This window comes from Hydra viridissima, unplaced genomic scaffold (genome assembly GCF_058129835.1).
Source record: "Hydra viridissima isolate aposymbiotic clone 2 unplaced genomic scaffold, HvirCarnegie_v1 scaffold_7, whole genome shotgun sequence".
Classification (NCBI taxonomy): Eukaryota; Metazoa; Cnidaria; class Hydrozoa; order Anthoathecata; family Hydridae; genus Hydra; species Hydra viridissima.
This window is the reverse complement of record NW_028324306.1, coordinates 2,750,555-2,853,063: the sequence shown is the minus strand read 5'-3', so window position 1 is coordinate 2,853,063 and position 102,509 is coordinate 2,750,555. Positions and strand designations below refer to the sequence as shown.

The 102,509-nt window shown below is 30.2% G+C and overlaps 10 protein-coding genes, 1 long non-coding RNA gene and 4 pseudogenes across 35 annotated transcripts; 11 read left to right on the top strand and 4 right to left on the bottom strand.

Moving 5' to 3' along the window:
- The first annotated feature begins 18,664 nt into the window (after nt 1-18,664).
- On the top strand, nt 18,665-19,942 carry LOC149885623 (uncharacterized; annotated as a pseudogene).
- Nucleotides 19,943-30,441: 10,499 nt separating this feature from the next.
- On the top strand, nt 30,442-31,809 carry LOC149885622 (uncharacterized). The gene is made up of 2 exons (XM_090092738.1): nt 30,442-31,339; nt 31,431-31,809. The coding sequence occupies exons 1-2, from the start codon at nt 30,480-30,482 to the stop codon at nt 31,741-31,743; spliced, it is 1,173 nt and encodes a 390-aa protein (XP_089948864.1). The 5' UTR covers nt 30,442-30,479; the 3' UTR covers nt 31,744-31,809.
- A 1,046-nt stretch (nt 31,810-32,855) lies between these two features.
- Nucleotides 32,856-35,724, bottom strand: LOC149885620 (uncharacterized). 3 transcript variants are annotated; one of them, XM_090092744.1, is made up of 2 exons: nt 35,690-35,724; nt 32,856-33,885 (listed from the first exon to the last, which is right to left on the bottom strand). In XM_090092744.1, the coding sequence occupies exons 1-2, from the start codon at nt 35,719-35,721 to the stop codon at nt 33,330-33,332; spliced, it is 588 nt and encodes a 195-aa protein (XP_089948870.1). In that variant the 5' UTR covers nt 35,722-35,724; the 3' UTR covers nt 32,856-33,329. The 3 variants fall into 3 exon arrangements, with proteins under 3 accessions (XP_089948870.1, XP_089948872.1, XP_089948871.1); XM_090092746.1 differs by lacking the exon at nt 35,690-35,724 and adding an exon at nt 35,004-35,103; XM_090092745.1 differs by lacking the exon at nt 35,690-35,724 and adding an exon at nt 34,920-35,079.
- On the top strand, nt 33,556-35,301 carry LOC149885621 (uncharacterized). Of its 2 annotated transcripts, none has more exons than XR_016454045.1 (2): nt 33,556-33,633; nt 34,522-35,301. It is a non-coding gene; the product is annotated as an uncharacterized LOC149885621 (long non-coding RNA). The 2 variants fall into 2 exon arrangements; XR_016454044.1 differs by lacking the exon at nt 33,556-33,633 and adding an exon at nt 33,849-33,970.
- Nucleotides 35,725-36,020: 296 nt separating the features above from the next.
- Nucleotides 36,021-41,608, top strand: LOC145191249 (uncharacterized). Of its 10 annotated transcripts, none has more exons than XM_090092724.1 (6): nt 36,021-36,303; nt 37,052-37,109; nt 37,181-39,610; nt 39,951-40,489; nt 40,797-40,918; nt 41,230-41,608. In XM_090092724.1, exons 1-6 carry the CDS (start codon nt 36,240-36,242, stop codon nt 41,359-41,361), a joined length of 3,345 nt encoding a protein of 1,114 aa, XP_089948850.1. In that variant the 5' UTR covers nt 36,021-36,239; the 3' UTR covers nt 41,362-41,608. The 10 variants fall into 10 exon arrangements, with proteins under 10 accessions (XP_089948850.1, XP_089948856.1, XP_089948851.1 ...); XM_090092730.1 differs by having other exon boundaries at nt 40,867-40,918; nt 41,230-41,285; XM_090092725.1 differs by having other exon boundaries at nt 36,145-36,303; nt 37,268-39,610.
- A 1,492-nt stretch (nt 41,609-43,100) lies between these two features.
- LOC145183074 (uncharacterized) lies at nt 43,101-47,510 on the top strand. Of its 3 annotated transcripts, none has more exons than XR_016454038.1 (5): nt 43,101-43,487; nt 44,051-44,104; nt 44,628-45,675; nt 45,908-46,038; nt 47,071-47,510. XR_016454038.1 is itself a non-coding variant. In XM_090092736.1 (4 exons), the coding sequence occupies exons 1-4, from the start codon at nt 43,367-43,369 to the stop codon at nt 45,950-45,952; spliced, it is 1,128 nt and encodes a 375-aa protein (XP_089948862.1). In that variant the 5' UTR covers nt 43,101-43,366; the 3' UTR covers nt 45,953-46,459. The 3 variants fall into 3 exon arrangements, 1 of the variants encoding a protein (XP_089948862.1); XR_016454037.1 differs by lacking the exon at nt 47,071-47,510 and adding an exon at nt 46,390-46,459; XM_090092736.1 differs by lacking the exon at nt 47,071-47,510 and having other exon boundaries at nt 44,628-45,535; nt 45,908-46,459.
- Nucleotides 46,990-59,650, bottom strand: LOC145195814 (uncharacterized; annotated as a pseudogene). The gene is made up of 8 exons (XR_016454584.1): nt 59,232-59,650; nt 57,610-58,944; nt 48,840-50,684; nt 48,544-48,644; nt 48,251-48,412; nt 47,869-48,051; nt 47,600-47,732; nt 46,990-47,340 (listed from the first exon to the last, which is right to left on the bottom strand). The product of XR_016454584.1 is annotated as an uncharacterized LOC145195814 (transcript).
- Nucleotides 51,372-52,137, top strand: LOC149885619 (E3 SUMO-protein ligase ZBED1-like). Its single transcript, XM_090094226.1, has 3 exons — nt 51,372-51,864; nt 51,906-51,942; nt 52,035-52,137. Exons 1-3 carry the CDS (start codon nt 51,372-51,374, stop codon nt 52,135-52,137), a joined length of 633 nt encoding a protein of 210 aa, XP_089950352.1.
- Nucleotides 51,808-53,927, top strand: LOC149885618 (uncharacterized). Its single transcript, XM_090092735.1, has 2 exons — nt 51,808-52,781; nt 53,107-53,927. Exons 1-2 carry the CDS (start codon nt 52,238-52,240, stop codon nt 53,868-53,870), a joined length of 1,308 nt encoding a protein of 435 aa, XP_089948861.1. The 5' UTR covers nt 51,808-52,237; the 3' UTR covers nt 53,871-53,927.
- A 1,587-nt stretch (nt 59,651-61,237) lies between the features above and the next one.
- LOC149885616 (uncharacterized) lies at nt 61,238-76,145 on the top strand. 3 transcript variants are annotated; one of them, XM_090092741.1, is made up of 3 exons: nt 61,238-61,478; nt 63,215-63,239; nt 75,116-76,145. In XM_090092741.1, the coding sequence occupies exons 1-3, from the start codon at nt 61,421-61,423 to the stop codon at nt 75,669-75,671; spliced, it is 639 nt and encodes a 212-aa protein (XP_089948867.1). In that variant the 5' UTR covers nt 61,238-61,420; the 3' UTR covers nt 75,672-76,145. The 3 variants fall into 3 exon arrangements, with proteins under 3 accessions (XP_089948867.1, XP_089948869.1, XP_089948868.1); XM_090092743.1 differs by lacking the exons at nt 61,238-61,478; nt 63,215-63,239 and adding an exon at nt 73,899-73,997; XM_090092742.1 differs by lacking the exons at nt 61,238-61,478; nt 63,215-63,239 and adding an exon at nt 73,907-74,081.
- Nucleotides 68,539-71,399, bottom strand: LOC149885617 (uncharacterized). The gene is made up of 2 exons (XM_090092734.1): nt 71,361-71,399; nt 68,539-70,562 (listed from the first exon to the last, which is right to left on the bottom strand). Exon 2 carries the CDS (start codon nt 70,555-70,557, stop codon nt 68,599-68,601), a length of 1,959 nt encoding a protein of 652 aa, XP_089948860.1. The 5' UTR covers nt 70,558-70,562; nt 71,361-71,399; the 3' UTR covers nt 68,539-68,598.
- A 1,061-nt stretch (nt 76,146-77,206) lies between the features above and the next one.
- On the bottom strand, nt 77,207-94,341 carry LOC149885613 (uncharacterized). Its single transcript, XM_090092737.1, has 4 exons — nt 94,284-94,341; nt 86,938-87,126; nt 77,662-80,250; nt 77,207-77,570 (listed from the first exon to the last, which is right to left on the bottom strand). The coding sequence occupies exons 3-4, from the start codon at nt 78,519-78,521 to the stop codon at nt 77,258-77,260; spliced, it is 1,173 nt and encodes a 390-aa protein (XP_089948863.1). The 5' UTR covers nt 78,522-80,250; nt 86,938-87,126; nt 94,284-94,341; the 3' UTR covers nt 77,207-77,257.
- LOC149885615 (uncharacterized) lies at nt 88,076-90,094 on the top strand (annotated as a pseudogene).
- On the top strand, nt 90,179-91,158 carry LOC149885614 (uncharacterized; annotated as a pseudogene).
- Nucleotides 94,342-96,691: 2,350 nt separating the features above from the next.
- Nucleotides 96,692-100,678, top strand: LOC149885612 (uncharacterized). Of its 8 annotated transcripts, none has more exons than XR_016454042.1 (5): nt 96,692-98,079; nt 98,432-98,552; nt 98,968-99,072; nt 99,205-99,263; nt 100,447-100,678. XR_016454042.1 is itself a non-coding variant. In XM_090092750.1 (3 exons), exons 1-3 carry the CDS (start codon nt 97,772-97,774, stop codon nt 100,477-100,479), a joined length of 462 nt encoding a protein of 153 aa, XP_089948876.1. In that variant the 5' UTR covers nt 96,693-97,771; the 3' UTR covers nt 100,480-100,671. The 8 variants fall into 8 exon arrangements, 3 of the variants coding, with proteins under 3 accessions (XP_089948876.1, XP_089948873.1, XP_089948875.1); XR_016454040.1 differs by having other exon boundaries at nt 99,205-99,738; nt 100,447-100,672; XR_016454039.1 differs by having other exon boundaries at nt 99,205-100,349; nt 100,447-100,670.
- Nucleotides 100,679-102,509: the final 1,831 nt, after the last annotated feature.

The following is a 102,509-nucleotide window of genomic DNA, read 5'->3' as shown; positions in this document are numbered from 1 at the left end:
GCATTTAAAATTCTCGCAAGGTCTCTCTGCGACTAACATGGATTTGCCAATATCGAGCGAATGATTGACTTTTCTTTACATTTATCTTTAAATGTTTTCTTTCTTCCTGCGTTTCTATCAATAGATCGAGTCTTTTTATATTACTGCCAAGTAAATCCAGCTGGATATCGAGCAACACTAGTCAATTTTGAAATTTTAATTTGTGACAACGAAGGTATCGAAGAAAAATTTCTAAAACTTTTTTTCAATTTAATATTTGTTTACTCATTTTAACCCGATAACAATGATAAGCAATACTTAGCACCAAAACGAACAAAAACTTTTGCTTCCTTTTTAAAATTAGAAAACTGTGTTAAATAGTTTTTAAGCAATTAACGATCAAAGGGTGCTGAATTTAACCAACATTCAGTACCCAAATTCATACAATCCAAATTCAACAAATAAATGATTTTCGGATTAAATTACTTTCTTCTTTTATCAATATAACTAAACATAATCAAAATAAGATATGAATTATTTTGTTTATGTTGAAAAAAATTCTGATGCTTGAAGAAAAAACTTGATAGCATACAAAAAGAGTGTAACATAGGAAAGTTTTAACAGCAGTCAATGATCCACTGGATGGATTAACTAGAATGCCTAAAGAAATGAAATTTATTTTAAAAGTTTCAATTTCTTGTTCAATTTGAAAAATCAAGAAATGGGAGATTTAAAGTGATAGCAAATTAATTGAAAAGTTTTTGGGATAAGTTAAAATTTCCATTCATAAAAGAAAAGTCAATGGTGAGGAAGATTAAAATGTTAATTAATAAATATAATAATTTTTTGAAATACCATAATGAATGTGCTCAAATCACATTTGAAAAAGTGTTTGATATTTCCAAAACAGATGGAATTTGGTTGGCAAATGAAGATATACATTTTTATGAAATCAGATTAAATGAAAAAATAAAAATGCTTATGTGAAAACAGCACAATAAAGGGTGCATCCATCAAAAGTTATTACACAAAATGCTCTAAGTAGTAGTTCACTGAGCAAAAATCTAGTATCTGCAATTGTATCCAATATATCAACATCTCAAAAACTTCTGACAATGCTACCAGTGATTGTGATTATGCTATTGACAGTGTTGAGCCTCCTTCTAAAGTAAAAAAAACAAAATGATATTCCACCACAAAAATTGTACTTCAACTTTTAAAACCGAGTAGTTTAAGTTACTCTAAAAAATTAAAGTAGGCTTTTGCACTTTGATGGTAAGAAAATTAAAAAGCAAGAAATGCAAGTTGTTGTAATAAAAAATCAGAACCACGAAGTTCGCTTAGATGCACTAATTCTCAGTGATGAAAAAGCATTAACACTATATAATGGAATAACTGAGGTATTTGACAAATATCAATTATGGGAAAGCATTAAAATCAAAATCTGTGATACCAAAAGTGTCAATACTGGAGTAAGGAATGGTGTGGTTGTGAAGAGAAAGGTATTCCTTTACCTCAGTATATGATGTCAGCATCACGTGTTGGATTTAGTGTTAAAGCATTCCTTGGACCAAATTCTTAGTGGAAAGACTACATGTCCAAGGACATAATGTGATTTTGTGCAAAAAGATAATTACAGCTATGCAGTTTTAATCAATAATTTTCAACAAAAAGATGTAAAAATAAAAGTTCAAAAACTAAATGTCGCGATGATATGCAAATTTTTTACCAATTGGCAAATAAATATATTATCAAGAAAAAAAAGGGAAATGCGATATTTTCAAGAACCTGCAATATTTCCCTTTATTACTTTTAAAAAATTACCTAAAATAAGTGATGCAAGGAAGAACTCTAGAGCAATATACGCCTCACTTGCTTTTGTGATACTCCCAGAAAAATATAATTTGTCTGGGAATAGCACAAAAGCAAGTCAGGTCATTAATGAAATTTGTGAATTGATTGGTGGAGCTGGTTTGAAATTCAGTTAAGTGACTACTTTTATATAGAAGAAGATTATGAAAAACTGAACAACAGTTTAAAGAATGACAAAAAAGCACATCAAGTTTTTAAAAAATGTTGGAATCAGGACAATACAGCAATTCAAACACGAAGATGTAACATTTGTAATGAGCAAGCAATTAAAATCATGTAAGATATACTGTCTAAAAGTGCTGCAAAAATCAATTTGAAGTTCATTTTATCAAACAAGTAATTGCATTTCATTACATTTTTCAATTGCTAGGATTGAAGTGCGTTAAAAGTTATTTTTTTTAGTGTTGATACGACTTTGAAATTATTAGACTGTCGACTAAATCGATTAATGTATTTTTCAAAGTCGACTAAAATCGACTAATACATTTTCAAAATCGACTAAGTCGACTTTTAGTCGATTTAGTCGAAGTATTCGAACAATAAAATTTATTATAATTATTTCCTTTAATGCTGCTTGACAATTTATCTGGGATGGCAGATTTATAAAACGTTTTTACATCCTTAATTAAATACCATACGACATTACTTAAAATTTTGTTTTAAAAGCATCCACTGGTAACTGTAATGAAAAAAAGGTAACATTAATGAAGTGGTGCTACATACAGTAAGCTAAGAGTAAAGTTTATGTGACACAGCAAATTAGGTTTAATGCTCAGATGTTTTGTTTGACTTAAAAAAAACCGCTGTAAATGATGTTTTTACGCTTGCACAGTGGGCCAGAATTGTCCAAAAGTGGTAAAACTATTCATAGCTTGAATATAGACATATGATACATTTTTATAGGGGTTTTGGGGCCAAGGGATTCATTTTCGAACTCATTTTCAAGTTTGGTGTGGTCATGACTACACAGGTGGTCAATATAGGGGTGGTCGAAGGTGGTCATGTTATGTCCCAATGGTTTTTCAATTAGATGGGAAATGTTATATGTCTAAGTAATGGTAATTTAGGTCGAGGAATTCAAATCTGCGTATACTTGGTCTCTAGGAATGGTCATTACCGCACAGGTGGCTATTTCAGGAAGAGGGGAGGGGGGTCATGGGATGTTTTGAAAGTTTTATTATAAAAAAGGGACATTTTGCATGTTTAAATATAGGTAAATGAGGTCAGGTATTGAAATTTGGGCTTATTTTATCTCTAGGAGTGGTCGAGACCGCACAGGTGTTTAAGGGTTGTCAAGACGGTGTATTCTTTCTACAAAGACTGTACACCGCCTGTACAACTGGGACATATGATACCAGTTGTACAGGCTGGTGCATAGTTGTGCAGTCTCCAGGTTATAGTAATTGCTAGAAAGGATACAAAGGATAATGTAAAACCTCTTTATCAGCTCTTCATCAATACCTAGAATTTCTACTGACTTTTGGTACCCACTAAAATACCTCAGCAGGTATTTTAGCAATACTGCAAGGACTTGCAGTATTGCTATTATTGGAGTTTCCAGATCCTCCTGACTTTGGAATATCAAAATGATACCAAGACCAACCCTCAGCACAGCCTGAATCTGTTTTTTTTTTTGAGCTTTAACAGTTCCTTATTTCCTCCCCTAACCTTGCCATTTCTTAAAATCCAGCCTTTGGGCTGTGTGAAGAAAGCACTCCATGTTTCTTATCCACAAAAGATGGGTGGACTAGCCCCGTTTAAATCTAATATTTCGAAGATCTGCCGCGACTTTATAAACTTTCTTCAGGTTATTCAGGTTGGAGCTGTTCAGGCCGCAGATGCTACAACTAGTATTTGCGTCAGTCACTTCACTAAGAATGGTGCCAACATTTCCATCAACCATAGTCTCCTCCAGCTCGTGCTAGGTTATGAATCCATCCAACCTTGGTTTTGGATTTGTCCAGACAACCTCATCTGTCTCCTTGTTCCGGATCTGTAGGGGAACCAGGCAGGTGAGGAACAAAGACTCTTTTACTGCTATGCTAGCTAGCTCAACATCCTCAGATGCAATCTGTTTATAAACAGACTGTCCAGTGAAACCATCATATCCTTCTTTAGAGATCATAATAAGATCTTCAGATCTGCTCCCCCCGCCCTCCTTTAATTTGTAGTAGCAGGCTATGTGGCCGCGCCTAGTCTTCCTTTATCATGCGATCAGTAATAATATTGTCCTTCATGATACAAAACACTAGAGAAAAGTCAAAATGTACATAAAACGTAACGCATATTTGTCTCAAATTTACCGTATTTTTCTGTAAAACATTAAATACTTATTAGGGTCTACGAAGTGATTATTTTCTGCATAAAAATGAACAAAACAAATTTTACCCATTTAAAGTACAATTTTTTCAAGAAAAAACGGCATTTTAGATAGAAATGTTACTTAGACGGTCTACGCTAAAATTAAGTTGCCTGCTAGGTGCAATTTAAGATATTTTTTATGCTGTGAATCACGTCTTCATAAATGCAAGAAAACAATTAGCGAGTGCATTTAAAATGATAAAATTTTAACGTAGTCTTCTATCGGTTATGGGAATTTACTCAATGGATCTATTTAAAGGCGCAAATAATATATCCCAGCTGTAAATAATATATAAAAGGGGTTGGTATTGTAAATAATTTAATTCGCAGTCAGATAACAATACGATAATAACAAGTTCTTAAAAACAGTGAATTCATTAGTGTCTCTGGGAAGGCTGTACCAATTCCCCACATGTAAAACGAGATTTAGGTGATCAATAAGTCTAAAACTGTTCTTTATGCGTCTTCTTCAGTTTTTTTAAGCCAAAATTTATGATTGGTATCATTTATAATAAAAGCCTTAGCATCTATTGGGCTCTTGTGAGCTCAGAACATTTAGTGGTGAAGTTTTATATATATATATGGAAGTGTTATTTAAAGTTGATCATATAACCAACCTAATGCGGCCGAGTGTTTTTCTGCTTGTGTAAAGTTAAATGTTAAAAAAAGGTTGGGCATATTAAGTGACTTTTTGAAAAAATGCAGTTATAAAAAATAGATTTTCATATTTCTTCTTCTTATTTCAGCATATGGTGCGTATGAACTAATATATCCCTTTTTAATGTTAAAATGTTGTGAAATCGTCTTTCTGGCCTCATTTTTCTTTGTCATATGAGTTTTTCATTTTGACCAATATATGAAAATTAACATATATACATTTCCGTGGTAAAATTGGTATACTGAGCTTAAAAATCATAGTAGTAATTAAATCAGTTTTAGAGTGCTAGGGGTCTCTAGATTTTATTTAAAAAAAAGAAATTACCCTAATATAGAAGACGGTTTTGGGGGGTTTTGCTCACCCCTTGAACACTGTGCACTATGGGACAAAAGTATACAAATTTTGTACATAATTATATTTGTGATAACTATTTAAATATTTGTGATAATTATTTTGTTTGTTTATGCCTGTAAATGTCATTACATAAACCCCATATTGGTTTTCATCAAAAAATTTGCAAAATTGGAGATTTGAAGATTGTTCTTTGTCCTAACAAAGGATTTTGTGGGTTGGTTCCTTTCTGCATAACTCCATCCAATTTTCAATTTTTTGAAATGTTTTCAATAAAAAGTAAATGAAAAATAGTTTTGGGTTTTTTATAATAGCATAAAGAATTATATTATAAGATATTATAGGTAGGTAGATATTGCAGTTATTTAATAATTAATAAATATGCAAAACTTACTGCTAAATATCTAAGTCTATGTCTTCAAAATAGTCAATAAGAGAACATTCATTTAAATCCATGAAATTTGATTTCTCAGTTGTAGTGTCCCAATCAGCTTCTTGTTCATAATTTTTAAATAATAGGAAATTTTTGACAGCTTCTGATACCTGATGTTTAATCCTTTTCATTTTCACATCCAGTTTTGCTGAAGACACTATAGGGTCCGATGAAGCTAATGCTCGATTAAATACATCGAGCAAATTACTTTTACGAGAACACTTTCGAGAATGATATCTTCGATTCTGCCTATAGTACTTATTACAAGATTCAGCTCCCTCTTCACCAAAAAATCCAGGTGATAATGGTAGTGTCATTATAATGTTTTTTGAACGACAAAGAATTTTATGAAGAGAGGCAGGCATGTTGAACCATTTATATTTACTAATAAATAAGGAATATGTATCATGGCAGAAGGACCCAAATTTTTCAAAGATCAAATGTTCGTGACAATTAAGGGCAGCAAGAATTTTTACTTAAAAACGAGTTATATTTAAACAAATATTTTGTGCATGTAAGATTTCAGAAGTAATCTTTAATGCAAATTATAAAGATGATCACATGCATGTATTAGCAAGGCCGTAGACAACTTTTTTTGATGTTTGAGCTAAGCAACTTTGAAACATGAAGAAAACTCCATATTTAAGAATGTTCATATATATAAGGAATGAGGATGCCAAGCAAAAAATTGCGGTGATTGGAGACTGGGAACAACAAAAAACCCAAAACGTTAGCCCCCCAGCCCCAAACATGAGGGCAATGAGTCAAATTTGTTATTATTTTTTTAAATTTTAAATTTAATTATATTCATTGACAAAATTTCAAATTTGATTCAATAATCTCTTTTTGATCGGCTTTAATGACTTTATAAAGTTTACAACCCCCTCAAATTGAGGTTTTTGTGAAGTTCCATCATTCTGTTTGAACTTCTATAACTCTCAAACGGGGATTTTGAGGGGTATATAACCTTAACCTTTTTGAAACCCGGAGTATTCACCTTTTATTTGGTACCAAAACAATTGATACTTTTTGATACTATGGAGAATGCGGGTCTTGTAATGCCAAAAATATGGTAATAACCCCAAATTCCGTATCTCTAAATATTTCTTAAAATGTTTTATACGTGGAGAAATATAGATCTGATTAGTTGCAATCAATTGCTAAGAATCACATTTGAAACTATTAAATATGTGTTGTGGGAAAAGCTTCTACATGTTTGCGCAAATTCTTTGCAGGAAAATATCAGAAAATTTTCTTTTTTTTTTTTTTTTTATTAATAAATATCAATTTCGATAACCTACAATGTCAATACCGTGAGAGATATTTTCAAAGTTCGTTTAGCAACAAATTTCTATAATCACTAGTTAATAAAAAATCATATCTAAATTGAAAATTAAAAAATTGTGATTTTTGATTTTTGTGATAAATTTTTATTATTTTATCCCATAGTGCTGTGGTATGGCTCAATCTTTACAAATAATTTTTGTTTACAAGACTGACTAAAGATATCTCATTACTAATTGGTCATTATTATAACAATATTAAAGATTGATAAAATTAAATCAAGTGAAAAAATTGAAATAAGAATGTTAGGATGATTAACCGACTAAATCGACTTTTAATCAATTAGTAGGAAACTCATAGTCGATTAAATCGACTATTCGATTTTTCAAAGTCGACCAATTTCGACTTTCGGCTAGTCGACTTTTAGTCGATTTAGTCGCAGTCGACAACAACACTATTATTTTATCATAAGTATAATATTATGCACTTACAGTGGTGGAAGTAATAATAAATACACTATCTAAGCATTTAGCAAAATGCTTTTTACTCACAGCGATTGATATTAACTGATATTAATTTTTATGTTTTTATAAACTTTATTGTTAAAAATCATGTTTTTAAAAAAATCATGAAGTTTTTTTCAATCTTTCTCATGTTACTAAAAATTTTGTTTAAAGTAGGCGGAAGTTTACTGGAAAAAATACCAAATGCAGAAATAGTTAACTTGATCGTAAACTTGAAAAAATCAAGAAAATTTTATGTTTATAAAAAAAATATTTAACAAAAAGAATTAAAAACAATTAAGAACAAAAGCAAACTTTTTTCTTTTTCTGATAAAGGTTTATCAATCACTTAATATAATATTTACAAAAATTGCTTTACATTTTGTTGCATGTCCTTTATATTTTTTAACTTCGATTAGGCTTTTGGACATGCTGTTGATCAATTTATGGCATGTTGATAGCGTACCATGTAGTTTTCACAGCTTCCCATATATCCCTTTTGTTCCGAGGCTTTTGTTTTTCAAACTCATCCTTTACAGTTTTCCATACGTTTTCTATTGGATTTAAATCTGGCGATTGTGCTGCCCAGGCTAATTGTCTTATACGATTATTTTGGAACCATCTCTTTGTGATAGAAGCTGTATGTTTTGGATCGTTATCTTGTTGAAATATCCTGAGCAGCGGCATGTTATCCTCAGCATAAGGAAGCAATATTTCTTCAAGTATACTTGCATAAATATCAGCTGTCATACTGTCTGTTATTAAATAGATAAGACCAATACCAGATGACGAGAAACATCCTTACACTATAATGTTTCCACCACCAAATTTAAGTGTTTTTTTAGTGTAATGTGGATCAAACTCTTTATTTGGTGGTCTGCAGACAAAATGCTTACCATCTGATGCAAAGATAATAAATTTAGATTCATCTGTCCACAAAACAGTGCCCCATTTCTTATCCAGTAAATTTTTGGCTACTTTAAACAAAATTGTTCGTAACATGAGAAAAATTGAAAAAAAAATCATAATCTTTTAAAAAAAATAGTTTTTAACAATAGGGTTTATAAAAACATAAAAATTAATATCAGTTAACATATATTACTGTGAATAAAACGCATTTTTCTAAATATTTAGTGTATTTATTATTTTTTCCACCACTGTATATAGAGGTCAAAGCCGCCGCCATTAGCGAGAAGCCACCGCTACTTGCACCTACTTTTTACAGCTGCCACTTTGCGTTATTAGCAACTACTAAGCCGCCAATGGAACAATATGCTCAGCAGCAGTCGATTTCAAAGTCACTATTGTTGCACTATGAAGCGAAAAGCTCAAAAAGTGGCCATAAGTGGAGTTTTTTTAATACACCATTTTCATTAACTTTTTTTTACAATTTATTAGAAAAAATATCAAATGATAAGAATAATATATATTTTGGTTCTCTCATGTCTACTATCCTAGTCAGAGAAGCATTTTTTCCTACCTAGTAGAAGGTAAAAAAGTTCGCTAAAATTCGCGAACTTTTTATGCTTTTCTAATTTTTATTTTTTTTTACTCATTTAGGTTATTTTTTGATTCTTTTTTTTACCATAAAGCTTTATTTAGGTATTCTTTTATCTTTTTCAAAAGTAAAAAGCTTTAAGTATTGAATATAGCTTTTGCCAAATGAGTAATTAAAATATTAGGTGAAAATAAAAATTTTTCCGATAAATATTGTTTTTGAAAATAATATATCTCAAAAGTTCCGCAGAGTTCCACCCTAAAATGACTTTTTTTATCCTAGGGGATGTTATCATGGACAACTAAAAAAAATATCAGCTACCCCGAATTGCCCGAAATGGATTTATGGGGATAAGTATAAAAAATAAAAATCTGTTTAAAATATTTTTCCACCCACAATGAGGGGGTTGTAAACAGTACGTGGTAATTACTTCTGAACGCCAAAGGATTTTTTTATGAAATTTGAATTCTATTGATAAAATTAAATTTTATTAAGTTTAATATAAATCATGATTAGAATTTGTAAGAGACAAGTTTTCGTTGAGTTAAAAAAAGAAAAAATTTATTCATAACATTATTGTGTTTATGTGGAAAATTACAAATGAGGAGGATTAATGTTTTGTATAAAATCAAGGAAGTTGGAATTAATAATCCCAACTTGTACTCTGTGGTTGAGGAAGAAGTGAAGATTAATATGAATGTTCATAACTTTAATGACTTAAAAGGGAAGATAAAAACATTTCTTTCCTAGCTCAAGATCAAATATGAAAAGCACGGAAGAACCTTCTCTCGATTTGAGGAACTCGAGAAAGAATGGCTGGCGTTTGAACTATACCCAAGACCTGCTCCTCTCACATCAAAACTAAGAAGACCAGCTACACCATGGACTGATAGTTCTGAGAGAACTAAAAGGAGAGAGGTTTCCAGGTATATTAAAATCTATATGCTACGTTTTTGGTTACTAACTTTATTTAAATTAGTGTTGTTGTCAAATGCGACTAAATCGACTAAAAGTCGACTAGTCGAAAGTCGAAATTGGTCGACTTTGAAAAATCGAATAGTCGATTTAATCGACTATGAGTTTCCTACTAATTGATTAAAAGTCGATTTAGTCGGTTAATCATCCTAACATTCTTATTTCAATTTTTTCACTTGATTTAATTTTATCAATCTTTAATATTGTTATAATAATGACCAATTAGCAATGAGATATCTTTAGTCAGTCTTGAAAACAAAAATTATTTGTAAAGATTGAGCCATACCACAGTGTTCAAGGGGTGAGCAAAACCCCCCAAAACCGTCTTCTATATTAGGGTAATTTCTTTTTTTTAAATAAAATCTAGAGACCCCTAGCACTCTAAAACTGATTTAATTACTACTATGATTTTTAAGCTCAGTATACCAATTTTACCACGGAAATGTATATATGTTAATTTTCATATATTGGTCAAAATGAAAAACTCATATGACAAAGAAAAATGAGGCCAGAAAGACGATTTCACAACATTTTAACATTAAAAAGGGATATATTAGTTCATACGCACCATATGCTGAAATAAGAAGAAGAAATATGAAAATCTATTTTTTATAACTGCATTTTTTCAAAAAGTCACTTAATATGCCCAACCTTTTTTTAACATTTAACTTTACACAAGCAGAAAAACACTCGGCCGCATTAGGTTGGTTATATGATCAACTTTAAATAACACTTCCATATATATATATAAAACTTCACCACTAAATGTTCTGAGCTCACAAGAGCCCAATAGATGCTAAGGCTTTTATTATAAATGATACCAATCATAAATTTTGGCTTAAAAAAACTGAAGAAGACGCATAAAGAACAGTTTTAGACTTATTGATCACCTAAATCTCGTTTTACATGTGGGGAATTGGTACAGCCTTCCCAGAGACACTAATGAATTCACTGTTTTTAAGAACTTGTTATTATCGTATTGTTATCTGACTGCGAATTAAATTATTTACAATACCAACCCCTTTTATATATTATTTACAGCTGGGATATATTATTTGCGCCTTTAAATAGATCCATTGAGTAAATTCCCATAACCGATAGAAGACTACGTTAAAATTTTATCATTTTAAATGCACTCGCTAATTGTTTTCTTGCATTTATGAAGACGTGATTCACAGCATAAAAAATATCTTAAATTGCACCTAGCAGGCAACTTAATTTTAGCGTAGACCGTCTAAGTAACATTTCTATCTAAAATGCCGTTTTTTCTTGAAAAAATTGTACTTTAAATGGGTAAAATTTGTTTTGTTCATTTTTATGCAGAAAATAATCACTTCGTAGACCCTAATAAGTATTTAATGTTTTACAGAAAAATACGGTAAATTTGAGACAAATATGCGTTACGTTTTATGTACATTTTGACTTTTCTCTAGTGTTTTGTATCATGAAGGACAATATTATTACTGATCGCATGATAAAGGAAGACTAGGCGCGGCCACATAGCCTGCTACTACAAATTAAAGGAGGGCGGGGGGAGCAGATCTGAAGATCTTATTATGATCTCTAAAGAAGGATATGATGGTTTCACTGGACAGTCTGTTTATAAACAGATTGCATCTGAGGATGTTGAGCTAGCTAGCATAGCAGTAAAAGAGTCTTTGTTCCTCACCTGCCTGGTTCCCCTACAGATCCGGAACAAGGAGACAGATGAGGTTGTCTGGACAAATCCAAAACCAAGGTTGGATGGATTCATAACCTAGCACGAGCTGGAGGAGACTATGGTTGATGGAAATGTTGGCACCATTCTTAGTGAAGTGACTGACGCAAATACTAGTTGTAGCATCTGCGGCCTGAACAGCTCCAACCTGAATAACCTGAAGAAAGTTTATAAAGTCGCGGCAGATCTTCGAAATATTAGATTTAAACGGGGCTAGTCCACCCATCTTTTGTGGATAAGAAACATGGAGTGCTTTCTTCACACAGCCCAAAGGCTGGATTTTAAGAAATGGCAAGGTTAGGGGAGGAAATAAGGAACTGTTAAAGCTCAAAAAAAAAAACAGATTCAGGCTGTGCTGAGGGTTGGTCTTGGTATCATTTTGATATTCCAAAGTCAGGAGGATCTGGAAACTCCAATAATAGCAATACTGCAAGTCCTTGCAGTATTGCTAAAATACCTGCTGAGGTATTTTAGTGGGTACCAAAAGTCAGTAGAAATTCTAGGTATTGATGAAGAGCTGATAAAGAGGTTTTACATTATCCTTTGTATCCTTTCTAGCAATTACTATAACCTGGAGACTGCACAACTATGCACCAGCCTGTACAACTGGTATCATATGTCCCAGTTGTACAGGCGGTGTACAGTCTTTGTAGAAAGAATACACCGTCTTGACAACCCTTAAACACCTGTGCGGTCTCGACCACTCCTAGAGATAAAATAAGCCCAAATTTCAATACCTGACCTCATTTACCTATATTTAAACATGCAAAATGTCCCTTTTTTATAATAAAACTTTCAAAACATCCCATGACCCCCCTCCCCTCTTCCTGAAATAGCCACCTGTGCGGTAATGACCATTCCTAGAGACCAAGTATACGCAGATTTGAATTCCTCGACCTAAATTACCATTACTTAGACATATAACATTTCCCATCTAATTGAAAAACCATTGGGACATAACATGACCACCTTCGACCACCCCTATATTGACCACCTGTGTAGTCATGACCACACCAAACTTGAAAATGAGTTCGAAAATGAATCCCTTGGCCCCAAAACCCCTATAAAAATGTATCATATGTCTATATTCAAGCTATGAATAGTTTTACCACTTTTGGACAATTCTGGCCCACTGTGCAAGCGTAAAAACATCATTTACAGCGGTTTTTTTTAAGTCAAACAAAACATCTGAGCATTAAACCTAATTTGCTGTGTCACATAAACTTTACTCTTAGCTTACTGTATGTAGCACCACTTCATTAATGTTACCTTTTTTTCATTACAGTTACCAGTGGATGCTTTTAAAACAAAATTTTAAGTAATGTCGTATGGTATTTAATTAAGGATGTAAAAACGTTTTATAAATCTGCCATCCCAGATAAATTGTCAAGCAGCATTAAAGGAAATAATTATAATAAATTTTATTGTTCGAATACTTCGACTAAATCGACTAAAAGTCGACTTAGTCGATTTTGAAAATGTATTAGTCGATTTTAGTCGACTTTGAAAAATACATTAATCGATTTAGTCGACAGTAAGGGTCTGCGTCTCGTTATCTTTTTTAATCGAGCGAGACGAGACGATCCTAAAAGCTTTGTCCCGATTAGCGATAAAATTCGAGACAATTTTCAATTTTCAGTCGAAATCGGGGACGATACCGAGACGAGACGAGATGTCCCGGACAAAATAGGAACTTTACAATTTCCCGGAATTTACATCTTTTTAACGGGACATAACGAGACTTAACGAGGCATAACGAGACGTACTAGTTAATCCTTAATATAAAATTTAATGAATTTCTGGCACAATTACCATTATTTATTTCAGCTGCTATTATTGCTATTGTTATACCATCTACATAAACACAGCTTTGTAAATGTTAATGGTAGCAACTGAAATCAGGGGAAAAAATATATTTTTGGGATAGTATTTAAATCTTTCCACTAAAATATGTTGGAAGAAGGGGATAAATATGTGTCCGACGGCTAAGTTTCTGATCATTTAGTATTGTTTACCGCAGAGGTCAGTATTCACTTCTAATGCAAGAGTTAGTTTTACACTCATATTTAAGGGAAAGGTTATCCAAAGTGTCTTTAACTTTTTTGATCCATAAAACATTTGACTTTTTTTAAAAAGTTTAATTTTTGCAGAGACTAACAATAGAGCAAGCTTTCAATACCTAGTTCTTTTATTTTTTCTCTTTTCCTTTGCTTCCCAAGGACCACCCATTGCTTATGGGGTTTTCCAGAACCAAAATGGCTACTTTTAATGGTCATAAGATTTTCTTGAAGCCATTGGTATTCTTTTTCTTCTAAAGAATCATAAATTCTATCACATTGTTTTAGTTTTTTTCTTCACTTTTGAAATAAATCTAAAGTAGCCTTAATTTATGCTCTAGTTGCTAATTTCTTCAGTTTTATTTGATTTCGTTAAGTAAATCCTTAAATTCGTAAATTATCCACTCCTAATTCACGTATATTCGGGATAAGATCTAACCTTTTTGTTGTTGTTGTTTTTAAAATCATTAATATATATCAGAAACATTTTTGAGTACTTTATGTTATTTTTCACTTTACACTGTTTAATATTTTATGTTATAACTTCTTTGACAATTATCACATTACGTTCCCTATAATGTTTAAGTAAATAACGTTACTTGTATATTATACAGGAAATACTGAAGTTGTTAAGTAATGCTATTTCAAATATCCAGCACTTCTTGAATAGTAAATCATTATTCAAGTTTAAACATTTTAACAAATTTCTAAGTAGCATATGATGACAAAAATATGTTTCTTGAAACTATATTTGATATGTTGAAACAAGTCATACAAGTAAAAAACTCAAATTCAAGAAATACAAATGTCAATTAGTCCATAAAAACCTTGTTTTCCGCCATTTTTATTTATTTTGATATAATAAACCACTGTTAAAAAATGGCGGAAGACAAGGTTTTTATGGGTTCATTGACATTTGTATTTCATCAAAAAATATAAAAAGTTATAAGATTATCTTCAAAGTAAATATAGACTTTAATTTAGATTAAAAGTTCTCCATTTTTACTAAATAAAAATCTCTCATTTTTTAGATTTCTTTGAAAATAATATTAAATTTTTTAATTTCTTTTAACCATAAAAATGTAAAAAATAAGTTTTATTAAAATACTGCTTTTACTTTTTAAATAAATGATCATTCTAATTTAATATTACTTAAAAAAGGGCACTATATTTATCAAAAAATTGTGAGGGGTTTAGTACCATTTTTGTTGTTGTTTTGAATCACTGTGCGTCATTTCTGGCTGGCAAAAAATTCTCTTCACTGCGAAAGCTTCGAGTTAGATATCTAGTTAATATAATTGATCTGTCTCGTAACGTTTCGTAATTATCCGGGACACAGTTTTTAAATTCCGAGAAAAAATTTATGTCCCGATTTATAACTTTATTCCGGGATAATTGTTTCCTTTGTCTCGTTATTTTTTTCCGGGAAATTTCTCGTCTCGTTACGCTTTTCCCGGATCATTTTGAGAAAACGATTCCGAGACGCAGACCCTTAGTCGACAGTCTAATAATTTCAAAGTCGTAACAATACTAATTTAAATGAGTTCATTTTTGTAAAAATAGAAAATATTTTTTTAGTTTGATTGGTGACCATTGTCCCGAAGAACTTGTCATGCTGCTGCTTTTAGGGCTAAATCAAGCCCAGGGAAGACCGACTTTTTAAAAGTTATTAAAGATTCTGTTAAAAATTCAGCTCTGGCCAGGAAAGTTATTGAAAATACAAAAACGAATCAAATAATGATGAAAGCAGAAGAGGCCCTTGCATTAAAAATAATTTGCGATCTCAGTTATTCAAAATATCAAGTTGTTAGAAACTCTTCACTGAAACAGAATGCAGAGATATGCCCTTCAGTCAAAGTAATATTTGATGCAAAATCCAAATGTTATCCAGAAAATTTGGAATTTTTAGGGCCTGTTTATATGGACAAGGGCTAGCCTGTTTGCCGAGCTAGCTCGGAAAACGAGCCAGTTTTAAAATTGCGTTTATATGAATTTTTGCCAAATAAATAAAAAATGATATCGAAGTCAGCCTGGCTTTTTCTAGCTGGGCTGGCCTCTTTATCGGTAAAATAATAACTTTAAAAATCGCGGCAAGCGAAAAAAAAACATATTCCACTTTAACAATATGTTTAACTGGTATTATAGCACAAATAATGCTTCTAAAAAGCCTAATTGTGTTATATAAGCTTTACAAATTTAAATTTGATATTTTTTAAAATATTATTCCTTTATGAATAATATCGCAATTACTTCAAAAGATGAAACAAGCAAGAAAGAGGTGCCTTAAAAGAAAAAAATCGTAGCTGCTGGTTTAAAACTGGCAGAACTGATTTATGGAAGCATAATATAATAACTGGTGTAGCTCCCATTGTTGTATAGAAAACAAATTTTAGCCTTTCACCGTTTCTTTTCATAAATTAGATTCAGAGTTAAGCCCTTATTTATCTCCAGACCTTTTTTCCCCTAATTCTAGAGCTCTATCAGCAGATAAAAAAGTAACTATTACTTTATATTACTTAAAAGATACTGGATCTTTGGTAAATTATAAAAGCAAAACAACTAAAATTTTAAGTAACGGAAGTTGTCAGTTTTATTATTAAATTTATTATTTTCAGCTGAAGCTTTCAAATTTAAAAAGTGTTAGAGTTTATACGCATGCGTACAAATTTATATAAGAAATTAACCACCCCGTTTGCCGAGATTTCGGCAAAAAAACAGTGAGATCTCGTTATCCGGGCTAGCTCGTTTATCCATATAAACGCAAAATAAAATTAAGTTAAAATATTGATGACGTCGATATCTCGGTAAACGGGCTGGCTCGTTTGCCGAGCCAGCCCGCTTTCCATATAAACAGGCCCTTAGAAACATCTGCCAAATGTTATGTTCAGTCAGTGGTGAACGACACTTTATTAATAATTATAAACATATCTAATACAGAGTGTCTAGATGGATCGGACACAATTGGAAAATTCTATATGAAAGCTGGAATGGATGGAGCCTCATCTCAAAGTGTATACAATCAAAGGTTTGATGACACAGATCTTTCAACAGGAGTTGAAAACGAAAAACCCTTGTTCCAAACTGCAGTTGTTCCGTTGGAACTGGAATTAGGAGCCATCACTGTATGGTCAAACCCAATGCCTTCAAGCCCCCACTTTTGCAGGCCTCTTCACCTGCAATACCAAAAAGAAACAAAAGAGTCAACAAGAGCTGAAGAGTTAGATGTTAGGAAGCAAATAGAAACACTTCAAGATTTTGAACTTGAAATCCCCTTCTCTAACCAGAAAGCAAAAATAAAAACAAAAGTTGAGATGACCATGTTAGACAGCAAGGAAGTGAATGCTATAACAGATATAAACTCAACTCAATCTTGCAATGTTTGTTCTGCCAAGCCTAGTGAAATGAACAAGCTGGATGTAATTAGAGAAAAAGTTTGTAATAATCAAGCTTTAGCTTTAGGATTATCCACACTGCACTGTTGGATACGAATTTTTTAATTCATTCGACACTTGGGATATAAAACGAATATTAAAATATACCAGTCTCGATCTCCAGAAGTTAAGAAATTATCTGTAAAATCTCGAAAAAAAGAAATCAAAAGAAAGTTTAAAGAGATGTTAAGCTTAGTAGATGATACTCATAAGCAGGGATTTGGAAAGACTAATATCGGAAACACAGCAAGGAGGGCATTTCTAGCAGCAGAATCTTTCTCTGAAATAACAGGAGTCAGTTCGGACATCATTTTAAGACCAAGAAACATATTGAATGCCTTTTGCAGTGGATTCCACCTGAACTTGGATGCTTTTAAAGCATACTGTTATAAAACTTCAGACCTGATAGTGGAAACCTATCCTTGGTACATTATGCCACCTACACTTCATAAGGTTCTGGAACATGGATTTTTAATTGCTGAGCATTTGGATCTTCCTATTGGAGCGTATTCGGAGGAGGCTCAGGAAGCACAAATTAAGGCCATACGAAATGCAAGACTCAATCACACATGCAAAATGTGATGCAGAACCAATTCCATTATTTACTAATAAGAAGCGACCCTGTCATCTCTTCGATTGCTTTCAGGAACCCCAAGACACTTTCTGGTCTTAACCTTGATCCTGACGTACAGGACCTCCTAAGAGGAGATGAATGGTTATTTTTTTTCTTAATAAATCTTATTTTTTCAAGTTTAAACTTTTTCATGTAAAAATTCACTAATCAGTATATATAATCAGGGATTACATATTAATGCTTAATAAATAAGGTAAATATTTTTTTCACTTAGAAAATATTTTTAGAAAAATTTCCAGAATCTAAAAATTAAAAAAAATTGCATTGAAAATTCAAGGGAGGAGGACGAGGGAAGAGGGGGTAAGGGAAGGGGTCTACAACTTAAAAAGTTTTTAATTACCCACTTTTTAAGTTTGTTTTTGAATTGGAACAATAATTTGTTAAAAACGTTTATTACATTACAAAATTTTGAGTTTTGGCCGCTTTATGACCATTTCGCTTCACTGTGCAACGTCCGCCACTTCTTTCATAATATTTTAAATACGTTTTTTATTCTTGACTTATAAATTTTTTTTATCGCTCTAACATTTCTCAACTTAAATTAGCTAAATTAAAAACACAAGCAGAGTTTGTATTACTAAGTAATGGATCGAGAAGAATCTCGTATTTCACATAACGGTTCTTTAAAATACTTGAACATTAAACTGTGTAGCTTATTTAAAAAAACAACCACAGATTCATCATTAGTATAGAAATACTTCGGTCAAATATTGACACAAAATTGTAAATTTATCGACGATGAACATTATTACTACAGCCAATGTTTTTTGACAGAAAAACAAAAAGTCGAGTCCTCAGGTGCAGGACATTTATCGGAAATTCACAAGGTTAGAATTTCTACATAAAGCAGTAATTTGAAAATTCATCTATTTCTTGTTCACAAAATATTAACAGACAAATCGGCCGTTGAAATGAAAAATGATCAACTTTTACGTAGATGGTGCAGTTGCTCTATAGCTAGTTCATCAAAATATGATTTAAGTTGTGATTTTGTCCTTTGTTTTTCCACAGATCTACTACCATTTTCTCATGTTGATAATGAAGGATTTAAAAAGTTTTTTGAAAAAAACATTGGGTTAAAACTTCCCACAGGTTCTACTGTGAGTCGAGTTGCATTACCAGATATGTATAAATCTTTAAGGCAATCTGTATTTTAAAGTTTAAAAGATACTGATGCATTTTTACTTAAGAAATGTGGTAGATAAGACTTATGTTTAGATAATGATGAACAAGCCTTGATTTCAGAATTGGTTAAATTTTTAAAACCGTTTGAATTATTAACCCATGTGGTCAGTGCTGGAAATTCACTTTCTATTTTGCCATTAGTTAAACACAAAATACTAAAGCTTCTTTCAATTAATTCTTGTGATTTGAATGAAATAAAATAACTAAAGGAATATTACTCCAAAAAAATTGACCAAGACTTAAGTTGTCAACTTCTGCAAAAGTATGCTCTTTTTTAGATCCAGCCACAAAAATGTTATATACAAGAGATGAAATAAAGGAAACTTTGTTGGAGAATGCTTTAAACATAAAAGTGACCCAGTTAGATTTAATTCAAGGCATTTTATGTCTATACAACCAATAACACCAATAAAAGAAGTTTTTGTCTTGGAAAAAATTACTGATACGCAAATAAATTTTATTATTAAAACTATTAATTTTTTTATATTATTTAATTGTGGAACACGGAGTAGTTATTTATAATTGTTAGACATTTTGAAATATTTTATTAACTCATTGAGTTTATCAAGTAACATGTTTATTATCGATATCACTTTTTATTAAATTTATTTATCTGTTTTTAGTTACATCAGAGTCAGAAAAGGATAAAGATTCAAAAACTTGTTTTAGAGCTAAGCGACAACAACTTCAAGAAATGAAGAAAAATGTTACTTCTACAGAAAAAAATTATTAAATTGATTCAGAAGTAGAGCAATTTATCTCTCATACAACTATGACAGATGAAGAACTGGATTGTTTATTGTTTTGGTAAAATCATCATGCAAAGTATCCACACTTAGCAGTGCTTTTAATAGAGTATTTTTGTTCAGGCAAAGCAAAAGAATGCTATGCATCATATATTTAAAGCGATAGCGAAATAATTGAAAGATGGCCAAGTTAAAGTTTAAACTCATAAACTCTGACACAAAACAATAATATTTGCCAAAAATCAGGATAATAGGGTTCAAAGCAGTCATTTTAAATATCTAAAAAAATAAAAAGAAATTTATACTATTTCTTTCTGGAAAACTTCCTGTATTGTATGTTGTAGAATGAATATCAGGATATAAGAGACTCCTTTTAAAAATAATTCCCCTCTAGGCATTGGCCTCAATAATAAACACTCATAGATATAAGGTTTGAGGTTTCAAAAAATGTAACTAAAATTGCCACTCATCTACAAAATAATATTTTGATTCCTATAATTCAGGAGTTAACTACCCCGATACACCTCGATAAAAGGGTTTTAAAAAAGAGAGCAATAAAAAAGGAACATCGATCTAAAACGTATTAAGTTGATATAACATTTATCTAAAATGCTATTAGATTGACAAATAAGTTCCCACCGCTTTGTAAAGTTGTTAAAATTTAAGAACTAATTAATCAATAACGTATTCTCCCATCTGCAGCCATTAATCATTGCCAGGAACGATTCCGTAAAGATATTGTTAATTTTGTCCTCGAATTGAGTGGTGACGAGCATGCAAAACCAGTTGAGATCATGACTCGTTTGATGGTTCTAAACGTTCTCGTTCGAAAGTGCGGAGCCCTTGCTCTGCACTTTCAAAGTTTTCCCATCAAGTTAAGGTGCTTCCCTATAGCAATGTGGGAGCATTCTTTTTTCTCTGCCTATTTCCTTTGCGTTTGACGAGAGTTTGCGCGCAAAATTTGGTTTATTTGTTCTTCATTGAACGCAACTTAGTGTCCCTAATGGATCCATCTTAAGTTCTGCTCTCTATATTATTTATATCAATGATCTTTATCATTCTATCAAACATTAAAATACGCATCATTTTGTTGATGATACCAATCTTCATCTTCTTGAAACTTTTTTTATCTTCGATGGAGGTGTGCCGATTTGTTAATGTCCGAAAAGAATCAATAAAATTGACAGAAGTAAAATGACGTCATTCTCAAATGGCTATTCTCAGCAATTCTTATCATAGAATACAGCTTTATGATGAAATTGTTTATGGAGTTTTAAATGTATTTTTTTGGTTCATATCAGCATATTCAAGGGCTTGCAAAACACCTTGAATCCAGAGTTCACTTTAACTAACAAAGTCCATATAATAATAAAACATTACTATTGTTCCTTTGGCATGAAGCTATCTTGTGAGCTGGGTAGATTTGCTGAGCAAATGCGCGGAGTTTTCATCCTGATCATGGTTCAAAGTTTTAAAAAAAAGGATGGCTTTTTATGATTGCTTCTTTAAACAAGAAAATGTAATATTTACCTAATTTGTAAATGAAAATATTTATACCTCATTATCTATTCTTTAAATAATTCGATTGTTTCATCCATTCATTGCTTAATAAAATCATATCTATAGCATTTAGAAAATTATATACAAGAATATGCTATTAGTAAAATGTGTTGCAGGGGAAACCGGGACTAGTTGATTACAGTTTTAGTGTTTTGTGCTTTTCTTGGTAAATTTTTTTGAGAATATGAAACTCCAGTTCAAAACTATGATATGAACAAGTATGAATGTGGCAAGCATGTGCAAGTATCAAAGCTATATAAAAAAAAATAATTGGTGGCATAAAAAGGGCCTCCATAAAACAAAATTAATTCTGCCAAATTTTCTCATCCCCGGTAAGTTGCCTACACCGTTGCACAGTGGAAAATTGTAGAGCAAGAGCATATCATAAATGCTTTTTACTAATGTCGCTACTGTCATTACATTTCAATTTGATTAAATAGTTTAATAGTCAATCATTACTATAATGCAGGAATTTCACATAATTTTATGTAAAAAAAAAGTTTTGAAGCCCTACTGTTTATTACTTTTGTGGATGTTCAATTCAAACCTGTTCGCTTCATCACTTTAAAAGTTAATTTTCTATAAAACTTTCTAGGAATAAATATAAAGTATTATACATTTTTGAAAAGGTGATGTTATGGAGATTTCAAGAAAATTATACATTTTTACTTATATGGTTCAGTTTAGGAGTAATTATTTGAACAATCAAATAAATGAAAAAAAATAATATTCTTCAAGTTCACTGAGACTTTTGGCAGTTACCCACGCTTCCCCATGCTTTACATTTAATATAGTGTTATAGCCTAGGTGTTTATTAAAATCATGTATAAGAATGATTTGCAGAAACGAGCGGTTTCCGAAATTATCGAAAAAAGTGATAAAAGTAAAAAAACAGAAAACCGCTTTTTATCGTGGTTTCAAATTTTGTTTATTTATAAAAATGCCTTGGTATATGTTTTTTAATTTATTATCAATTTTTTATTGACACCAAGGCATTCTTGTATTTTTGCACTTATTTTGTGGTGAATGTACACTGCCAATATGTAAAGAGTTGAAACATTTATATCAGTATTGTGAGGCGAGTCTTTTTGAGTATTTATTTATCGTGTAAATATTTGTGAGTCGGGGTTTCTTTACGAGGAATGGGGTTTAATGGTTTGTATTTTAGGAGGATAGGGTGTATAGATGTAGGGATGCCTCTCTTGGTTCTGTGTAATGGTAGCACTCTGACTTGTGTTATAATACGCGCTTACTTTTCTTGGCGCGCGAAATATTTCTTCCCTATTTTCTTTATGAACAACAAATCTTTTTTTTTTCGTTATTAACAAATAATATATTCTCCACTTTAAACTATATTAAAAAACTGTCTATAACTTGTCATCCCCAATTTAAACAATTTTCGTAACTTTCTCAAAACCTTCTCGTAACCTATCTCTTAGGTTCTTTCTCTTCTTCTCTCTACTTTTCTCCACCTCCCTTGCCAACTCTCTTGCCCTTCGCCGCCAACTCCCTTTTCTCTTCGGGTTTCTCGTTTTTATATTTGTTGCTTTGTTTTTGGGCGTTGGCGTCTTTTCATTTTCGTTAGATAGCGTGTAAAATATTAATGGTTGATTTTGGGTGTTTTGATTGTTATGAGTAGCATCTTGGTTAATTAGGTTTAGCTTCCTCACAGTATAACAAATTCACAGTGGAAATCAAACAGACACATTGGAAATCAAACAGACACATTGAATATTACGTAGGTTACTTTAGTGACTTGTTAAAATGACAACTTTTAAGTGTTCCAAATGTAAATTATTGCTTTCCTATATTGATGGAGGAAGGACAGTTGAGGCACTGTCAACAATTTTAAAAGAAAATTATCATCTTTCTGAGGACAACTTGTGTTTCATAATCAGTGATATTCAAAGGCACATTATTCCATCGTTTAATAAACGATGGATACAGGCGTCACGGAAAAAGGAAACTTTTTTTATCTAAGAACAGTGATTTGTTGGATTCTGAATATTGTTTATCTTTACCTAACTCAGAAGAGGCAATTACTGAATCCACGCCATCTACTTCTTTTGAAAAACGCGGAAGACCGTGCGTGTCTTATGGAGATTGGTCAGAATCCAGCAAAAAAAGAAAAAATTCCATGTTACTTAAGGAATATGGATTCGAGCACATCTTTACTACATATCTTCAGGCGTTGCGTTTAATAGGAGAAGAAGCAGAAGCAAAGTTTATGGGATCATTAAGGATTGCTGATAAAGACAAAAAAAATAAATTAATATCGAGTTTTATGGAAAATGCATGCCAGAAGAATATATTAACGCATGAAGAAGCACTCAGCGTGTTTATTAATTATATTTAACAAAAGCACAATATTTGTACATGAGGAAGGTGACAAATGAACAAAACTGTTCCATATTCTAACCATATTATAAAATTCAAGAAATTAAACAGACCTGCTATCCACCATCTTCTGCAATAGAAATTACGAACACACATCCGAAAATTCTGGAACTGCAAGATTTATTGGATCACACTGTAGTTAGAACTTTGACCATAGATTCCGTGTACAGTACTGAATTCAAACATTTCCTTTTATATAGTAAATGGGGCTGTGATGATTCCTCTGGCCAAAGCCAATGCAAGCAGAAACTTCCAGAGAAATCTGATTTTATTTCTGATGCAAATTTTTATTTAGTTCTTTGGTACCTATCAAACTAATTGATAAAGTAACTGGCGCAGTTGTTTGGCGAAATCTGGCACCTTCATCTGTTCATTTTTATCGACCTATATGCATAGAATTTTGCAAAGAGACTCCCGAGAAAACTAAAGCCATTGTAGAAGAAATAAAGAGTCAAATAAACTCTTTGCGGCCGTCTATAATTAATAAAAATGGTAAAAGTGTACAAGTAAAATATGAACTTTTTCTAACAATGATAGATGGAAAAGTGGCTCAGGCATTAACGGATACGCCTTCTGGGTCTACATGTACAATATGTGGAGCTACTCCACGGCAAGTGAACGACTTGACCAAAGTGGCTTCTAGGCCTGAAAATGAAAATTCGTATCAATAACGATTGTCTACATTGCATGCCTGGATTCGTTGTATGGAAATGATATTACATATTTTGATATTACATATGGAAATGATATTACAAAACCCTTTCTTTCCAAACATGAGCAGCCACAAAAGAAGAAAAAGACGGCTGAAGCAAGAGAAGAAGATCTTGGTGCAGAAACGTTTTCGTGAGGAGCTAGCGTTGATCATTGATAAACCAAGACAAGTAAGTGGTAATACCAAAGAATGTAATACTGCTATAAAATTTTTTTACAATGCTCTGCTGAAATCACTGGAGTGGATGAAAATTCGATTAAGCGATTTTACATAATTCTGCAAGCTCTCTACTCAGGTGTTATAAAAAATGCAGAAAGTTTTGGTAGTTATGCTGTAGAAACTGCCCGAATCTATGTGACCAAGTATGGATGGTACTATATGCCATCTTCAGTACACAAAATCTAACTTCACGGAGAAAATAGCATTTTGCAGTACTTCCTACCGGTCAACTTTCAGAAGATGCGCAAGAATCCCGTAATAAGGACAATAAAAAATTTCGCCTTCAACATGCCAGAAAATGTTCTCGATCAGTTACAAATGAGGATGTATTTCATACTCTTCTGTATACTTCCGATCCGTACATCACCAGTATTAGAAAACCGTAAAACAAAATTGTGCAACAGCTTGATAAAGTTACTCTGCAGCTTTTGAAAGCCAACGAACTGGTTTCAGGAGCTGAAACTCCCTATATAGTTATGACATAGTACCTTTAATATACCTATACGTTATTTCATAAAAACAACTATTTAAAAATTGTTGTTTAGAAACTGTTTTAAATATTTCGTCGTATATAAGAAACTGTTTTGTATTTTTCGTCGTTTCTAATAATTTTAAGGTATTTTCATACATTTGTAAAGTATTATGTTAAGTATAAATAAAAAAAAAAAAAACCAATTTTGAAGTTTTTGATTTTTACTTATTTATATTTAGCTTTGTATTACAAAAAATTCTTATAAAAAGTATTTCATTAGAAGAGTCATATACTACTTTACATTTGTGCAAAACTTCAAATCTCTATTTTTAGTGACAAAAAAGTTATCAATTTTTGGTCCGAAACAGACCTTTATTTTCCATGGTGCGTTGGAGTAAGATGGGATACATTATAAAAAAAGAACAGTTTGGCAACTTTAAGCATCTTTTTCAAGTACATCTTATTTTAACGGAGACTGATGACGATTTTCATCCAACAATATCTTTGACCTTAACCTTTTTTGCCCTTAAGGCAATATGATATTTAGAAGTAGCTTTCAGCTAATATCATTATTATATAATATGAACAGTAAAAGTTATACAGCTAATCTTAATTACAGTTGCAACAAGTATAAAATTATGCGTTTCCAATTAAGCGAGACTCATGAGCCCAAACGTGACATTTACTGCACTGAGCCCTTATTTCCTCAGGTTTACTTTTAGAAAAAGTACCAACACAAACCAAACAAAAACATTCCTCATCATCATTGTCATTTTCATGATTCATGCTTTTTTTTTGTCTTTTTTTCTCCCATATCCAACTTTCTCTTATTTGAAGATTCTTTTTTTTTTTTTTTTAAATACTCATATTTGGTGAACCTATTAATATTGATGTGCTTCTTTTTTTCTTGTCCTCTTTATTCAAAAGTCTTTTTCTTACTAAGGCGTTTTTGAATGGTCTCAAACAATCAGAAGTTAGAATAACAGGTCCCTCATCTGGACAAAGTATGTTATTATTGTCTGAAGATGAGATATGGCAATTAGGTTCTTTTGAACAATTAACTTCTGGCTAGTCGTTCTCTGATATTGTTGAGCCAGCATGAGTAACATTATTTACACTTAACACTAAACATTCCGCAGCAAGACTTGATTCTAGATTTGCCTATTGGTAGTAGGGTAAGGTTGCTATATTTTACTTTTAACATAACTCGTTATTTTTACAATCCACAAGAGATTTTTAATTTATTTTTTATCTTTGCTGAATGAAATTAAGTAGTCAACTATTTTTTTATGTCATCCAACTGATTTAAGGCAAGAGTAAGCTCTTGTTGGTTTGTTATTGGAGATTTCTTATTTTAGGTTTTTATGGCTATGTGTATTTCACTAAAGAAAGTAGAAGATATGATTTGTTCAGTGTATTTATGTTAAAGCATAATTTATCTGAATTCAAAATAAATACCTGGAATTTAAAATATCTTATTTTTATTTGTCAAACTTTTTAATTAACTGAATGTCAGATTAGTTGCGTAAATTGTACCTCAAGGCATATCCTTAATTGTACCGACGCAACCATTCTGACCGCTAACAAATGCGTGTAAAGTTTAACAAATTCCTTTTGAGATTCCAATTAGAGAAATATCCATACTTACAATACGAACTTCACCACTTAAACAAAAAAAGAAAAATTTCAGTATTACTCTTGTATTGACAAGCAGTCCTTAAGACATAGTATATATTGTTTTACATTATTTAGTATACTATCATTATTAACTATCTTCAATACCTACCTTACTCCACTATTTTAATCTTAGCTAACCCATTGGTAAACATACAATTTAAATAAAAATTGTACCATATGTGTTGATTCCTGTTTTCGGCATTTTCCAAAAGAAAAAAAAATTCAAGTTGCACAGAGTTTATCAAATAAAAATATTCATTTCATTATATTATAGAGAGTTAGGTGTTATGTTATGTTATATCAGAATATTTCCAATAGCTGATTTCATAAAAACCATTCCTTTTAATCAGTTCTTTAAATACCTTCAACCTACATTCATAAAATATTTACAAAGCTGTAAAGTAATTGAAATCACGACAGTGGTTTAATATTGGATTACAATGGTACAATTAAGGATCTAGTTTCCTCAATCGTACTCTTAGCGCTATTTTTTTAGTTTGATTCTTCGAGACATAACGCTTTTTAAATTTTGAGTTTTTTAAACATCTTTACAACAAACAATCCCTAAATTATGAAATCCAATTGAAAATCCAGGTTTCTACTCGGTAGATTGCCTACATTTTTTAATTTTGTCTTAGGGGGTACAATATTGGCAACCTAACCCTACATTCAAGTATAAAATCATGTTCACTGAAAATGTTAATATTAATTGGAAAACTTCCTGCTTTTTACACCCAGTTGTGATATAGTTCCTGCTTTTTACACCCAGCTGTGTTATTCTATTATGGACTTTCTCCCAAAAAAGTGAGGAAACTAGCTTTCCAGTATGGATAAGCTAATAACGTAAAAAGGCCACAGAAAAATTACCGTAAAAATAAAACAGCAGGAGAGACTTGGTTTACTGCATACTTTAAAAGACAAAAAAATCTTTCAGTAGAAAAACCTGAAGCAACAAGTTAACCACGTGTTTCCAGCTTTAATCCCACTAACGTTAAAAAGTTTTAAAAATATTTTCGAAGTATAGAAGGAGAGAATTGCAAGTTGACCCGGACAAAAATAGTATAAAGCTGAAACTTTGCACAGAGGAAGTAGACAATCTCTGCATGAGCGTAAAAAAAGTCCCGTTGATTGCGCTACGGAACATCTCTTTTGGGGCAACTTGGGGCAAAAAATAGGCTAATTTTGACAACACCAAAATATCATTAATTATATATCGTTGAATCGAGAATTTTATGCTGATCAATATTTATATAAGAATTATGATTTGAAAACAATCATTTTTTAAGTTATTTACGTTTGAAAAGTGTAAAAGTGTTAAAAGTGAATGCCGCGCAAAACTTCATTCGATTTTTTGTTTTCAAAAGAAAATTTTTACTGCGAAAAACTTAATCATTTTTTTTGTTTTCATAACAAAAGTTTTCAATGAAACATTTTGTATGAATGGATAATTTAGTTTTACTCCGAAAAAAGGTTGCGTCTTGTTATATTGAAACTGTTATATGGAAAAGTAAAACTTACAAGTTAAACGTTACGTGTAGTAAAAGTTTTTTACATTTGAAAAAAAAAAGAATGCTGTTTGTGTATTGTGCAAGCTTGGGTTTGACAAAGAAAGTTATGTCAAAGTATATGGAAAAGGTCTCGAAACATTGATTCGATGAAGCGAAAAACGGAGTATGAATGAACTATGCAGGTTAAAATTTGTTTAAATATATCTTATAAAAAAGATTTTTTTCGCGCAGTTTGTTAAATTAATTAAGTTAAATTAATAGTTCATTAATTTTTCGAATCATTTCAAATTAGGGGCTGCCCATTATTTACGTCAACAAAATAGGGAGGAAGTGGGTCTGAACTTTTTTGACAATTGTGACACTGGGGAGGGGAGGTCAAGTAAAGTTGACATCAACAATGTTTTTTTTTTTGTTTTTTTTTTCAATTTTATTACTCAAACAACGTAAAATTAGGTTAAGTTTTAATTCTAAACTCAATTGGAACGTAGCATATTTTGAGAAAGATTGTTGCATATTTTTAGTTTTCTTAGAGACCAGTTCCGACAGAACACGCATAATAGTACAACAGTACTAGTCCATCATAGCTATAGAAGAAAGTTTGTTGATAGTCGTAAAGATCAATTATTATCTGTTCCAAGAAAGAAACTACGATCCTCATTTGAAGAGGTATTTGATTGGAAATCAAAATTTTTTCTTTGTACTAAAAAGGTGGATCACAAACATTCCCTGATTGGTCAAAAACTGGTCAGACTATATGATGCATACTACACCACAATCAAAAACAGTTTATGAAAAAGCATCCATAAAATTATTACCTATTATAGACTTAAATTCTTCTTTACCTATTATTGACTTAAATTCTGAAACATGCATATATTCTACACTATTGTTCATTACTGATGAAGCCAATAAATATAAAATAGTTACTCCCTGCGTTACGTTTGATCAGCCATTATGGCAGAAAGCGTTTGGTGTTATCAAAGATCAGAACCTCAATATAGTATGTCGACTCGGAGGGTTTCACTTTCAATGATGAGCTTTCAATGATGAGCTTTCAGGGACTGGCCTGGAAGAGGTTTTAGAACAAGTTTACTCTGAAGATACAGTAAAACATATGCTTAAAGGAAAAGCTGTTGCAAGAGCTTTAAGAGGTCAGATGTTGGTCCAGAGTTGGTCCAATTATAGATATTTTAGTTGACGAATCAAAACTAGATATATCCGGACTTGAATGCACTTATAAAATCGCAATGCAAAATGGTATGAATGAGGAAGAGTTAATCAGACTTGGTAATACAGATGCTATCAAAAATATTGAATGTGCCATATTAACCTATACGGAAAAGAAGTCATATGAATCACGCACTGCAAAACTTTGGATCTTGTACTTATACTATATTAGTATCATAAAGGAATTTTTAGTTGCAGAGAGAACTTGTAACTGGTACTTGCATCTTCAAACAATCTCAAAAATGCTAAACTTATTTGCCGCATCAGGGAATTCAAACTATGCAAAGTGCTCCAGGTTATATTTGCATGAAATGCAATACCTTTCAGAAACGAATCCATGGTTAAATCAACAATTTTTAGATGGTCGTCACGCAGTGCGCCGATCTGAAAGGTATTGGGCTGGCCTATCTTCTGATCTTGTAATAGAGCAGACCCTGATGCGGTCTTTAAAATGCAATGGTGGTTTAACTAGAGGTAGAGGATTTGATGAAAATGTACGCAACCTATGGACAATGAGCATCTGTTATTCTGCAAGTGTTCATGAAGCAATGCATAAATTATCTGGATTTGGCATGGGAGTTACAGAAAGCAATAAAGAAATGGATGGGTATTAAAAGATAAGTATGTGATTATGAACATCGTGAGTTGTTTTATGACTGGTTTTCTCTAAGAAGTCCATTCAATACTGTCGATAGAAATCTATATTCATTATCTAAGGGTCTTGTGTCAGTCAATGGTGAAGATCTTGTCTATTGCGACGAGGCTGAGAACATAGGTGTTCGTCTACCAACATTTCTCAACGGCCTTAAGTTCAATGAAGCAAAGTTTAAAAAGAAGAATACATTTTTTTCTTTAGATGTTTTGACCAATAGCGTAAAACCAGACAAACAAACTGATTGTTGTGTCGATCCAACACTCCTTTTTAATAGACTTGCAGCAATTGCAGAAAGAGAGGTTGACGTTGAACTATACTTTGATTATGAGCTTACTCGTCTCCCACAATTATTATTTAAAAATAACCTGATGCTGAAAGCAAACAAATCATCTTTGCGCAAAGTGATTCTTCCTGACGACGAAATTAAAGCAAGTACAAATGTCACTTTGTGCAAATATGTCCTTGATGGAGGTTCCTTACTCCACAGAGTTCTTTGGAACAAAGGTATGAGGTTTGTAGAAATTGTTGAGACCTACATCAGCTATGTAAGAAAAAATTATGCCACCACTTATATTATATTTGATGGTTATGATAAGAAATCTTCAATTAAATCTAATGAACACATCAGAAGAAAATGCAAAGGTTCTTCGCAAAATCTTGTTATAAGAGAAAATAATCAGGTTCCGTACTCGCAAGAGCGTTTTCTATGGAATTCACACAACAAGGCACAATTAATTTTACTTTTGTCAGATTACCTTAAACGAGATGGATATGAAGTATATATTTGCAAAGGGGATGCTGACACGAAAATTGTCTCTAAATCGTTGGAAGTTGCAAAGGAAATTTCACCATGCATTGTTGTTGTTGATGATACTGATATAGCAGTTATGCTAATGTATCATTGGAAAGACGAATTAAATGAGATTTTTTTTTATCAAGAAAGAAAGAAAAAATTCTGGAGTATTAAAGACGCTCAATCTCGAGTAATGGGTTTTAAAGAACATCTGTTATTTGTTCACGCATGGTCAGGATGTGACTCGACATCTTCAATACTGGGAAAAGGAAAACCTAGTTTTTTAAAATTACTGCAAAGCTCCAATAATATAAAATCAGTATCTGAAATTATTTCGGATTACTGGGCAACCAAAAAAGAAGTTGGAGAATCTGCAGTAAGGGCTTTCATTGAACTTTTTGGTGGAAATGCAGAAACTTCTTTAAGGAAAATGCGGTTGGTATTTGAAAGTTTAGTTATAATTTTCTGGATTTAAGTCACTCATTTAGATTTAGAAAGTTTCTTATTTTCATAGTATTTTTCTTAGGTATTTAAAATGTAAACAAATGGTTTGTGAAGGAATTATTAAGCCAGAAAAGTTACCACCCACAGACCGTGCTGCTTATTTTCATGGTCTTAGAGTTCACCTACAAGTTGTTGAATGGAAAATGCTAAATGAATCTTTCAACGTGGATCCTAAAGAATGGGGATGGAAGTTAGATAATGGTTGTCTTCTTCCAATACCAACAGACAAAGATGTGGCACCACCCAATATGTTAAAAGTAATTCGCTGCGATTGTAAAACTTCGTCAAGAAATATGTGCGGAACAAATATGTGTTCTTGCAGGAGAAACGGATGAAAATGGATGTCTGCATGCGGTGGCTGTTGTGGGCTTGAAGACTGCAGCAATAAAACGGTAAATTTTGTTTTTTAAATACACACATGATCTTCTTTAAATATCTTCTTTTTTTTTTTTGGAATACAATTATTTGGCATTTTTAGGATTTTGAAATTGAAGAAGATTTGTGGCTTATAATATTTAAAGAGTTTCATTAGAGAAAAAAAAATTGTGGCTTATAATATTTAAAGAGTTTCATTAGAGAAAAAAATTGTGGCTTATAATATTTAAAGAGTTTCATTAGAGAAAAAAAATTATTAACAAAGTTATATAAATTCCGTAAATAAGAATCTAATAGAGTTCATGTATTTAAAAAATTGTTGATAAAAGTAAACTGATAAAATTATTGATAAAAGAAAAAAAATTGATAAAAGAGAAATTTATTTGATGATTTGTTTTGAGAAAAGTAAGATATCGGACATCTAATTTTAAAGAAATTTGCATTCAAGTCTTAATGTTATTTTAAAAGAATATATTATTTTCTAATTTTTTCCCATTTAAAATGCGCACAAACAAAAGTTATATTATTATGTTTTGAAAACAAAAAATATAACATTTTAACGATTTTACTCTTTTCAAAGGTAAATAACTTAAAAAATAGTTTTTTTCAAGTAATAGTTCTTATATAAATATTGATCAGCATAAAAGTTTCGATCCAACGATATATATTTTGGTGCTTTCTAAATTGCCCCTTTTATGTACCCCAAATTGCCCCAAAAGAGATGTTCCCGTAGCGCAATCAGCGGGGCTTTTTTTTGCGCTCATCCAGACACTGTCTACTTTCTCTCTGCAAATTTTCAGCTTAATACCATTTTTGTCCGGGTTCGAACCTATTTTTCGATAATTCTCTCCTACTAGTAATTTTTTATCATTTAAAGCTGGAAAATCGACATATTTGAAATATGGATGAAACTGGTATTATCGCAGTTCATACTCCAAATCGTGTTGTAGCTCATTAAGGTTTTAAACAAGTTGGACCTGTTACTTCTGCAAATTTAAATGCAATTGTGTCAACATACCCTTATTGCCAACTAGCCCCGGTCTCCCCTATTACAATTTAAACATACAAAACGTTTGCACATAGAAATTTTATTAAAGTTTTATAAAACATAAAAACTTTTAAAAAATAAAAAAATTCAAAATAATTATAAAAAAGCAGACATTCGAAATGTTTCTGATTTTCAATGATTAAAAACTAATTTCCTAAAAAATTCATTACGAAACAGATCTAATGTTCAGAGTTGTTGAACCAACTGCATTCATTACATTTTTAAGTCTTATTATTGATAATTGATTCATTACGAAACAGATTTATTGTTCAGAGTTGTTGAACCAACTGCATTCATTACATTTTTAAGTCTTATTATTGATAATTGATTCATTACGAAACAGATTTATTGTTCAGAGTTGTTGAACCAACTGCATTCATTACATTTTTAAGTCTTATTATTGATAATTGATTCATTACGAAACAGATTTATTGTTCAGAGTTGTTGAACCAACTGCATTCATTACACTTTTAAGTCTTATTATTGATATTTGATTCATTACGAAACAGATTTATTGTTCAGAGTTGTTGAACCAACTGCATTCATTACATTTTTAAGTCTTGATATTGTAAGTATTGATAATTCATTCATTAACAAAATCGGCTTTTCGTCATCTAATGAGCACTTCTTATTACGTGACTTTTTGTTTAGAATCGTCGAACCAGTTGCATACATTTCATTTGTAAATGTTATTCTAGATAATGGATTCATTAACAAAATCGGCTTTTCGTCATCTAATGAGCACTTCTCATTACGTGACTTTATGTTCAGAATGGTCAAACCAGTTGCATACATTTCATTTGTAAGTGTTTTTCTAGATAATGGATTCATTAACAAAATCGGCTTTTCGTCATCTAATGAGCTCTTCTTATTACGTGACTTTTTGTTGAGAGCCGTTGAATCAGTTGCATTTATTACATTTATAAGCTTTGTTGTAGAAGATGGATTCATTAACAAAATCGGCTTATCGTCATCTAATGAGCACTTCTCAATACGTGACTTTTTAAGCTTTTCGTAGATATCACTGGATTCTTGCACTCCAACTTTCGTTAAGCTGTAAAAAAAAGTAAATATGAGAGGAGCGTCTATTCATCCGGGTCATCAGAAGACCCGAACATTAAGAAAGACAAGAACAATTAGTAAGACAATTACTTTTTACAGCAAATGAAAACTTTAGTATCAGAAGTAGTTAATTCACAGTTTTTGGAAAATCTGCTTAAATGCAATTTTTAAAAATTAGTTCCACCACGTGTACAGCAGAGATTTGAAGTCATATTAAGTTTACTTAAGTTCAATTTTTGGACAAGCTAAAAAATAAGTCTAATCAATTTTTACAGACAAAGGCTACTGAACACCACTCTTTTTTTTTAGAGGATATCAGTTTTTTTTAACAACTCTTTCCAGCAGGTTAACCAAAGTTAGAAACAATTGAATATAAAGTATTTATTAAATATTTACATTTATAGTCAAGTATAAAAAAGTGCATCTTCTTTTTTCCTTGTTTTTTAACACTTTTTCTAAGAATTTAAAAGATTTAAAAAATGAGTGCACGCTAAACTTGAAGTGGTTACATCTTTAGAGCCCCATAATATGATTTTGATGAAATTTGAAATTTATTTGCCAATTTGAATCCAATTTATGATAAGCTCAATTTTTTTTCAAAATTTTTATCTTAATTTTCTCTAACCAGGACCAGAACCATCATAATCTGAACACACATTTCCTTCACCTCAATCAAATGAAGTTTACTTTGGCCTCTGACCTCAAGCTTATCAAAATGCATACATCAACCTTGGATTATCTATAGGTACTTTATGTCCTTGGTTTAAATTTTTTTAATCTTAATGAGCAATACATGTGCTTTTGTTTTAAATATAGGGCCACTTTGGAAATTAATCACGCTGCTTCATTAACCTGCAGATTACACACATCCTCTCACTCGGGTGATTTAAGGCATGTCTGGCTTTTATCAGTGTTCGGTTGCACCACTAAACATTTCTTTTGAGCGTAGCTTTTTTTGGCAAACAATTCACTAAAACGAACGTTACAAGGCAAAAGTTGTTAAAAATTAAAATACTAATTTTTTACGACGTTATGGGTTACGACTGATCTTGTCTTTTCTGAAAAAGAAGAATATCTTTAAAAATAAACAAAATGATCTCTAAGCACAACTTTTTCAGTAATGTTCAGTCTAGTACACATCAATAATTGTTATTATCCACTTGTACAGCTTGTGATTTAGATTAGCAAAATCCAACGTTTTTTATAAACTTCCGGCGTTGCCTCTAACACGACTAAAAGGAGCGATCATCGTTAACGGCACTTTGAGCAATAAAGTCGATAACCGTATTTAAGGTTTTTTTTTTGTTGGGTGTAACCATGTGATCAAGTTTACATTTTATTTAACATGAAATTTTAGATTGTTAAATAATTTGTAGCTGTTTCAAGCAAAATAAAAATCATTTTCTAATTTGAAAGTTTTACATGAAAATATGTTAAAGCAGTTGTCTTGTTGATATGTTTATCTTTTTGTTTTTGGTTTTTACTTGAAAATGAATTTAACGTTTCACTTAATCTTTTCTAATTTTCTAATCTAAGCACTCTTCAAAACAGTGATATTTTCATTAACGTGAAGTAAAATTTGAAGTAAAAATAATTGATTTCGTTAATGTGAATAAAAATTTAAAATTAGGATATAACTGAAGAACGAAAACTGAAATAGAATTGAATATAAGCATCAAAAAACGAAAATAGGAATAGAATTAAGAATTATTAACGAACGAAAATTATTGAATATTAAAAAAGTTTTGATGCAATAATTAGTTTTTTTTGACAATTAGTTTACAAATTTTACATACTTGGTTTGAAATTGGAGCACATGATTGACCATAACGATGATATTTGAAATGATTATAGAATGTATTAATGGACCACAAAACTGGTCACGTGCTTGTCATTACGTTAAGTATAAATTCAATGCGTCCAATCAAGGACGTATTAATAGATGGACGTTCAACGCATTTTTTCATAAAAAAGATATGCGTGTTACGGTATTGTTTAGATAACAATAGTGAAACAATAGGTGATAATTGCGAAATTTATTTTTTTCGACGATAATAGGTGAAATTTATTTTTTTCGACGTCGGAAAAAGATGGTCTCGACTATCCAATAAAAATATTTTTAAAAGTATTTTTCTGAGCAGCGAAACATAAAATGAGTATGGCAGAAAACTTTGTTATGAATTTTACGTAGGGGAGAAATACTCCCGACGTAAACATTAGCCCGTAAATTAACCTGCATAAAGTTTGTCGCATGTTTTAGTCGTAAAAATTTGTCGTGAATAGTAAAGTTTTTGAATTCATGGTGTTGTTAAAGTAAATAACCTTATTGTGAAATTAAACAAAGAAATGTTTAACAAGCTTAGTGATAAATTATCATTTGTTAATACTGCAGAAATAAATCCTTATGAAGGTAGGGTTTTTAGTTTTTTGAGTTGTTATGTAATATCGATAGTGGGAGTAAGTCCCATAAAAAAGTAAATCTCCTCTTATAAGCTTTAAAACTCATATAAAAAAATTCTTAAATTAAGGATTTTTTTATATGAGAGTATTTATCCCCTTTTCAAAACTAAATTATTAAAAAGAACCATTTTAATGATAAAATGAACTTTTTTGGTGGTGTTTTGTGGAAGAGTAATTCTCCCCTTTTTAAAGTTTTTGTTAAAAGTGTAAGTTTTACTTTTGTCAAGTTTTTTTTGAAACAATAAATCTCATATTTTAAGGATTTTTTTCATATGAGAGTAATTCTCCCCTTTTCAAAATTAAATAGTTAAAAAGAACAATTGCATTGATAAAATGAACCTTTTTGGTGGTGTTCTGTGGTAAGAGTAATTCTCCCCTTTTTAAAGTTTTTGTTGTAAGAGTAATATTTACTTTTGTCAAGTTTTATTTGAAAGAGTAAATCTCCTCTCTTAATGATTTTTTTCATATGAGAGTAATTCTCCCCTTTTTAAAGTTTTTGTTATAAGAGTAAGTTTTACTTTTGTCAAGTTTTTTTTAAACAATAAATCTCCTCTTTCAAGGATTTTTTTTCATATGAGAGTAAATCCCCCCTTTTCAAAAATTAAATAGTTAAAAGAACCATTTTGTTGATAATATGACACTTTTTAGTGGTTTTCTGTAGTGAATTATAAACAAAAATGACATTTTTTTTTTTTCAGCATTGTCATCAATCAATCCATTGAATAGTTTAACAGAAATTCAGTTAAAAAAACCCGGGTAAAATACTTAATTGATGTCAATAAGTAACTAAAGTATATAAAGACTTAATTAAAAATTTTTGTTTTTAGTTTTATCTGTTCTGCTTGTATGATGTCATTTACAAGAAAAGATAATATGAAAAGACATGCTTTACAGGTACATAAAACCATTTTTAGAGATGATCAATCCAAAGATAAAAGAACTCCATGTCACTATCAAGACTGCGGCCAAGTATTTTTTCAAAAAGTCAAACTTATTAAACACATAGAGGAATGTCATGAAGGTATATTTTCCAAAGAATCCTACAATTTTTTATCAGAATCTGAATTCTTAGCATGGAAGGAAAAGGAGGAACTTAATAGTTATGTTTTTTTCAGTAAACAAACTGGTAGTTTTTTCACTGGAAAAAATATAAAAAAAGATGTAAAAAAAAGTTATTTTATTTGTCAAAATGATGCTCATTCTAAGCCGCATCGCTCTGTTAGTGAACCAGCAAGAAAAACTAATAAAAGGTACTACAGAGGGAGTGTTAAATCAGGTGCCTTCTGCCCTGCCAGAATGATTGTCACAGTAAACAAAAATGGTGTCACAAATGTGCAGTATATCAAAACTCATAACCACAGTGTTAGTATTACAAATACCATGTACCAACCTATCCCAGGTAATATTAAAAAAAATATTTCTACTAAATTATCATTAGGTGTACCTGTAAATACGGTTTATTGTGATCTTAGGGAAAGTTTTGGAGACAGACAAAATAGAAATGCTGTTTTAACTAAATCACATCTTCTTACAAAAAAGAATATTTCTGATATCAACAGAGCAGTAAAAAAGGGGTGTCGGCTTCACCCTGATGATAGCATTTCAACTTTTTTACTTGTTCAAAAGTTGAAGTCTGAAGATTTTAATAGCATTCTGGTTTATAAGCCACAAGGACAACAAACTGTTATCGGCCCAAAAGTGTATGACGACATTGACCTTAATAAGGATTCCTTTGTGGTTGGTATACAAACTAAGCATCAACTATCAATGTTTAAAAAGCATTCATCACAAATTGTTTGTATTGATGCTACACACTGCACCAATCAGTATGCATTTCCTCTTGTAACTTTACTAGTTCGAGATGATTTTAAAAGGGGTTATCCAGTAGCTTTTCTTATTTCTAACCATGCAGATGAACAAACCATAACACCATTCTTAGAGGAAATAAAAAGGAGATGCAATCATTCTGTAAAAGTTAATGCTGTTATGACAGATGATGATTTGTCAGGCTGGAATTCTTTCAATAATGTTTTCGGAGATGTGCGCCACTTGCTATGCAAATGGCATGTAAAACGGGCATGGCGCAATAAACTTCCTTTAGTCGGTCCATCTAATTTACAAGAAGAAGTTTATAGGATCTTAGAGACAATCATTGACGAAAAAAACCCTGATGTTTTTTTATCAACTATGAATGGTTTTGTAAAGGCATATGAACATAAATGTCCTAACTTCATTAGTTACTTTGTTACATACTATGCTCCTCGACATATAAAATGGGCTTCTTGCTTTCGCAACTTTCAACATGCTGACACTGATACTAATATGTTATGTGAGTCATTTCATAACAAATTGAAAACAGTTTATATGGAAAGACGACCTAATAAAAGGTTAGACGATTTAATCAATTTACTTTTAACAATTGAGGAAGATAGTTATTGGCGCCACAAAAGAGACAACATTTATCTTGGAACAGTATCTCTCCCAAAAAAGTACAAAAAGAGACATGAAAAAGGAATGTTGATTTCAGATAAATGTATTATTAAATGTTCATTAACTCAGTACACAGTTAAGAGTCAATCAAAAGATGTAACATACAATGTTGACATTCTAACCGACACATGTAAGGAAAGTTTGTGTTCAGAATCATGTCTAAATCCTGCCTGTAAGGGTTTGTGTCAGCATTTATATAGGTGTAATTGTAATGACATCATAATCCTTTGCAAGCATGTTCATAAGTTACGATCATTTCTTTTAAGAACTCAAGAAAAAAACTACACAAAAGTATCTTTAGCTGTTAATACTGGTAATAATCAAGTGAAGCAAAAATCACAAACATTTATAAATGAGACTGAAAGGTTTCAAAAAAATATTGATGAATTATCTACATTAATTTCTCATCCCATGATAATAAATTTGCAACTTCCTTCAATGAACAGACAACTGGAAGACATGATCAGTCAAGCTGAAGCCATAAAAAATATGAATTCAATTGAGATACCTGTAAAGCCACACAATAACCTTTTAAATTTTGAACCAAATAAGAAGTTGGATAATCAATGGCAGCCCAATAAATTTAAGAGAACAAGAAAAGAAAATAGGAAAAAGGAAACAAAACCATATCAATATCCTGCACAAAACCAAAAAGAAGAGATAGTTCTGAAATTGTCTCAGCAACATGTTGATCTAATTCATGATAAACAAAGTACAATAATATGCGATAAGATTGAAACTTGTGATTTCACCAACACTCTCATTACGTAAGATATTTAAATACATTTTCAAATACTTGCTACTATTCATATTTTCTATGAATATCTTAGCTTTTAAATAAATTTGCTTATTCAAGTTAATTTGATGTAATGGATAATATATTAGACAGTAAATAAAACAATAAACTATATTTCCTTCAGTATATTATTTATATTTTTGTGTAAAATATAAATTATTCATATATATGTGTGTTTGTTTATATATATAAATATATATATATATGTGTGTATATATATGTGTGTGTATATATATATATATATATATATATATATATATATATATATATATATATATATATATATTTTTTAAATTTATTGATATATTTAGACATGGCTCTCACCAAATATCTTTTATTTCCCTTTTGACATTAGAAAACAATATACCATCTGACATTTCCTTTAATTTAAAAAAAAGCACTCCAGGTTTTCAAAAAGGCTGGCTTCAAGATGAAGTCATAGGAAGTTTTCTACATTGCTTTGAAAAAAGATACCCTTCAATGAAATATTTGGGTCCAACTGAAGCATTAGCTTTAAGCTGTTCAAAAAGTTTATGGCTTTTATGGAGAGATGTTGATACTAAAGTTATAGAACAAGTCCTTATTCCTTTTAACCCAACTAATTCTCATTGGATTTTAATACATCTAAAAGTTATAACAAAAGAAATAACTGTACTTGATCCACTCCATTGCAATATTATGCCAAATAATTTATCACACAATAAATCCATTGCTGTTGCTAAAGACTTTTTTCGACTAAAGTTTAACATTTTAAACCCAACAGTCATTTCAGCCCCAAGTCATTGTTTACAGAAGGATAGTTACAACTGCGGTGTTTACATATGCTATTATGCATTACAACTTTGTGAAGGTATCATTATTTTTACACAATATGCATTCTGCATAGAGTGCATCTTGTGCAATATTTATATATTAGTATTTTTTTAGTTGTCGATTTTATAACTAATTTTTTATTATGTTGCTTATATTTAATTAATTGCATATATAAATTCATTTATGCATTATTAACTATAAATTTAATTATTTGTTCAATAAATTATAATTATTAATTATAGTTTGCATAACTTATAATTTGTCTGCGACTATTTAAAAATGCATCATTACACGACTTTTTTATTTTCTATTTTATTTAACTTTCTTTAAAATTGTGTTTTCAGAAAAAAATATCAATGATCCATTTAATGAAGTACAATTTCGTAAATATATATACGATACTTTATGCGGTAGGTGTTTAAAGAACCTTGAAAGTGGTTTTGAACGTCTGTACGATATTTGCAGGGCAAGTGTTTATTTTATTTTAACATAATAATAAGCTGAAATTTTTATTCCAATATTGTATTAGGGAATAACCTGTTCCTTTACTATTTTGTTCGTCCACTTTGAATTAAATGCGATTTGGTTGGCGAAAAATAAATATATACCGTTGTTACATTTTAGGTCCTATCCTTATAAACATATGTTTCCTTGTTTCTTTGAGTTGTTTACAGTTATATCTAAATTATAGCTGTCTATGAAATTTGAGAGATTGATGGAGTAATAGATATTGTAGTAGTGATTACAAGGATGACCTTTAATATTTTATTATTACAGATTTGCAAGAACACATCCTCTAAAAAGAACGATTGGGTGCAATGCACAAAATGCCCACAATGGTATCATTGCGAGTGTGCCCACATTTCAATCAAAGATGCGGGTGTCAGTGATACTTTCCAATGTCAATGATACAACCCTATCAAGTTTAAAAAACGGCTATTTTCATAGCCACAAATCGTTTTAAAAACATTAAATGACATGAAAAATCTAGTTCCATTCTATTCTAATTACAGGGCCGTGCTAAGGGCGTGAATTAATTATAATTAAGAAAAAAATAAAGGAAATTTTAAGGGAAATCTTTTTTTTTTAATCTTAACTTGTGCTAAAAATGCGCCTCCTTATATAAACTCTAATTAATAAAAGCTCATTTAGTGAACAAAAGAGCGCTCTTTTGTTCTGTAAATGAGATAAATTGCGCCCCCTTCTCTTTAAATAAAAGTTATGTCAGAGTTAAAGACAATAACATTTAATTTTTTTAAGAGGAAGGAAGCACAATTTTTCTTGCTTTCCCGAAGCGCTAAGTTGGCTCGGTACGAACCTGTCTAATTCTAGTTGTTTTTTAAATTTTAAATCAGACAATAACTTAACAAATTTAATAAAATATCATATCATTTTTAAATAGCCTGTTTAATAGGCCTAATTTGTTTCAGTTTTTAAACAACGTGATTTGTTAAATATTTGGGGAGAGTGGTCTAAAATATCCCCCTTTTCAAAAAATGATACAATCAACTAGCCTCGTACAAACAAACCTAAAAACAAATTTTTTAAAGGATATTCAATTTATGCTCTACAATTTGTTATCTGAAAATTAAAGATGCATTTATGCCTTACGTTAAGAAGCAACCGATAAAAAGAGAGATGCCAGGGGCCCATTTCACCCTAGTGTTAGCCTAAAATGGGTTCCTTATTTAATAAATGTATAAAACCCGAGTTTTAATCAAGAACTGACAGTTACTTATACTTTAGTAATAAATAATCATCTGTTCCTTAACCATATTAGAATTTTGACACTCGAAGTAAACTCAATTGAGACAGAATGTGCTCAAATCTCTTCTGTAACTGAGTGATAGAAACTACTACAGCATAACAATATGTGTACAGGTGGGATGAGAGATTATCTAAGATATATGATAACTCCGGTTGGATATTATAGTGATTTATCCGGCCAAATATATGATATACAAATATTCGGCATTTTGACCGGATTATCCGGTCGGATATCATATCCGGTACTCCTCTAATTGTTACCTTTTTATAATATCTGATCAACATTTTGTTAAAGACAGTATTTTCAATATTGCTTATAAAAGAATGGGTTAAAAAAGATTTTAAAAGTGAGGGTGAAACAGGGCTTTTTTCTTTCCGGGGATAGTTTTCTTATGGTTAGCTGAACAACATACTAATGTTAAATTTTAATAATATTTGGCTAAGCATAAGATTAGATGAGGTGGGGGCCTGTCTCAACCGAGAGGCCCGTTTTAGACCACTCTCTTCTATAGATTTACAAAAAGTAGAGTATCCACGGTATTACGTTCGCCCCTATCTCCCCCCTATCCGCCCCTTTTAACAAACAAATAAACAAAACTTTTGCCTAAAGAAAAAATAATCTCTTATAAAAAAAAATTCTACAAAAAAATAGAGGAAAAAAGTTTTTTTGCATTTTTTTTTTTTAATTCTAAAAAATCTCCTCAATAAAATATCCAATATGAAATGTGGATATTTTTTATAATTAAAAAACTATTATGGTTTAGGCTATATTTTGAAAAATATTTTAAATAAATGATATAATAAGAATAAAATTAATCTTAATATATCATTGAATAAATTACGCATGTTGTTTACAAAAATAACTTATGTAAAATTATCACAGATTTATGCGCAATGCGGGACGCGGATACGGGTTTTTTTATAATTCAATAGGAGTATTTCTCCCCTACACTCGATTCCTTTGTTATTAATCAAGAAGATTATTCTTTTTTACTTGAAAATATTGATAACCAAAAGTGAAATAGTTGTGGATGACTTTATTGAGATAGATCTCGAAGAGTTAGCGGAATTGTTAGCAGAGGATTTTGAATTGGAGCTCATACCACCAGCAATTCCTACAGAGAAGCTGATTGCAGAAGAAACCAAAATGCTGAAGAAAACAGAAGAACGCATAATAACTAAATTTACCTGTACAAAATGTCATAATAAGTATCTTAGAGAATCCAATTTTAAAAAACATGAAAAGAAATGTTACATTGGCACTAAAGGTGTGTTTATACTTACATGTTGTGGAACTTAATGTCTAAACTGGTGCTATTTTATATTTGCAAATACTCCCAGATTATGAAAATATTGTAATAATTCTTAACTTTGATTTCAGAAATTATTCAAAACTTTAAATTGTTGTTATGTACTATTGAACTTCCATGTAGAAGAATGCAAGTTCTATATCTTATGTTTAGTGTATTGCATTTACAACATATTCCAGTGTTAGAAAATGTGCACAGTTAAAAAATGGCTGTTTAAAGATTTGGTTGTATTAAAAAAATTTAAATTTAAAATATTTTCAGTTGTAATAAGTCTGAATACTTTTAATTAGTCAAATATGCTTACAATATCTCTTCAATTTAAGCAATCTTTCATAAAAAAGGGCCAAAAGCTTTTAAAATAAAAACTAGAAAGACTGAACAAAAAAAAAAAAACAGCCTTTTTCCTAGAAATTAAAAATTAAGTCAAGATAAAAGATAGTAAACCTATAAATCACTTATTTTATATAAAAAACTTATTTTACTTAAGTTTTGATAATTAAATATACTTTATTTTTATTTAGATTATGTGAATAATGGTGAAGCTACTAAACTAAAATCAAGTATTAAAGAAAAAGGTAAATTAAAGATAATTATTGAAAATTGTATACTGTAATCAACTTTTTATAATTCAAATTTGTATATAAACACACGCATGGACACTATATATATATATATATATATATATATATATATATATATATATATATATATATATATATATATATATATATATATATATATATATATATATATATATATATATATATATATATATATATATATATATATATATATATATATATATATATATATATATATATATATATGTACATACATACATATATACATACATACATACATACATACATACATACATACATACATACATACATACATACATACATACATACATACATTCATACATTCATACATACATACATACATACATACATACATACATACATACATACATACATACATACATACATACATACATACATACATACATACATACATACATACATACATACATACATACATACATAAGTTACTTCTTGTTTGGCAAATTTTTTTCCCATTAATTTTTTTATTTTATAGAACTTCTATCATTGGAGCTCACAAAAGAGTTATATGAAAATTCTGTTAAATTCTTTCAAGAAAGTTTAAAAGCAGCTACATTAGATGAAGCTTTTAGTATAAAAATTGAAGGGTTTAAAACTCCAGGAAATTATGCAGCTGAGTTATCCTTATGCATACTAGAAATTGCTGTAGAAAGAAAGATTGAATTTTGCAAAAATGTTTTTGAAGCATTTCTTCCTATTGTTAATTTGAGGGGAAACACATGTCAGTTAAGAGAGCAACAGTGTACTCTTTTACACTGTCTTTTCAAAAATGAAATATTACGCTCTACATGGAATGAACTAGTCTGTGACTTTTCTAATTGTAAAGCTGGGTTTGACCTTCTGTATTCATTTCTATTAAAAACATGGTTTCAGAATGTCATTGAGTGGAGAAATCATGTATTGTTGGAATCAAATTGTAAAGAGCTAGATTTAAAATTAACACCAGAAGAAGAAGAAACTGTTCGCTATGTAGCTGGATTTATTCCATTTTCATTGCGAAAAATGTATTCTAATCGTAAAAACACTGATTTGAGTAAAGCTGTAATAGACCTTATTAAGTCATGGGAATCTGATTCTGATAATAAATTATTAAATAAAACGTTTTTAGAATATACCAGAGGTTGGACAGATAAAATAAATAGAGGTGGAATTTTTTCAGTAAATGATGATTTTTACATATTCATTCGAAGGGTTGAGAATGTTGCCAGGTCAGTATTGAACTCTAACCTAATTATCAAATACAAAGGTGAAGATCTGAGAGATGTTTTAATGAAAAAATTCCAAGCAAGTTTTCTCATTGATTTGAGTTGGACATCTCTTACAAAAAATGTAGAATCTCAACCTTTGAAGGATTTGTTAAAAGAAATCATACTTAGAAAGTGGGTGAGTATACGTACACGCTCATTTTTGAAAGCCTGGGTCCGAATAATAAATAGAAAAAGTGGAAAAACAGGAAATAATGTTTCTGAAAAAGGTGAACCAGCATTAAGAAAAACATTGCATAAAAAGAAAAATTTTAAAAAGTAATGTCAATATAGGAATTAGTATATTACCTAAATCTTACATATTTATTCTATATCTTATGTTTAGTGTATTTTCTTTTTGTTAACAAAGAATTATTAATAACAAACATGAATCAATTTTACAGCTATTTTTGCTTGCTTTTTTTGAAATATCTTTTGTTTTGCTGATGTTGAGGGTCTCATTATGTTTTTCTTTTTTTAAATGAAATTTAATGAAGTTTGTTTTATTTAGATATCGGAAAATCTACTTGTACATACAAGTATATCAAGAATTTAAACATGGTTTAACGATAATGTGTATGTTCTGAACTATATCTAATGTGTATCTTGATTTACTAAATAAGCTGAGTTGATTTTCAACGGGTAAATAGCTAGTTTTATATATAAATAAATTCAATATCTGGCTCTTATGAGCGTTACTTTAATTATATTTTTTCTATTCACCCGTTGACGGACAATTGCGTCTATAGCTGTCAAAGCGAAGTTCACTATGTGGCATGACGGTTATAGCCACAACCTAATTAAAAATGCTGAATTAATCAAAATTAAGTTTAAGCAGAAAAAGTAAAACTATACTTCTAATATTCTAAAAATTACAAAAACATATAGTGTTAATTTTCTAACTTCACTTGTTCCTAATGTGTTAAAAACCAACGGCGTGATTTCAAATTTGATTATGCCATTTGAATTTTCTTTTGGCATTTTGTTTTTTAGATAAATTTGGATGAAAAGGAACTTTTCTTTTGCAGCGTGAAGTAAAAAAAATGACAGAAAAAAAAACAAACATAAATATAGCAAATGTAACATGATAGAAATATTTTTCGTCTCCATAAAAATAATACGACTTAGTGAATATTTTCTCTCCTTGTCAAAAAATGGATCGACCTAGACCAAATCTTATTAAAGGTGCGTGTTTCTGAAGATTCAAACTTATTTTTTAGCTAACTTAACGTTTTGGAAAATATTTACAGAGGCAGAATAGCAGCAACACTTGTTGAATGAAAACAAATTTTATGTCAAAAACATAGCAACATTTTTTTTCACAGATGCGTTAATTTTCCAATGCCTGTAGATTATCTTACAAGTTATGTTGGTAATATTAGCTGAAAGTAATAACAGCAAGCGACACTGCGTAATTAATGATATAAGAACTTAGTCATTTTGTCTCACTCTGTTAAAAAAAAGGAGATCTGAGAACTTAGTCTTGATTAGGATTCGAACTGGGTTACCTACTACTTAGTAAGCGTCCTAACCGCTAGACAACCGAGACTAAGTGGTGCTATAAAAATAGCAATTTTGACATTTAAAGTGGAGTCACTGCTTGATAAAAGTAATATTTTTATGTAACTTAGAAAAGATTTACATTAAATCATTTTTTTCGCTTTTTACTTGAAGGTAGATCAGTGTCCTTCACATCAAGCATTTGGAATTCATCCTTTCGGCCCTTTGCACTTGAACCAAAAACACGAATTAAATTATCTCCTGCCACATTTAAGCCAAGGGCATTGGAATTGTATTCAATTAACGTAGGATTGTCATTACAACCTAATCGCATTCGTTGCTTCCCAAAGTATTCCTCTAATGGATCTTGACAGAACTTTTCGGACAAAATGTATTCCGCTCCTTCTACAAGCAACAACTTTCCAAGGGCTATAAACGAATTCACTAAAAAAGAAATAAGTTTTTTCTTGAATTTATTGTGGCAACTAAGTTTTCAGAACATATGCAACTATACAACATTTAATGAGAGCAACTTAAAAATATGTATGGAAGAAACTTTTATATTTACATAACTGATATACAATAAATTGAAATAAATATATGAAAATATAAAATGATTATTTATAATATTCTCTGCGTAAAAAAAAGGCATCTAACTATTTATATTCAATTGACCAACGTGATACAGTAGAACTCTATTTACCAGTAATACGAAGTCCCTCAAGAGTTTGTTTACTTAAGCAAAATCTGTTTTTTTCTGCTTGAGACAAATTAGGAATTAATTGGCACTGTTCTTCCCAATTATTGATAAAAGTCAAAAATGTGTTCTGGAGCCACTAAATGAAAAAAAAACAAAAACTTAAATAGATAACAGATCAGCCATGTAAACAAAGGTATCGGTACTCCATATACTACAAAAGTACTTGAACTTTTTTACATGAAAGAGCTTGATATAATCATAAAATAACTTACATTAAATCTAACATCATCTATGGATTTATAAATATCAAGATCTGGCTTTCGAGTGTAATTATAAATCTTTGAAACATTTAAACAATCAAAAAATTTGTCCATCATTCTAATAAATTTGATTAACGATTTTGTAGAATGGAGCCCCTGTTCTTCTAACATATTTGCCACTGTTGAACTCAATACCTTTTTGTATATAAAATATTTTATAGGCAGTGACAAAAAATATACTTTTATTTCTTCCACAGCAGCTATTAACCTAATATGACAAATTACAAAAAGGCTAAGGGAACATATATGTATTGTTAATATAGCCATTAAGCCCTCTCTCCTGGCATATATAAAATATATGCCTGAACAGAAGTAGAATTTGTTTTATTCTAACCTGCACTGCTAGATTTACTCTCATACGTGTTCTTGAGTTGAGATTTATGTGTTCTTCACTTAACTTGTGTCCCATTGTCAACCCCACTGCATCTCTCTCTATTCCAAGATCCCAGTCATACAAGCTGATTATTTGATCCCAAACAAGCTGCTGACCATCAATCTGAAACAAACAAAAAAGTGTTACATATATCTGTAAACCAGATACCTACGATCATAGTTACAATACTAATGTATATGTATGTGTTAAAATAAAGCATGTGATAATATTCTTCACAAAAAATATATACATACCATAAGATTTCTACTTAAAGAGGTTCCATGTGAATTTTCGAGGTTGTTTCTAGTGGTTTTCATTAAATGAGGTACATCACAAATGAAAAATAGCTTTCGGTCTAAAGAATAAAAACATGAAGTCTCAAAAATATTTTAAAAGATGACTTTTTTGAACAATTTAATGTTGTGCCTCATTTTACTGGTGCTTATTGAAAACTAACATCTTTAAAGTCATAACTGCCCATGAATTCAGTGTAACTATATTTTTAAAATTTTTTATAATTGTAATGCAATATACAATTATTTATACATACCAGGACAAAACTCATTCCAAGTCCAGTAAATTACACCATCTTTGGTATTTTCTTCAGAATTCCAAGCATGGAGACGCATAAAACTTCTATTTGGAGATGCACCATCAGCTACAATTGCCATCACCTTTAGACCAATAGACTCTAATTGCCTTACACCATCCCATATGGTAAAGTACAGTTGGCTGCTTGAAAGACCCCCAGCAGAAGCAAAATGGCCAAATACATATTTTAGAGAAGATGTGATGCCCCTCACCATTAACACAGTTACATATGATGCCAATGGTATGGCTGTTGGATCTTCCAAGTTGCTGTTTTCTTTATTTTCTGCATATTTATTTTCAAACTTCAAGAGCAGCTCATTAATTGACCCAGTTTCTGAAAAACCAACCAACTTTCCAGTTGATGAGCTAAAAGCAAGACCACTTTTTATTTTCATTTCATCAACAATTATTGAAACATATCTTTGGTGCTCTTTTATATTTGGTAAATCAATTTTTCTAGTCAAGTTGTATATCACATCTTTGTTAAAACCACAGCCTGGGTCAGTGAAGTTGATATATTTCTGAACAGTATTTTTACAAGGTAGATTTAAAAATGGTGTTGAACAAATATGACGATAGGCACTTGGAGATTTCAAATATAAACTGATGCACCACCTTATAATTAAAGGATGCCACTTCATAGACCTTCTGTCTTTAAGTCCAGCCTGGATTTTTTGTTGCTGCCACAACAGTGCTTGAGGTGAGTCCTCAGTAAATGGGTTTTCTTCTCCATATTTTTCATATGTTTCCTCAATAATTGTCTGTTCCTCCTCTTGAAGAACAACACCTTCTTCTATTATAGATTTTTCAAGTTTCTTTTGCATTCGTTGTTGTTTTGCAAGATTTTCTTTTCTTTCATTCTCTAAAAGTTTAATTTTTGTTAATAGTTCTGATTTAGAAAAGTAGCGGTCATTCTTTTAACTATTAGATGTAATAGATGATTGACTTTCCTTACTCTTTAACCTGGATTCCATTACACGCAAGTTAGTACGGTAGATGGTACAAGAATTACAACAGACTTCTGAGCATATTAATGAACAATTTTTATGTCTAATAATTTTATAGTTTTCAACTGTATTGCCTTCTTTCGTCTCAATTGTTCCAACATCCTCATTTGATGTACTTTGAAAATTTTTAAAATCAGAAAATTTATCTCTGATTAAATAGTGGAAGTCATTATTACCTTTACAGATATTTATACATGAAATAATGGAGAATATAATATTAGCAGATTGAAGATTTAGTTGATCTGGAAGAGATTTAATAATACTATTTGATAATGGCACTTCACGTTTTAAAACTAATAATCTCCACATACCATTTGATTCTAGTGACAAAGTTTTGTTAACAGCTTGGCGATAACTATTGATTTCAACTTTTACAAAATAATTTTTGTTATTTTTATTATAACCGTCAAAACCATGTTTTGATGCAATTGCTTTTAACTGTTGATGTATATTTTTCACATTTACTTTTTTATTTCTACCAACTCTTGTGAGTGTGTCACATACATAACAAGTTTCTGTGTGTTCAGAAAAAGTGAAGAATTTATCGCTCCTTTCAACTTCAGAGCCTTTTTTGAATTTTAAATCTAACCTGTATAAAACCATATAACATGTTTTGCATAAGTATTCAGGATGTACTTTTTGATCGTCTGAAGTTATATCCAGCTTGTAAAAACTCAGAATTGCTTGTTTATAGATAATAACAGGTTTTAATTGATAGTGACTATCCTGCTTTATTATGCAGCCACACTTTCTACATAAATGTTTTAAATATTCCTCATGAAGACTCATGATTTATCCTGTAATGAGATAATAAATATGAATATAAGATTATTATTTTTATTATTTTTGATATAATATTTAGAAAAGGTTAAAAATAAGGTTGTACTTCATTTGTAAAAGGCTCAAGAATATGCAACTAAAAGTATGATCTTATCATTTTTATTTTGATATAATATTTAGAAAAGCTTAAAAATAAGGTTGTACTTCATTTGTAAAAGGCTCAAGAATATGCAACTAAAAGTATGATCTTATCATTTTTATTATTTTTGTTGTTAGTATTAGTAACAACAGTAATAATAAAAATAATAAGATCATTATAACTTAAAGTAGCTCTACATGACAGTTTAAAAATGCTTAAACAAAAATGCTCATTAATTAATTTTGCTCTTGATTAATTTTTTTGTCTTTTGATTAATTTTTTTGTCTTTTATAACCATAAGCTTCAGTAAATGCATAATTATAATGGGTTTACTGAGGGAGGTTTTTTGACGGAAATTTGACGGGTAGAAGTCGGAGTATCTGTATCATGAATTTTGAAAAATGACGGTAACACGCATAGTTTTTGGCTAATTGGCGGCACCTATGATCTATAACAATGCGTTGAACGTCCATCTATTAATACGTCCTTGGTCCAATCTTTTGTTGTAAAATAAAATAAAAATCTATAGATTCTTAAGAGTTTCAAATCAATCAATAACAGAATAATGAGTTTATCAAGGTTGTTGGCTGGTAGGAAGCGTGACAGTCCTGTATGGAAATTCTTCGTTTACGATGAAAAAACTGACAAATCCATGTGTCTAGTACAGGACATAAATAATGAGGGCGCGTGTGGCGCATTTCTTGCCGGAAAAAATTCCACTAACTTAGTAGCGCACATTCAGAGAATACATAAAGAGACACACAAATGTTACACGGATGAAAAGAAAAAACGAAATGCAGAAAAAATGTTTTTGAAACGTAAAATTGATGAAATCAATTCTACATCTTCCCGAAATAGTGGAAAGACAAAAACCCAGAAAATAAGAGAGAGCTTTGAACACCGAATCACCGCGTGGCCAACGGACTCAAGTGAATATCAAGTGCGTCAGGATAGCGTGATTGAAATGATTGTTAATACCAGCTATCCAATGGTATTGCTAGATCAGCCGTCGTTTCGAAAGATGATAAAAACGCTTGACCCAAAATTTAAATTGCCAAGTAATAATTAACACAACTAAATTTTTAAATTATTGTTTTAGATTCATTCAATGCTAAACATTTTTTAAATGTTTACCTGTAATTATAGTATGATTAATGTAACACTATAGTAACTAACTACACAAACTGATGTGCATTAAATTTTAACTGATTTAAATTTTATATTGCAGGGTCTGCAACACTGAACAAGCGGATAAACGAGCGTTTTCTTCGACAATCTGCACAACTGAAAGACTTGATAAATCGTACACGCAAAGTAACAATTTGTCTTGATGGTTGGACGAAGAAGGGTCTCACAGCATTGTTCCTTGGAATATCTGCTTGTTTCTATGACACCACCATTGATAAAACACGACATGCTTTCCTAAATTTGATGGAACTCCAACATCCCCACACGGGTGAGATGCTTGCCGAATGTTTAAAGAAATGTCTTGACCAGTGGGGTATTAGAGAAAATCAAGTTATGTTGATTGTTTCAGACAACGGGTCGAATATGGTTAAAGCCATCAGGCTCTTACAGGAAGTGCATGCAGCTAAGAAATCTGACGAATCTGAATCTTATGAGTTTGAATCTGACGAGTCTGAACATGAAACTGATGAGGAAGAGATCCAGTCTCAGTCAGAACAAACTGATTTATTCCTACCAGATCATATTCCATATCGTCGAATGCCCTGTATGGCTCACACACTCCAGCTTCTCATAAAACCAGTTTATGAACATTATAGTGCAACCATCTTAGAAACGAGACAAGTTGTATCAAGAATTAGGAAATCAAGTGTGGCAATTGAGAAACTTATTGACAAGTGTGGGAAGTCTGTGATAACCGACTGCACCTCAAGATGGAACAGTACATATCAGATGATTGACCGGCTGTTGAAAATAAAGACATCGGTGAATGAAGTTCTTACAGAAATTGGTACATATTATTTTATTATTTATGTTATTAGTGTATATAAATTGTTTTCGGAAATTTATTAAATCTACAAAATTGTGTCTTACCTTATTTAAACTAAAAAAACGAAAATGTAATAAATTGTAAGTTCATTAGTCATTATCATTAAAAAACAAGACAGGGTATATAGTCTTTAAATTAGGTTTGCTAAAAACACGGAAAGACTTTACCCTGCCTTTTAAATCGCATCACAACAGAATGGAAAAATGAGACGTACACCAATGGCAATTATTAGTAATTACAATTGTTATTAGTAAACTTTAATTACAGATAGTTTACTTAAATTTAGGAATCGACACATTCAAAGCAAGTGAATGGGTTCGTCTTCAAAACATTTCTTCACTTTTGGAACCATTTGCAGTACAAACAGATATACTTCAGACCGATGCCCAGTCTCTTTCACAGGTTCTACCATCTATACTCAATTTGGAATGCCATTTACAAGAATATCCTACCAACAAGTCTTTGACAGCGAATCTTCTTGGAGATCTACGTCAACGGTTTCAATCAATTCTGCAGCCGGACTCAGATACATTTAATCCTCTTCCGTCTGCTGCATGTTTGTTAGATCCAACCGTTGCTGTCTTTATCCTCACACCGGAAATGGACACCTTGCTCCATGCAGCAAAGATGTATATAATAAAAGTTTGTGGAGTAGAACAAGAATTACAAGCTGCTGCTGAGTCAAATGGATCTGAATGTGAATTTGCTGCCATAAAGCGCTTTAAGTTCTTGTCAAATAAAATCTTTACAAAAGAAGGAAAGATTTATAACCAAGACAATATCACTGTTGCAAGTCAGCTGTCAAGGTATTTGGTTGACATAAGCGGTGATGAAGCGCTGCCAAGTAACGGCCTGCTCTTTTGGAAACAAAACAAAATCAAGTATAGCAAGATTGCAATTTTGGCTGAAGATTTACTGTCCGCCCCAGCATCACAGGCGTTTGTAGAAAGGATTTTTTCACTTTGTGGAATTTTAACTGTTGGTCGCCGCAATCGAATGAAAAAATCATTAGAGATGAGAGTTTTTATGAAACTGAACAAAAACTTGTAATTATAATTCAACCAGATATTTTCTTTCAATTTCAAAAAAAAAAATCTTATTATAACTCAATTGAATCATTGAATGACTATTTTATGACTATTTGTATGGTTATTTAGATGTTTATTATTAAATTAAAAAATTTTAAAATTTTTTTCTTGAAACTTATGTATTACATTATTTCTTAAAATAATGATAGGGGAGACCGGGGCTAGTTGTCAGCAGGGGTAAGTTGACGAATTGCGTTTATCTGCAGAGTCTTTTATCAAAAAGTATCAGAAATCTCAGGGAACTTTCCTAATTGACCATTTCATCTTGGGTCCTATGAATAAAACTACTATAAATATTCCAGTCACAATTGATTTACTATTATCAGTCAGGTTTTTTTAGTAGTTGTCGTTTTTCAGGATCTTTAGGCAGTTTATTGAAAGGTATTTGGGGTTTATTGGAAAAATTTTCACAAAGGAAGCTGGAAAACAAAAATATCTTTATAAAATCAATTTTTTTAAAATTATTATTTGTAACAATATTAAAAAAGTTTATTTTTACAAAAAAAAATTTTTTTAATTTATTTTTTACAAAAAAAATTTTTTAGTGGATTTTGCTACCAGGAACAAAGGTGGGGTGTTGTTTTGGCTTCATATTCGAACTACTAACTGCTTCTAGCTCATAGAAATATTAAAAAATTTTTATAAATTTTTACTCACTAATACGTTTGTAATATTTATTATAGTTTGCGCCAACTTACCACGGGGTGGGGTAAGTTTTTTTTTTTAAGGCCCCGGAAAGAGCCATAAGATTTTTTTTTTTTTTTTTTTTTTTTGAATGCAACAAGTACAAGTTAACCAAATTCATACACTTCAAGACTACACTTTAATTTTTTCAAAAAAATGTGTCGTTAGGACTACTAATTGCTGTGAAATTTGATAGAAGTAAAATATGAACTAATTTAGAAACTGAAATAAGAATTAAAATGATTGAAATCATAAAAACTGAACTGAAATTTCATCAGAACTGATTCAAAAGAAGTAAAATTAAAATTAGAAATTAAATCAATGCTTCAAGAACTAAGTAAAATTGGAAATTGAAATTATATTTAGAACTTAAATATCACTGCTTCAAAATGCAATATATGGGAATGGTATCATACTATTAAGTAGGTTGTTTCATTGGAAAAGTAAAAAATGATAATATTAAATAGTAATTAACTTTTTTTTTTTTACCAATAGTTGATCACTTTAAATAATTATTTTAAGCAGTTGTTTCGTGTTTAACACGAAAAAAAAAACGAAATTTTCTCAGACTGGCTTTAAATCATCCGAACAGTGGCAAAAATCGATTGCTGATTTTAAAATCAAAATTCAGATACATATTGTAAGTACTGTTGCAACATGGCATCTTTTAATTTGAATTTAACATCGAACTTGGATTTCTAAAGTGATGTAGTAAAGGTGGAAAAGTTCAAACGGAACAGAAGCTAAAAGCAATATTAATCAGCCCACCCCCCCCCTTTCCTCTTAACTGTTCTAATTTTAGCCCTGTAAATAACTTGAAATTTTAACTTGAATCTCACTTAAAGAAAACTGTGCTGTGTTTAATCTAAAACTGCGATGTGTTTAATCTACAGGTTAATGATGCCACAGAAGATACAATACAAAATTAGGACACTGCAGTGATCTAAAAAAAAATTCTTTCTTCCCATATTTAGAACAAGACTATTATGTGTCAACTTTGAAATCAAAACCAGTGCCATTCAGGACTTATATGCAGTATAGACCTACATTCAGGATTTATATGCAGAACATTTTGCAGCTAAAGCCCCTAATGAAGTTGTTTCATATCTGGACCATTGTATTTTTGGTTATCCAATTATAATGAAAATAATATTCATAGTTAACTGTTTATTATCTTCGCTTTACCTATAACTATATGTAAATGAAAGTGTTTTCGTTTTTAAAACACTAACTAATATTAACTATCACTTCCTCACAAATAGCAAAATGTCTTATGAATTCTAGATGAATTGAAAGGAAAAGAGGAAAACACTCATAAAGAGTATGGATATGAAAAAGTCTTGATTTCAAAATTATTTGGAATATTGATCTGGACGATGAAAAAATAATTATTTGGTGATTTAAGTACTTTTAGCACTATTTTCTTCAAATTATTAAAAAAAAAGAAAAAAGAAAAAAGATTGATGAGTGACTTGGAGAAGTGGAATAAGTTGAAAAAGGTTCTACTCAAATAAAATTATAATAATAGCAGTACAATTTTAAAGTTGTTACTACTTTTTTAATTAGGATTACAAATAAAACTTTTTAAATTTCTTTCAAAAACTGATACTTTTAAATACGTTACTGTAAAAAGCTTAGCAAACACATCTGAAGTTTATTGGGAAAAGTGTTTCTCTTTTTACAAATTGAAGATCTCCAAAAACTGACAGTAGAAAGTAACACAAGAAAAAATAGTCCTTTAAACTATCTAACTATTCAAAGACACAAGAATGTAGATTAAAAGGCTGAATTGCAATGAAAAAATTGACATTACCCTCACAAAGTAAAGTAAAAATATTGGCTTGAGCTACAAAAAACAAAAACTGGAAAATTAACCAACAGCAAAAAGTCATTTAACTTGATGAGTCCCAGTTTCAAATAATTGGGGTGGAGCACCAAATTTTGTTTATTGATAAAATTAAGAACAAGCGTTGGAGTAGAGCATTGTTCCCAAGTTTAAACATGGAACTGGATCATTCATGATTTCAGGTTGTTTTCAAAACAACCGAGCTAGCAAATCAATTAAAATCAAGGGAACGCTAAGGAAATAGGGATACATGACCTTTTAGAGTTAAACGCGCTGTTGCCAGGGAGCTGTTTAGTGGAGCACTCTTTAAAGCTGTGAAGACAATATATTCATGAGGAAGGAAGAATACTCAATTATATGGAATAGCCACCTAAATAGCCAGATTTAAATCTCATTTGATTTTTATTGGATTACCTAGATTGAATATTTTTCTTTGTTGAGAAAACTCAATTTTTAAAATGTGAACATATCTTGAGCTGTAATCTATATTTAGTGTTAGAATCACCTATAAACTTCATTAACTTCTACTGCATCATACTGCATTTTTTAGTTTTCTTTAAAATCATTAATCAAATTGGACAGCAGTTTATTTTGATAATGTCAGTAGTCACTTGTAGAAAATGAAACAGCCACTGCTAAAAATTATATATTTGTCAGTTAAGTATTTAAAACACAATAGTTTTTTTTAACCATTTCATAAAATTATATACATAAACAATATTACATTATTGCCCAGCTTATGTTTAAGCATTTCATCTGATCAAGACTTATAAAAGTGCTAACAAATAAGCCATTAAAACCAGATCCTTAATTTTAATCACTATGTAGCTTTTTTAAACCTGCGATTATGTTGTAAAAATGGCGAGTATTATTGTTTTTATGATTTTTTAAAATTTTTACAGGTTGAATTTAGAGTGCTTTGGGTTGGCCAGAAAGTATTATTCATTATGTTTTAATAAAAACAAAATATAGGAGCTGTGAAAATCAAATAGCGCAAGTTTCACTACCTAACCACTTATTACTATTTGAAAATAATTATGCAAACAATGATACAGGTATTACTTTTCCTTATATGCCAAAAATTTTAACTGAAAATTTCTATGTACGCATTACAAACAGAAGTTAAATGTTTTGCAAAGTTAATTAAACACATTGAATAATTAAATCAAACCTCTTTGCTATGGTAACAGTAACATCTAAAAAATATAAACCACTAATAAATTATACAAAATTTATTAAAATGTACAAAATTCAAAAAATTTAAGAACTAATTTGTATAATGATGAAAAAAAAGATACTTAACTATAAATTCATTTTTTTATCTCTTTGAACTGTTGTCCAATGGTAAAATTAAATGAAAAAAGTTATTGAGCAAAAATTGCTTATTCTAATTTGGCCCTTTTTGCATTTTTTCAAATTTAATTCTTTTCTATTTTTAATAAAATTTATTCTTCTCTTCCATGAATTTTATCTTTTACACTTTTTTAGTTAATAGAACTTTTTTATACCACCTTTTATTGTAATATTTAAGAAACATTTCATTGAAGCATAGTTTTATTTTTTAGTTTCTCATTCTTTTTTCTAAAAAATTAAATATTTTTTCTAAAAAATTAAATATTATGAAATGAAAGAATTGAATTCATTCTTTCATTTCATAATATTTATTCTTCACACTATTTAAATACCAGGACTTTTTACAATATTTATAAAGTAGTATATAAAAAAATTTAATGAAGCAGAGTTTAAGCACGTTTTGTTGTAACAGAAACTCAACTTTACTCAATTAAAGGAGTTAACTTTAGAACTTATTTAAGAATTAACAAGGAGTTAAAGCACTTTTAGAATTAGTTTACTACATTTTTTTTTTAACCTTAAAGGTTTAGTTTACTTTGCATTAAAAAAATCAACAAAATACTTACTGGCTAAGTATAATATTAACCAGAACGCTGACAATTATTACAAACATTTAAAATAATGCAAAATACAGTTACTAAGATTTGACTTACTTAAACTGAAAGTATGATTTTAAAGCAAAATTATTTCTTCACTTAAATAACTTTCTTTTCTTCTGCTAAGTTTTGCTTTTTTTTCTTTCTAATTGAAAAAGTTGTGAGTCGATGAAAAACATTTTGTAGCTCTCAGACAAGAATTTCACAAGAAAATCGATGGAGTTTTTTTTTTCTGATATTGCATGATACATTTCACTTATAGTCAGTTTTTTTCCATTATCTTCATATATACCTCTTTTCTATACTTTTTTCTTCATATAAATTAAAGGTGTTTTTGTTTAAATTTCCATGTTTTCTATAAATTTCAACAGATGAGCAATCACAACATATTTCAATTTTAGATTTTTTACAAAATCTTTTACAGCAGCAATAAACTTGGCAGTATCAAACTATTAAAATTTTTTACTGTTTTTACAACTTTTACATTAGAGGCTTTGTCAGGATTTTGACAGGGTGTTGACTGACTTTTACCACCTGCTTTGACCTGAAAACTTTGACTGGAATTTCCAGCATTATTTAAAAAACAAACTACTTATTAATATTTTTAAAATAAAAAAATATGCAGAAATGCTGTCTAATGTTTAAAGTTAAAAATTAGCAAACAATACAGATTTATCTGAGAAAAGATAAATCTTTTAAAAAAACACAGTTATTCATTTTTCCTTAAATTAAAAAAATAGACAGCATTTCTGCATATTTTTTTATTTTAAAAATATTAATAAGTAGTTTGCTTTTCAAATAATGCTGAAAGTTCCAGTCAAAGTTTTCAGGTTACTATAAAAACATAGAGATAGATTTATGAATTAAGAATGTTAATTTTATTGATACAGCTGATGAACTCTAGCGCGTCTTTATCTTATGAGCTTTATTAGAGCATGGGAGGATATAAACATAATCATAACTTGTTACATTCATTAACTCACCTTTCTTTCGGTTCTCAAGTTGATCAAGCTTTATTTTATCTGCTTTTTTTCTCCCCATTGCTCAGATTTGCAAGGAAAACTTTGATAGTAGGCTTACCTACCATATTCTGAATTTGGACGTGTTAAACTTTACACTCTGTGACTATTTTGTTCTATGTTCCCATAGTCAAAGTAGTAATTTTTAGATAAGCATAATCAAAGCAGTTATTTAAATCGTGTTTTGGTAAGTTTCGTTTCTGTGGTTAGCGATCTTTAGTTAGTCTCAAAAGGACGTCTCGCAGAATTTGAAAATTGCAGACTCCGGAAAATATTTACGCAAAGGTTATTGACGTCATTTTTTATAATTAAAATTTTATAACTTATAAAAAATTTGAAATATGAAAATGGTTCAACATGCTGCATTAGCCGAAATTGACGATAGCCGATAAATATTTTTTTTAAAAAAAACTTCATTCAAAAAAATAAAATAATGACAGATATAAATATATGATTTTGACAACTTATAAATTTTAAGTTAAGTGAACTTTATTAAATTAGCTTAAAGGAAGTGTTGAAATAATACGTGACAGTGTTAAGGGGGTATCAGAAAGTGTCAGCAAACATCACATTTTAAGGTCTTTATTTTAGGTGCCCCAAAAAGTCCTTCGGTCTTATCACAGAACGCAGGTCAAGCGTAATCCATATGCGAAAAAACAAAGACAAAATTTGTTTTCCATATTAAATTTATGGGAATTCCATATGATGCCAGGGTTCACTGACATATACCATAACAGTTTGGAAATGAGTGCTGTATAACTTTCTTTAGTCTTTAATGAAGTACCTCTTGCTGTTAAAAGTGGAGATAATTCTCTGAATTAGGCCCAAGCAGACCTTACGCTCGCCAGGACTATGGCAACCATATAAATATCACATAGTAACGCGATATAAAATCACAAGTTCAGGAACTAACTCATCGATAACGCCAATGTTTAGGAGCGGGCTTGCTTAACGCATCCATCAATTTATTCTTGCGTCAGGGTTTCTGCAAATAATAAAAATTCCAAGAGAAAATGTTGCCGGTAGACTATATCTACGACTATTTAACCAATCAATATGTGTTTTTAATTAATTACGAAATGCTCTTTTAAGTAGGAAGCTCTTAGTGAATGTTTCTTCCCATTGAAAACCTTACAATTAAACGTTACTTATTTTATAGCTATAAGAAGAAATACATGAGCCGAAGGCCCCTAACCTCTTTAAAAGGACTCTACACTACAGCTACATTTATTATCATTTTATTTTAAAAAAAGGAATGGAAAACAAAATCGATAAATTTTTTTACTTTTATTAAAAAATACGGTTAAAAACAGTTACTAGTGGCTCTGCTATGTCCATTGCTTTTGCCAGTTTTAACTTCTTCAACTAACACATTATTTAACTGAACATCACTTTCAACAGTAAAGATTTCACAATTTTCTTCAATTAAGTGATCTGTTATAATTTCAGAATTACAAGGATCTTCTTTTTCAACTTTCAAATACATTTCTGTTGAAGCTTTATTTTGGTTGTATATCACACCAACTCGCTTTAACTTTCTTTTGTGTCTAACTGGTAGATTAAATGATTTAGGTAACTTTGTTACAGATTTGCTCCAGTTTTCTGGTTGAACTGTTGGATGTAAAATAATACCTTTTTCAGTAGGAAGACTTTCAGCTAAGGCAGTTTTAACTTTAAGTAGCTCTTCAAATAAATTATCTAATGCTGTTTGAGAACTACATAAATATGTCAACTGTTTAATGTCATTCAATAGTTCTCGACATGCTTGCGACGAGTGCCGGCTAGTTTTCAAAGTTAGATCAATGTTGGTTAATTCAGACTTTGTTTGCAATTCTGTAACACTATTGATAATTTCAGGAGAAATATCCAAAGATAGAGAAAAACCTGGACTTTCTACAGCAATTGTTGGACTACTTTCTTCAGGTTCTAAATCTAGAACAAAATAGGGAGAATATGGTATTTCAGAATATGGTAGGTAAGCCTACTATCAAAGTTTTCCTTGCAAATCTGAGCAATGGGGAGAAAAAAAGCAGATAAAATAAAGCTTGATCAACTTGAGAACCGAAAGAAAGGTGAGTTAATGAATGTAACAAGTTATGATTATGTTTATATCCTCCCATGCTCTAATAAAGCTCATAAGATAAAGACGCGCTAGAGTTCATCAGCTGTATCAATAAAATTAACATTCTTAATTCATAAATCTATCTCTATGTTTTTATAGTAACCTGAAAACTTTGACTGGAACTTTCAGCATTATTTGAAAAGCAAACTACTTATTAATATTTTTAAAATAAAAAAATATGCAGAAATGCTGTCTATTTTTTTAATTTAAGGAAAAATGAATAACTGTGTTTTTTTAAAAGATTTATCTTTTCTCAGATAAATCTGTATTGTTTGCTAATTTTTAACTTTAAACATTAGACAGCATTTCTGCATATTTTTTTATTTTAAAAATATTAATAAGTAGTTTGTTTTTTAAATAATGCTGGAAATTCCAGTCAAAGTTTTCAGGTCAAAGCAGGTGGTAAAAGTCAGTCAACACCCTGTCAAAATCCTGACAAAGCCTCTAATGTAAAAGTTGTAAAAACAGTAAAAAATTTTAATAGTTTGATACTGCCAAGTTTATTGCTGCTGTAAAAGATTTTGTAAAAAATCTAAAATTGAAATATGTTGTGATTGCTCATCTGTTGAAATTTATAGAAAACATGGAAATTTAAACAAAAACACCTTTAATTTATATGAAGAAAAAAGTATAGAAAAGAGGTATATATGAAGATAATGGAAAAAAACTGACTATAAGTGAAATGTATCATGCAATATCAGAAAAAAAAAACTCCATCGATTTTCTTGTGAAATTCTTGTCTGAGAGCTACAAAATGTTTTTCATCGACTCACAACTTTTTCAATTAGAAAGAAAAAAAAGCAAAACTTAGCAGAAGAAAAGAAAGTTATTTAAGTGAAGAAATAATTTTGCTTTAAAATCATACTTTCAGTTTAAGTAAGTCAAATCTTAGTAACTGTATTTTGCATTATTTTAAATGTTTGTAATAATTGTCAGCGTTCTGGTTAATATTATACTTAGCCAGTAAGTATTTTGTTGATTTTTTTAATGCAAAGTAAACTAAACCTTTAAGGTTAAAAAAAAAATGTAGTAAACTAATTCTAAAAGTGCTTTAACTCCTTGTTAATTCTTAAATAAGTTCTAAAGTTAACTCCTTTAATTGAGTAAAGTTGAGTTTCTGTTACAACAAAACGTGCTTAAACTCTGCTTCATTAAATTTTTTTATATACTACTTTATAAATATTGTAAAAAGTCCTGGTATTTAAATAGTGTGAAGAATAAATATTATGAAATGAAAGAATGAATTCAATTCTTTCATTTCATAATATTTAATTTTTTAGAAAAAATATTTAATTTTTTAGAAAAAAGAATGAGAAACTAAAAAATAAAACTATGCTTCAATGAAATGTTTCTTAAATATTACAATAAAAGGTGGTATAAAAAAGTTCTATTAACTAAAAAAGTGTAAAAGATAAAATTCATGGAAGAGAAGAATAAATTTTATTAAAAATAGAAAAGAATTAAATTTGAAAAAATGCAAAAAGGGCCAAATTAGAATAAGCAATTTTTGCTCAATAACTTTTTTCATTTAATTTTACCATTGGACAACAGTTCAAAGAGATAAAAAAATGAATTTATAGTTAAGTATCTTTTTTTTCATCATTATACAAATTAGTTCTTAAATTTTTTGAATTTTGTACATTTTAATAAATTTTGTATAATTTATTAGTGGTTTATATTTTTTAGATGTTACTGTTACCATAGCAAAGAGGTTTGATTTAATTATTCAATGTGTTTAATTAACTTTGCAAAACATTTAACTTCTGTTTGTAATGCGTACATAGAAATTTTCAGTTAAAATTTTTGGCATATAAGGAAAAGTAATACCTGTATCATTGTTTGCATAATTATTTTCAAATAGTAATAAGTGGTTAGGTAGTGAAACTTGCGCTATTTGATTTTCACAGCTCCTATATTTTGTTTTTATTAAAACATAATGAATAATACTTTCTGGCCAACCCAAAGCACTCTAAATTCAACCTGTAAAAATTTTAAAAAATCATAAAAACAATAATACTCGCCATTTTTACAACATAATCGCAGGTTTAAAAAAGCTACATAGTGATTAAAATTAAGGATCTGGTTTTAATGGCTTATTTGTTAGCACTTTTATAAGTCTTGATCAGATGAAATGCTTAAACATAAGCTGGGCAATAATGTAATATTGTTTATGTATATAATTTTATGAAATGGTTAAAAAAAACTATTGTGTTTTAAATACTTAACTGACAAATATATAATTTTTAGCAGTGGCTGTTTCATTTTCTACAAGTGACTACTGACATTATCAAAATAAACTGCTGTCCAATTTGATTAATGATTTTAAAGAAAACTAAAAAATGCAGTATGATGCAGTAGAAGTTAATGAAGTTTATAGGTGATTCTAACACTAAATATAGATTACAGCTCAAGATATGTTCACATTTTAAAAATTGAGTTTTCTCAACAAAGAAAAATATTCAATCTAGGTAATCCAATAAAAATCAAATGAGATTTAAATCTGGCTATTTAGGTGGCTATTCCATATAATTGAGTATTCTTCCTTCCTCATGAATATATTGTCTTCACAGCTTTAAAGAGTGCTCCACTAAACAGCTCCCTGGCAACAGCGCGTTTAACTCTAAAAGGTCATGTATCCCTATTTCCTTAGCGTTCCCTTGATTTTAATTGATTTGCTAGCTCGGTTGTTTTGAAAACAACCTGAAATCATGAATGATCCAGTTCCATGTTTAAACTTGGGAACAATGCTCTACTCCAACGCTTGTTCTTAATTTTATCAATAAACAAAATTTGGTGCTCCACCCCAATTATTTGAAACTGGGACTCATCAAGTTAAATGACTTTTTGCTGTTGGTTAATTTTCCAGTTTTTGTTTTTTGTAGCTCAAGCCAATATTTTTACTTTACTTTGTGAGGGTAATGTCAATTTTTTCATTGCAATTCAGCCTTTTAATCTACATTCTTGTGTCTTTGAATAGTTAGATAGTTTAAAGGACTATTTTTTCTTGTGTTACTTTCTACTGTCAGTTTTTGGAGATCTTCAATTTGTAAAAAGAGAAACACTTTTCCCAATAAACTTCAGATGTGTTTGCTAAGCTTTTTACAGTAACGTATTTAAAAGTATCAGTTTTTGAAAGAAATTTAAAAAGTTTTATTTGTAATCCTAATTAAAAAAGTAGTAACAACTTTAAAATTGTACTGCTATTATTATAATTTTATTTGAGTAGAACCTTTTTCAACTTATTCCACTTCTCCAAGTCACTCATCAATCTTTTTTCTTTTTTCTTTTTTTTTAATAATTTGAAGAAAATAGTGCTAAAAGTACTTAAATCACCAAATAATTATTTTTTCATCGTCCAGATCAATATTCCAAATAATTTTGAAATCAAGACTTTTTCATATCCATACTCTTTATGAGTGTTTTCCTCTTTTCCTTTCAATTCATCTAGAATTCATAAGACATTTTGCTATTTGTGAGGAAGTGATAGTTAATATTAGTTAGTGTTTTAAAAACGAAAACACTTTCATTTACATATAGTTATAGGTAAAGCGAAGATAATAAACAGTTAACTATGAATATTATTTTCATTATAATTGGATAACCAAAAATACAATGGTCCAGATATGAAACAACTTCATTAGGGGCTTTAGCTGCAAAATGTTCTGCATATAAATCCTGAATGTAGGTCTATACTGCATATAAGTCCTGAATGGCACTGGTTTTGATTTCAAAGTTGACACATAATAGTCTTGTTCTAAATATGGGAAGAAAGAATTTTTTTTTAGATCACTGCAGTGTCCTAATTTTGTATTGTATCTTCTGTGGCATCATTAACCTGTAGATTAAACACATCGCAGTTTTAGATTAAACACAGCACAGTTTTCTTTAAGTGAGATTCAAGTTAAAATTTCAAGTTATTTACAGGGCTAAAATTAGAACAGTTAAGAGGAAAGGGGGGGGTGGGCTGATTAATATTGCTTTTAGCTTCTGTTCCGTTTGAACTTTTCCACCTTTACTACATCACTTTAGAAATCCAAGTTCGATGTTAAATTCAAATTAAAAGATGCCATGTTGCAACAGTACTTACAATATGTATCTGAATTTTGATTTTAAAATCAGCAATCGATTTTTGCCACTGTTCGGGTGATTTAAGGCCAGTCTGAGAAAATTTCGTTTTTATTTTCGTGTTAAACACGAAAAAAAACGAAAAAAAAAATACATCACACGCGTTTGTTTAAACGCGTGTGACATATTTTCACCTCGCGGGATTGATCGCATTGAGAACTTGACGTTTTGTATTCCGTTTTCAAAGGTCGACTTTGTTTTTATTGAAACAGCCGATAATAGATAAAAATTACTGGTAAATATAAACATATATATTTAGCAAAAAAAAGTACTTTTTATTATTAAATAAATGTTTACGTTTTTTACCTATTTAAAATGTATGTTCTTAATGAATTTAAGGCTCCAAAGTACTCCATACTTTTTGAGAATACTGCTCAGAAAATCCTTTATTGGTTCACCAACCAAACTCTTCCTATGAAAGAAATTGGACACTTCACTAGCTTTTCTGTAAAAGTATCTTTCTCCGATACAAAAGTGAAGAAACTGGCGCTAAAAATCTTCATACCTTTTCTTTTTTTGAGAATGATGCATTTCTTTTAGGCCTCCTAAAATTTCAGCTTTCATGTAAAAACACTCAAAGAGTTTAGCTATGTTCTTAGGTTCGAACATAAATATTTAAAACCTCTCCAACTTTGTTTACTTTTTTTTTTTTGGGAAATTCTAAATTTGCGCAATAGAAATAGGAAAAACCTAGTAGATTATCCTAATTTGAGCCTAAAGATGTCATTTGACTTCTTAAGAGGTGTTTGTCATTCGCCTATAATACAAAAAGGTTGAAGGTCGACCCTGGTGTATATTTATCCTGATGCTTTTATTTTTCTCACTTTTCTTTACCCCAAGCATAGGCTACATCTTAACCTTTGAGTCTAACAAATCAGGAGATAATAACTTACTTGAGCTTAGGAAGTAAAAAGTTATGGATAAACATAAGATAGTAAAATATTTCCTTTCTAAAAAAAATACAGTTAAAGATTGTCTTTTAAACTGCATTAAAGTTAGGTTTACTAGCCCGGCCATCAGTCTGTTCCACCATGTGGTTTACATAACCTTGCATATATCAGCCTTTGTCAACTTCCAAATGTTTTCCAAAGTATTTTCTAAAATTTAACAATGGAGAAGCTGGATGAAAGAAAAAAATTTAGCAAAACCTTATTGTGAGATTTAACACAATTATTTAAAGTGATCAACTATTGGTAAAAAAAAAAAGTTAATTACTATTTAATATTAAAATTTTTTACTTTTCCAATGAAACAACCTACTTAATAGTATGATCTCATTCCCATATATTGCATTTTGAAGTGTGCTTAGATTAGAAAATTAGAAAAGATTAAGTGAAACGTTAAATTCATTTTCAAGTAAAAACCAAAAACAAAAAGATAAACATAGCAACAAGACAACTGCTTTAACACATTTTTATGTAAAACTTTCAAATTAGAAAATGATTTTTATTTTGCTTGAAACAGCTACAAATTATTTAACAATCTAAAATTTCATGTTAAATAAAATGTAAACTTGATCACATGGTTTCACCCAACAACAAAAAAACCTTAAATACGGTTATCGACTTTATTGCTCAAAGTGCCGTTAACGATGATCGCTCCTTTTAGTCGTGTTAGAGGCAACGCCGCACTATGCATCGCTTAGCGGAAATAGGATTTTGTACATATTTTTTAGTGATTTTTCATATTTATATTTTTTTAGTTTTTTTTTTTTTGCATTCAGTTTTTAATTCTCTATGAAAAAAAAAAATATTTTCAGTTTTTTTAAACTTTTGACATCTTAAGGGTTTTTTTAAGGTTTTAAAAAACTCGCATTTTTGTTAAAATCCTTTCAAAGTATATGATAAGTGTTAAATTTCTATATTATTTTTATGCGAAATTAAAATAATAATGTTTTTAATCGAATGTAAAACAAGAAATGGAAAAAAAAGTTTTTGAATAGCATTTTTTTGGTGATTTTTTGATTTCTTAAACATTGATTGATTTAAGCATGTGGTCACAGAGGTCGCCTCGTTTTTTTTGAATAAAATATAGCTACTGCGAATCGACTTTACTGCCATGCAAAAATATTGAGGCGACCTCTGTGACCTCATGCTTAAAAATCATTTTTACTACTGTGAGTTTTATTCAAAAACCGACTAAATTCTGTGAAGTAAATGAAACTTCCGTAGTTCAATAACACGGTAAGTTTTTATTTTATTCAGTTTTACCTTGCGATGCACAGTGGGCCAGAATTCACTTTTACTGGACAAAATTCATAACTAATTTAATATTAGGGCTATATTGACTAAAATTAGGATGAGTAATAATATGATGTCTGCGCTTCTTATGAAGGTGTTATTTTTGTAATTCGTTGCTATGGATACCTAATTTTGGGTAGCAAAAACATAGTTTTTTTTAAGATATTTTTACAAGTGCTATGTTCACCAAATTTTACATAAGTACCAATATGAGGTCACGCTTTTTAAAAAAGTAAATATATTTTTTATTTAGTTGCTATGGATACCTAATTTTACTTAGCAACAGCTAAATTTTATTAGTTGTATATGTTTTATTTGTGCTAAGTACACTATTTAGCACGTGTTTTATTATGAAATCCTCCCTTTGATCCTCGCTCGCAGAAAGCAAATCTTTTTTCAGTTTAATATGTGTTATTACACGTGTCATATTAAATAGTGTTATTACACGTGCTATTACTCGTTGCTAGATAAACTTGGTTTCCTGTAAAATAATTATATTCTAGCTTAGTTAATTAGTTTTTCTAATTAGCAGATTTTACAAGCTTCTACATTACTTTTCAAATTTGTATGGGGGTTATTGTACCCATGCATTCACAATCACCGAAAATCTTTGACAATGTATGCTACAAGTAGTACAAGCTTAGTAAGTGGTAGGTCTACATATTTAAAAATACAAAATAATTATGTACAACAAATTCAGGCGAAATTACAAAATAAAAGAATGGCTTTCTTTTAAGAGTTGCACAACACCATCTAGAAAATTTTCTTTTTTAGGGTGCTTAGGTGATCGTAAAGCACTGATTACTGGATCGGATGAGCACATAAACCGCCGTAAAAGGTCTTCGTTTGTCTTTAAACGCGAACACTTCCTTGAAAAAAATTCAGGGAATTTTTTAAAGTCTTTATTTCGTGCTTCTAAGGCCTCTTCACTCATCATCCCAATTGGCAACACCATCTCATCAACAACCTGCCACCCATGTATCAAGATTTTGTGCAAGCTCTGTGGCATATAGTACCAGGGATAAAGTTTTATAAAAAGCTGTGCTGTTTCTAAGCAATAGTCTTTTAATTTATCGGCATCAATCATAAAACCAGATGACAAAGTACAAAGCACAACATATATCCTTTTAATTAAATGCACATCAACATTAATAATTGCTGCTGTTTGTTCAGCATTTCTGAAGAAGCGTCGGGCAGTATTGCCATTATTTGATGATCCAGAACCACCAGACCTGGGGATATCAATCACCAGCCCAACTTCATTTCTGAACCGAGATTGAATTAAATTCTTTTTAGCTTTAACTTTTTCTTTGTCTGCATCTGACCTTGATGCCCATTTCTTCACTTCAGCTTTGTAGCCGACTTTTAACAAACACTCCATGCTACGAATCCATGCATGAAATGTTGACAAACCATACTTCAATCCGGTTGGAGTTAATGGCAAATTGCAAACAATATTAAGTTGGTTCATTTGAGTTGGTATTGAACCACAAACTGAGCAGCACTGACTTGAATTAGTAACTGTAGATAATGCAGTGGCTACTTTTCCATCTATCATAGTAACATCAACTTTGTGAAGAACAGTTAAGTTTTCATACTTAGGCACAGCAGTTGTAGTTAAGTTTCCAATAGCATTTTCAAGAAATTGATGCTCTGCATTCATTACATCAGTTGTCTCCTTTACAAACCTAAACCGCACAATTCGGCAGTACAATGTTGATGACGGATGTGGATTTCTCCAAACAATCTTCTCCACTTCACCAGAGAATCCTGTCAATTCAAGTGGTACAAAGCAGGTAAGAAACAAACTTGCTTCTTGGACAAAGCTTCTGTTTTCCAGCTCATCAGTAACTTGTGTATAAATGTTTTGCCCAGTTGACCCATCAAAACCTACCTTTGAGCGCAGAACTAGCCTATCAAAAACAAACGAATTGATAACATCATGTTGTACTTCCAACAGCCGCAGAACAGTATGATCTACCAATGCTTGGAAATTGATGCCTGCAGAGTAATCTGTTGCTGTCCATGATTCACGACTAGGCAAACACCTCTCTTTTGCTTCACGTACATCATTGTATGGTGGATATAAATTACTTTTTTTGCTTTTCGCATTGTTTCTTAAGCGCTGATACTGAGATTTGCTCATCTCATTATCTAACAAAAGAGCCAACGCTTCTTCAGATGTATTATCAGAATGATCTAGTTCAGCATCTTTGTTATTAACCAACTTTATTGCTATCTGAGCATCTTTTCTTCTACCTTCTTTCCACAGGTGTGTGCCACTAGCAAACAACAGCTCACAAGAATTTGAAGCTGACAAAGTTGCAACTTTTCTTTTCTTTGTTTTTGAAGACGAATCTTCAAATGGTAATGTAAGTCTGCCGAGTTGTTTATTTTTACTCTCCTTCATTAATGTGGTATTAAAATCATTTTCAAGCCAAGCTGAATTCTTCCTAATAAACTTTGCATCGGTTCGTTTACTTCGAGTCCATCTTTTACCATATTCAGAAATAAATAAATGAAATTGACTCTCAAACTTTTTGCCTTGAAACTTCAAATCATGTTCTTTAATAAAGTTGTATACAAGTATACTGTCTTCTTTTTTATGTATTGACAGACTGTTGAGTCTGATAAACTGGTGAATTTCGTTTCTTGTGACACTCATTAAGCCTAAATAAAAACAGCAGTTCAACATCTAAAATGAGTAACCCCAACCAAACCAATTAAAATAGATTACTAAATCCATTTGGTTTGACAAGCGCTAAATTAACAAGAACTAAATTTGAATTACGATATATATATATATATATATATATATATATATATATATATATATATATATATATATATATATATTATTGTTCAGTACTACGATTAGCATGAGTAAGATCGTATTATATGTTTTCCGCGTTTTTTAAAATTTTGTGCAAATAAAAATTTTTGAGCGCAATTACAGATTTTTTGTTAGGAAAGAGATGTTCAAATGTGAAAGAAAACCAAGGTGGCACCTAGTGGCAGCCATATTTATGAAATTATTAAAGGAAACATATAGAAGCTTCAAAATATCTAAGTATAAAAGCAAGATGTAGCAATAAAAAAAAATACTTTGTCAAATAAAAACAAAAGTCATACAATAAAATATAAAATAATAAGCTTGTTTAAAGTAGCTGCAAATTTGTTAATTACATACCAATTTGAGTCAAACAACTTTTAAAATCCAGATAATATAATGAGTTATAATATAATATTTTAAAAAGCGCAATATTTTATGTAAATGTTATTTATTTCCATCGATTTTTTAAACAACATTTTTCTCTTTATAATTTTTTTTTTCTAATTTACATTTGCGTCTACTTCAACCACATCATTTGTATATCCATTAAAATTTTAAGTGTATATAAACAGTTTTAAACTGTTTTATAATATCTATATAATTGATTAAAATCATTATGACATTAAAATTCTGACTTTGGTTTTTATACTTTTGTCCAGTCACTGGCCCACTGTGCGATGGTTTTTATAAATTATCAAAATGGCTACATTCACTCTTCGTCAACTTTTAACACAACTGAAGTAAAATGTAGTCTCTTCAATATGATCAAACATTCAGTTTCTAGAGAGTTTGAGTATCTTTTGGAGGATGAAGATAATTCTATTAAAGTTTTAGCACAGGAGGAACGTGATAACATATGTTATTTGCAAAGTGGGTGGTGTTGGTCAGAGTGACCAATCTGAGTTTCAGAATGCAGCAACTATGAAGAGAGGTGTAGATGATTCTACTGTGTATAGTATAGTGTTTGTACTGTTGAAGATTCGAAGTGGAAAAAAGATAGTATGGAAAAATTGTAATCCAAATAATCCAGATGCAACCCATTATCTTATGTTTTGTTTTTCCAAAAAGACTGCTAATTTTATTCAAGAGAAGTTTGAACATTTACAAAATGAAATTTTGTTTTTAGAAAATATTAAGTTTACACTTCATGACAATGCTTTTGTTATAAATTCAAGTTTGTCAACTATTTATACCACAATGAAAGATGGTAAAACACTTAATGCAGTGGTATCAAAAATGCTTTTAAAAAATATAGCTTTTCAGTGCTGTCATGTATGCCAAGCAAGTCCTAAGGAGTTTAATTTGGAAACCATATGGAATAAAGATAAAAATGTAGACAAGAATATATTGAAATTTGGAATTTGCAATCTTCATTTGTGGATATGCAGCATGGAGTGGGTTTTTTTATTACTGCTTGCAAACTTCCAGCAGTGAAACAAGGAAGAATAATTCCAGCAAAAAATAGCCGAGAATTTATTGAAAACAAAAAAAAATTCCAGCACTTATTCAAAATACAATTAAAAATAAGGGTATCTTTTGTCAGGAAAGGAAGTGGTACATCCAACACTGGCAATGTTGCACGAAAATTCTTTAATAATCCATCTGTGACTGGAAGAATTTTAAATTTGAATACCACTATGATCAAACTATTTAGGGACCTGCTCATTGATATGAATAGTACAATCGCAAGAGTGAAAATTTCCAAGCAGAAATTTGAATGTCTGTTTGGTCTCATTTCTAATGATAAGTTTTTAAAAACCATCCCAATGTCACAGTCTTTGCATAAAATGGTAGTTCATGGTGTTTCTTTTATTAAATATTTTAAGTATCCAATAGGTTCTTTGTCTGAGAGTGCCATTGAAGCCAGGAACAAAGCCAACAAAACTGCACGAGTAGGTCATGCACATTAAACTTCTTTTGCTGAAAATACTAGGGATACAGCTAATTATTTATTTATGACATCTGACATGTACCGATACTGTAAGAAGAACAAAATGCAGAGGTATAAAAGCTATACTATTCTTAAGGTAAATATTGGAGAAAGCTATGTGTACCTTTAAATTTAAATACTGAATGTTATTGTTTAATTTTATTAATAATACATTTTAGGTGCTGGTGGTAGCCAATTTGATATTTCTGAAATCTTTTCACATAATCAACACAGTATGTTTTTTTTATTCTTGAAAAAAACAACAACAACTAATTGTTAGAAAAGTTGAAACATAAGAATCCCAAACTTTTATGTTTGAGGAAAAATTTCATCAATTGGCCTCAAATTGACTCAATTTTGCCATGTTTTTGTTTTCCTCAAAGATGTGTCTGAAGTCCTATTTCTACTTAGTGATGCATAGTGCAATTCTTGAAGGCTTGTTGTAAATATTAAATGTTGCTCCACATAAGGATTGCTGAGATATGTTTATAATGAAAATTTTAATTACATTTCAATTATATATATTTATTACAGTGAATACAGTTTTTTCTTGAATGTACAATTATTAGAATTAGAATTTGATAGATAATTTCTATGATAAATAGTTTATATCTTAAACTATACTATTTTTTACAATAACAAAACGTTTTAAAACTTGAATGTTTGTTGTTAAATAATTTTAGGAAGTCAAAGAGTTATGGTTTGTATTAAGTAAAGGAATCAAAGAAGCATCATTAAACCATGCAGCTGTAATTGATAAGCAACTTTTAAAAAACGGCTATTCTCATAGCCACATATTGTTAAAAACCTATTTTAACATCAGAACCTTTATTCTGCATTTGAGAGGAATGGAACTTCTGGAGCATTTATTTTACTTTTATTTATAATAAAATACTTGTTATTTCCTTTTTATTTAACATTAAAATATAAGTTGGAGACTAAAAATGCCTGTAACCCCTAAAAAAGATAAACTGATAAATCAGACTTAAAGTTTCAAATATCAGAAACTGTCGGTTTTATATCTTTTTAATCAAAAATCGAATTAGTCCGGATAAACCAACTAAAAAACCGGAATGAAACCGGTTTTAAAAAAGACCGGACATTTTTTATAAATGCATGTATAAACAAACAATATCTCATAATTGATGCTTTGTTAAAAAAATTATTTCAAAATGTTAAACAGTTCTCTAGTTATAAGGCTATTTCCTTTTTTTCTATCAGCGCGACGCATAGTGCGCCGGAAGTTTATAAAAAACGTTGGATTTTGCTAATCTAAATCACAAGCTGTACAAGTGGATAATAACAATTATTGATGTGTACTAGACTGAACATTACTGAAAAAGTTGTGCTTAGAGATCATTTTGTTTATTTTTAAAGATATTCTTCTTTTTCAGAAAAGACAAGATCAGTCGTAACCCATAACGTCGTAAAAAATTAGTATTTTAATTTTTAACAACTTTTGCCTTGTAACGTTCGTTTTAGTGAATTGTTTGCCAAAAAAAGCTACGCTCAAAAGAAATGTTTAGTGGTGCAACCGAACACTGATAAAAGCTAGACATGCCTTAAATCACCCGAGTGAGAGGATGTGTGTAATCTGCAGGTTAATGAAGCAGCGTGATTAATTTCCAAAGTGGCCCTATATTTAAAACAAAAGCACATGTATTGCTCATTAAGATTAAAAAAATTTAAACCAAGGACATAAAGTACCTATAGATAATCCAAGGTTGATGTATGCATTTTGATAAGCTTGAGGTCAGAGGCCAAAGTAAACTTCATTTGATTGAGGTGAAGGAAATGTGTGTTCAGATTATGATGGTTCTGGTCCTGGTTAGAGAAAATTAAGATAAAAATTTTGAAAAAAAATTGAGCTTATCATAAATTGGATTCAAATTGGCAAATAAATTTCAAATTTCATCAAAATCATATTATGGGGCTCTAAAGATGTAACCACTTCAAGTTTAGCGTGCACTCATTTTTTAAATCTTTTAAATTCTTAGAAAAAGTGTTAAAAAACAAGGAAAAAAGAAGATGCACTTTTTTATACTTGACTATAAATGTAAATATTTAATAAATACTTTATATTCAATTGTTTCTAACTTTGGTTAACCTGCTGGAAAGAGTTGTTAAAAAAAACTGATATCCTCTAAAAAAAAAGAGTGGTGTTCAGTAGCCTTTGTCTGTAAAAATTGATTAGACTTATTTTTTAGCTTGTCCAAAAATTGAACTTAAGTAAACTTAATATGACTTCAAATCTCTGCTGTACACGTGGTGGAACTAATTTTTAAAAATTGCATTTAAGCAGATTTTCCAAAAACTGTGAATTAACTACTTCTGATACTAAAGTTTTCATTTGCTGTAAAAAGTAATTGTCTTACTAATTGTTCTTGTCTTTCTTAATGTTCGGGTCTTCTGATGACCCGGATGAATAGACGCTCCTCTCATATTTACTTTTTTTTACAGCTTAACGAAAGTTGGAGTGCAAGAATCCAGTGATATCTACGAAAAGCTTAAAAAGTCACGTATTGAGAAGTGCTCATTAGATGACGATAAGCCGATTTTGTTAATGAATCCATCTTCTACAACAAAGCTTATAAATGTAATAAATGCAACTGATTCAACGGCTCTCAACAAAAAGTCACGTAATAAGAAGAGCTCATTAGATGACGAAAAGCCGATTTTGTTAATGAATCCATTATCTAGAAAAACACTTACAAATGAAATGTATGCAACTGGTTTGACCATTCTGAACATAAAGTCACGTAATGAGAAGTGCTCATTAGATGACGAAAAGCCGATTTTGTTAATGAATCCATTATCTAGAATAACATTTACAAATGAAATGTATGCAACTGGTTCGACGATTCTAAACAAAAAGTCACGTAATAAGAAGTGCTCATTAGATGACGAAAAGCCGATTTTGTTAATGAATGAATTATCAATACTTACAATATCAAGACTTAAAAATGTAATGAATGCAGTTGGTTCAACAACTCTGAACAATAAATCTGTTTCGTAATGAATCAAATATCAATAATAAGACTTAAAAGTGTAATGAATGCAGTTGGTTCAACAACTCTGAACAATAAATCTGTTTCGTAATGAATCAATTATCAATAATAAGACTTAAAAATGTAATGAATGCAGTTGGTTCAACAACTCTGAACAATAAATCTGTTTCGTAATGAATCAATTATCAATAATAAGACTTAAAAATGTAATGAATGCAGTTGGTTCAACAACTCTGAACAATAAATCTGTTTCGTAATGAATCAATTATCAATAATAAGACTTAAAAATGTAATGAATGCAGTTGGTTCAACAACTCTGAACATTAGATCTGTTTCGTAATGAATTTTTTAGGAAATTAGTTTTTAATCATTGAAAATCAGAAACATTTCGAATGTCTGCTTTTTTATAATTATTTTGAATTTTTTTATTTTTTAAAAGTTTTTATGTTTTATAAAACTTTAATAAAATTTCTATGTGCAAACGTTTTGTATGTTTAAATTGTAATAGGGGAGACCGGGGCTAGTTGGCAATAAGGGTATGTTGACACAATTGCATTTAAATTTGCAGAAGTAACAGGTCCAACTTGTTTAAAACCTTAATGAGCTACAACACGATTTGGAGTATGAACTGCGATAATACCAGTTTCATCCATATTTCAAATATGTCGATTTTCCAGCTTTAAATGATAAAAAATTACTAGTAGGAGAGAATTATCGAAAAATAGGTTCGAACCCGGACAAAAATGGTATTAAGCTGAAAATTTGCAGAGAGAAAGTAGACAGTGTCTGGATGAGCGCAAAAAAAAGCCCCGCTGATTGCGCTACGGGAACATCTCTTTTGGGGCAATTTGGGGTACATAAAAGGGGCAATTTAGAAAGCACCAAAATATATATCGTTGGATCGAAACTTTTATGCTGATCAATATTTATATAAGAACTATTACTTGAAAAAAACTATTTTTTAAGTTATTTACCTTTGAAAAGAGTAAAATCGTTAAAATGTTATATTTTTTGTTTTCAAAACATAATAATATAACTTTTGTTTGTGCGCATTTTAAATGGGAAAAAATTAGAAAATAATATATTCTTTTAAAATAACATTAAGACTTGAATGCAAATTTCTTTAAAATTAGATGTCCGATATCTTACTTTTCTCAAAACAAATCATCAAATAAATTTCTCTTTTATCAATTTTTTTTCTTTTATCAATAATTTTATCAGTTTACTTTTATCAACAATTTTTTAAATACATGAACTCTATTAGATTCTTATTTACGGAATTTATATAACTTTGTTAATAATTTTTTTTCTCTAATGAAACTCTTTAAATATTATAAGCCACAATTTTTTTCTCTAATGAAACTCTTTAAATATTATAAGCCACAATTTTTTTTTCTCTAATGAAACTCTTTAAATATTATAAGCCACAAATCTTCTTCAATTTCAAAATCCTAAAAATGCCAAATAATTGTATTCCAAAAAAAAAAAAGAAGATATTTAAAGAAGATCATGTGTGTATTTAAAAAACAAAATTTACCGTTTTATTGCTGCAGTCTTCAAGCCCACAACAGCCACCGCATGCAGACATCCATTTTCATCCGTTTCTCCTGCAAGAACACATATTTGTTCCGCACATATTTCTTGACGAAGTTTTACAATCGCAGCGAATTACTTTTAACATATTGGGTGGTGCCACATCTTTGTCTGTTGGTATTGGAAGAAGACAACCATTATCTAACTTCCATCCCCATTCTTTAGGATCCACGTTGAAAGATTCATTTAGCATTTTCCATTCAACAACTTGTAGGTGAACTCTAAGACCATGAAAATAAGCAGCACGGTCTGTGGGTGGTAACTTTTCTGGCTTAATAATTCCTTCACAAACCATTTGTTTACATTTTAAATACCTAAGAAAAATACTATGAAAATAAGAAACTTTCTAAATCTAAATGAGTGACTTAAATCCAGAAAATTATAACTAAACTTTCAAATACCAACCGCATTTTCCTTAAAGAAGTTTCTGCATTTCCACCAAAAAGTTCAATGAAAGCCCTTACTGCAGATTCTCCAACTTCTTTTTTGGTTGCCCAGTAATCCGAAATAATTTCAGATACTGATTTTATATTATTGGAGCTTTGCAGTAATTTTAAAAAACTAGGTTTTCCTTTTCCCAGTATTGAAGATGTCGAGTCACATCCTGACCATGCGTGAACAAATAACAGATGTTCTTTAAAACCCATTACTCGAGATTGAGCGTCTTTAATACTCCAGAATTTTTTCTTTCTTTCTTGATAAAAAAAAATCTCATTTAATTCGTCTTTCCAATGATACATTAGCATAACTGCTATATCAGTATCATCAACAACAACAATGCATGGTGAAATTTCCTTTGCAACTTCCAACGATTTAGAGACAATTTTCGTGTCAGCATCCCCTTTGCAAATATATACTTCATATCCATCTCGTTTAAGGTAATCTGACAAAAGTAAAATTAATTGTGCCTTGTTGTGTGAATTCCATAGAAAACGCTCTTGCGAGTACGGAACCTGATTATTTTCTCTTATAACAAGATTTTGCGAAGAACCTTTGCATTTTCTTCTGATGTGTTCATTAGATTTAATTGAAGATTTCTTATCATAACCATCAAATATAATATAAGTGGTGGCATAATTTTTTCTTACATAGCTGATGTAGGTCTCAACAATTTCTACAAACCTCATACCTTTGTTCCAAAGAACTCTGTGGAGTAAGGAACCTCCATCAAGGACATATTTGCACAAAGTGACATTTGTACTTGCTTTAATTTCGTCGTCAGGAAGAATCACTTTGCGCAAAGATGATTTGTTTGCTTTCAGCATCAGGTTATTTTTAAATAATAATTGTGGGAGACGAGTAAGCTCATAATCAAAGTATAGTTCAACGTCAACCTCTCTTTCTGCAATTGCTGCAAGTCTATTAAAAAGGAGTGTTGGATCGACACAACAATCAGTTTGTTTGTCTGGTTTTACGCTATTGGTCAAAACATCTAAAGAAAAAAATGTATTCTTCTTTTTAAACTTTGCTTCATTGAACTTAAGGCCGTTGAGAAATGTTGGTAGACGAACACCTATGTTCTCAGCCTCGTCGCAATAGACAAGATCTTCACCATTGACTGACACAAGACCCTTAGATAATGAATATAGATTTCTATCGACAGTATTGAATGGACTTCTTAGAGAAAACCAGTCATAAAACAACTCACGATGTTCATAATCACATACTTATCTTTTAATACCCATCCATTTCTTTATTGCTTTCTGTAACTCCCATGCCAAATCCAGATAATTTATGCATTGCTTCATGAACACTTGCAGAATAACAGATGCTCATTGTCCATAGGTTGCGTACATTTTCATCAAATCCTCTACCTCTAGTTAAACCACCATTGCATTTTAAAGACCGCATCAGGGTCTGCTCTATTACAAGATCAGAAGATAGGCCAGCCCAATACCTTTCAGATCGGCGCACTGCGTGACGACCATCTAAAAATTGTTGATTTAACCATGGATTCGTTTCTGAAAGGTATTGCATTTCATGCAAATATAACCTGGAGCACTTTGCATAGTTTGAATTCCCTGATGCGGCAAATAAGTTTAGCATTTTTGAGATTGTTTGAAGATGCAAGTACCAGTTACAAGTTCTCTCTGCAACTAAAAATTCCTTTATGATACTAATATAGTATAAGTACAAGATCCAAAGTTTTGCAGTGCGTGATTCATATGACTTCTTTTCCGTATAGGTTAATATGGCACATTCAATATTTTTGATAGCATCTGTATTACCAAGTCTGATTAACTCTTCCTCATTCATACCATTTTGCATTGCGATTTTATAAGTGCATTCAAGTCCGGATATATCTAGTTTTGATTCGTCAACTAAAATATCTATAATTGGACCAACTCTGGACCAACATCTGACCTCTTAAAGCTCTTGCAACAGCTTTTCCTTTAAGCATATGTTTTACTGTATCTTCAGAGTAAACTTGTTCTAAAACCTCTTCCAGGCCAGTCCCTGAAAGCTCATCATTGAAAGCTCATCATTGAAAGTGAAACCCTCCGAGTCGACATACTATATTGAGGTTCTGATCTTTGATAACACCAAACGCTTTCTGCCATAATGGCTGATCAAACGTAACGCAGGGAGTAACTATTTTATATTTATTGGCTTCATCAGTAATGAACAATAGTGTAGAATATATGCATGTTTCAGAATTTAAGTCAATAATAGGTAAAGAAGAATTTAAGTCTATAATAGGTAATAATTTTATGGATGCTTTTTCATAAACTGTTTTTGATTGTGGTGTAGTATGCATCATATAGTCTGACCAGTTTTTGACCAATCAGGGAATGTTTGTGATCCACCTTTTTAGTACAAAGAAAAAATTTTGATTTCCAATCAAATACCTCTTCAAATGAGGATCGTAGTTTCTTTCTTGGAACAGATAATAATTGATCTTTACGACTATCAACAAACTTTCTTCTATAGCTATGATGGACTAGTACTGTTGTACTATTATGCGTGTTCTGTCGGAACTGGTCTCTAAGAAAACTAAAAATATGCAACAATCTTTCTCAAAATATGCTACGTTCCAATTGAGTTTAGAATTAAAACTTAACCTAATTTTACGTTGTTTGAGTAATAAAATTGAAAAAAAAAACAAAAAAAAAAACATTGTTGATGTCAACTTTACTTGACCTCCCCTCCCCAGTGTCACAATTGTCAAAAAAGTTCAGACCCACTTCCTCCCTATTTTGTTGACGTAAATAATGGGCAGCCCCTAATTTGAAATGATTCGAAAAATTAATGAACTATTAATTTAACTTAATTAATTTAACAAACTGCGCGAAAAAAATCTTTTTTATAAGATATATTTAAACAAATTTTAACCTGCATAGTTCATTCATACTCCGTTTTTCGCTTCATCGAATCAATGTTTCGAGACCTTTTCCATATACTTTGACATAACTTTCTTTGTCAAACCCAAGCTTGCACAATACACAAACAGCATTCTTTTTTTTTTCAAATGTAAAAAACTTTTACTACACGTAACGTTTAACTTGTAAGTTTTACTTTTCCATATAACAGTTTCAATATAACAAGACGCAACCTTTTTTCGGAGTAAAACTAAATTATCCATTCATACAAAATGTTTCATTGAAAACTTTTGTTATGAAAACAAAAAAAATGATTAAGTTTTTCGCAGTAAAAATTTTCTTTTGAAAACAAAAAATCGAATGAAGTTTTGCGCGGCATTCACTTTTAACACTTTTACACTTTTCAAACGTAAATAACTTAAAAAATGATTGTTTTCAAATCATAATTCTTATATAAATATTGATCAGCATAAAATTCTCGATTCAACGATATATAATTAATGATATTTTGGTGTTGTCAAAATTAGCCTATTTTTTGCCCCAAGTTGCCCCAAAAGAGATGTTCCGTAGCGCAATCAACGGGACTTTTTTTACGCTCATGCAGAGATTGTCTACTTCCTCTGTGCAAAGTTTCAGCTTTATACTATTTTAGTCCGGGTCAACTCGCAATTCTCTCGTACTAGGGGAAAGGTGCCTATGTTGCCATAGCGCCTATGATGGCATACTGGTCATATTTCCAAAAACATTAGTTTTGGTGCATAAGTTATTAGACCAACATGTGTATATTAGTGATTCATTACTTCTAATAAAAGTTCGTCCCTCTGTCATAAATAACGCTTTTATAATCAACAAACATAAATTTTCGCATGGGGTGTTGTAGTTTTAATGCCCTCATATATTTAGGATTACGATTTTATTATACATTATACAACTTTCATGCATTTCATCTGCAGGCTTTGTACATTTATTAGAATACTTATTTTAATGCTATGTGTAGAATAAGATAGACACAGCTTGTTTTAATAAGTATGGTGACTCTTTCCTATGATGGCATACCGAGGAGTTGCCATCATGGAAAGTCTGCAAAATGAATTGAAAAAAATGCCTGAAATAAATTTTTATGCTCATAAAAAAGGTGATCAGACTAAGAACAAAGATGAAATACAAGAGTTTGAGAAACCAACACATTTGGAAATGAGATCTCCCCCATCAGAAGCTTCCATATGCATTGGATCTTCTGTTTCAACGAAAGGATAAGATCTAGTATATAAAAGTTGTGTCCGGTGGCTTTAGTAACCCTTAAAATCAAATTGAAAAGGGCACGAAAACGTGGAAAAACTGAACCTCTAAATACCACACCGGATATTCAAGAATTAAAAGATAAGGCAAAAGAAAAAGATAACAAATAAAAGGAAAAATTAGTTAGAAAAACAAAAAGATAGACGGCTATTGAAGAAAAATACTGCAATGAGAAGATTAAAGGAAGTAATAATAAAATGAATTACGAATCTGATACAGCATTTTTGTATTGTTATGAACTTTATTCACTGTCTTGCTCTAAAGAACCATGGATTTGTTGTCAAATATGCAGATCTTGGTGTCATTGTTTATGTGCAGGCATATAGAGAAGTAGAAAAAAATTTATATGTGAACTATGCTTATAGACCAAATATTTATTATCAATTTTGTTTTCTTGATAAGTTGTGTTTCCATTAACAAAAAACAAAAAAAAATTCTTGTTTGTCTATTTTCTTTAAAGTGTGCCATCATAGGAGCAGTTAATTGCCTCTGATTGTATACTTGTATTTTTTTTTTAATGGTATAAACTTATAAAAAAACAAAGTAGTAAAAATTCTAAGGTCCATTATTATTCTGTATGCTAGAGGGAATACACCTATATCAAAAACTATTTTTTAAGTTTTCAGGTAATGACTCAGAGAAACGTTAAAGTTAAGTATGCCATCATAGCCACCTTTCCCCTATACTTCGAAAATATTTTTAAAACTATTTAACGTTAGTGGGATTAAAGCTGGAAACACGTGGTTAACTTATTGCTTCAGGTTTTTCTACTGAAAGATTTTTTTGTTTTTTGAAGTGAGCAGTAAATCAAGTCTCTCCTGCTGTTTCGTTTTTACTGTAATTTTTCTGTGGCCTTTTTACGTTATTAGCTTGTCCATACTGGAAAGCTAGTTTCCTCACTTTTTTGGGAGAAAGTCCATAATAGAACACAGCTGGGTGTAAAAAGCAGGGTGTAAAAACACAGCTGGGTGTAAAAAGCAGGAAAACTATATCACAACTGGGTGTAAAAAGCAGGAAATTTTCCAATTTATATTAAAATTTTCAGTGAACATGATTTTATACTTGCATATACTAGTAACAGGCAAATCTGGAATCAAGCGTTCCTGCAGAAAGTTTAGTGTTGAGTGTAATTAATATTGCTCATGTTGGCTAAACAATATCAGAGAACGACTTGCCAGAAGTTACTTGTTCAAAAGAACCTTATTGTTATATCTCATCTTCAGACAATAATAACTTAATTTGTCCAGATGAGGGACCTGTTATTCTAACTTCTGATTATTTGAGACCATTCAAAAACGCCTTAGTAAGAAAAAGACTTTTGAATAAAAAGGACAAGAAAAAAAGAAGCACATCAATACTAACAGGTTCACCAAATATGAGTATTTAAAAAAAAAAAGAAAGAGAATCTTCAAATAAGAAAAAGTTGGATACGAGAGAGAAAAAGATAAAAAAAAACCATGAATCATGAAAATGATAATGATGATGAGGAATGTTTTTGTTTGGTTTGTGTTGGTACTTTTTCTAAAAGTAAACCTGAGGAAATAAGGGCTCAGTGCAGTAAATGTCACGTTTGGGCTCATGAATCTCGCATAATTGGAAACGCATAATTTTATACTTGTTGCAACTGTAATGAGCTGTATAACTTTTACTATTCATATTATATAATAATGAAATTACTTGAAAGCTACTTCTAAATATCATATTGCTTTAAGGGTAAAAAAGTTAAGGTCAAAGATATTGTTGGATGAAAATCGTCATCAGTCTCCGTTAAAAAAAGATGTACTTGAAAAAGATGCTTAAAGTTGCCAAACTGTTCTCTTTTTACATGGTATCCCATCTTACCCCAACGGTCTGGGCAATTTACCAGGGATGAGAAAATTTGGCAAAATTTTTTTTCATTTTTGGAGGCCCTTTTTATGCCACATATTATTTTTTTATAGCTTTGATACTTGCACATGCTTGCCACACTCATATTTGTTCATATCATACTTGTGAACAGCAGTTTCATATTCTCAAAAAAATTCACCAAGAAAAGCATAAAACACTAAAACCGTGATCTACTAGTCACGGTTTCCCCTACAACATATATTTCTAATAGCATATTCTTGTATTTAATTTTCTAAATGCTATAGATATGATTTTATTAAGCAATGAACCGATGAAACAATCGAATTATTAGGTATAAATATTTACATTTACAAATTAGGTAACTATTACATTTTCTTTTTTGAATGAGCAATCATAAAAATCCTTTTTTTTTTAAAACTTCGAACCATGATCAGGATGAAAACTCCGCGCATTTGCTCAGCAAACCTATCCAGCTCACAAGATAGCTTCATGCCAAAGGAACAATAGTAATGGTTCATTATTAAATGGACTTTGTTAGTTAAATTGAACTCTGGATTCAAGGTGTTTTGCAAGCCCTTGAATATGCTGATATGAACCAAAAAAATACATTTAAAACTCCATAAACAATTTCATCATAAAACTGTATTCTATAATAAGAATTGCTAAGAATGGCAATTTGAGAATAACGTCATTTTGCTTGTGTCAATTTTATCGATTCATTTTGGACATTAACAAATTGGCACCCCTCCATTGAACATAAAAAATGTTTCAAGAAGATGAAGATTAGTATCATCAACAAAATAATGTATATTTTACTGTTTGATAGACTGATTAAGATCATTGATATAGTAATTTTGCCTGAAACAAAATAAACTTTTATGGTTATAAAAATTAGTCTCAAATAGTTTTGCATAACTTTTGAATAATAGTACATTAGAGGTAAAATTAAATCCCCTTAACCCGGAGGGTCCGAAAGTTCGGGGTTGGCCAAAAAAAAACAATCCAAAAAACCTGCCTTAAAAAAACCCATACAAAAGCGAGTTTTTTTTTGATTTTATTATCCCTTTTGTTAAAGTGCTTGGTTTTTATGAATAGGCTTATGTAGGGCTATGAGCTCTTAAACTTTAACACATTATGTCGGCCACCAATCTGAGTTAAAGCTTGCCAAATCTAAGCCTAGTTAGGCAAATTATAAAAGTTAAGCTTTGTTGTTTTTCATACCTGCGTAGACTACTTATTGCATCTGGAGAAAAAAGTATACATAAGATTTGAGAGACTGGTAACATGAGCGCTGGTAGAAAATTCCACAGACATGAAGTTTTAGGAATGAGTTAATCATAGAACTTTTATGTTCAGATGGCTCCATTAAAATGTTTCAGGACACGATTCGATAACATATACTGCTAAAGGTTTAAATAAGTAAAAAAACATTGTAACTACTACTTTATTGGTCCTTTTCGTAAAGATATTTAGCAATAGAGTCACGAGTAATTTTTCCTGGTCCTTTGTTTCCAACAGCAGATACTGTATTGAGTTGAGCCAGACCATCATCACCATGATGATGTATTAGCCATTCTATTCTAATAACATCATTATAGTATTTACAGATGTTGTGAAGAGTGACGTAAGCATTAAACATTTTTGTACTAAAGTTGGTATCACATTTGATACGTTTGCAAATAATGTGGAATCGGGCTTTAAGACGTCCAATAGCATTCTCAACCACTCTTCTAGCCCCACAAAATACTTTATTATAGTTTTTTTGAATAACACTAAGCTCTAAACGCTCACGATAAGGTTTCATCAAATAACATGTTAAAGGAAATGCTGAATCACCTATCAAACATAGAGAAACACTAGAACCACCTAGGTCTTTCCAACATTTATCAAATAGATTTGAATCTAAAATTGCTTTCAAAGAAGAATTCTGAAAAATATGACCATCATTATTTCTTCTTAGTGATCTAACACTCGTATAAATGAAACAGTATCTACAGTCTACTGCAGCAAAAAGAACAATGGAATACCATCCTTTATAACCATAATAAGAAATGGTTGATCTTTAATGGCTGAAATAGGGATATGGCATTCATCAATAGCTCCAATTTATTGCGGAAAGCTAAGTATAGCTTCAACTACATCTCTACTACATTCATTTAAGTATTCTTCTGACATTGGAAATTTAACATATCTAGAGATATGTTAAATTTCCAATGTCAGAAGAATACTTAAATGAATGTAGTAGAGATGTCGTTGAAGTTAACAAATTCATGGACAATTAAAATTGCAGTTGACTTTCCTATGCCAAAAAGATTGGATACAATATGATACTCTTTACAACACAACAGGTTTTATTACTGAAATAGGTTCTCTCATTGCTATTTTAATTTTGCTTAAATGTGGATGCAATTCATTAACCAGGAAATTAAATGTTTTGCGATTTATTCGAAAATGTTCTTTAAATTCACGTTCCTCCATTTGAGTAAAAATCTCATTAAACAATTGAGAACTTTTCGGTTTAACCCAAATTTTCTTACAATTAGATCCCCTTAATGATTTAACTTTAAGGGAGGTAAATTTAAATATGACAATGGGTGGGTGATTGATTCATAATCGATTGATGTTTTACTTCTTAATTGAAGTTCCGCTAAAATGTTTTCCATGCTTTTCCAATCGCTTTTTCCTTCACAAATATCTTACTGAAAATTTGTTAAATTTATAAGTATATTACATAAATATAACATTTAATTAGAACTCAAGGAAAGCTAGAGAATACTTTGTGAAAAACAATTTTATTTTAATTAATAAGCCAGCATGTTCAGTAAACAGAGATAAAGCTGAAATACATTACATATATAAATAGAGATTCTTCTGCAAGCTTGTACAGTATATCACAAAGTAAACTATCCCTTTAGTAAAGACTTTGAAAGGCCTATTGCAGAGACACCTAAAAAAGTAAGCTTATTGAAAAAAAAATTGATCTTTTGACTTCAATATAACATAACTGTTTTTTCATTAGGAATTTATAATATTCTACTTGGATTTTAGATAGATCTACTTGGGCTTTAGATACATTTTCAATTGCATCGCACATAGGCCCTAATACAGTGACCTCTCTAATTCGTAACTCTGGTGAACGGATTTGAACACCTAGATTTTTATTTGTTATCTTTATATACTTAGAAGAAAAGTTCGCCTTTTGATTTGTACTTACCAGTTCAATTTTTGCTATTTTATTTGATACTTTTTCATCATCAGTGCTCCTTCGTTTATTGCTGTCAGATGTAGATGGGGTTGGTTCTTCATCTGGAATAGTGACAATAGATTGGACATCCCTTGTAGTATCCAAATCCTCAATATTTAAGATGCTGATAATCTTATTGTCATCCTCTCTTATCACAATCTGTGTTCAAAAAATAGGAAGTATTACACATTCAAGAAATGATTATAAATCATATTTTCATAAAAATTTATCTAAAAAATTTTAGAGAATTGAGTTGAAGTCATTCTCCCCCAACTATACAGTGCGCATATACAGTATATAACAAACATATATATGCATAACAGTACAATCTCTCTAATTCGAATCTCCTCAATTCAAAAACCTCCATTTTTCAATTAAATGCTAAAACACTGTGAAATTAGCTTAAGAAGAGTCAACTTTCTACAATTCGATAAATCTCTCTTATATAAACTTTTTTTTTTCCCCATAAAAAATGAGTAAGAGAGATAGTACTATATAGTACTTTAAATTATATGACAATAAAATATAATAAATAACTTGATCACCAAGACAGTCTGGAGAAAAAAAGTTTTGACTTAGGGACAAAAGGTCATCAACAATATGTCGTCACTCGTTATTATCGGGATGGCAGATATCTCTTTACATACAGGGTGCGGCAGCGATTCGCGAATTAATTTTTGGCTGGGTTTTGTGATGTAAATAAAATACTTCCGCTCTTTGTTTTTGTTGGTTAATGTTCAATGAACGTCTTAAATTTGAATAAAATTGTGACTGAAAAACATTTTAGTTAATTTTTACAATGGAAACCAAAAGAGCCGAAGTTTGAAATTTGATTCACGCGGGTTTGCCTGCACGAGAAGTGTTTCGTATTTCTGGATAGTCTAAAACTACATTTTACAAAGTCAAAAATTATGAAAGTTCTGAGAGAGCCTAAATGGCCTTCCAGTGAATAAAAAAGTTGATAGAAAGTTCACAGAATAGCTTAAAAAGCATGTTGAAAAGAATCCTACTGTATCCATCAAAAAAACAACAAAACTGTTCAATGTTGAAGAGAGGACTGCCAGAAGAGCTATAAAAATACTTGGAACTTAAGTGTGGCCCGACCTAGATGCCAACTTTTGACAGAAAGGGTAAAAATTTTAAGATTGGAGCAATCAAAAAGCTTCTGAATCAGGTAAGTAGCCATGCTTTGTCAACAGTTATAGTTTTTTCAGATGAAAAACGTTTTAGTGTTGACTGTGTGCTCAATAGGCGAATCGATATTATGCAGAAGGGTGATAAAACACCACCTGAGTATCACACCAAGCACCCTCAATTAATCATGATGCTAAGAATCATCGTTTCTAATGGAGATAAATGTCCACCAATCTACATAAAAGAGAAAGAAAGTTACCTCTGATGTGCATATCAGCTTACTAAAACGTTATGTGGGGCCATGGCTGAGGAAGACATTCCCAGAAAACAATTACATCTTTTAACAGGACAATGCACCTTGTCATGGACCAGAAAAACTCAACAATATCTTTAGAACAATATGGCTAATTTCTGGCTCAAAATTTTTGACCACCATCCAGCCCTGACCTGAAACCCCTTGACTATAGTGTGTGGAGCGTGGTTGAGAATAAAGGTCGCAAAAAGTCCCAGTCAAGTCACTAAATTCATCAATTACCCGTGCTTGGAACTCAATGTTAAGGGACTATATAATTAGCACCCGCAAGTCTTTCCGTTATAGGCTTGAGGCAGTGATAAAAAAAAAAAAAAGGAGAACTAATTGAATGTTATGGTGGGAAAAGCATTTATCTTCAACTTTTCTTCTATTAATATTCCATGAATATAATTTTTTAGTGCTTTAAAAATTCATTTTAAAATATGTTCTAAAAAGTTCGTGAATCGCTGCCGCACCCTGTACATCGACTGATATAGGGAAGCGGCCGCAGGGGAGTTGCTACCACATCAACTTTTGGTAAAGTGTATAATGGAGAAATGACAATATGAGAAATGTCCTACTCATGAAAACTTTTTGTATGTAATGATTCATATAAAACTCAAGTGTTGCAAATTTATGTATTTTATAAATAATAAAGTAATCTAATTTTTATTTTAAGAACTTTCAATCGTAAAATTACTTCTGTCAAGCTTGGGATCACAAGTGGACAACAAACATCATGTCTTGAGCTCATTCAGAAATTAGCTTATGCAACATCAGAGGACCAATACAATAATTTTTTATGGGATATTTGTTTCTTCAGCACCTACCACAATTCCGAAATATTTTAATGATAACTGGCACAACATTCGTAATGAGTGGGCTTTTGTTTAAATTATGCTTGTACAAATTTTATGAACACCACTAATAATCGTTTAGAGAATTTTAGTGGAAAACTAAAAGACGTTATTGACTTTAATAGTACTTTGGAAAACTTCCTTGATGAATTTTATGTTTTATTAACTTTAATGCAGAATGAAAGAGACCATCTAACTATTTATGAAATACAAAAAATATGTGTTGATATGCTTGAACCTAATTCTGTTGAGGCAAATTTTAAGGAAATTCTGACATCAAATGCATTTCAACTAGTGTTAAAACAAATGACCTTGTATTGCGAAGTCAAATTTTTATCTGGTGAAAATAACAATTATATAGTTAAAAGCAATGAAGGTCAGCTTAAAGTTACTTCTATTTCATATGGTTATATGTTATGCAAGTCTATGAGTCTGCCTTGTCGCCATATCTTTGCTGTTTGTCAGTTACAAGGAATGAAACAGTTTGATGCTGAGCTATGTACAGAAAGATGGGCCAGAGATTATTATTGTCAGCATCAGTGAGTTCTTAGGACATCTGCCAGAAATGAAGAGTCTTGTGTAAAGCTTCATGCAGCTCCAAGAAAAAAAATACTTTCTCTGCATCAAAAGTTCAAGCTTGCTCTTCATGCAACTTCATTTCTAGCTACATTAGTATTAGAGTCTACTGTACATAATTTTGAATAGCGAATGAACCTTCTTCGGGCATTGTAAAAGGGTTGGAAACATGGAAAGGCCATGGTTCTAAATGAACTTGTTGATAAAAGACTCTAGGATACCTGATATATTCTTAGCTCCGAATTTTTCCATTGCAGGAGTACAATAGGGTACATCAACTGTTGAAGAATCATATCACAGTGAACCGGAGAAATTAGCAGATCTGAATGGAAACCCTCAGAACAAAGATAAAATGATTAGAAAAGTGTTGTCAGAACAATCTATTGTGGATAGCACAAAGCCACACCAAGAAGAATATTTAGTTGTGGAAAATGAAGGAGGTATTACAGTTAAATATAAATTTAGAAATTGTTATATGCTATTTAAGATAAAATACCTAAAGTATGAGTCACGTAAGAATAAGAAGGAATTATAGAATCTTATTTATTTATTTTAGTTTCTGGCATAAAGATGATTCATTTGCCTCAATGTGTTGTCCAATGTGGGCGCCCAAAATGTGCAACACTTACAACTATAGGTCTGTCTAAAAAATGTTGCTGACAGTCTTCTGATGTCCCAGTTCCTTTTGTGAAACTTGACCCTGTTACAAGACATGCTGGCATGTTAAAAATGATTTCATTACATGTTATAAACACCTGTATACTGTTTTGTATAATTTTATATTTAATAGCATCTAATTGCAAACAAAACCAAATGGGTGTAAAGTTAATTAGGGTAGAGCTTATTTGTAAAGTTATTTTTTAAATTTACATTGATAATTCATTAAAGTTTAAATTCTAGTTAATTCTATGGTATTAGTAATAAAGATCAGTTTGTTGTTTTATAGTGATGCTTGGTTGGGTTTTAAAAGCTGATGATGTACAGAAAGCTCTTTCTGGCACTCTAATTGATAGCTGTGCTATAGAAAAAAGACCAGATTGCGTTTCATCCTCAATTCTTGATGAATGTGAATTAGAATTTCTTTCATCAATTCAGTTATATTTTACCTCAGATGCATGGAAAACTGTTCATAAAGTAATCGAAGCTAAAAAAAAATTAACAGATTTGGCCTTGCGCTCTATCCCAGTAAACTACAAACGAGGGAAATAAAACTGGCAGTGCAGTTGCATGCGATTCATGCCTCTTGTGGTCACTCAGAAAATGTGTAGGCCAGAGGAAGATTCTCTTTTAAAAGCAAGATATTGGTATTGTTGTTCCTGTTATCCAAGGTAATAGCTATTTTAGCGTACTTTTTATGCAGCATGTATTATAAAGATTATATGGATTAGATATAAGTGTTGATAATATTATCTAGATCGTATAGATTTTATGGATAGTATTTATTTATAGATCGGTTAGATTTTATGGACAGTATTTAGTTATAATTATATAGGTATTGTGAGGGCGGCGGATTTTGTTTATTTTTATTTTTTTATTATTTTTATGTTGTGTTCAGAATATATTGAGTGATGCAAAAGTGTGGGACTGATTTTTCTTCTCTTACTTGTTTTTCTTAATCAATATTCTCAATTATTTCTCATCAATATATATATATATATATATATATATATATATATATATATATATATATATATATATATATATATATATATATATATATATATATATATATATATATATATATATATATATATTCTTTTAATATTAACTCATACAAATAACTTTTAATATTAACTCATACAAATAACAATACATTAATACTTATAATAACACAAATTCAAAGTTACTCAAATACATTTCCTTCTCATAAGTTCCTCTTTAAATTGTTCATAAATTCTTTTCATTAAATTCTCTTTAAATCTTCAAAAATCCTTTTCTCATAAAATCCTCTTTTAAAATCTCTTACAATTCTTTTCTCATAAAATCCTCTTTCAAAATCTCTTAAAATTCTTTTAAATTCTTTTTTCATATAATCTCTTAAAATCTCTTAAAACTTTTTCTTTCTCTTACAATCCTTTTTTATAACCTTTCATAACTCTTTCTTAATACATCTTCAAAAATTCTCTTTAAAACACTTCATCAAAATTTTCCCCAAAACATCTCTCTAAAGAGAGAGCCCAAGGAAAATTTACTAAAAATCTCTCTCAAACAAATAAAAAAATCTCCCCAAAAAAACTAAAAGATTTTCTCAACCGTTCCTTTTCTATCTGTCCGCAGGTGTTATTTTGAATTCTCGTCCAGACAATAGATTTCTTTTTCTTCAAGTTCGTTCAGTACTTTAGTTTCAACTGCTGAGTCATGGTATTCTTTAAAACAAGTTTTGTTAGTTTTCTTTTTATTAGTCTTTATATCAGAGTGGCTACAGAACTTTCTAGAACTTTACTAATTAAAATCATATCATTGTGTTTCAAGTCGTGTTTGCGAAACAGTTTTAATCATTTATGGTGTGACTTATTCATTTTTCATGTTATTAGACATGTGTGTCCACCTGGTGTTTTTTTTTTGGTTGACTCACTCTTTTCCTCGTTCGAATGTAGCGTGTTTGAGTCGGGAAAAACTTAAAGATAATGTTTACAATTTTCTGCATCTTCCCTCCTCACAATATATATTTTGACATTCTGTTAGTTTTTTTTTGTATGTTGAATTAAACAGTCATTAAAAAAAAAGATGATCGAACCATAACTGTTAGTAAATAAAAAATTAAAAACAGTTTTTAAAGTAAAGACTTTCTTCTTATTATCAGTGACTCGTTTTCATTAAATTTTTTCAACCCTTGAATGTGTTTTTGTTTTCTTTAATCAAAAGGTATGAAATGCAAAGTCCTATGGTTTACCTTCTCGTGGTACATTTCGTTAAATAAGTTACCTAAGTTTTAAAACTTATGTAATTTATAAATTAGAAACGAAGGTGATATTTGTAGTAAAGTTATTTGCAATCAGCTATTTAAAGTATAAATAAATTCTTATAATAGTCGTTTTTGGTAAGATAATTAAATGCTCAGTATAAAAATAATCAAGTTGTTAGTATTTTAAATAATGTGTATATACATTTACTGATTTAAGGGTAGGCGAATTGAATGTACATACATCGATTGATTAAAGTAATCAATATAAAATCTGAACATTATTGTTAAAAATAAAAAATAAAAATCATTTTGTTAAACAAAATAAGAAGACTTCATATACAGAAAACCTTAAATTAAATGTGTATGTTATACATAAGAACATTTACGGAAATAGCATCACGCACTTAGCTAAGGCCCTAACATCCCCTTGTAAGTGCAAAACCTAAAATTCTTTAAAAGTTTCAAAAATACAATTTTTTTAAAGTTTTCAAAGGCTTTAATTTTTAAAATTTTACAAATATATACTATACACTAAAAAAGTTCATTCTTCAAAGTTTATAACTTAAACTTTGTAAAAAAAAGTATTAAAAAATATTAATGAATTAAAATATTAAAAATATTAAGTATTATAAAATATAAACAATACAAAAGAAAAAGGTATGCCATGCAAAATAACAATATTTACAAAAGTTTTATTTTTTTAAAGATATATGCTGATAAGTTATTAAATATCATTTACTTTTTTTTAAAGTATTTTATTTATCAAGTATTTATCAAGTATTTATCAAGTATTTATTAAGTATTTATCAGTAGTCATCAAATATTACTATCTTTTCTTATCTTTTCTTATTTTTAAAAGAAAAGCTTTTTCAATATACTTTTCTTTTGCTTGGCATATATATTGATGTATATATACATATGTATGCATTTTACATGTATATGTTAGTATATATATATATATATATATATATATATATATATATATGTAAAAAAAAAATATATATATATATGCAATATATATATATATATATATGCAATATATATATATATATATATATATGCAATATATATATATATATGCAATATATATATATATGCGTGCTTTTTTTAAATTTAGTGCTCTTAAAAATTTATTATGAGTAGTTTTTTATGACAAATGAAAAATACATTTTTTTTTAGATTAACAGCAGTTTTAATACATTTTAGTTTACACAAGTCTATTTTTGCAGCTAAGTTTCTTCATTTCAGTTCGCAGTTATCTTTTTTTTGAGCCTTACCTTGCAAATTTGTGTTTTTCACATTTATTTTTTGCAAATGAAAATGTTTGAACTCCTACAAACAAACTGATAATCTGCTCAAGCACTTTTGTTTTGATTTTGTTTGTAACAAAAGTATCAGTTGATATACAAACATTGTTAAAATTAGATATAACTGTTATATTTGTATGAATTTCTTTTACAAAATCATTTGCAGAAAACATTGATAAATGCTGAAGTTTTTTTCTAAATAATAATTCAGATTGTACAAATATATAAATAATTTTAGAACTCACTCTCCATAAACCATCTCTATCACGAGCATCGATGAGTGTCTGTATAGTTTCAAATTCTATTTTACATGCTAGAAGTAAAGAACATTATTCAATGCTATAAAAAGAATGAGAGTTCTTTGAATAGTGTAACTTATTAAACAGTTTGTGAATAATATAAGTAGCTAAATATTGCAAACTAAATTCCTGCATCCTTTATAGTCATGGTTGATTTTTCGCATTTCTCACCATTGAATTTGTTTTTATCGGTAAGTTGCTTTAAAACATCATTTGCTACGTCTTGCAATAAATTATTGGAAAAAGCGCGTTCTTCAAAATAATTAGGCAGGTTATAGGCAGATTATCCGAAAGGAGTCTAAAAAATATTGAGTAATAATTTTCAAGGTCACCCTTAAACTTTTCAAAAAGACTCTTTAGCTTATGCCACAACTCATTTGCATCATTTGGGGAAAATTGAAAATTTAAGAACTTTCGCTATGCAGTTTATTTGTTTATTTGCGTTACTGTGCACCTTCGGAAGAATGAGAACTAGTAATTTCTTGAACAATAACATAAACAAAGCGCTTTTGTTTATTTCCAGACTATATATTCTTATTACTATGATTAAAGATAGTTAAAATTGGCACCATGTTTTTCATAGAAAAACAAAGAAATAAATCCGGAACATTTATTTGTTCTGGGTTTTCGGGACGGTACAAAAGTTCCTCTAATGTTCCGTGATTTTTTTTCAAGTTACGTTTACACAAGAGTATATTTGTTCATGTTCCATGTTCCACGGAATGTTCCATCAAATATCCCCTTATGTGAATAGCATGTTAGTCGAACATGAAATCTTAATGTTGGCCGTAGTTTTCTTAAGCAATCCTTCTAAAGAACTTTTGTTACTTAAATGTGCATAACGTTATGTAAATCATTAGGTTTTTATGAAATTTTCACCACTTAACCCTAATTCAAAGCGTTTTCAAATGGTATATAAAAGTTAAATATTTGTAGTTTAAAATTTTTACGCACGTACCTATACAGAGCCATTTTTGGTAATCCTGCAGTTAAGCGGCGTAAAAATATTTATAATTTTTGCTTGAATAAACTCTGCGGGGATGAAAATAAAAAAAATTTATTTAAAATAAGGGAATGCGGTAGTGATAAAAGTTGGGAGTGACGAGAGCATCGGGTGTTAAGCATGTGTACTATTGTTTGTCGGTATTACTAACGTTAGCACGGCGGTTATTTTTGATTGTTTTTCTCCCTTTTGCAAAGATTTATGAGATTTTAAAAAATTATTTATTACGCGGATGTAACGTAAACAAATCAATGATATATTAAAAATAACTAGATGTCTAACTTCCGCGTATTTTTTGAAGCAAGAATCGGCCGTTATGAGGGGCAAATTTAACAACTAATAAGCTTCCTATTTGTTTTGTTTTGATAAATAGCGTAAAGATTTTGCCCCCCATAATGGCCGATTTTTGCTTCACTTTTTCTTATGCTGATTTACGGCAGTTAGACATCTAGTTATTCTTAATATATCCTTGAAACACATTTACTCCATCTGTTTTAAGCATTCAAGTTTTCAGGAGTCTTAAGCATTCAAATATGTCCATAGAGCGAGGTAATAATCTTTGGGTTGAAGAAGAACTGAGGGTTGGAACTTGCCAACCCAGATGGACTAAAGAAATAATGGTATTCATAGTGAAAAATCTTTAGGTGGAGATGAAATGAATGATATTGTTGAGAGAAAGGTAGGTTGCCATCTGGTATTGGGTGGTCCAATGATAGATGGCTACCTAAAAGAAATCGGTAAAGCATTTCTTCGTAAACTAGCAAAAGGAAAGACGACTGGTTTAGCTCCTTCAGTTTCTTTGTTTATTCCATGGGGAGTTATGAAAAATATAGTAACTCTGATGAAAGCGTATGTTTGTGCTTGTAGCATGCTACAGACACACAATAACAAAAGAAAAAACTCCTAATGAAAATAACAACCATAGAAGCAGCTAAAAAAGTTTTTGATCCTTGTCGATTTGATGGAACAAATTTTTTAGCAAAAAGGATGTTTCACGAAGTTAATCAGGAAGGAAATCAAAAAAAATGCTTAGCATTTATTGGTAGCACAGAGATTGTAATAACTGAAAACACTCCAATTCAATTTCAATACTCACACATCACACAATATATAAGATTAAGGTATTACATTCAAAGATACACTGCAGATTATTTTGTTGTTGATACTTCATTACAAGCGTTAATGAATCAATAATTTGTGAACTTTAAATACATGATATATATATATATATATATATATATATATATATATATATATATATATATATATATATATATATATATATATATATATATATATATATATATATACATATATATGTATGTATGTATGTATGTATGTATGTATGTATGTATGTATGTATGTATGTATGTATGTATGTATGTATGTATGTATGTATGTATGTATGTATGTATATATGTATGTATGTATGTATGTATATTAGAGGTATGACTAAAAATTTTTTTCGACAATTTTTGGTTTCCCCTGCCACTATGAGTGGAGAAATTACATTTTAAAACTGGAAATACCATTTGAAAGTGTTAAATCTTCAAAAAGTTCACCCCCTAAGCTGAAAACTGTTTTCTCCCATCTACACTATGAGTCATAAAAAAACATGCCACTGAACTTTCTACCATAACTTTGTCAAATTTGGTCTGATGCCTAACAAAATTTCAGGTTTTGTTAAGAATTGAATTGCAGAAAAACATTCGTCTGATGGCGACCCAATTCTAAAAACTGACTGTACACGAACACTCCAAACTTCAACGACAGAAAAATTGTCTGATTTCTTATATAAAAGTTAAAATTAGTTTAAAAATTCTAGGTTGAGACAATAAAAAAGAATTTAAAAAGCAATGTTTTTTATTAGTCAAGTATTGTTCTTGTTCTCTACTTGAAGAAGACACCATTTTTAGTAGACAACTAAAGGTATTTAAACTTTTGGATGTTTTAGCTTAATATTTGCATTTCAGTGATTTCAGTTTTTGGTAAAGAAATGAGACAATTTTGTGTTGTTGAAGTTTGGAGTGCACGTGCATAGTGAGCAATGACACTTTGGTGGTAATTTTGATGTTGTTTAGTAGATAATTTAGTTATGAATAAGCGCTGAATAGATTTTAAAAATCGGTTTACAATGAGCAAAGTTATTGCAATAAGTTCAGTGGCATGTTTTTTTTATGACTCATAGTGTAACTATTGTTAGATACAGTACAGTTTAAGCTATCACAGGTTCAGTTTATTGCTGGTATGATTTTGCTAAATGTATGCATTCTTATTACATAATCTTTCATATTATATATTATATTTGTTATCATCACCTGAGTTTTGATATTTTGTAAACTTCTTTTGATAACCTAAACTCATAAGATTTGTGTATTTGTAGATAATTAAATTTACACTCAAATTATAATTCGACAAGACTTTAGTCAAGATGTCTAAAAATAGTCTTCCTTCAGATTTGAATAAGAAACTATGGGAATCAAATTTGGTGAGGTTTGAAACAGCCAAGAATTCAAGAAAGTATGCAAAGATTGTTGACAGTCTTGATCAAATGAACAAAATGCCAACAGAACAGCATATCCTGGACAGATTTAAGTGCTTGGCTGCAAATGTGAAACGTAGACAAGAGAGAGTTGTGATAGTGGTCAAAGAAGTAAAAATCTTATGGAAAAAACTGAATCTTCCAATTCAAAAAGGCAAATCTACAGTGGAAAGAAAAATTGAGAATGTACTAAACAAGTATTAATTATTAGTTTAGATATATTACATCAAGAATCATCTTAATCAATTATATATCATATTATAATTGAAGTAAGTATATGAAATAGTTATATATACATTTTTATCAGATAAAGTAGAAAGGATTAAAACTTTTATTAGATAAAGTAGAAAGGATTTTAATTTTTTAAATCGTTTAGATTTTGTTTGTTTTAGTTTTTCTTTTAGCAGTTTTATTTTTATTATTTTATATTTTAGAAGGAAAATAGGGGTATGAATGTTATTTAAAGTTATACTATTGCTGTTTCCATAAAGTTGTTATTTTTACTTAGAAATTTCTGTGATGCTATCAATTATTTTTGTTCTTTTTTAGAAAATTTAGAAAAAAAAAATTCAAATTTTGTGCCAACACTGACAACGCATGTGACATGTTATTGTATGTTAAGGTTAAATGTTGTTATGAAGATTACAGTTCTTATGAGAAAAAAAAGAAGGTAAAGTGAATTGTTTGTAAATATATATTTTGTATCTTTTTAAATTTTCTTGCATCATTTTTAGAATTTTTGTTTGCACACGTTTATTGTTTGCATATATGCTTTTTTGATATGTATGGGTATGTGGTAATAAGTGCTTTATAGTTGTTTTATCAATGTGTTTTTGTAATAATGTAAAGTGTTTTTTTACTGTTTGTGTATGTGTTAATATGTGTTACATAATTGCTTTAAAAATGTGTTTAAATATGTATATAAGGTATTTATTTATTTTAGTATATATTTAACCTTATATACATATTTAAACACATTTATTGTGCTTATAGTTTGTACATATGTTTATATTATGTTCTTTCTGTGTTTTTAAAGTGCTGTGACTTGGTAAACATCTACCTGAAAATCAATTAGCGTATTTTAGAGAAGGAGCAGAATATATGGCTTTAGATCGTGCAGCTCAGCGTGATATGCACCTAATGGCATGGTTTAAGTTAAATACTGAAAATGAAAGAGCATATTGCTATTCGTATGTAGACATTCCTTATCACTTTATATTTGATGATAAACATTGTAAATGGAAGGTTAGATAAAGGGGTGGTAATAAGGTGATAGTAAGAATGTATAAAGTTAATCCAACTGGAGAATAGTTTTTTCCTAGACTGTAACTTTTGCAAGCAAAAGGAGCAACATCTTGGGAGGATGTGCATACTGTTAATGGTATTGTCCTTGAAACGTTTTGTGAAGCATTTGTTTTGAAAGGTCTGTTGCAAGATGACACTGAATAGCAGAATACTCTTTCTGAGGCGGTTTTAAGACATATGCCAAAGAAAATTAGACAGTTGTTTTCAATTATTTTGACCTTTTGTGAACCTGACAATCCTTTACATCTCTGGAATACACACAATTTTTTTATGATGGAAGATTTCATTCACCACTCAGTCCCACTTCTAATAGCTGAACAAGCTACTCTTCATCAAATTGAAAAGATTATTAATCAAATGTGTTATATAAAACCATATTTGTTTATAGTTGTATATATGTTTAAATTATGTTGTTTCCATGTTTTCAAAGTGGTGTGATTTGGCATTATGTTGAGCAAGATTGATAACCTTGCCACCCAACCGATGTACTTATAGCAGAGTTGTGACTTGGCAGCATTTAGTGCCAGGCGGAGTTACTGCTTTGTAGCTAGGTTGTGTTGTCTAGCCTTTTTTAATTATTCTCAAAACACATAATAATGTCTGTTAATGTTTAGCGTAATGTGTATGAGAGTATGCAACCTTGATCTTTAAATCTAGGGTGTTTTCATGTCCTAAATTTGAAGTAATTGAATAACTAATATTGAACATAAAAACAAATATACTTTTATGTATTTATATGTTTAGTAAAAAGATAAATATAATTAACTTTAAATTGGTTTTCTAATTTTGCCTTTCATATTTTAATTTGGTTTGTTATCTTCACTGGATTTTAGGATCAAGGATGTAAATATTTTATTGTTATGTGTTATTGTTGTGATGTTTTGTGTTGGTATTCATTTTTAACAATAGACACCTTCATGTTGGTGACTATTGTAAAAAATGAATAATAGGTTGTTTCATTATTGGTACTTACTGCTTTTATTTATTTACTGAAAGCCAAGACAACATTATGCTAAAAATGCAATTTATATCTTAAATTGGTTTTTTTATATATATATATATAGTATTGTTAATCCTTTTGTACTTCAAAACAGATTTTATTGTTACATTTTCGATAAATGTTTATATTAACTGCCATGTCAAAATGGCTTACTATAAATAGGTACATCGATTTTCAGTTTTTATGTGGTGTTTTATTTTTGTTTTGTTTTTTTGTTGTTGTAATTATAGTATCATAATTCCATTTTTTTTTTCTTTAGGATTTACGATTGACGCATTTATACGATTTATAAAAAGAAACCTGATTACCTTTTATTGTAAATTTTGGTCAGTTAAAATGATATAAATGTATGCAATTAGTTCAATTTTTTTAAAGTTTTCTCTATTTTAAGCCTAATAATTTGCTGTAGTAATTTAGGGAATCTTTTTAAATGGGTGGTAATATTGTAGTTTAGCGCATTTTTCAAATATCGAGTTACTTAAATTTTATAAGATTTTTAACTAATTAATTAGCTTAGTTTTCATTTGCAACACTTTTGAGGAAAGAAAAAATTCTTATATATGTTAAATTCTTATAAATATTAAAAAAAAAAAATTCTTATACACTTAAATCATTGTTTTACATTTCATTATTCTGGTAAAAGGTCTTCATCAAAAACTTGACTACTCTTAATAAAAATATTCTCCTCACCACCATTAAGATAAAACGGCAAAAACGGGGAAGGGAGGTCCTTTATTAGTGTCAAAATATTGAAGAGAATTAAATTTCGAGTAACAAAAGGAATTTTTAGTAAATGGTAGCAAATTACCGTTTACTAAACGCTATTGAAACAGAGGACATATATAAAAATGGTCAGATTAGTGCCATATATAGTAATGGTCAGTTATTTTTAATAAATTTATTTGGTTGTGTGCATTTAACGTTTTAAAGACAATTTCCTGTTTAAAAGAAAAATGTATCAAGGGATACCAAAAAATTAATAAATCATGTATAATTTACGTTCGCTTAATATTATTCTTATTAATGAAAGTTTATGTTATAAAAAATATAACAAGAACATAGCCTTACTTTTTCGTTAATTTAATGCATGATGAAGTGTTATTATTTTGTGTTAGTAACTAAAAACATATTATGTTGAACTGAGTATCGAGGAAAATGGTTCTGCTTTACACTGATGTGATCGATGTCAGTTGTAAATTACTCAATGTTAAATAATTGGTAAATTATTTTACCTCCGCATACTTTTTATTTTAATTTTACAGATGGTTCAATTTTTTCAATTTGAATTCGTTTTTCTGAAAGGGTATCAGTTAAGGTTTCGCAAATTTATATAGTGGAAAACAGCCACTATAAATTAAGTGACAGACCGACCATAACCCGTGTCACGGGTTGCTTTTTGCTATTATATATAAATAAGTTATAAAAAAGGCGTTAAGTCGATCTTCCTTAGTCAGTTAAAAACAAAGAAATATTCACAACACAAAGTGGCGACCCTGCCAGGACGCTGGAATCTACGGAACACTCTTCAAGCTATCAACTGACGTAAGGAATCAAAGATTACAGTAGAATTTAAAATGCCTCCGAAGCAGCGCGAAGATCCAATCGCTACACTATCAAGGAACATTGGAACTAACATTAACAAAAGTTGAGCGACTTGGTCGGGAAGTATGCATATCATTGAACAATAACGATATACACACACTAGATAGATTAGAACCAACTATCTAAGCAAAACTCTCGGAGACTTTTAACTTAATCCAAAAGATAGAAGAATTAAAAAGAGACGAAGAAAACGCCGACATTGAAGAAATCGACAACTGGTACGAACAACAGAACAACTTAATTAAACAGCAAAGCGAACTTCAGACCACGCTGGAAGAATACCGCATAGAAAGAGAAATTACAAAAGAGAAGAAAATGCACGAAGAAATTGCTCGTGTAAAAGAAGAACTGAATGAACAAAAACAAGAAACAACTCAAAGCATGCACAGTGCACACACAAATGATTGTAAAGCAAAACTTCCCAGAATACAAATATCAAATTTTGATGGGACTATTCTGGATTGGATGCGGTTCTGGGAACAATTCAGCACAGAAATTGACAACAGAAGCTATCCTCCAGTAACTAAATTATCATACTTACGTGAACTATTATCAAACACGCCAAAAGAGGAAATTGCTAGACTCCCTTTTAATGCAAATGATTATGAAAAAGCGAAAACGATTCTAAATCAAAAATATGGAATCACTTCTGAAATTATACGCCAGCATGGTCGTGATATCATGGATCTTCCCTACATAAAAAATACCGACGTGGATCAA

Bases quoted from the DNA above. Each gene is read 5' to 3' on its own strand.
- LOC149885618 (XM_090092735.1), top strand. From the start codon at position 52,238: ATGGAACTCCAACATCCCCACACGGGTGAGATGCTTGCCGAATGTTTA. The intron at 52,782-53,106 runs GTACATATTATT...ACTTAAATTTAG, and splicing joins TGAAGTTCTTACAGAAATTG to GAATCGACACATTCAAAGCA.
- LOC145191249 (XM_090092724.1), top strand. From the start codon at position 36,240: ATGTTTAACAAGCTTAGTGATAAATTATCATTTGTTAATACTGCAGAA. The intron at 37,110-37,180 runs GTAAAATACTTA...TTTTGTTTTTAG, and splicing joins ATTCAGTTAAAAAAACCCGG to TTTTATCTGTTCTGCTTGTA. The intron at 40,490-40,796 runs GTATCATTATTT...TTGTGTTTTCAG, and splicing joins TGCATTACAACTTTGTGAAG to AAAAAAATATCAATGATCCA.
- LOC149885622 (XM_090092738.1), top strand. From the start codon at position 30,480: ATGCTGAAAGCAAACAAATCATCTTTGCGCAAAGTGATTCTTCCTGAC. The intron at 31,340-31,430 runs GTTGGTATTTGA...TATTTTTCTTAG, and splicing joins ACTTCTTTAAGGAAAATGCG to GTATTTAAAATGTAAACAAA.
- LOC149885619 (XM_090094226.1), top strand. From the start codon at position 51,372: ATGAGTTTATCAAGGTTGTTGGCTGGTAGGAAGCGTGACAGTCCTGTA. The intron at 51,865-51,905 runs GTAATAATTAAC...TTATTGTTTTAG, and splicing joins CCCAAAATTTAAATTGCCAA to ATTCATTCAATGCTAAACAT. The intron at 51,943-52,034 runs GTAATTATAGTA...TTTATATTGCAG, and splicing joins CATTTTTTAAATGTTTACCT to GGTCTGCAACACTGAACAAG.
- LOC145183074 (XM_090092736.1), top strand. From the start codon at position 43,367: ATGCTGAAGAAAACAGAAGAACGCATAATAACTAAATTTACCTGTACA. The intron at 43,488-44,050 runs GTGTGTTTATAC...ATTTTTATTTAG, and splicing joins ATGTTACATTGGCACTAAAG to ATTATGTGAATAATGGTGAA. The intron at 45,536-45,907 runs GTGAGTATACGT...TGTTTTATTTAG, and splicing joins AAATCATACTTAGAAAGTGG to ATATCGGAAAATCTACTTGT.
- LOC149885617 (XM_090092734.1), bottom strand. From the start codon at position 70,557: ATGAGTGTCACAAGAAACGAAATTCACCAGTTTATCAGACTCAACAGT.
- LOC149885612 (XM_090092747.1), top strand. From the start codon at position 97,772: ATGTCTAAAAATAGTCTTCCTTCAGATTTGAATAAGAAACTATGGGAA. The intron at 98,080-98,431 runs GTATTAATTATT...GTTCTTTTTTAG, and splicing joins ATTGAGAATGTACTAAACAA to AAAATTTAGAAAAAAAAAAT. The intron at 98,553-98,967 runs GTAAAGTGAATT...AGCGTATTTTAG, and splicing joins CTTATGAGAAAAAAAAGAAG to AGAAGGAGCAGAATATATGG.
- LOC149885616 (XM_090092741.1), top strand. From the start codon at position 61,421: ATGGGGAGAAAAAAAGCAGATAAAATAAAGCTTGATCAACTTGAGAAC. The intron at 61,479-63,214 runs GTGAGTTAATGA...TATATTTTTTAG, and splicing joins ACTTGAGAACCGAAAGAAAG to ATGTTACTGTTACCATAGCA. The intron at 63,240-75,115 runs GTTTGATTTAAT...TTTTTTTTACAG, and splicing joins ACTGTTACCATAGCAAAGAG to CTTAACGAAAGTTGGAGTGC.
- LOC149885620 (XM_090092744.1), bottom strand. From the start codon at position 35,721: ATGGTCAATCATGTGCTCCAATTTCAAACCAA. The intron at 33,886-35,689 runs GTATGTAAAATT...TTTTTTTTACAG, and splicing joins GTGCTCCAATTTCAAACCAA to CTTAACGAAAGTTGGAGTGC.
- LOC149885613 (XM_090092737.1), bottom strand. From the start codon at position 78,521: ATGCTGAAAGCAAACAAATCATCTTTGCGCAAAGTGATTCTTCCTGAC. The intron at 77,571-77,661 runs GTTGGTATTTGA...TATTTTTCTTAG, and splicing joins ACTTCTTTAAGGAAAATGCG to GTATTTAAAATGTAAACAAA.